At 36.6% G+C, this 144,179-nt stretch overlaps 8 protein-coding genes and 2 pseudogenes across 10 annotated transcripts; 5 read left to right on the top strand and 5 right to left on the bottom strand.

The window, feature by feature from the left end:
- The first annotated feature begins 41,848 nt into the window (after window positions 1-41,848).
- On the top strand, window positions 41,849-44,709 carry LOC125472435 (annotated as a pseudogene).
- A 6,674-nt stretch (window positions 44,710-51,383) lies between these two features.
- On the top strand, window positions 51,384-60,523 carry LOC125472319 (RNA-binding protein 39-like). 2 transcript variants are annotated; one of them, XM_048573588.1, is made up of 14 exons: window positions 51,384-51,615; window positions 52,105-52,749; window positions 56,302-56,383; window positions 56,489-56,545; window positions 56,817-56,872; window positions 57,409-57,643; window positions 57,831-57,914; window positions 58,207-58,281; window positions 58,899-58,982; window positions 59,250-59,314; window positions 59,386-59,569; window positions 59,730-59,818; window positions 59,891-60,005; window positions 60,089-60,523. In XM_048573588.1, exons 2-14 carry the CDS (start codon window positions 52,172-52,174, stop codon window positions 60,128-60,130), a joined length of 1,746 nt encoding a protein of 581 aa, XP_048429545.1. In that variant the 5' UTR covers window positions 51,384-51,615; window positions 52,105-52,171; the 3' UTR covers window positions 60,131-60,523. The 2 variants fall into 2 exon arrangements, with proteins under 2 accessions (XP_048429545.1, XP_048429544.1); XM_048573587.1 differs by having other exon boundaries at window positions 51,386-51,615; window positions 59,386-59,626.
- Window positions 60,524-62,150: 1,627 nt separating this feature from the next.
- On the top strand, window positions 62,151-65,757 carry LOC103946621 (probable 26S proteasome non-ATPase regulatory subunit 3). Its single transcript, XM_009357371.3, has 9 exons — window positions 62,151-62,315; window positions 62,413-62,501; window positions 62,662-62,852; window positions 62,955-63,092; window positions 63,202-63,338; window positions 63,442-63,496; window positions 63,570-63,680; window positions 64,538-64,777; window positions 64,975-65,757. The coding sequence occupies exons 2-9, from the start codon at window positions 62,423-62,425 to the stop codon at window positions 65,485-65,487; spliced, it is 1,464 nt and encodes a 487-aa protein (XP_009355646.2). The 5' UTR covers window positions 62,151-62,315; window positions 62,413-62,422; the 3' UTR covers window positions 65,488-65,757.
- Window positions 65,758-66,229: 472 nt separating this feature from the next.
- LOC125472490 (trafficking protein particle complex subunit 2-like protein) lies at window positions 66,230-68,306 on the bottom strand. The gene is made up of 4 exons (XM_048574039.1): window positions 68,087-68,306; window positions 67,745-67,823; window positions 67,577-67,658; window positions 66,230-66,677 (listed from the first exon to the last, which is right to left on the bottom strand). The coding sequence occupies exons 1-4, from the start codon at window positions 68,214-68,216 to the stop codon at window positions 66,537-66,539; spliced, it is 432 nt and encodes a 143-aa protein (XP_048429996.1). The 5' UTR covers window positions 68,217-68,306; the 3' UTR covers window positions 66,230-66,536.
- A 1,878-nt stretch (window positions 68,307-70,184) lies between these two features.
- LOC103965624 (probable ubiquitin-conjugating enzyme E2 23) lies at window positions 70,185-76,995 on the top strand. The gene is made up of 9 exons (XM_048573852.1): window positions 70,185-70,339; window positions 71,151-73,224; window positions 73,781-73,927; window positions 74,363-74,635; window positions 74,698-74,853; window positions 75,240-75,309; window positions 75,392-75,531; window positions 75,675-75,986; window positions 76,275-76,995. The coding sequence occupies exons 2-9, from the start codon at window positions 71,194-71,196 to the stop codon at window positions 76,524-76,526; spliced, it is 3,381 nt and encodes a 1,126-aa protein (XP_048429809.1). The 5' UTR covers window positions 70,185-70,339; window positions 71,151-71,193; the 3' UTR covers window positions 76,527-76,995.
- Window positions 76,996-77,563: 568 nt separating this feature from the next.
- Window positions 77,564-79,421, bottom strand: LOC103965589. 2 transcript variants are annotated; one of them, XM_009378663.3, is made up of 2 exons: window positions 78,802-79,419; window positions 77,564-77,922 (listed from the first exon to the last, which is right to left on the bottom strand). In XM_009378663.3, exon 1 carries the CDS (start codon window positions 79,268-79,270, stop codon window positions 78,815-78,817), a length of 456 nt encoding a protein of 151 aa, XP_009376938.2. In that variant the 5' UTR covers window positions 79,271-79,419; the 3' UTR covers window positions 77,564-77,922; window positions 78,802-78,814. The 2 variants fall into 2 exon arrangements, with proteins under 2 accessions (XP_009376938.2, XP_048430195.1); XM_048574238.1 differs by lacking the exon at window positions 77,564-77,922 and adding an exon at window positions 78,234-78,679 and having other exon boundaries at window positions 78,802-79,421.
- Window positions 79,422-80,389: 968 nt separating this feature from the next.
- LOC125472420 lies at window positions 80,390-83,525 on the bottom strand (annotated as a pseudogene).
- Window positions 83,526-92,288: 8,763 nt separating this feature from the next.
- On the bottom strand, window positions 92,289-93,096 carry LOC125472399 (transcription factor ABORTED MICROSPORES-like). The gene has a single exon (XM_048573765.1). The coding sequence runs from the start codon at window positions 92,868-92,870 to the stop codon at window positions 92,424-92,426; it is 447 nt and encodes a 148-aa protein (XP_048429722.1). The 5' UTR covers window positions 92,871-93,096; the 3' UTR covers window positions 92,289-92,423.
- Window positions 93,097-125,229: 32,133 nt separating this feature from the next.
- Window positions 125,230-129,213, top strand: LOC103965590. Its single transcript, XM_048573849.1, has 7 exons — window positions 125,230-125,525; window positions 126,084-126,235; window positions 126,628-126,768; window positions 127,288-127,428; window positions 127,562-127,696; window positions 127,843-128,069; window positions 128,185-129,213. The coding sequence occupies exons 1-7, from the start codon at window positions 125,515-125,517 to the stop codon at window positions 128,980-128,982; spliced, it is 1,605 nt and encodes a 534-aa protein (XP_048429806.1). The 5' UTR covers window positions 125,230-125,514; the 3' UTR covers window positions 128,983-129,213.
- A 9,883-nt stretch (window positions 129,214-139,096) lies between these two features.
- On the bottom strand, window positions 139,097-140,593 carry LOC103965591 (probable aquaporin PIP2-8). Its single transcript, XM_009378668.3, has 4 exons — window positions 140,203-140,593; window positions 139,796-140,091; window positions 139,552-139,692; window positions 139,097-139,461 (listed from the first exon to the last, which is right to left on the bottom strand). The coding sequence occupies exons 1-4, from the start codon at window positions 140,489-140,491 to the stop codon at window positions 139,342-139,344; spliced, it is 846 nt and encodes a 281-aa protein (XP_009376943.2). The 5' UTR covers window positions 140,492-140,593; the 3' UTR covers window positions 139,097-139,341.
- Window positions 140,594-144,179: the final 3,586 nt, after the last annotated feature.

The following is a 144,179-nucleotide window of genomic DNA, read 5'->3' as shown; positions in this document are numbered from 1 at the left end:
ACTTGTGTTGTTAAATAGTCTGACAAGAAAATGTTTCAACAGAGAGTAAGAGTATTATAATTAGCTAGTGACCAAAATACCTTTAATCCGAACTTAACAACCAGGTATCAATTGCCCACTTTTATGAAGTTTGAACTGCTTTCTTCTCCATTAATTAACAAGATCTTGTTTCTTTCTACTATATGAGATATGATTCTTTTCCAATATGCTTTCTCAACCAAAAAGTGCCTGCCTTTACGTTTTTATGAGGACCAAACCATTACTTGGCACACAAATTAAACACTAGTTTATGCAATTGCAGCAGCAGCCTCTATTTAGGCTGCTCAAAAACGAATTACGAGACCTAACTATCATTAAAACTGTTCATTCTACTATCATATACAGCAACTGTTTGAACTTTGATTGGCATATAAATAACCATATCCACAGGAGTTATGCACTAAAAAAGAGCACAGATGCGGCACATTCATGTAATAATCATAATGTACAATTGTCAATGCGGGGACTCCTAAATTGTTTGTTTCAAATTAATTTCATATGAATTTTCTTTGCCTTGCTATGGAGATAATATATCCTACAACTGGAGATATATAATCTCGTGACTTGATCGCGTGATGACTGTTGTACATACAAAAAGATAATTCATGGCGAATTGCTTGTACATCAAGTTTAGCTTCTATAGTTAAAATTTCACCACATTTTTGTCATAGTAACAAGTATTTATGAATATGGAGGCAGGGGTAAATGTAAAATCAATGGCTGGCTATAGTATAAAAAACGAAAGGTTAAAAACACAGAATCTACTGTCCTATATAGATCTGTTTGTGTTAAAGACAGAAGACACAAAAGACTCTTAAACAGCATATGCTGCCTTCTGCAGACAGAAACAGAAATGAAATGAAATGCAATGCCCCCTTCAATTTTACCCTCCTTGTAAATGATTTTGTGCAGTCCTCATTCTAGGGTAACCCACTATATCCCATGTTTTGGTTTGAAGGGGAGGCATGAACTTTTGTATATAATACATGCAAAGTCGTGTGTAACTAAGTTGGTTAAAACAATATGTTCAACCTTTTTAATCGTATTTTGAATTGTCTTCCTGTGATTCATAGTTTGAATTGTTTTCCTATAATTCATGTGAGATTATATTATTGCTAGAATAAAAAGAAATAATGGCTTGCATCGTTGAGTAGAATCAATCACTGCACTCTGATTTGTCTTTTTTCTTCGTCCCAATGCAATTATCAATTGATTTTCCTGGGTTAAAGCCTTCCCCTGAAAGGCTGAATGTACGTCTCGTACAATTATTCAATCAAATCCCTGCATTTTTTTTTCATTGAATTTACTATAATATTATATATTGGATGCATGCATCTGCATGGAATGAAACCCTAATTGAACAGATAAGTTGGATAAAAAGCGAAGAGAGATATGTCGTCTTACCTAACGCTTAATGCAATGAGTCAGAAATGGGCAAGGACAGGAGGCCAATCTCTATGACTAAGAATCACTGAAATAAGGATGAGAAGATTTCAGGAATTCTCACATTTTAACTGTTCATCGTGCAATCAGTTTTTGTTAGTTACTATTTGTGTTTAATTTTAGATAATAAAATTCAAATGATTTTTACCACAGAATGTACGATGAATGACTAAGATGTAAAGAACCTTAAAATTCTCACAATTTGAATCTAAATGGGATCCAAATCTTTGAAATAATTCTCTTCTCATTAATTTCTGGTTCAGTGAGATTCGATCCCAAAGATCCAGGGGCCTTGTATTTACCAGTTGAAATATGTAAGAAATTTTAAGAGGAAGTGATAGGATGATTGTACAGATGGACCGTACAACCTTGGGACAAATTAAAATTGACATTCTGCAAGCTTCAAGGGTGCCATGTGAATAAGAATAGGGCGTCCTACCCTCCTCTCTCTCTGTATTACAACCCTTCACAATAAACACCAAGAACTGATTGCAAATTATTTGGGACTCACTTCAAACATGGTCCTACCCTAGATATCCATAACTCTTTGAAAAGAGAGTATAATTATCAAACCCCACATGTTTTTTATTTGTCATAAATTTATATATTCCAACCTTTAAGTTGATGGTAATTCAAATCATAAAACATTGGTAAAGAAGACGCTTAGGAATCACTTTTTTTAATAAGCACTTATGCTGAAAGTGCATTTGCTAGAAGGGTTTTTTTATTTTTGAAAATTAGAAATGACTTGGGCAAGCACACTTGGAAGTGATAAAGTGCATCGAATGTGTTTTTTAGAAAGTATTAGAAAGTGATTTTATATTCTAGAAACATTAAAGGTGGTCTTATCCACACACTAATTTTTACCTTCCACACACAGCATGTTGTTGGGGGACTTTTAGGTCAACCAGGACTTGGGCTTTGGTAGGTACCTTTTGCTTCCTCTGGTTCGTATTCATAACAAGTCTCAGAATACCTCAAAAGACTTAGCATGTCGTAGGAAATATTCTGGTTCAACCAATGACTCAAAGATAGCATGATTAACCAAATGATGACTTGCTTAAGTGAGGCATGGTGTGGAAGGTAGAAGTTTACGAGTTTAGTGCGTGAGAGAGAAACTATGTATGGTTGCATAATGTTGAAGGATGGGTAATTTGGGCTTCCTAAGGGTCCTGAGGTGTGTATAATGGCTAAGGAAACCTAAAGGAATTCTTAGAACCCTAGAAGGATGATTTCCCCAAAGATCCAAGACTGTTTTCACTTTAGAGAAGGATTTCCCTGCTTGTTGTGATGCAATCCTTGATTCTCTATTTTCTCTCTCTACCTTGTGTTATCCCTCCTACATTGTGTCTCATATACCATTTTATAGGTGGAGGGTAGCTTTCTGGATTTCTCTAAGGAATCCTTTGATTTCTCCGTTTGCTCCTGTTTGGGCTAAGTCTTCCTATCTTTCTTCCCTAGCGCAACTACCATTTTCCCTTTTGGCTTAGCGTTGATGGATGTTATTGCTCATGTAAAGGCTACACGGCCTTTCTCATTTAGAGCACCTTCTTCCTTGTTCAGCCTTCCATAGACGCTGCTTCTGGCAACACGCCTTTTTTTTTCCTTCATTGTTTTCCTAGTAAGCTAAGAAAGAAAAGACCTCATCTGTCACTAAATTATAGTTAATTTCTAACTAGAGTAGTTGGTTTGCTAGGAAACATGGGAGGTTTTGGTTTGTTCTCTCTTATACTCACTTACATAAGATCTAAAGATTATGGGATTGGATCGTTGGTGCACCTAAGCAACCCAAAGTTGCAACAAGTGTCAAACGTACACACCTACGAACCATCTACATGCAGAAGAACTTAATACAGGGTCGTGGCCCTTCATGCAATTAGGCATCGACTTGGTTGGGCCTTTTAAAAATGCTCAAGGAAACAGAGAATACTTGAAAGTTGCAACAGATTACTTCTCGAAGTGGATAGAGGCAAAACCCTTTACAAGGATCACCAGCACCGCTATCAAGTCCTTCGTCTAGAAGAGCATCATCTGCAACATCGGAATCTTACACACCATACTTAGAGACAACAAATTGTAGTTCACCAGTTACGAAGTTAGAGACTGGTATAAAGAACTTGGAATATGTCATCTCACATCCATTTCGAGGTACCTGCAAGGCAATGGGCAAGCGGAAACCTCAAATAAGACCATCTTGCAATGTTTGAAGAAATGACTTGAAAAGAAAAGTAAGTAGCTAGAAGAGTTGCCTAGAGTCTTACATGCATATCGCACAATAGTTCCAAAAGCTACAGGAGAAACACCATTTTCCATGGCCTACGGGACAGAAGACGTAATCTTAGTCCAAGTCACGACTATGCAAATATGCATACTGAAGAGCATCTTGCTTTAGAAAACGCGGGAATCCTAAAGTCTGACCTCGATTTTGTTAAGGAACGTCAAGAATGCACCAAAGTCCGACTAGCTACCTACCAGCAACAGACCTGATCAGACTACAATAAAGGTGTCAAACCCAGAAGTCTATAAGTTAGGGATCTGATCTAAGAAAGGTCTTCGAAAACACCAAAATCCCATGAGGAGGCAAGCTTGGGGTAAACTTGGAAGGACCGTACAAGATCGTCGAAGTTGGAAGTAAAGAGACCTATTATCTAGAATGCATAGATGGGACCTCGATCACCAAGAAATGCCAACATCACTAAGCTTAAGCGATACTACCCTTGGGAGCACCATCTAAACTACACATGGTTTGATTTTCTTTCTGGGATATGTAGGCAGTCCATTCCGGATTGAATCACAACATCGCTGTCTGCGCGAAAACAAATCCATGCATAGCTCATCTCTCAACGCCCTATCATAGGCTTATTATCAGAAGTAATCCCTGATGTAATTCTTACATTATATCACTTTGCTTAGAACTAAACTTGTAATTTGAGTCTTCTCTCCCGGAGATATATAGGCAATCCTTCTCGGATTCAATCACCCATCCCGTGTCAAGCAATCATATTTCCTTCATCAATAAAGAAATCCTAAAGTTAATCCATCTTATGTTCCATGTTTATTTCTTTCCTTTCTTTTTTCGGTGATACATGTAATACCTTACTCATTTGAACAAAGCATAAAGTTTTCAAACTTTGCACGAATGCAAATCTAAAAATTCAAAGTAACATTGTCAGAGAAGTCTATTAGCTCATCCTACATTAGTTGGTTAGCCGTTTGGGAGACTCAAGCCGTAATAAACACAATTACAATTGGTGGGCTACTGGCACGGGCCTATGGCGTCCTGACCCGGAAGTCCAACGCACCATCTGACCTTTGAAAAGTTTACACACAACTAGTAAAGTTGTGGGTTACAACATTCAAACATGGGCTTTAAGTATGATTACTTCTATTCTGGACCAACATACTAAGTCAAGTATGTTCTGCAATATCATATGTTAGCAGGTTTGAAGGGACATCTATACTAGGCAATTCCTAAGAAGAATTTTATTCCAATAAAGCTCTACTACGTAAAAATGCTTTGACCAAGCCAGTCAAGGTAGTCTGATCAGAAACACTCAACTTTAAAGCATAGGGTCTAACATAAAAATTCAAAAAGTGTTTCTGAACCACATGCTGACGACCAAGTCCCCAAAGAGCTTTTGTTTAAGATTCACTAGAGACGAACACGCAATTCAGGCTAAGTGGGAAACCTTCTTTTGGCACCACATTGCAAATATTGGAATCCTTGGCCCAAGAGTTAGGGTAAGGTAAAAAAAAGATTGGTTTATTTCTTATAAGTTGTTTCAGGTACAATTCAAAATTCACTTATCCATAGTCTGATAAATGCATTTTGACAAGTACAGAGCAAGGTTCTTCATGGGTTTAATGTTTAATTCTTGGTACCAGAGTAAGCTGGTACTCCGAATATCGCGATTAAATCTTTATGAATACTAATTTTGGAAGGTAATGTTTTTCAGAGTCAACATCACCAAAAGGGTTTTTGAGCTCTGTCTCGGGCCCACAAGCTTATTCCTATTCTGCTTCGTCACTTATTTTCTCTAAAAAGTTTGTTTAGTTTGAAAAGAGTTATTGAATTAAGATTTTATTCCATGACCAAGGAAACAAGTAATGAGAAACAGAAAAGATTCATATAAACACATATTTATTATTAAGTCCTAAGAAAAGGGCATGAAAAATTAAAGTTGTCTGGGGGAGGCAATCCTTCACCCCTAGCATATAAATTCTCCAATGAAACCTACAAAACAAGTCTGGTCGAGGTCATCAACTCTGATGAAATCCCATAGTCACCAGCGTCCACTCCCAAATGAATGCAAAAATGGCTCATATGAAGAACCCATTGAAGAATCTTAATACTTTGTTGGGATTCAACCTGTATGCAAAGACGGCAAGGCGGATGTCACATGGAGATGATCATTATGGAACAAGTTGTAAGAAGAAAAGGAAGCTATTATGTGATTATGGGTTAACTTGTTTTTGCCTCATCCTGTTTGGCAAAAACTAGGATGAAAATATGGTTTTGTTTTTAGGAGTTTTAATGAAAAGCCCGCAGTATTGTTCACTTTAACGAAAAACCACATTTTAAAACTAAAAAATCAAACCTAGTACTATTCATATTACACTTTATTTTGTCTTTATCGTTAAAACTCAAAGTTTTCAAGCCTTTTTCATTAGTTTTCCTTTTTTTTTTTTTAGCTTTAGAATCCTAAATCAAAAGCTCAAATAGGGAACTGGGCTAAAAAAAAAAAGTATGGAGCATAAAAGGAGGTTTTATAGTTCAAACAGAGGGAAAGAAATTTGAAAAGTTCCAACCGAGAAGGGGCTATTTAAAGGAAAAACCCTGAAGATCTGGCAAAACACTACTTACCCCGAGATTTGTGCATACGAAGGTTGAAGTTGCACGAAGATATGAATGGCCACCTTTTGCGAAACGTGCATGCGCAACAATCGTCATCATTACAAGGTTTATAGCATGACACTCAAGATTGCACATGTGGATTTGAAATGTCTTCACTACACCGCAATGAATCAGATCACTATGGAATAAGAAGACTACATAGGTACATATTCTAGCTTACTCTGAAGGGTATGGTCTTTGGATAATTATTTATCATTAAGGGGAACAAATTGTCTATTAGATGCATGATTAGGAGCAATTGTGGGACCATAATTTTCTAAGCCTGGAGTAAGGCTAATTTGAATATCGTTACCTCAAAAGTCCGGTCATGGATTTAAAAACTCCGAGTAGATGTGGACCAGAAAAAACAGCGGTGTCACCATCACTCTATTCCAAGGCAAAAGGAAAAGTCTAAACGGTTCAGCTAGTACGACCATGCTTGTTTCGTAAGATGTGAGATCTGATCTGAATACGGACACAATTAGATTCCTCATAAGTTTTGGAGTTCCTATAATCTACGAATTGGCGTATGCCGCAAGTAATCACAACTTCTAAAAAGGTGCTATATTTATTTCTAGATATCTTTTAGGATTTTCCTGGCTTAGAACGAATATTCTATCATAAAAATGTCTATATCCCAAACGGTATAAATACACCCATGTAGAGTTCGTCTCTGGTAACGCAATCTCTGTACTTTGATTCTTTTGCCCACTACTTGAGTCTAAAGCTGCTTACTAATTTGACTATTGGAGAGCCTTTGATAGAGACACACACATCCCCTCATTGATCTTAGGCTTGCTCACGGTGGTTTGCTGTCTTACAAGTTTGAGTTTATGCCTCCACCATCTGCAGTGTGCACAAATTTGGTTTCAACACCCAACAAATTATGAGAGGTAATTTGTTTAAAAAAAAAATGTAAAAGCTTATTACAATTCCTCCTAAAGTCAAAATGTTTGCTTGGATGCTAATTCATGAAAGATTACAAACTAAGAAGAGGTTGGGTACATTTATTAAATAGGTGGATATCCCTTGTGTAATAAAAGTGAAGAAGATCAAGTTCATCTGTTTCTGGTTGCTAGTATACTAAATTGGTATGAAATTTAATTCATGTTACTCCTTCAAATATATATGCTTCTAATTTCTCTAGTATATTCGATTGGATGGAAACTTTAGGTAGTATAGATAAAGATGAATTAAGTGATCTAAGTAAGTTTATTCTTACTTATTGGCAAATCTGGAATGATAGAAATAATAAGAATGTCATAAGTATTGACCCGCTCCCAATGCATACTATCATATTGCTGCTAGTATTGGTAACAATTTCCTCAAAGCCAAGCATAGCAGTAGCATTGGTGAAAACTCTACGGTTATAAAATGGCATCTCTAACCATAATGTTAAGTTAAATTCCAATGGTTTTGTTGCTGGTGGAAAGTCTTTGGCGAGTTTTGTTGTAAGGAATGAGTATAGAAATGTTCTTATCGATGAAGTTCTTAATCTGGATGGTATTACATACTATTTCTGTGGTAGAGGCTAAAGCGTTGAAGGAAGGACTATTGTATGCTATTAGGAAGGGTTTTGCTAATATTATGGTGGCAGGTGTCACACTCCGGACACGGATTCGGCAGAAAAATTAACCTTGCGCCCGGTGTGCAAGTGAAAGTAAAAATAACATAAAACGAAAAAAGTGTAAACTTCTCTTATAAAAATAAATCTTGAAAATCCTTACAGGTGTACAAAATAAATTAAAAACTTAAATCTCTCGTCTCTACCACAACCTCAGCTCATCTAACACTTGTCTTGCCAAATAACTCATCTGTAAAATAAAATGTGAAGAGTGAGCAACAACCACCATCGCTCAATGAGAAGAATATATAATATGTCATTTTAGTCACTCTAGAAAATACAATAATAATATCAAATCATTATACACGTAGTGCCATATCACATCGTCCCTTCATGTGCTCATTATTCCTTCATTAAATGTAACACACCACGTGACCCCTAATGGTCATTCTGCCCTAATGTCCCCTTGTGCAGTTTACATTTATCTCTCGGACTAATGCAACACTGAAGTTCTCATGCTCCATGAACAATCTCAAGTAATTCCACATAGATTGGATATATCTCATTATAAAACATTTTCACAAAATTCAACATACTTGATTTGAAATAGATAGATATTTGTAAATAGATCAAAATCCACGATAGCTCAGTGCCTTTCATTTTTCAGAAAACAAGTATATTTTGAAACGTATTACATACACCATTCACCTCAATAATCAGAACCTTGGTAAGACAAACCCCGTCTATGTACCTAAACTTCGCACATACCAAACCTTCACTTTTGCTTATATATATAAGACATTTTGCATGCAAGGCATGCAAACTAACCAGTTCTTTACATGATTATTAAATAGGGGGTAATGTTAGGAAGACCAAATTTTAAACTAAATTGTGTAAACTAAATGATGTGTTATTGATTATTGGATTATTAATCAAGGGTCGATTAACAGTGCCGATTTCTTACTGGTGACACATCATTTGGTTTACAAATTTGGTTTGAAAATTTAGTCTTCCTAGCATTACTCTTAAACAGAAGCATTTGCTCCTATTTATAGGGTACAAAGCGGCACTACAAGGTCACTTATTGGTTGAAATTGGTGGCTAATCACAACTGGTAAGCTAGCTGTAGGCATTTGGTAGAAGGAAGATAACAATTAGTTTAGGTGAGTACACATGGTCTTAAGTTAAACTACAAGAAGAGTTGGCAATCTCATCCAAAATATGGTGTTGGCTTCTAAGTGGCTAGGTGGGTCAGTCAAAACAAACTAATTATATACACATACATATAAATACATACGTATATGTACATATGTATACCACTAAAGACGAGATCTTAAAGAGGGTGACTCTTGGCTTACTATCCAAGCAGTCCAAGGTTGTTGTTTTATTCCCTAGAACCTTCTTCACATCATTGATGATGTTAGGTGGCTGGTTACAAAGTTTTCTAGCATTAGGTGGAACCATATCTTTCGTAAGACGAATTTTGTTATCGATGCATCTGCCTATCATGGCCTTATTGTCTTTAGCAGTCACACTTGTGAGTTTTGTATTCTGATTTTTGCTTTGAATGCTTATGTACTTGCTTGTATTGGAAACACTTGAATGTGTGGTTTCTCGCTTTAATATAATTCTTTTTCTATCATAAAAAATGCTAGAATCCTACTTGGAGTTAACTAATTATGATAAAGGAAAATATTATGTTTAAAAGGATTTTTGGCCAAAATGGTCCCTAAGATTGACATAACTCATTACTTTGGTCCCTAACAATGAAAATCGATAGAAGTGGTCCATGAGTTTGTCCACCGTAAATCATTTTGGTCATTCCGTGAAAAATATATCAATAATCTCGTGAAATTGTCACGTGAGCGACCATATGATCACCTTTAAGGGTATTTTTGTCAAACCATCCACCTTTTTTTTTATAGGAAAGAAAATTCATTAAAGAGAGAAACCCCTCACGTAGTCGGAGCCATTACAATCAAATAGAAGGGCCAAGTTTGCTTCCACAGGAAGACAAGCATCCCAAATACAAAAGTTATCAGTCTTAAGCCCAACAGACGCCATAGTGTCCGTAACAAAATTTTCTTCCTTGAACACATGCCTTCACTTGATATCTTGGAAGGACAAAGCACACCACCTGATATCTTCAATAATAGATCTCAAATTCCATGACACTTCATAGGCACCACGGACAGCATCAATGATAAGCTTAGAATCACCTTTCATTAACACGTGAGTCATGCTCCTCCTCCTAGCCCAGATCAGAGCTTCATGTAATGCTAGAGCCTCAGTAATGTTAATGGTGGAAAACCCCATGTTCATAGCACCGGCGAGGATAGTTTTGCTATTCCAGTTCCTAATAACAAAGCCTCTGGCAGCCAAAGAGTTTGACACCGACCCGTCGAAATTTATTTTAATGTACGAAGACATTGGACATTTCCACTTGATCAAGTTATTTTCAATTGATACTTCTGTATTCTCTAGGTTAGCAACATTATCCTTGAAGTAATCATTAACCGTAGCCATAGCTTGAAGAAAAGATCTGATATACAAAGGCTTTTCATTCATGAAGATGCTACCATTTCTATCATTCCATATCTGCCAGCAAATAGCCAGAGCTTTACTTAAATTACTTACAACATTCTTATTTTGATGGGCGAGGTCTCCAAGCCAATCTCTTATCTTGAGGTTGAGGTTAATATCAATATTTGAAAATGACATATCAGTGGAGCAACTCTAAACCTGCTTAGGATACTGACAATGGAGAAATAGATGATCATGATCTTCCTCTTGGTTGTTGCACAAATGACACTGAGTATTCATATTATTTATGAACTTGCTTAGTTTCTTCTTAGTTTGTAACTTACTCTTGATGAGGCTTCAGGCAAACAACTTAACTTTGGGAGGCAAGACTTGTTTCCAAACTCTACTAATAAGTTCTTCAACTGGTGAAGGGCCAAGGTCCTCCATTTAGAGCCAAGTTGCAGATTTAACCGAGAAACTACCATTATTACTTGGACCCCAATCAACAGTGTCCTTGGAGGAATGAAGGGCAATATGAATGTTATAAATTTTATTAACAATATAATTGTCTATCACTTGACTTAAATTGTTTCTATCCCAATGACCATCAACAATAAACTCTGCAACCTTGGTGCCTAATTGGATTCAATGTCCTTGATTCTCTGATATGAGATGGAACAAAGGGTGAGGAAAAACCCAGTTACGAGTCTAGAACAAGATGTCCTTGCCATGACTAACCACCCACCTCATACCCTTACTGATAATGTCTCTGGACCCTAGAAGTCATTTCCAGGCAAGCGAGTGGTTTTGTTTAGCTATGGTCTCCAGAAAAGTATCATGTCTAAGATATTTCCTTCTGACTATATTAGCCCACCAGTTATCCTTATCGAAGAGCACTTTCCATCCTAGCTTAACAAGACACACCTTATTGAAATGGTCTAGATTCCTGATACCTAAACCACCTGCATTCTTTGGTCTACATATTTTCTTCCAACTCACAGGGTTACGTTATGATTATTACCCAAAAAAGAAAACTGTCTGCATTCTTTATTTAATTGAATGGTTAGTTTATAAGGGCATTTAAAGCAAGACATTATATGATTAGGCATACCTGTAAGGGTAGATTGGACAAGCGTAAGTCTCCCCGCCTTAGAAAGGGTATTTGCCTTCCAACCTGCAAGTTTTTGCTTAATCCTCCTGATTAGCTCATTTCCATTCATTGGGTCCTTCCAAAACACAATTTTGTGTATACCGAAATATTTACCAATGGTAGTTTTATGTTGGATTTAGAGAATATTAACAATTTCATTCTTTGCCTGGTTATTTGTGTTAGAAGAAAAATACAATGAAGATTTGTTGAAATTTATTTGTTGACCCGAAGTATTTGCAAACTTATTTAAAACCTCTAGAACTTTTCTGGCACCCTTTGAAGTTGCCTTGGCAAGGATAAGGCAGTCATCCGCAAAGACTAAATTAGAGACTTTGTAGCCAAAAGGGGCAGTGAGTGGACCAATATGGGTTTTTGGGGTATAAGCTAACTCATTCAAATTCCTAATTAAGGGTTTCATGCAAAGAATGAAAATGTAGGGGATAAGGGGTCACCTTGCCTAATACCTCTACTTGCACATAAGTAGCCATGAGACTTACCATTAATATTGATTGAGAAGGAAGTAAAAGAGATACATTCCATAATTAAATTGATCCACTTATGATAAAAACCAAACCTTGCCAAAACACACTTGATATAATCCCAATTTAGAAGATTATATGCTTTTTCCAACTCTAGTTTGATAGCTAGCTCCATAGTTCTGCCTTTCTTCCTGTTAAAACTTGAAAACAATTCATGAGCAATAAGAATGTTATCCTGTATAGATCTACCCAGAGAGAAAGCTCCCTGGTTGGGTGAGATGTACAAATGAAGGAGGGATTTCAATCTAGTAGTCATGACTTTGGTTAGAATTTTGTAACTAACATTACAAAGACTGATTGGTCGATAATTATTAACAATCTCCGGATTCTCCACTTTCGGAATTAGGGCAATATTTGTATAATTAATTAATTTGAGACTGGTATTATTTACAACAAAGTGTTTCACCATGTTGCACACTGAAGGTCCTACCAACTCCCAACATTCCTATTCAAAACTTGCATGGATTCTATCAGGCCTGGGGGTTTAAGAGCACCAATGCTTTTAAAAACATTCCAAATATCAGCATTTAAAGGAGTATCAGTTAACATGTTATTATGCTCATTTGAGATACAAGGTTTTATTACTTGAGTGATTAAGTTAATTTGATAAGCAATAGGATAAGAGCAATTGGTGAATCGCAATTTAAATTCCTACACAAAGACTTACTCCAAACCTTCACCTCTAAACCACTAGATGCAATTGCCATCTCTGATCTTGTTGATTTCATTGAGTTTCCTTCTGATCGTAGCACTTAATTGAAAGAATCTCGTATTTTATCTCCATGTTTTAACCAATTTACTTTGGCTTTTTGAGCCCACATAACTTCCTCCTCCTTAAGCACTTGAGTGAGTCTCTCATTAATTTGAACCTTTAAATGAATTTTATCATGGAAATTATTTGCAGTGTTTGAATTGTAATTGAGAGACATAATTTCCATCTGGACTTAGTCCAATTCATTTAAAATTTTATCTTTCTTTTCTTTGATAAACCCAAAAACTATACGATTCCAATTTTTGACAAGATAAGAGAAAGTACCTAAGCAAACCCTAAAATGATCAAGAGGAGAAAGTCCATCACTGCAAGTCCTTAACAAAATGTTTGAAGGCAGGATGAAGGTTCCACATGGCTTCAAATTTAAAAGCTTTCCTCCTGTTAACTAACTTGAGGACCTACAGTATCCAGGTATAAAGGACTATGGTCTGGACCTATAATAGGATAATCGTAGAGAGAGTAGTTTAGGTGTGGTTTAAGCCAAAAAGAATTAGCAACAACCCTAGTCTAATCTCTCAAAGATAAGAGTGTCATCCTTATGTTTGTTTGTCCAAGTAAAAGGGACACCAGAGGCTTGTAAAGAAATAAAACTAGCATTATTCAAGAAATTCACAAAATTAGTTATATAAGTACTAACACTTCAATTCCCACCCCATTTTTCCTGTAGGCAAGTAATGTTATTAAAATCACCAAGCAACATCCAGGGTTTATCAATAGGATTTAGGGTTAATAACTCCTCCCACATATTTTCTTGAAGAGATTTCTGAGGATAGACATAAACAAAAGTATCAAAATACTCAATATTCAAGCGCACATCCTTAACTAAGGCATGAATATATCTAGAAGATGCAGCAATCACATTTAAATTGATAAGACCAAAATTCCAACAAACGTAAATACCCCCATACCTCCATTTGGGGTTAAAACCAAAAAACTGATAATAAAAAAAACCTCCTAAAACAACGAATAGGGGCCTTGTCCACAACAGTCTTAGTTTCAATAAAACAAAAGAAATCTAGTTTAACCAAGCTACTAAGATAACTGAAATTACTAGTGAAATCTGGTCTTCCCATGCCCTTACAATTCCACACATATCATTTCATTAGTCTAGTTCATCAAGATAAGTGGATGGTACAGCCTCAGTAACATCTTCTTCTCGGACACGTTTCCTTGGACTCAACATTCCAACAATTGGCCTAGCACTCACAGATTCCACCTCAGTCGTAAGCATGGCAACAACAAAACTTCCCAAGTTCTCCCTAGCTTCAGTCTCACCACTCCCCACATTTGACATCACAACATCCTGATTTTTTTAGCAAAGTACATATAGCATCAAAGAAATTCACCTTGCCAAGTCTAAAATCATTGTTATAGTAAGACTTAAAAGGAATTAGTAACGCAGTTAAATCTTCCAAAAGACGAACAGACATATCCCAATCAATTATAAAATTAGCAATGCCCTAATATCCCATTGTGCTCTCACTTACCCGCTGATCATGCTCATTCAATTTTACAGCCTTTCTCTAGTTTTGCATGATATCCGTCTTTGCCACCCACTTTGGTTTAAGGCTAGAGACCACAATACAATTTGTCATCCCTGGAACTATCACCAGTCTTCCTCTTATCCATTTTTTTCCCTCTATCTTGGAACAATCGTAGTCCATCCCTTATTATCAGGGCCCACGTCTTCCATGTGTTGTCTAGATTCCTCAATCTCCGTGTAGTCTTCTTCAACATTTGTAGCATTTGGAAAGCAGAGCATCACATCCTCTTGCAAACTTGCCTTTATATCATCATCCACTGCCACGACCTCCAGTTAAACATACAGTCTATCCTAAAAAACCTTATCAATCATAAAGCATCCATAATCAGCTTCAACTTCAGTGCACACATGTCCTCAAGCCTCGTTCTTCCGTAGTAAAAACACAATTCAAAAAAAAAAAATTTCATAACTAATAAGGATTGGGTAGTCATCTTCATGGTTTACAATGAGCACACGTTTCAGAGGGAACCATCAGTAAACTTCTAGAAGAACTTTGACAAAAAGGTCGTTTATGCCCAATATCACTTCATTCACTTTGATCACTCGACCGATAGGCTGGGTAATATCCTTGATAATCTTCTCCTCTTTGTATTGCACAGGGACACGAGGCAGGCGGGCCCAGACAGCCAACTTGGTGATAACATTCATGTCCTTGAAATTTGTTGTCCACCGTTCAAGGTGAAAAATTTGGCCATGCACATACCACGGTTGATTCTTCAGGACGAATTTCAAATCATCCTCATCAATGAATTCGAGTGCAAACCACATCCTTCCAAAGCGATCCAAATAAAAGGTGTTCTTTACATTATTATTCCATAGAAGCCTCAACTTCCACTTAATTAAATGAGCATCAAGAGGTTGGCCAAACATATTCCCCATAAGAACCCTAGATAGCATGTGCTCAACATTAATAGAAAAGCATAAATGGGTATTCATCCTAGTCACTCCACGTTCCATAGTGAACGTGCTCATAACCTTTTCAACAATAACCGGGTCTTGACTAGGCTGTGGAATAAGGAAAGTATTCTCCCAGCTTATGATATAACCTTTGAATAGATTCTAGGCCTACGAGCATTGCTAGAGGAAGAAGTAGTAACCTGAGGGTTAGTTATTTTGAGAACTTTGGGAAACAAGGGAAAGGAAAACAAGAATTTTGATGGGTTGAGGAGACACCACCAAAACCGGAATATATAACGGCGTTTAGGGGGGAAACCAACCATCAAAGCACACTAACATAATAAAGAAAAGCAAGAAAATGAAACCCAAAAAACCTACACTATAGGTTATAAAACCAAAACTCCGCCAATTACTGGGAGTAAAGGCGGCATACTCTAACTTGAGGCCTAAAAACTCCAAAAACACCAGCCTATAGCAAAAAAGAATAAGCAAAATAGAGTTTAGGAAGAACAATCATCTCCAAGGACAACAACCCCGAAAGACAGTTAACCAAGTCCAACACCCCAAGTAACTTCAGTCATAATTAGAGCATTAAAAAATAAACCTAAATTCGTAGAAACAAGTTTCCACAAACACAGAAATTAAGACATCACCTAACGGCACAAGCCAACAAGCCAAAACCCATAAAAACAATAAGGCAGAGAGACCAATTACCAACCAGAACACAATATATAAAGAAAATAACAAAGTAAAGAACCTTAAATTCTCACACCGATTCGCCGGACACCACCAAAGAGCTATGACACTTGAGAAATGAGGATACAACAGTTCAAACAACTCTTCGGGGCTCAACACCCACTTATCTACCAACCAATTAGCACTCCACCCCCTACCTACTCGAAATCATGATTAACCTACTCCCAATTATTGAAAACCTAATTAGGGTAACGAAGCACTCACCTAGTACGTAATCAATATAGATCTCCTTACCCCTAAAGCAATTATCTCTAACCTAATTAAAAAACCTAGAGGACACCCACAAAAGACCAACATGAGGACGCCAACGATGCCTTGATCGCAGAAACCCTAGACCTCCCATCATACTCGATTTATGGATATTTTATTCATTGAAACCAACCACTTCACTTAACGAGGATATTGACATATTTTGCACATAAGGACCAAAATAATTTAAGGTGGACAAATTCAGGGACCAGTTCTATCGATTTTCATTGTCAGAGACCAAATTGAAAGTTATGCCAATCTTAGAAATCGTGTTGGCTAAAAGCCTGTTTAAAAATTAAAATTAGTTAGAGTCATTATACATGCAAAATAACAACCATAAGAATGAGGATATACAATTCACACGTGATATGATTTGTGCACTGCTCCATTACTTTTGAAATTAATACAACGGTTACTAGCCAACTCTCCATGATAGGTGGGAGTTAGTTATTTTTTGTATCTATTTAATAAAAGGTCATGCCACTTAGTACTACAGTATACTGGTATTCCTCTTCACTTGTAAGCGAGAAGTCTTAGGTTCAATTCTCACCACATACGAATTTGAACAACATTATCATAAGCTCATTGTGAGTCTTATTCCACTCACCCACCCCCTTAGTGTACATAATATTGTTTGTTCATAAGAAGAAAAAAAAAATCCTGCTCGCGAATGAACACGTTCTCTGATTTGTAGAACAATCACTAATTGAACATAAGGCCTTTGAAGTGGGTAAAAGACTATTTTCGCTTTCTATTGTGACGGCTTCTTCAGCTAATCTTCATGCACTTAACCAAATCGTGATTCAGAATTTTATTAGTATTTCAGTATCTTCTAACATTTCATTAGTCAAAGAAAGAAAACCCATGGAATGAGAGCAAAAATGTAGGGACCCATCATCTATGAAGTCTTCTGTGGCCTTATCCAGTATCCCAAGTGTTGTCATGTCTCAAATGGAAACAATGAACCTAAGAGAAGCTTAGAGCCTATTTGATACTCTGCTTGAATCCAACTTTTTAAACTCAAAAACAATTTGTTTGGTAGGATTATTTTCAAAAACTGAACTCAAGACTAACTCAAAAATATAGTATATTATCTAAAAACGTAAAAAGTGAGTTTTTAAACTTAAACTCACTCCTTTCTTTTCTTTCCCTCCTCCCCTTTCACTCCAAATCTATCTCTCTCTCTTTTCTTCTTCTCTCCTCTTTTTTTTTTTTTTTGTTTACCTTTTTTGTCTCCCTTCAATCCACTCTTTTCATTCCCTTGGTTCTTTCTCTCACTCCTCTTCCTCTCAATCTCGTAGGATCCTCTTTCTTCTTTCTCTTTCCTTCAATCATCTCTTACTTTTTTTTCCTCCTCTCTCCTCTTTCTCCCTCTCCTACGACCCCCTCTTTCTAGATCTCTTTGTCTAGTTTAAGTTGTAAGATTTAAAAATTTTAAATTGCAAACCAATCAAGTTTTTGAGTCTTTAAAAAATTGTTTTCAAGAAATGTTCTTAACAAATGCTTTGAGAAATGATAAAAAAATTCAAATAAAATACCAAATAGGCCCTTAAGTTCTCACATCAATGAAGTTCCCTGTCCATAATTTCCATTTGGTTAATAATAATTTATGTGTTTGCATCATTCTGGCTTTGCTCGTTCATTTAACAAGTATTTCATTATTCATTAAGGGAATTGTTATTAGCAATAAAGAAATCATATGTCATCAAAGTCATTGAGGTTAGTCCACTAGGTAACGTGATGTGCATGAGTATGCAAGAGAATTATGGTTCAAAATCCTCCTCTAAAAGCAAACTACAGCAAAAGTCTCACATTTTGAATTCGACTGGCACCAGATAGAATCCAAAAGCCTCCTCTAAAAGCAAACTACAGCAAAAGTCTCACATTTTGAATTCGACTGGCACCAGATAGAATCAGCGTATCAAAATTATAATTATAAAAATTAACGTGAAATTTATTTAAAACTCAAGGGACCATGTGAGCAAATTTTTCTACTTTTTTGACCTTAAGACCCAATCAAGTACCCATCTTTCACTCTGGACCAATTTGAATGGAAATATTACCCATCTTTCATTCTGGACCAATTTGAATGGGAGTTGATTGGTTAACTTGAATTCCCGTGTTACATCAGATTGACCACCGACTAGGAATGTACAAACCCGTCAATATTATTTGATACTCTATTGATATTTGATCAAAGTTCAGTACATATTATTAATCAAATATTAATAATATATCACGTAATACAAATAGACCTGGTAATTTCTTACACGACCCGTTAACACGACACGTAAACGAAACGAAAATAACAGGTTTCGGGTCAACACGACAACTAATCGGATCATTATTGGGTCATACGATAATAACTCGTCAATAATGGATCCTTAACAGGTTTACACGAGAATAACACATGGGTAACCTTGTTTCGACACGATAAGAAAAAAAATTATTTTGATGATTTTAATTTTTTAAACTACTAAAAAAAACTTACTATAAAATACAATAGATGACACACCCCGACCGAAATCAGGTGTGTTGGCTGTCACGTGAGAGTGACGTAACCATGTGTACAGTGTGGAAGCTAAGAATAATAATAAAAGTACGAACAAATAAAAACCAAACTACACACAAAGTAATTAACATACTTGTGCAAGCGTAAGTGTGGAAAATAATATTCAGAGCACATAAAACCTAGTGCAGTCCAAAGGAACAAACACCAACTAAACACACCCAGAGGTGGTCCTACACTGGTGATAATCTATCAGATGTGCCATAAATCCCTCGAGAGCCACCAAAAGAGCAATCCGAACTAGAACCTGGAGGGCGCAAAACAGAAAGTGTGAGTGGGCAAAAACAAAGCTTTTCAAAATCATTTCATTATCAAAAATTCTAACCCCTCGCCGTAAAATCTGTATAGTTTCTCAAAAAATAGAATATACTCATATATAGAAAACATGCTCCGAAAAATATACCATGTCGAATGCCTCCACATAAAAGGTAAGTAACTCAGGTAATGTCAATCAATGCAATGTAATCTGTCAGCCGGAGTCACCTAATGTGACCTGTATGGCTGAATCTAGAGCTCAAATCTCCAACTCACTAGCTATACTTGCACACGAGTCGGAACCACCTAAAGTGGTTTGTAGGACAGGACTGGTTGTAAATAGATACGCTTAAGTGCTACGATCACGTGAAGACTGGGCGAATAATCGCGGGTCACCTACGAGTCGAAACCACCTATAGTGGTCTGTACGACAGGACTGTGCACCTAACTTGGATCCAAGATGAGCGTGTGGTGCGAGAGGTGAACATCACGTGAAGGACTGTGCCCTACTTTGGGCGGGAGCCCTAACACCGGGGGTGCAGGTTATGAGCTCTCTAGGCATCATACATCATTACTAATCACAAACATAAACCATAACTTACCTGGCACTTACCTGTGCGTCTGCAGCACCAAACATACATATATGCAACCACTAATGCATAAATAAAAAGGCAAACGCAATGCATGGCATTTAAAACATATAAATATTTCATTTCATTTTCTGGGAAAAACCACAGTATATAGGTATATACGGAAAACCAAAAGCCCATTCACTAGTATATGGAAGGTCGTAACCCCTTTGCCTCGAGTGACTGCGCTCGTCCTCAGGATAGGTCTCACCTATATGCGAAACAACTATAAAAATGTTAATTTAAAGCACATAACCAAAACTAGGTAATAACTTCTCATACAATGCTCAAATGGGGTGTATGAATACACCAACGTGATCTACTCAACCTCACGAACATCCCCATATTTTTAAAATAATTTTTCGATGTCTCACGCGCCCCCACGCGCCGCCCACGAGCAGGCGCATGCCTGGCACACTGACGATGTCAGTTAACGCCGTCAGGAATATTCCGTTAAAACTAACAGATTTCGTTAAAGTTAACCTAACGCCGTTAGGAATATTCCATCCAAACTGACGAAATATTCCATCGTCTTCTCCAGCCAACCTCCGGCGTCGTCGCCGTCGCTAAAAAACTGGAAAATTTTCTAATCTTTGTTTCTCACTCGTTTTTCAACCAAATTTCATGAAATTGGTACCAAAATGAAGCTTACAACTAGTAGAACAAAACCTTACCACTTTCAAGCCCTGAAATTCACGAAATCTGGCTGGAGAAACTTCACAAAATTCGGTCAAACCTGCAACTCACGATCCCAACGTCCAAAACCTTCAAACGAACCACCCCGAGCTTCCTAAGGACCTTACCAAGCTTCCTATAACCTTGAAATTCCCAAAAACACACGATTTTACGTGTGCATGAACAGTACCCCGAATTGAACATCTCGGGTTCGACGTGAAAACAAAGGTTTCCTTACCTGAAATGGGTATGGTTGAACTCATATGAACCTCACGAACACAAAGTTATGCTTTTCTACTTCGATCTGTGACGTTTTCGAGTGTTTTGATTCTTGTCCGTACGTAAGTGTAGAAGAACAGGGAGAAGAGAGACACACAAGACAGGACAGAAGATGAAGATGAGTGTGTAGGTGCGTGTGTGGTCCAAAAGCAGCCAACCAAATCCCCAAAACAACCACACAATGAAACAAAACCACTAGGGGCAAAACCGTCATTTCACACCTACCGTACGAATAATCCGATACGGGCTGTCACAACCTACCCACCTTAAAAGAATTTCATCCCGAAATTCATAGCAAACACTTACACTAACCACTAGCGATCAAAGAACAACCGAGGATACAAATCTCTCAGTCCGATCTTTAGTCTCCCAAGTAGCCTCCTCCGTTAAGTGATTCATCCACAACACCTTCACTAAATTCACAGTCTTGTTCCTCAGAACCTTTCCTTCCAATCCAGAATCGTTACTGGTTCCTCAACATAAGTCAAATCCGGATTAATTTCCAATGGTTGAGGAAGTATCACATGTGACGGATCCGCAACGTAATGACGAAGCATGGACACATGAAAAACATTATGCACTTTAGCCAACTCAGAAGGCAACTAAAGCCTGTAAGCCACTTCACCAACTCATTCAGTGATCATATACAGTCCGATATACCTGGGACTCAGCTTACCTTTCTTTCCAAACCGTACAACACCTCTCCACGGTGAGAGCTTCAGAAACACCCAGTCGCCAACTTCATATACTCTGTCAGTAGCATGTATTTCCGCTAAGCTCTTTTGTCGATCCTGGGCCACTTTCAGGTTAGACTTAATTACCTAAACATTTTGAGTAGTCTCCTCAACAACCTCAGGCTCACCAAAACTCTTTCTCCGACCTCTGACCAACACAAGGGTGTACAACAAGATTTACCATATAGTGCCTCAAATGGTGACATGTCGATACTCGAATGATAGCTGTTGTTGTAGGCAAATTCCATTAAATCCAATCGCTTGTGCCAAGCATCGTCAAACTGCAACACCGAAGATCTCAACATATCCTCCAACATCTGAATGGTCCTCTCTGACTGTCCGTCTGTCTGAGGATGATATGCCGTACTGTAGAGTAATCTCGTACCCAAAGCTTCCTGAAAAGCCAACCAAAATTTAGAAGTAAATCTTGGGTCACGATTTGAGACAATACTCATAGGAACACCATGGTACTTCACAATCTTTGATATGAACAACTCAGCTAATCGGCCCAAAGAATACTTTTCCTCACTGGGATAAAATGTGCTGACTTAGTAAGCCAATCAACAATCACCCAAATGCTGTCAAAACCATTATGTGTACGCAGAAGCTTGCACACAAAATCCATAGTAATGTTTTCCCATTTCCACTCTGGAACGGAAGCGGCTGCAACAACCTAAACAGCTTCAACTTGTTGGCAAATGGCATACCTACTCACATACTGAGCTATCTCCCTCTTCATACCCGGCCAATAATAAAATGGTCAAATGGTATGATACATTTTAGTAGCTCCTGGATGCATCGCATAAGCTGAGATATGTGCTTCATCAAGAATTACTTTCTTTAAATCCAAATTATTCGGCACAGACATCCTACTCTCCTGCATAAGCATGCCATCCGATTCACGAACTCTAAGGTCCTTCCTTTTCCCCTGATTCCTTGCTTGAATTGTTTCCTGAGTTTCTTCATCAATCACCTGGGCTTCAAGTACACGATTAATTAAAATCGTCTTAACTTGAAAATTAGCAAGTAAGGCTACCTCCTGATTTTCTGCCTCTAACCTCACTCCAGTTGATCTTGAGTCTGCCAGAAGAGGAACACGACTAGCGTACAACGCATTGATACGGCCATGAGATTTCCTGCTAAGTGCATCAGCTACCACATTCGCACGACCAGGGTGATAATCAATCGTGCAATCATAATCACTAAGTAGTTCCAACCACCTTCGCTGACGAAGATTAAGATCCCTCTGCGTGAAAAGATATTGAAGGCTTTTATGATTCATAAAGATCTTGCATTTTTCCCCATAAAGATAATGTCTCCACATCTTCAATGCAAAGATAATGGCTGCTAACTCCGACTCATGCGTAGGGTAACTCAACTCATGAGGCTTTAATTGTCGTGAAGCATAAATAATCACCCTACCATGTTACATCAGCACACATCCCAAACCATTTAAGGAAGCATCACTATAGACTTCGAAATTACCACTATCGTCTGGAAGTGCCAAAATAGGTGCATGAGTGAGACAATACTTCAACTGTTGGAAACTCTGCTCACAATTATCATCCCACTCAAATTTAACATCTTTCCTCGTTAACCTCGTCAGTGGTAAAGCAATCACGGAAAAATCCTTTACAAACCGTCAGTAATATCCTGCTAAACTAAGGAAACTCCTAACCTCAGTGACGGTTCGTGGTTGCTCCCACTTCTCCACTACTGCTACCTTTTGAGGATCCACCCAAAATACCTTGAGCAGAAATGACGTGTCCCAAAAATGCAACGTGATCTAACCAGAATTGACACTTGCTAAACTTAGCATACAGTTGGTGTTCCCTCAACCTTTTTAACACCAAACTAACATGTCGAACATGCTCAGATTTGGACTTAGAGTATACCAGGATATCGTCAATGAAGACAATGACAAACCTATCCAAATACGGCTGGAATACTCGGTTCATCAAATCCATAAAAGCTGCAGGTGCATTCGTCAATCCGAATGGCATAACCAGAAACTCGTAATGACCATAACGAGTCCTGAAAGCTATCTTAGGGACATCCTCCCTACTGATCTTCAACTGATAATAACTAGACATCAAATCAATCTTGGAAAATACACAAGCACCTCGAAGCTGATCAAACAAATCATCAATACGTGGCAATAGATAACGGTTTTTAATTGTTATCTGATTCAATTGCCAGTAATTAATGCATAGCCTCAAAGTCTCGTATTTCTTCCTCAGAAACAATACTGGAGCTCCCCAAGGTGAAGTACTAGGCTAAATAAAACTTTTATCCACTAATTCCTGCAACTGGACTTTCAATTCCCTCAACTCAGCAAGAGCCATACGATAAAGAGTCAAAGATATAAGATTAGTTCCTGGAAGCAAATCAAAGGTGAACTCCACGTCTCGGTCTGGCAGCAAACCAGGTAAATCATCAGAAAAATGCCTGACTACCCTTACATCCTCCACATTATTAGGAGCAACATCGTTCAACACCACATGAGCTAAGTATCCCTAGCAACCTTTTGATAACAACATTTTTGCTTGCACAGCAGAAATAACGCCATGTCTCACCCTACTCTGCTCACCCACAAAAGTAACCACAGATAATCCAGGATGATGGAAGGTAATTATTTTCCCATAACAATCAATATTGGCACGATTGAAATGTAACTCATCCGTGCCCAAAATCACATCAAAATCGACAATATCTAACAGGATAAGATCAATTGACATAACAACATTCTCCACCATCACTGGACATCCTGGGTACACACGATCAACAATACATCTCTCCCTTTTAGGCATAGCAAACTCTTAATCATACCTTAGAGGTGTAGGGTGAGGTTGTGTCACTTGAGCAAATGTATGAGAAATCACAGAATGTGTAGCACCACTGTCAATCAATATTCTACCAAAATAACCAAGGATATTTAACGTACCCATGATCAAGTCTGGATTATTCTGAGCATTTTACAGAGAGATATTGTGGATACGTCATTGGGTCTGTTGTCGTCCACCACGACCTCTATTAGTCTGACCATCTCGACTCTGCACACTACGCCCCTAACTAGGCTGACCAGACTGTCTTGAATATCCCGCACTACTAGTAGCAATCTCCCCCTGCTGAGGCTGTCCTCCCTGGTACCACTGAGATCCACCTGCTGGAACTGGAGGATACGGTATATAGCCACCAGAATACTAGGATACCCACTATGAGAATACGAATCTTGGGGATATGGATATTGTCATGGCGCATAAGGAACGACATCACCCTGATAATAATAGGCACCACCACAACCCGTCTAACCATAACTACCAGGGCCAGGAACCTGCTGGATCGGTGCGGGTGGTGTCAAGAAATACTGCTGAGGCTTCTGCTGACTCTGGGGACAATTTGCAGCCCAATGTCCCAACTTCCCACAAGTGAAACAACCACCACTGCCTCTCCTGCACTCTTCAAAATGTCGATTATTACACCTACGGCAAATCGGAGCCCTTCCTCTACCAGCATCACCCTGCCTCTGACCTCTAGTACCCCCAGCAAATCTACCACCATGACCCTAACCAGTGGCACTAAAACCACCGCAGGAATAACTAGAACTAGTCCCACCACGCTTAAAACTCTGGGTCTTGCGAGGTCCGAGAGATGCCTGACATTTGCCCTTGTCGTCTTTCCTCTAATTGCTATCTTTTTCTTCCTCCTGACTCTCGCTGGGCATGTTTTCGGAATCCTCAATCTTCAACAGAATCTCATAGAACTCCTGGTAAGAGTCGCAAGGGGTAGTGGTCGTCATTGAACGCCACTTCTTCTTAGTACCTAAACGGAAACGACGAAGCATCTCCCCCGGATTGGCAGCAACCTTTGGATAATAACGGGATAAATCAGTAAATCTCCGATAATACTCGTTCGCCGTCAACTTCCCTTGCCTCAACTCGATGAATTCTTGCTTTTTGTGATCAATGTACTCAGGAGGCACAAATCTTTTCCGAAACAACTCCCTGAACACTTCCCAGTCAGTCATTTCCTCTGGGGTCAAACGATGAACCTTATGCTCCCACCAGGATGCCGATTCCTTACCCAAGAACCAAGATGTCGTCTCAACCCACTTCTTAACAAGGAGATTCCCCTGATTATGCAGCACTCGAAAAGTCTTTTCAATATGTTCCAGCCACTCTCAGCTCCCTCAAAACCATCATGGCCCTCGAACTTATCTAGCTTCAGATTGTACATAGTCTCTAGAGGAGTCCTCCGGGAGGGCGAAACGCCGACTGAATAGCGGTAGCGATAGCTTCCCCCAATTGAGCTACATTGGGGAAACTAGGCTCAGCAGAGCTACGAGGCGGCATAATTCTGACAGAAGACACCAAAACAATTAGAACATTCACAAAAATATACATGACTGCTAAACCTATGCTCTGATACCAAATTGACACACCCCGATCGAAATTAGGGCGTGCTGGCCATCACGTGAGAGTGACGTAACCATGTGCACAGTGCGGAAGCTAAGAATAATAATAAAAGAACGAACAAATAAAAACCAAACTGCACACATAGTCATTAACATACGTGTGCAAGCATAAGTGTGGAAAATAATATTCAGAGCACAGAAAACTTAGTGCAGTCCAAATGAACAAACACCAACTAAACACACCCAGAGGTGGTTCTACATTGGTGATAATCTATCAGATGTGCTGTAAATCCCTCGAGAACCACCAAAAGAGCAATCCAAACTAGAACCTAGAGGGGCACAAAACAAAAAGTGTGAGTGGGCAAAATCAAAGCTTTTCAAAATCATTTCATTATCAAAAATTCTAACCCCTCGCTGTAAAACCTCTATAGTTTCTCAGAAAATAGAATATACTCATATATAGAAAACATGCTCAGAAAAATATGCCATGTCGAATGCCTCCACATAAAAGGTAAGTAACTCAGGTAATGTCAATCAATGCAATGTAATCTGTCAGCCGGAGTCACCTAACGTGATGTCGTTAGGAATATTCTGTTAAAACTAACAGATTCCGTTAAAGTTAACCTGATGTCGTTAGGAATATTCCGTCTAAACTGACGGAATATTCCATCGTCTTCTCCGGCCAACCTCCGGCGCCGTCGCCGTTGCCGGAAAACTGGAAAATTTTCTAATCTTTGTTTCTCACTCGTTTATCAACCAAATTTCATGAAATTGGTACCAAAATGGAGCTTACAACTAGTAGAACAAAACCTTACCACTTTCAAGCCCTGAAATTCACGAAATCCAGCCAAACTTGCAACTCACATTCCCAACGTCCAAAACCTTCAAACGAACCACCCCGAGCTTCCTAAGGACCTCACCAAGCTTCCTATAACCTTGAAATTCCCAAAAACACACGATTTTACGTGTGCATGAACAGTACCCCAAATTGAACATCTCGGGTTCGACGTGAAAACAAAGGTTTCCTTACCTGAAATGGGTATGGTTGAACTCGTATGAATCTCACGAACACAAAGGTTTGGTTTTCTACTTCAATTCGTGACGTTTTCAAGTGTTTTGATCCTTGTCCGTACGTAAGTGTAGAAGAAGAAGGGGAGAGAGAGAGACACGGGACAGGGCAGAAGATGAAGATGAGTGTGTGGGTGCGTGTGTGGTCCAAAAGCAGCCAACCAAATCCCCAAAACAACCACACAATGAAACAAAACCACTAGGGGCAAAGCCGTCATTTCACATCTACGGTACGAATAATCCGGGACGGGCTGTCATAATAGATATAATGAATATGTATATATTATTTATTAATTATTATTCTATATAAATTTTAAAATTTAAGTTTTATTTATTTATTTTTATAGTGTATTATAGGCAAAGATTGAGATTAAAAATCATAAAACACATTAAAAATAAAAATATCAAGTAATTTAAAAATACCAAACACATTAAAAAATTATAATAATTAATTTGCATGTGCGAAAAATATGAAAAAATATGCAAACACTCGTAGTTGCATCCTCTACACTTTGAGGATGGGTATATGATCGTTTGAATTTTTAAAACCATACAAACTCTCATGAATAGTATTTTTAAGAGAGTTCAAAATAAACAAAATTCATAATCGTTAATGTATAAGTCTGAAAGATGTGAAAGCATAATAAACATTGATAATTGCATCCTTAACGCTGAGATGATGGTTACATGGTCATTTAGATTTTTAAAACCCTCTAAATCTCATGAACAGTGTTTTTTATTTGAGTGCAAAATTAATAATAATTATTGTTGAAGTGTGAAAAATGTAATCACTCGTAATGAAAAGCGTTACAACTTTCATGAAGGGGTCAACTCCGAAATTTAGTATGTATATACTAATTTAGTATTATGTTTTACATTTTTTTGGGTCAAATTTTGTTTTTCATTTTTATTTTTATTGATTTAAAATATATTTTTCTTAATGGGTAACAGGTTAGGTCATATTGCCTGATAATATTAACGGGTTGATTTCGGGTCGGGTCATATTACCCGTTTACTTTAACGGGTATTACACAACACGACCTGTTAAGCTATTGGGTATGAAACGAAAACGACACGAACACAAGAAACATGACACGAATGCCAGGTCTAAATATAAACTGTCAATCGATATCAACCAATCACTCTTTTCGCAAATAACGATTTGTGGACATATTTTAGTTAAGCACTTAAAAGTGCAAGGTGCAAAGTCATTTTCTATGTAGAAGAATACTAGTCAGTGGTCAAGACTTAAGCAAATATAAAGGCTTATTTTTAGTTACGTCCCTTGAAACTCGAATTTAATTTCACTTTACTCCTTATAATTTAAAAATCGCCATTTTATTCCCCGAAACTCAAAGTTCCCTTTACTTTGCCCCATGGAACTCGACCTTAATCCCCTTTTACCCCCTAAAACTGAAAAGTCGTCTCTACAAAACTCAAAATTCGCTCCATATTAATCTCTTATGTGGCTTTGATTTGGGTGAACTAGGCTAATCAATTTCTTTTCTATTTTTTTATCTTTTCAATTTATTTAAACTTAATATTCTCTAATTGTTAAATGTTAACACATAATGGAGATTTATAATCAAATTTGTTGCACATGTGGCTTATTTTTAGCTACGCTCCCAGAAATCCATCTATATACACAGTTTAAAAACAATATACATATATATATACACACACACATATGATCATGCATGTGTTGTAAGTAGTGTTCTAAAAATCGGCCTACGTGGCCACCTAGGCGCTAGGCGATGCAGGCCGCCACAATTTAGTGCAAATTGTTTCGAGAAATCGGTCCGGAGCTAGGCGGTGCAAGCTTTGAAAAATTAGTATGGAGCTCAGCGAGCTGGGTGGCTAGGCGGAGCTAGACGGTTTAGGTTTTTTATTTATTTTTTATTGATTATGTGCTTTTTTCTTCTTTAGTTTCATGGTTGTATACTTATGAAAATGGTGTACCTAATTTGCCAAGGATGACTATAAAGATTCCCTCATTGACTACAAGTTCATCCGATCGTGAGAGGAATTGGAGCACTGTTGAGGGGATACATGCAAAGAATAGGAATAGACTAGATACAACAAGGTTAAACAATTTGGTCTAGGTACAATTCAATGCAAGGATCATGAACAAGAAGAATTTAGTATATCATCCAAGAATACTCCTCATTCAGATTATATGCTTAATTTTTTAAGGGTAACTTACACAAAAACACTTTAACTATGAGTTGCATAACAATCTCATACCTCATGATTTAAACATTGCAATGTCATACCTCATCTTATGAATTTGTTGCAATGTCATACCTTCGTCAACTTTTCTATTAATTTTTCTGTTAAATGCTAATATGGCAAAAGCAGGGCCCACTCATTCACCCACTGAAATAAAAAAATTAATAAATTACTATTAAAAATTATTATTTCTAATTAAATTTAATTGTTAAGCAAATGTGGGGCCCACAAAATTTAATTGTTAAGCAAATAACAATAATTTATTATTAATTAATTACTTTTTTATTCCAGTTAGCGAATGAGTGGACTGTGCTCCTGCTATGTTAGTATTTAACAGAAAAGTTGACAGAGGTATGAAATTGCAAGAAATTCATAAGATGAGGTACGACATTGCAAGGTTCAAAACATGGGGTATAAGATTGTTATACGACTCATAGTTAAGGTGGTTTTGGGTAATTTACCCTTTTTTTTTAATATTGAACTTTGGATACATGTACTTTATGTCTTCTTCATCTTCTATTTTTGCATTTAATAATTCATTTATGGGCTAATCTCAGTTTACTACCTTAATGTTTCGTGGTTTTCAACATTTGGTACATGAAGTTTTTTTTATCCCAGAGTCATTCCTCAAGTCTTAATTTTGGGACAGTCTCAATCTTCAGTTAGTCTTTCTGTTAAGGACTCTGTTAAAACGTGATGTGGCACTTGATTGGGCAATGACAATGCAAAATGTGGCACTGTGGGCCCCACATAGACCTATAAAACAATTAAATAATTAAATAATATTTTTTGCCTAACCCTTTCTCCAGTAAGGAGACAGAACATACAAATATATATATATATATCTATTATAAACTCCATCTTCTCGAAGTCTTTATCACCTACACCTTCTCCTCCAACAACCCACTCCCAAGCTTCCCAAGTCACCATTTTTCACACACCTATAACCAAATCCTCCATTTTCCTGACCTTTTCCATCTCATCCTTCGACTCTCTCGCTACCATAATCATCTCCTTCACCAAACCCACAACCCTTCTCACTGCCATAGCCGTCGATTACAGCGATCTAGATCCGAAGACCTTCTAGAAGATTCCACGACATGTTGAATATGGCCACGATGGTGATCGACTGCTTAGATCTAGCTAGGGCGATGAGTGGGTTGTCTGCGATCGAGTACCCCGACCGAATTGGGACGAAACGACGACTTCAGATCTTGGCTTTGTATGTACAATTAGGAACCGATTCTTTGAACCATGAGGGGTCCATAACCTTGGTGATGTCTTTAGATCTCTGTATCGATGGTGGATATGAGCTATTGAAAATAACTCGTTGCCGCGAACCAACTTGCTTGCCATGACCTTTTTGGAGCTGGATGATGTTGGGTGCTTCACCATCCTCATCATAGAGGACAATGTTGGGGGTCTTTTTTAGGTTTTAGGTTTTGAAACTTTTTAATTTTTTTTATTTTTTTTAAATTAATATCCATGTAGGCCATATTGACACATGGCGCCTAGTCACTGTCCACATAAATGCCACATCACCAGTTAACGGTTTCCTTAACAAAAAGGCTAACAGAAGTATGAAACTATCCCAAAATTAAGACTTAAGGTATGACTCTGGGATATAAAAAAACTTCATGTACCAAATGCTGAAAATCACAAAACATTAGGGTAGTAAACTAAGATTATCCCTTCATTTATTATCCATACAAGTATAGAGTATTTATTTTAAGTGTAAATAGGCACTTATTTACAAGATATACAATAAATTTACATAAATCCACCTAGGCCCCCGCTTAGCCACCTAGGCGCTAGGCCCATGCCCGCCGCCCGACTAAGGTCTTGCGTCTTTTAGAACCTTGGTTGTAAGGATGGCGAGTGACTGAATTCTTAGATTTAATTTAGGTTAACTTTACATCAGATTGATTGCCCCCTCAGACTAATGAGGAGCTTCCTATTATCAGTTCAACATCTGAGGCAAAATCGGGTTAGTTACACTAATGCTTCCTAAAGTTTATCGAGTTTTCACAAAATTACCACACGTTTGAGACATTACACTTATACCTCACAAGGTTTTAATTTCTTTTCATATAACCCCTTGAGTGCTTACATAATTACTAATTTACGCTCATAATTAAAGAAAAACTCTATTTTTTGTTGAATAAGAAAATCTTGATAAATATATTTAAAAAAAACAAAAATAAAAATCAAAACGGCAGAGTCCTAGCTACCCTATATCTCTCTTTGCAAACTTTCATTTTTCTACCCTATGTCTCTCTCTGTAAACTTTCAGTTTTACACATTCTGTTCAAACATTGACAGAAATTAAACTACCATCAATTTCTTAATTACCATTGTAATTGCTTCTTCCTCTTTAAAGGAGTAGGGAGAGGGGTGCTTCATCGAAAAGGAGATGGTTGGTTGCTAGGGATTTTTTTAATTTTTATTATTGTTTTGATTTTGTCTATTCCTTCGTAAAAGTTCATTTATGTATTTTTCATTTTTCTTATGTAACTAATTAGAAGGGTAAATTTGTCTTTAAGAAATTTTATTTAGATGACTTTGGCTAAAAGGAGTTATGAGAAAGGGAATTAAAACATGTGGGGTATTAGCATAATGTGTCAAACGTAAAAGGGTTTTATGAAAACTTGATAAACTTTGGGGGCATTAGGGTAATTAACCCAAACAATATCTATTGAGAAATAATTGGGGTTTGTCCCTCCATATATATATTGCTCTTTTTTTATTTTTGTCAAGAGTTTGATAATCGGCATTATAGTCTATCTCCACAATCAATAGAGTTTTATTTTTGAACTATTCATGTTGTAGAACTAATGTTTGAGAGAGATTAGAGAAGGCGCGCCAAGAGAAGAAAGAAAGAGAGAAGGGCTTGAGGAAATTTCGTGTGTTATTTCTCATGCTTAGTGCTTTTATTTATATTAAGTATGATGGGTTTTACTTGTCCTCCAAGTAATGCAAGTCATACAAAGAAATGATTTCCAATTGTAGTGTAGGAGTTTTGAGACTTTTATTGTCCCACATCAAGAAACATTGAATTCTCAATGGCCTTTATATAGGTTTAGTCCTTTATATTAGTAGTTAAGATTTGGACCATTTGGAAAAGGATTGAAGGCTTGGGCCTTATAGTTGTGTGGATTAGGCTTGTATAATATAGCCTAATACAATTAATATTAATTAATCAAGACAAGGGCCTTGGGCCTTCCCACCCATGGTGGCGGCGGAAGTTAAAATTAATCAGAGTTCATTAATTTTAATTTTGGATTAAGTTTTTTAATTAACATATTAATTAAAAACCGTTTTGATTAAGAGACACAACTCTTAGAAAGAGTTGTGCATTTTCAAATACGCTTAACAGGTATTTGAAAGGGTGTAAAACAACCTATATATTTGCAATCATAGTTTCCAAATAGAATCATCTTTTTTTCTTCCTTCTCTTCCGTACAAAATTTCCAGATGGTAAACACACAAAACAATTCGCTAGAATTCAATAATCCAATGAAGGTTATAGAATTAGATAGTTGTATCCTAGTTGAGCAGACGTCGTAGAACCACAAGCACAAGAGTGGGACAGAAATACTGTTCGAAGGACACAGCTTAAGTGCTAGCCTCTATCTGTGATTCAGTTAAGTTAATATCATTTAATTCTTGTATTTATTTATGTTATTTCATTCTGTATTGCAAGTATATTTTGTTAATAAAGAATTTAGTATTTCGAGTTCTATTATTCTTTTATTTATTTATGAATTGTTCTCCAATATTAAGCTTACACAATCACACCAGCTATAAAACACACTATTTACACCACTCCCCATTGGGCGTACAAAACTTAAAAATAGTCACATCAAGTATTCATGATTAGGAGATGCCGATTTTTGTCATTAGTTCTCTTTTGACATAGGCATATCTGAGTCTCTTAAGTAAGGGTGCATATAAAAGATAAAGTCACACCAAAACTTGGCAACAGTAAACTTAGTGGACAAACTCTTAGTCTATGAAGAAAAAAAATGAGGTCATGCAATGTCGACACATGACATCTTCAAGATGCATCAAGTAGTAAAAAACGCAAACAAGGATATGACCAGCCTAATGTGGGTACCTTGTTAAAACCTCATCAGGTTAGCAAAAACCCAATGGAAAAAATGCTTATGATCTAAGGAAACAAAATAGTACAGTAAGGTCAAGTGAATATACTTTAGGATACTTCCCTGAGTTTAACAAAACTCCCTTTAAGAATTACAAGCATTGCAAATGAGATAGGTCACACAATCCAATACCTTTGTAAGCTTCTGGCAAGTAGACATTGGCAGCGACTTCATGAAGAAATCGGTGAGGTAGTCTGGGGATCGGATCTGCTGACTTTAATCTTCTGATGTTTTGCTAATGAATGACGAAGAACTTCGATGCAATATGCTTGGTGTTCACTGATATAAGCGGTATCGTCTTCGTGGATCGTTGTTGGAACTCAATAATAGAATAAAAATTTACAAGTGCTTTGAACGGCTCTTATGTACATGTATGACTTTGTGTAAGGCGATGAACAAGTCATGGTTCGAAGATGTTGCAACTCAAGTCAATTATGTGGACCTCCAAGATATTAGGTTACTCCCTAATGGTAAAGACATAACTATTAAGGAACATGCATTGCGCGGGCTTAATAAGTAACCAACATCAGCATAACAAACAAGGCATACATTGACACGTCCCAATCCCGATATCCCTAAATATCAGGATAGGCACGTATTAGCCGACAACCGAAGGTGACGAAGCCATTTTTAGACATGCATACGAATGAAAATATGTGATCAGAAAGAAATGCGCCATTGCAGAACTGTGTTCAGAGCATACAACTAATCAAGAATAATGTGGAAGAATTATTGTAGAGAGGTACGAACCAAGGAATGAGAACTCCACAGAGGAGGCTCAAAGATGCCTAAGCGGAAGTGCCCTGACGCCGGGATCGTGTGCCTTGAATCTAAATCCTGAAGGGGGCACAAAATCAAAAAAGTGAGTGGACCAAAGTTTATGAGAATAATACTAGTAATAAGAAAACCATTTTATTTCGGAACATACTAACCCCCTGTTTTGAAAACACACACACACACACACACACATATATATATATATATAACACTACGTAGTAGTTTTCCAAAAACTCAACATGCCATGAAAACGTTCATAAAACATGTATGTGTAAAACAATGCTCAATAATGGTGTTGTCACCGCCCAAAGGCAAATCCTTAAATATCTTCAATATTGTACTCTATCCAGGGTGTATCATAGTCGCTCGAAGGCAGTACCTGTCCATCACCCCAAGGTGAAGTTGTACGACACTGGGTTACACCAGTGAAGAAACATGATAGGCTCTATCACCCGAAGGTGAAGTTGTACGACTCCAGGTTAAGTTGGAGAAGAAATATATAACATCACACACCGACACTAGCCGTGGCTAGTGAAGATGGGGGTATGGCATAAATATCTCACTCCTCATTCGCCCAAAGGCATACCTGTTCATCACCCGAAGGTGAAGTTGTATGACATTAGGTTACGCCAGTGAAGAAACATGGTAGGCCCTATCACCCGAAGGTGAAGCTATACAACTCCGGGTTACGCCAGAGAAGAAATATATATATAGATATCCTCAATAGTGTCCTATAGCCATAGAAATCTACATACCCATGTTGTGTGAATGTGTTGTATGATAACCCACTAGATAAGCACTGAAAACATCCTCAAAAATCTCATATCAAATCCAGAAAACATATTATATATCATGCTCATGAAATATGCAATGCATGCTCCATTCATCAATCCATGATAGCATATATTCATAAATCTGTAAAAAAAATCGTATTCGTAATCCAAAAATTTTCATATATGAAAACCCAGTAATTCATAACCTTTTGTAGAACGTAAATTCGAGAAATTATACATATTTCATAAAAGCAATTTAAAATCAATCACAAGTATGAAACTCCGAAAAACTTATTATAAATGATGCTCCATTCATGAAATATGCAATGCATAGCCTAATATTTTATAAAAACATGCAAGTTTAGAAGGGGTCCACTCACAAGTATTCCACTACCAAATAGCTGCTTGAACTAATGAGGATGGTGCCACTTCCCATCAATGCACCTAAACACACATAAGAATCATTTAGTGAAACTCTACTCAAACGATCGAATTTGAGAAAATGGACAGCAGATTCGAGTTCGGCACATCAAAAAACCTAAAGAGGGATCTCGGGTTCCCCCACACGCCACCGCACGTGCTACCACAAAGCGACCATCCTGAAGACCACAATTTGAGTTAGGTTGTCGAAAAAGTCGTAGGCGCTGCTGTGGACAGCAATGGAGCATAGTACCTCCAGTGGAGGCACGTGTGACATGCACCTACGTGTCGGCCCATGTGCAAACCATGGAACTGGGATGGGGTCCGGGTCAGGTCGGATATAGGCTTGGGTTGTTAAGTTGGGTCGAGTTATTGAGTTGGGCCTGGGTTGGATCCAGGTTTCAGGTTTGATGGGTTGGACCAATTTTGGCTAATGGACCAAGGGTGTTGGGCCAGTTTGGTTGGATTGGGTTGTGGGTCGTGGACAATAGGTTTAGGCTCAGTTTTGGTTACATGGGTCAAGGGTTGGGCCAGGTCATTCAATTGGGCCCAAATATTAGGTTGGGCTGGTTTTGTACTGGGCTTGGTTAAATCCAATTGGACTATCGGTCGGGTCGACCTAGTTAACTAGCAGGTCGCTGCACCCAACGAAGGAAAAGGACAAATTTCGGTTGGGAAAATTCCTAAGCTCCGATCAAGGCCAACACTCCACCATTTTCGACATATAAATACTCAAATTAAAGTTAGGAAGACAAGGATTCGAAATATACCTATTGGAGGCCGTGACATGGCCAGAGTTAGCCGGAAAACCACACGAAAGTCGTCGGATTTCTCGCCGAAAACTAGGAAAATTTCCAGAGGTATTTTTTGCATCCATTTTCTTCCAAACCAAGTACTAAGGTTAAAGACAAGACTATATCATCTTTAAAAAGAGAATTTGGATGGTCCAGAAGCTTACCTAATCGAAAAATCCGAGAACTCATTAGAGTTCTCCATTTCCAGTTTTTCTCTGATTTGAGTGTGGGTCCGAGAATTGTTCGATAAGTTTGGGCTTAGGGAGGGAGATGGGATGAGTTGAGGGTGATAGTGGTGCGGTTGTTGTGTTGTTGAATGTGTGCATGAATGTGTGTGTGTGGTGCTCGAGAAGAAAGAGATATATCAGAGATGAGAGTAAGAAAGATAATGAAAGAACAAGGAGAAAGAGATTTCAAGAAAGAGAGAAATCACCAGAGAGAAAAAGGACACCCCAGAAATGGGGAGAGGATATGCCATATGTCAGCACGGGAGTGATCCAAAGTGGAAAATATCTTTACTATAAAAATACCAAAATGCCCTTATCATTCTAAATTTCGTAAAATCTTCGTTCTTGCTCCAAATTCAATTCTGTTTACGCCCACGCGTTCGTAATGGCGAGTACTACAAGAATACACCAATGAAATGGGTCTTACGTGACATGACAATGCAATCAACAAAAGTCAACGCGTTTGCCTTGAATGGCATTTTTGTAAATTCACACATTAAAATTATAAAAATTGTAATATTTGGGGACGGATTGTTACATACATCATTCTGATGAACAGGGGGTTGGACTCGCTTAAAATATTATAAAAATTGTAATATTTGGGGACGGGTTACGTAAAAACGTCTTTAATGCCAATTCAATTATAGCGTATAGGCACAGTGCTACATCTTTACCAATAGATCAACAAAGAATGAGATGTCTTTGCTTATCTAATGAGATAAGTACAATAAAGTGCAAGTTGAACTTAGATATGAAATTTCAAAACCTCTTCAAGGGTCTCATTTGCACCTAGCATGTGAACGTTCATGCGTGTACTCAAAAGCAACACATTTTGAGTGTGGTTTGATATATGGACTAGAATGCCATTAAAACAATGCTTGAACTTCAGGTCAAGACATGAACAAGTTTACCCAAGATACTCCATATCAAATTTTTATTTCAAGTGTGAAGCAGTTTTCTCATGCTCTTCTAGAGTCTTAGTGAGATTTATATGTCATTGACATAAATTGCACCTTTAGCAAATCCAGAATACTTCTTAATGAACACGCAAGTGGCATAGTTTATTCATATATCCTTGACTGGTTCAATCACTTATACAGATATACCAAATGCGCCCAAATTGTTTCAAGCCATAAGGTGAACGCATCAATCAAGTTAAGAGGGTGTTCTATAGTCTAGAACTATTTGATTCTTCGAGAATTTACATGTAAATCTGTGTATCGATATCCTTATGGACAAACCCTATAACTACATTTATATTGTCACACCCCGATCCCGAGATACATCTAGGTCCTCGACATGTGACGACAGGATGTAGAGGTGCAATAAGTACATACAACATACATAAAGGAACCTAGAACTGATATCCTAATAAAGTGTACTAATGGGGCCTCTCCTATATATAAATACATAATATTCGTACAACAAAATACACTCCTTCACTAGGGTACCATGCATGTAGGCTCCCAAAATAGATAATCTAAAAGAATACAAAAAAGTGTATAAGGGTAAGCTTATTGCTTCAAGCTTTCTGAATCAGCACTACATTACTACCCCAACTTGCTCCTCGTATCTACTCAGTCATGTATGCACGATCGCCCCTACACCATGGGAATGGTGCACCTAGCAAAACAAAACTCAGATAAGTTGCGAAGCTCATACGAGTGACAATAGTCCAATGTATGTGAAAATAAAACAAGTCCATCGATCTCAATTTAGAACATCAATTCATAAAATCCTTTCTTTGTGAAAACATATCAAAACTCGTTGGAAATCTTGAAGGAGTCGCATAAATATCCATCGCCTTTTCTAGATTAACCCATATAGGTTCTCAATCTTGGCTTTCTTAAATCTACAAAAGATTAAGGCTAGAGTGACACAGTTCGGCCGAAGCCTACGATATGTAACCAAGTAGGAAATAGTCCCTCATTGCAAATTAACCAAGCAGGAGAATTTTTAAAACATTACAAGGTAGTGGTCATCCATCACATATTAACCAAGCATGATCACTTCTAAAGTACGTATGAGCACCTAGCTACTGCTGTAGAAAAGAATGATTGCTCATCGTGGATTAACCAACAACCATTAGAATAGTATTATCCCTCATTGTTGATTAACCCAATAGGACCAACCATGTACCACACTATGACATTATGCAAACTCGATGCCATATAACTCAATGACAGTAGGGTAGCGCACTAGCCCGATCACATTTCACAATCATTCCAAATAGGCATAGCTAAACACATTTCATTAAATAGATTGATGGCTAAATTTAAAAGCAACATTTCAATAGAAAACACATATATAAATTCATGCCATATCCACAAAGTATATTAACATGAGAATTTTCATGGGTAATAACATTATCACATATATTAAAGTCACTCAATTAAAGTCTGCGCCATAGCAATCTAACACAAAGATCGAAGTGCTCAAATACGACCAATGCCTAAAACAAAGTACAAGTTTCATCTTAGAACTCTATAGATTAAGAATACGTAATTTTAGACCACTATTCTAAAAATACCCGCCTAGACCACTATTCTAAAAATCCTCGCCTAGGCATTAGACACCCATTCAGTGGCGGTCAATTACGGAACTATTTATAGTTAACTTATACTTGCCACAAGGCTAACTTCATCATGAAACAGCGTAAAATGGCGAGGGAACTTAGAAAACCCTAGAATGGTGCAATGACGATTTGCCGTCAACAGAGGTCCGATGACCTAAATCTTTGCTGGGTTTTGTTGGAAAGGTTGAGATGAGTTAAATTTTGATTGTATTTTCGGTTTCGCCATTGAAATTTTCATTCTGAATCAAAAAATTCCCGAATTTGAACATTTCCAAAAAGATTGGGTGGAAATTGAATCAAGATTCCAAAAATTTTGAATTTCCAATATGTTTCAAACTTAGTTCGAAATATTTTAATTTTTTCATAGTTACTTACAAAAATGATGTATTTTGTAGTTAACTTATGTATTCCTAATCCATATTTAAGTCATAGTTTTTCTATTTAATCATGCACTTCTATATAAAAAATGATAAGAATACTAGTTTATTAATTATATTTATATACAAGCATATACCAAATATTAAAAAAAGAACAATAAATTGTATATACAAAAAAGTTCAACAATATCCACATTCTCGTAAAATATATGAATTTTGAATAATGTTCTAAAAATTTCGAAATAACTCTAATTTGAAAAATTTTGATCAATCTAAAAATTCTGAATTGAAAATTTTACCATCTGTACAAAGGCATTTGGTCCCAAGAAAAAATTGAATTTTCTCTAGTGCACATTTAAATTACATATCTGAACAAGAATCTATAAATTACATTACGTTAAATATCTAACGGCTCATTTTCAAATATGTTATTTAAATGTGCATTTTTAATGTGCACTAGAGAAAAAATGAGAAGTTTTGAATCCACTAAGAAAGAAAAATAAATCAATAATTCAGTAAAAAATGGGCCTACACCTAAGCCCATTATTCACGATCTAGTCTAAGCCAACCGTCTAATAACCGGGCCCAGTTTTAAAAGACACCCGATCTGTTTTTCTTTCCTTGAGAAGAAGACTTACCTCGAATCACCCTGTCAAGTTCTCTCTCTCTCTCTCTGATCTCAAGTGCCACAATTTGATATTTGAAACCAGCATAAAAAAAAGATGGCGTTTTGGAGTTGAATCGGCCAGTCGAAGCTTTGACAGTTGTCATACTAGTCCAAGACTATCCCTTACGCCACTTTGATCAACCCCACTGCTTCACACTTGAAAGCATGCATGTCAGAAATCCCACGTTTGATCCCTCACAATAGATCTACTGATTTCGGTAGTAAAGTCAGGTTCTTTGCTGCTTCCATCTAAGTAATCGTTCCCGCATGGCATTTGATCATCTAGGTAATCTAAATCTTTATCCAGTTCTCTGGGGTTTGATTTATTTGATTGATTGTGTTTTGTGGGTCATTTGGATTTATGAAGATATTGAGGAATGAGTAATAATAAAGCATAAATGATTAGAATGAGGTGACTTTTCACTTTGATTTGTAGATAGACATTAGGAATATGTTTTTTTTTTTTTTCTTTTTTAAAGTGAGCAGTTTAGGTAGAATTTTACATTTGGTATCGAACTTTCCATCTAAGGGAGTCGAACCTAAGGATTACTATTAGACCGCAGTGCTAAGTGGCTATTTGGTTTTTTGTTTTTTGGAGGTGAGCATTATAGGTGGCATATTATTTGGGTTTATGTTTGGGGTAATTGGTGAGATATGTGGGTATTGATGATTTTGGTAATGTTGAATGATGTGTGGTCTTATTCATGTATTGTGCAATTTCAAACAAATACAAAGAAGGTAGAGCAGAGCACGAGCGATCCGCGTATGAATGAGAAGATTACTGCTGAGTTTGTTAGGCTTGTGTTGGATGAAGGTAATGTATTTTATAAGTGGTTAAAGATTTTTGATTTTATGCTTATGCACTTTGTTTCAGGTGTTTAATGGTTTGCAATTATTTTCATAAATTTTTTGGCGAAAACACTTGTATTAGGAGGAAGCAAATGGTATTCAGGCCAAAACTAACAATTTGCAAAGCAAAAACAGAGAAAAGGAAAGAAAGAGAGCGAATGGAAAGGAGTATCAAATAGTTTGGTGCCATTGATTATAGAGAACTAAGAAGAAAAAAACTAACAATTGTTATTGGAAATCATTTTCCAGTGAATCACCGCCAGTCTTGTGAACTGGCAGTTCTAAACTAAATATTGAAAGGGAGTGATAGAGTTTTGAGAGTTTTGAAACCGTCAAAAGGAGAGAGGAAAGGAAAAATTGTCCCTGTTATTAAAAGATGGTGGTTTCAATGAATTATGAGCTGTATTGGGGTGGCGTAGGATTATGGTGTATATTTATGCCTTTGCCTTTGATGTTAAAGTAAAAAAGTACATGATAAGATCTCTCTCCATCTCTCTTCCTCTCCTCCTCTAACTTCAGAATCAATTGAAATCTTTTATTTGGGTATAGATTTGGGATGATAGTATTTTTGAAAACATTGTGTAGTCCATTGCTTTCTTGCTTATATGCAATTTGTGTTTAAGTTATTGAGTTGGGAGAGGGAAAAACCATCCCATATTCTCAACAATGTAAAATTTGCACTAATGATCTTTTAATGGCCATGATGATACTAAAAACAGGTCACAGGTATGGTAACATTGGTATATTGATACCTCCATTCATTACGCTCTGTAGAGTTAAATAAGCATTATACCTCAAATCCACTAGATGCCAATATGGACTGTAGTTTTAAGTTAAATCTATTGAAAACCCATATAAGTAAACTGCATATCGTTCCAGCGCAGTCCACTTCTTTCTCGTCCCTCTATTTTTGTTTTTGACCTTTTCCTAGCCTTTCCTATGACGACGTGCTAGAATTTTTATTTTGGTGATGTGATGATAGTGTTTTAATTAGATTTGTAATCTATACAGTCTGACAAGACTTTGCAAACAGATTCTAAGGAAGTGAAGTTTTCTCCAAAAACTGTAAGTTATCTCTTCAAGTGCTCTGTGTTTTCTTTCACCATCAATGTATACATCTTCGAGCGAATGTCATTTTTTCAGATTAATGGAAAATATGTTGCTGATGTATGGGTTGCTTAGAGATAACAAGAAAATTGAACTCAAAATAAAGAATTTTTATTATAGCATCTTTTTTAGTCTTATAATTAGATTTAAACTAAGAGCTAAATATTTCTCTTTATAATACCTTATAAGTCTTGGCGTTCGTTGCTATACCTAGGATATATAATATAAAGTGGGTATGCATGCCATCTCGCTGGCTGGACCATTTTTGGTTTTTCTTCATTCTACGCTTTATTTTTTCATCTCTTGATAAATATGCTGATTATACTTTAGTATCAATGTAGCAATGTCATGATTTCAAACAGATTGGGAGTTCTGATGTTATTACTACTGATTTTAGGAAGCTAAGGACTTAAAGATGAAAGTTGATATGGTGAAGAGATTTATGGAGAAAGGTTACCGAGTGAAGGTACTTATCCCTTTTCCTCTCCTTGTAAAAATTGCAAATGCCTTCAATTACCTTTTGCATCAGAAAAATCCTATTTGACAATTCCAATAAAATCTCACAAAGATGGCCGATCATTTACACATTCTTCTGAAACTTTGCATCACTTAAAAGTTCAAATCCAAATAATTGTATGTCACAACTTTCTATAACTTTTAGAACTTGAAGTTGAATCTTCTTAAGATTTTGCCTGACTTGTGTGGACTTGTCGGTGACCACTTGTGATCTGTTAATGTTGCCTAAGATCAAGGTAAGATTTATGTAAAGGTAAAACTGAATTTGCATAATTTTCTCAATGCTCCGGTTCAAACGAAATTTCAAATATCAAGGTTATAAAGAAAAACAATGTCATGATGATTCTATATGCACCACTCTCTTTGATGGAGGAGTTAAAGTGAGACTTTGGCATTGGGGGAGATGAATATGCAATTTTTTTTCGAAATTTCATGCTTGCTATGGTAGATATTGTGTATTGGTTTATTTAAGTTTTCCTCAAAAATGCATTGCAGAAATAGAGAACTACATAGCTTGTTCACTTAAAATTGACTCCTAAAATAGTGAACTATGAATGCAAGAGGGGATTTGTTTTGTTTAAAATCTACACATTATTATCACACAACGAGCTTTTGAAAGAGTTTATAGGATCTTTGATAAAAATTTGACCCTTTTAAAAAGTGCCAAAAGTTACATGCAAGCGAACCCTAGAAGTTGACCCCAAAAAAAAGCTGACCTAGAACATAGTACTGTTACATGTTAATTTCTTGATAAGATCAATTTCTAGATATTTTGCTTATTCCATTGAAAAACATATGTATTTCTCTAATTTTATTTATTACTACACCTTGTTCATATGTATGCTTGTCTAACCGAACACCTTGTCGATTCATGGGATAAGTTGTGTTGTCTTACTAAATACATCTGTTGAACAAGGATTTATCACAGCATCCTTAAGCTAAAGTTACTAAAATTAACTAATATTTTCCTAATTGTGTTTTATGGATCTGAAACAGTGTATTGCCTCGGATGCTGAGAATAAGGACTTGGGAGAATTATTTTCTCGTCTCACTGTGTTGGTATTGCCAAATGCTCTTTTGTCATTGTTTTGTATTCATTACTGTTTGCTTTTCTATTCTCCCACTCTGAGTTAAACGACCATTTGCAGATAGAAGATGTAGCTCTCATCGAATGTGAGCCAACACTGGGAAAAAGAAAAGAGGCATTTATAATGGTTAAGCATGTGAAGTTTGGTCCATCAAAGAAGGGTGGTGCAAGAAAAACAAAGGAAGGTTGTTGAAAAAACTAGCCTTGATGCTCAAAAAAAGGGTAGTGATGATGCAAGTGGTGTTACTTCACAAGTTGATATTCCGACTGTGCCACGAAGAGCCTCCTCTCAGTCAGATATTAATGATCCAGACATATTGCATGTCACACCTACAAGAGCGCACACAACTCCAGTGCCCTCACAAGAGTCTTCTTGTAAGACTCAAAATAAATACGAAAATGATGAGTCAAGGAATCCTTACTTGCCAACAAGAGGAATGGATAATAGGGGCCCGGGAATGAGAGAGCCTCATGCTTCTCAAAGCACAAGGACACCAACAGATTTGCCCTTCTCACCAACAAGAGGCATGGATAATAGAGGCCTGGGAATGAAAGAGCCCCACACTTCATATCAAAGAATAGGAACCCCGACGCCACCCTTCTCACTTAGATGAATGCACCTATATTTAGAAACTCGAATCCTCCTCCTAATGATATCCCCAATCAAGAACCATCGAGTCCAAATGATCCCCGTACTCCAGGACTTGGTTTTGGGATATTTAGCAATCCGAAAGGTGATGCTCCCGTTAGACAAGGTGTATTAGAAACTTTCCCATCAAATTCAAACTTGCACGGTTCAAGATCTGATAGTAGCCAAAGACCAGGCACATGTATGGACAATGTTGGACAGCGAGGATTCGGTATCTTCAGTAGAGAAAGCTTAAGTGAGACCCCAAACAGGATACCCAAGCCAAACTAGGATGCATGCATAATATTTATATATGATGAAGTGATGATTATTTAAGAAATATATTATTATTTGTATGGTTGTAAAATAATTAGTCATTGTATTAACCCATTATTTTGAGATGACCAGAGAATTATCTTCCCCTAAAAAATTTAGATGTTGTGCCTAGTGGGTTTGCCAAACGAAATTTTGAGATGATAATCTATATAATTCATAAAGTAGGCAATTTCTGCAATGCTTTTGGTCTTACATGTTTGTTTATTTATTTAATTAATCTTTATTTTCATTTCTTTCTCTATCATGCTTGTGAAAAAGCTTGAATGAAAGGTTTCATATTCATTATTCTTTTGCATGTTCATAAACTGCAACTGGAATCTGAATTAGTAAAATCAATTCTTGTCGATAAAATGAAGGATGAGTGTTCGACGATTATTTTGAAGTTTTAAAGAGCATCTTCACCTGCTGGTGGAGGGTAATGACAATTGGAGGGTAAGAGCAATTGTTTTTGTGCAAGTTCACCAATTTGGAAGAATGAAGGGCAAGAGCGATTACTAGGCTTATTATAATAACACCGAACATATTGTTAAATAAACCCCACATACTTAGTACACCTTACAGTTGCTTTTTTAATTAAAAATTATCTTAATACACCTTACTTATTTTCCCATAATACCTCACAGCCTACGTTATCTACATACACCCCACTTTTTTCAAATATTATAACACTTAATTTTAATTTTCAGGGAGCGTGAGGCTTGAGGCATAATGTCTTGGCCACGAGGTCGAAGGTGGTGGTGATGGCACGAGAGGCGGCTGAAGTTGCTGCAACTTTTATTGCTCATTAAATTAGGAATGGAGTTTACTGCTTCACCATCTAAATCACGCACTAACATCTTAGAAGTTAAACATATTTATGGACACCTAATTTGAATTTCCTCAAGAAAGAATCAAAGCGAAGAGCTTTTTATATAAATTTTGTGGAGGAATCGAAGGAACTGTTTTCGGCGAATCAGATATAACGAAGAAAACAGAAGATTCTTGGGGAATTTTCGACGTAATGAAAGGTGATTTTAATACAACGAACTTGGAAAAGGCTTTGTGTTTGTGGTTTGGTCAACTTGGTTCGACCTGTACACAGATAGATACCTTTAAAACACTAGAAAGCATCTTGGTATAGTGGTAGAAATGCATAAACTTGATGATTTTTCTGAATTTATTGACTCATGATATTTATAATGAATTATGGGATTGGGTAGGACTTCGAGGGGCCATTGCTTTTGCTCTCGCTCTGGAATCAGTTTATGGTCTCCTAGAAGGACATGGCCAAACTTAGGGCTGGTTCGGTATGGTATATCGAATCGAAAACGTGATTCCGAATTCCGAACCCCAAACTGACCATTTTTGGGACAGGAATCCTAAGACCGATCCATAATCGAAATTTTGATATTCCTAAATTTTAGTATTTCGGGACGAACCAGGATTGAATTATGATTTTGGGTTTTTGGGTTGAAGAGTCAGATATTGAGCTTTTGAGCTGAAATTTAAGCTTTTGGCCTGAAATTTTGTTAGCCCAATTTCATATCAATAGAATTTTGAGCCGTTTACTTCATACCAATTTAAACTTTCATAGCCCTAATTGAAATACCAATTGTTCTTGAAATATAATTCATTCATATCAGTTCAAATTGATGTTCCAAAGTTCTAGACTACTTAACTTCATACTTATATTTCTATATATTCTACTATCAAACTACTTAAATTCAACATTCAACATCAATGCAACAAAAATAAAATAAGTTAAGTAACAAACCCAAAAGCAAAAACATAAGTTACAAACCAAAATTCCAAAATAAAATAAGTTAAGTTACAAACCAAAAGAAAAACAGACACTTAAATTAAGTTCATGAAGATTGTTTTCCCCTTATGCCCCTTGCTCTTGTTGATGGTTGTGGTTGTTCCCTTGTCATGCTTATCATTGTTGATTATTGACCCCTTCCCCTTCTTGTTGATTGAGCTTTTCCATTTGATGTTGATGGTTGAGCCTTTTCCATTTGATGTTGATAGTGATTAACTTTGGCATTGTTGAACTTCAACTAGAGGTGGTTGAGGAGATGGAGGTGACATTTTATTTCCTTATTTTGGATTCTCCTCCTCACCTCCCAAATTAGGCGTCCCTAAAACAATAATCCACAAAATATTTAGATTGAATTATAATAATAGACAATGAATACTAAGAAAATAAAAAGGGGAAATTAAATTCTTTACTTACTTTTTTTCTAAGTGGTCAAGTTTCTTGTAGAATGTGAATTCATTGAGTGTAGGCTCTTTGTGGAAACAAAATATATTCCCCGTAAGTCAATCACTAGTACATACGAAAGCCTCAACTGTTTTAGGTGTTAAGGAAGATCTAAAAAGATCGACAACTCTCCTACCAAGACTAAGGGCATTCTCACTAGTAACGGTGCTACTAAGAAGAGCAAAAACATCCTAAGCAACTTTACTAAGAGTGTGATTTGTACCATTATTTCCTTTCCATCAATCCAAAAGATTGAAATCCCCATATGTAGGCTTTGATGTGGATCATTGAAGCAAGCTCAATTTCATTGGCTATCTCATTTTGTTGTGTCGCCAATCTCTTTTGTTGGATCTTCCTTGTCATCCTTTTCGCAACATCAATCTCTACCACATCTTCCCCCTCATCAACTCCAACACTTGATCTTTGCTCCATATTTGAAATACCATTACTAAGGCTGCTCCCTCCTTATATGCATTATACAACTCAGTTATATTTCTTTTAACCCATAATTTCACCTCCCTTATTTTGTCTCATCCATAGTCGAGAGCTCTTCTAGATTTGTCTCCAACATTTCGAATTTGTACCTCGGGTTAAGTGCTTGGGCTAGAAAGAGAATAGGGTTCAACTTTTCAATGTCATTCCAATATTTGTCAAACTTGAGTTTCATTGAGGTAGCCACACTTTGCAAAGTGGCATTAGAGGTGTTTAAAATTTGTTATTCAATCTCCACTTGCAAAGCAATCACTGTGCTAAGTAATAAGTTTAATGTTGGAGCAAAGGTTTCACTCAAGGGTTGCAAAGCATCATAAAACTTTTTGAGAAAGTTAGCAAAACTCACCAACCTCTCCCAATCACCCACCCCCGAAGGACCCACCTGATTGGCTTTGTTGTTACTACCATAGTGGTTTTGTCACAATTAAGAATCTTATGTTGGACGTTGGACCATAATCCAACGGTTAATAAGTCTACACAGTTAATTTAAGGAATGCTTGGAATATAAATAAGATTAAGATTTAGTTGATAGTTATAGCTTGTACCCCAAGTAAAGTTAATATATTGTGGATTTCCTTGGGGAATAAGGGCTCCTAATTCTATCCTATTTGGAATGAGATTTGGTGTATCAAATTATCCTTGGAATGCAAGGAATCCTAATGACATTATTATGAGAAGATTCATTAGGGTTAAGTCCATATAAATACAAGGCTAAAGTCATTGCTCACAACACACAGAAACTTATAGGAACACCCCATTAGTTCGAGTATAAAGGAGTGTTAAGTGTGCAGAAGACTTTGATCAACTAACATATTATTCCACAGGATTCCTATATGATTTACACCGAAGGAGAAGTCCATGGTTGAGCCTATTCTGCACAGTTCTATCAAAGATGGTTCATGTTTCCTACATGCCATGTTGACTTCGAGTACTTTATCAATTGAGCATAATTTATGGATTCTTTTAGGTTTGTGTTTTTAGTTGTATATGAAATATATAAAGTCTAACATCTTCTTCCAAATGTATGGTAAATATTGAGGATATGTTCTCCCTAATAGATAAGTGTAGAGTAATACATTATCTTCCCCTTTGTTAAAATACTAGTCATGAATTGAATCCGAATTCAACACTTTCACAGATGCACATTGAGGGGCAGAGACCTATCTTTTGCCTTATTTTGTATGGTGTAATCATTGAGAATTGTATCATACTATAGACTTTGGAAAACTGTAAATTGAAGGAACAATAAAAGTATAGAAAACAACAAATAAAGTTTGGCCATTTGTAAGGTTTTAATAATATACTAAAAATAGTAACCTCGTTAGTTTTAAATGAGTTTGTGTAGTCAACGATGCTCCTTGTTGCAGCCTCAGTGTCCCCTGTAAAGGCATTCCCTCGTATGCGATTCTGTTTAAATACATTAAAATTTCGTATCAAATCCTTGTTTATTTACTAAGAATCGTACACCTGAATTATTTGCTAAGAATCCTACAACTCAAGATCAATATTATTCTTATGCTTTAATAAAGATAGGTGTTAGCCTTATACTTCAATCAATAAAGCTTTTAATTTTGACAAAAATAGCAACTAGGATTTAATCAATAAAGCGTATGTGGGGCATGCAACATTGTGTAGTTTCATTAGTCTTATGCATTAATCAATAAAGCTTTTAATTGTGATAAATTTTCTTTAATTATGCATGTTATTATGGATGTGTGTATCCAACCCTATTTCTTGTTTCCAATTCCGCCGTTAACTCAAGTACCTCCCTTCAAATGACAGCCAAATTTGCTATGGTATGAGAATCGCAGGTGGAAGAGGCAACTAGCAGTTTTACAGTAACATACACTATTGCTAACAAAAATGGCGACTGGGAGGAACCTAACAGAAAAAAGTAATCCCTAAAAAATGAATAAGAACGGAGAAGCTTAAATAACGCAGCAAAAGTATGCTTAAATAATTATCGATGTCGTTGAAATCACTAAAACAATGAAAAATATGAAGTCTTGCCTCATGTGAAGCTTCTGAAACATCTATTTCGTGTTCTATTCGTCAAAATAATTTTTCTCAATCAACGTACTTATAGTTTTATTAGTTAGGGTTTGTTCAACAATGGAGGGTGGGAGGGGTTTTAATAGTTGAAGAAGATAAATAATACGTTATAAGTGATTCGGGATGTATTTATAAATTTTTTATTTTTTTTAAACCTAATAAGGTCAACCAACGGAGAAGGGGTGATGTACCTTATATGTACAAGCCCACCTACATATAGCACGAGGCCTTTTGGGGACTCACTAGCTTTGGATTCCATCGAAACTCCAAAGTTAAGCGAGTTTGGGCGAGAGCATTCCCAGGATGGGGGACTCCTTGAGAAGTTCTCGTGTGAGTCCCCAAAAACAAAACCATGAGGGCGTGACCGGGGTCCAAAGCGGACAATATCGTGCTACGGCGGAGTCGAGACTGGGATGTGAGCAATGATGAGCTCTAAATGAATATATGCATGCTCATATAATTCAACCATTTCAATCGCATAATAACTCACATGAACTTACCTGCGCCTCTGTAGGATCATTTGGCACAAATCTCATCACAATGCAATATTTAAATATAACACATTTAAATCATGGCATGCTATACATAATCAATTTAAAACATTTCTGGAAAACCGTAAGGTATACACACACACACACACACACAATAAAAAGGAAAAGTACCCATTCACCCTTGTTTTTTGCCCATCTAGGTTCCAGTAGTAGAGTTTTCGTACCAACGAGGATTATTGACAAATCTTGGGGTAGACGATTACCATCGATGGTATAATTCTCATTCTATTTTACTGTACTGTACTTATGCTCTGTCGTCACGTGTGAAATGGGTTCATACCTGTTCACCGCGCACTCATGTACTTAGGCACTTTTAGGTTAAAATTTATTCACATCTTCCACATCAATACACTTTATGGTTTCGTCACATTCCAGGTGTCTGCCAAAACAGCTCGACTCGGAGTCCTAGTAAACATTCTGGGTCGGGGTGTGTCATTTAATATTAAAATTTAATGTGGGGTGCATTCAATATTATGTGGTGCTAATATAAAAAGCCCGATTACTAGTCACAAACATATTATTTTTTTAATTTTTAATGTTTCTTCGTCTTACCCCCAAAATCATTATCATTGTAAATTTTTGGGTAATTTTAAATGTTTAATTTGCAAGTTTGTTTAATTTTGTAAGTTTTTAAAAAAAATTTAATTAATTTAAATTTTTTGGGGTAAGTTTTATGATTTTTTTTTAATTTTTTAGAGTTTGATTAATCATAACCTTTGAATTGAATATTTTATTTATTTTTAAATCAAAGGCTCACAAAGAGCTATGGGGGTGAGCAACTGGGAGTGCTGGTGCCTTGGAATCATTGAAGGGGCATCTGTCCTTGCAACTGCCTTTAACCCAATTGCCTCCCATTTTGTAAACTGCTGGAGGAGTTTTTTTTGGGATGAAAGGCAACTTAACCCAATTGGCCTTGCAATTGGGTAATTGGTGGAGATGCTCAAATAACAATTCTCTATGACATGCAATTATATTCTGTCTCACATGACATGCGAGTTATCCATTCATTATTGTTTTTCTTGAGGAAGTTAGGAACTACGTACATAGGAGGGAGCAAGATTCAAATTCCTTTGTAACGGAGGGGAAGATGTCTATACAAGTTGATGAAGCTTTTCAGTGGAGAAAGTGGTAAAAGATTGTCTCAATCCATCTCAATGCAATAAGTTTTTTTTAGCTTCGACGTTTGTGCAGCGGTGGGTTTGACTAGTAAACACCAATCCAACCAAACCGTGTTCAACCTAACACTATTCGTGTAGTGGTTTGTTTGACCAATAAACCAATCAAACCGAGCCATGTCCAACGCAATTCAAACCAAATAAAAAGTTTCATCTCAATAATGAAGGATAATTCCTAGACATAGGTTAAAAAGGAAAGAGTGTGGAAATCACTTCTTAATCCCATATAAAATTGAAAGGTTCATTGGGCCCTATGCTAGTCCACGCTTTATTCAAGGCTCCGAACCCGGTTAAAACAAACCAACCTAATGAGACCCGGGTCCCCATTACACATCACGTGCCTCCCAAATTGTCAGCCCTTTACCAGTGCACGCACAGTTAGCCCTAGCGCGAGCGCGAGAGAGACCCTCTCAAATTCAAGCTCGGACCAAATCCTCTAACTTCTCAATTCAAAACCACACAGAGACACAGTCACACAGCTCTTCCTTCGTCCGCGTCCGCGTCTGCGTCTGCGGCTCTGCAACTGCAATTCTACTCTTACTTCTTCTCCTTCTTCTTGCTGTTTCTTCTACTCGTAGCTCCACTGGAGGTAAAGATTTCGAGCTCGCAGTAAAACCCTAACACCATGCTTGTTTATTGATTTATTTAGGGTTTGGGTTCGGGAGATGGTAAAAGGAAAAAGTGGACTGTTGGTGCAGGTTTTGCTGCAATTTTGCCACTGTTGGAATTCAAAAGGCTGATAATTTGACTGTAATTAGTTGCTTTAATTTTGTTTTATCTGCTTTTTGAGTGTTGTGATTGGTACTTTATTTGAAATCTGGTAAAGATAAAGGTTTTGGTTACTTCAGTTGTTAGGTGTTATAAATCTGGACATTTGATAAATTATACTTCCATGAGAACTCAGTTTATTGGAGATGTGTTTTAAAATTTGATTTTATATTGGGTTATTCGGTTTGTGCAAAGTACTGAAACTATAGAGTTTAAAATGTTTAAATTTGGTTACTTTTGGCTAACTGCAGGCTTAGTGCTTAGAAGCTCATTGTTCTGCTCAGTGATTTTTTATTGTCGATTGTTGCAGATATCGCCAGATCTGAGGTTTATCTGTGAGGTTTTTTGTGCTACATTCTTATTAGACGAGAGGTCTGATGGATTTTGATGAGTATGATTATTTAGAGAAAACGGTTGAAAATCCTGAACCCCCGAAATCAAAAGAAACTGTGAATGGTGGTGAGGAAGCTTCAAAATCTGGAGAGAAAGGTCGCAGCCGAAGTTCAAGGCATAAAGGTGATGAGAAGGGTCACGATGAGGAGCGTCACTCAAAGCGTTCAAAATCGGGAGATGAGTCCCATGAACGTGGTAATGATAGGCACAGAGAGAGGGGATCTTCTCGTCACCGCTCACAGTCCAGAGACAGAGAAAAGGATCGCCACAGGAGTAGCCGGGATCATAGAGGTAGGGAAGACAGAGAAAGAGAGGAAAGAAATGGTAAGGAGAGAAACAGGGAAAGAGACAAAGAGCGGGATCCCGATCGTGATAGAGACAGGAGAGAACGTGACCACGAGGGTGACAGGGACCAGGAGAAGGATAAAGAGCGACCACGTCAAAGCAGGAGCCATTCAGAAAGGCGTCGAAGTGATCGGGATGAAAGAGAAAGGAGCCGGGAGGTGGAGCATAAAGAAAAAGATAAGGAGAAGGATTTGAGGGAGCGGGAAAAAGAAAACAGGTATTCTTTCGATTCATATAGTTTAGCTTTGTGGCAGTTAAATTCTCTGTCAGACTATAGAATTTATTTTTGGATGACCACCATCCTTTGTAGCAGTGGAAATTATTGATGGTAACTGGCAAGTCATTGCATGAGCTTATTACTATTAGTGCTATTAATCGCATGGAGGAACGATATTGCTTCTCATAATAATGCGCCTTATTTTGGGAGAGGATGTGTGGGCCTATTTATAAAATGTTGGATGGTGCTCTCCTTCTGTTCCCAGTTGATTTAGACAATAGTTCCTATGAGAGACACAATGCAGCCTTTTTTTAGATATGCATTTTGAAGGGATTGCTCTTGGTAATGCATTAGTGCTTTTCTATTTTATGAATCAGGGATCTAAGGGATGGTAGCATTAGCAGTCCAAGAGTATATTATGCTTTTACTTGAGGATCAAAGAGTATAACATGCTTCAAAGAATAATGCACCTCTAAGACCAACTCCAATGGTTAGGGTTAATACTTAATTTTTTAAACCAGAAAATTTAATTTCTAAGCCGAAACAAATTTTTTCCTCCAATGGTTTTGGCCTAAAATTTTAGCACGAAATTATTAAAGAATGATTTTAGCCAAATTTTTTTTTGGTAACTTTTTTTTAAAATAAAATTTATGTAGATTATCCTAACTTACTTTTATGAACTTTTTCACATAAAAATATTTAAATTCCAATAATAAATGAAAAATCACTAAACCTACCTCATTCTTACACATATGCACCAAATGAAGGAACATGAAAAACCGCACAACCTACCCATTCGTAAACACAAATACATATGTGGATAGAAAGCAAAAAAACGGAAGACTTGTTTGACAAAAGTGAATTTTGTGTGGGTGTTTGAACAAATACATAGGTATTTATAGAGTTTTTGGGTGAATTTTGATTTAAATAATTTTTTTAATTGTTTTAGCCGTTGGATTTACTTTTGGTTGTTATATCTTTTTACTGTTACATTTGCTCATATTTGACCTCAACCATTGGATTTATTGTATTTAGAAATTTGATATAAATAAATAATAAATAAATAAATATAAAATAAAAAATTTGAATCTGGACCATTGGTTGGACATCGTCCGATAAAAAAAGTAGTTGTTGGTATTTCCGCAAGTGGCTGAGTTTAAAACTCAAATTTGAGTTTTAATCCAACCATTTGAATTGGTCTAAGTATGTTTGATGCTAATTTTGGACCTCTGAAATGTCTTGGAACAATGTGAGCTGTCTCTTTTCTCAATTTGTTGAAATTAGGATCATGGACCAAGCACTCTTCAACAAGTTATGGTGGAAAAAATTTGTGTAAATCTGTTATCAAGGCCGAAGAGGCATTTAGTGAGAATCCTTTGTCAGAATTTTGTTGGTGCAATTTTTGGTACTAGTGTCTACCAAACCTTTTTGTGGCGTCAATATCTTCTAGTTTGCTCTTTTTTTTTCTTTTGTATGTATGCATATTTGTATGCGACAAGTTCAAACGGGCTGTTGTCCACAAATGACACTTTTGTGGTTTCCATGGGTGTTGGGACCTGTGACAGGCATCTGTATTTTCCTCTCCTCCCTCTTCTCTCAATTGTACATGCCATTTATAATGGGAGCATTTTTGGTTGTTGGGGTAACCATCTAGTTGCTTGCTCTGTGCACTTAAGTATCAATGTGACAATTTCAGAAAAGGGCTGATGGTTAGGATGGTTGTGTTTGTGTATTATATGCTTTGTTTGCTCTTTGTGGTGTCTCTGTGTCATCACAAACCCAGGCATTAGTATTAGGGCTTCAGGCCAAACTGATCCAAATTACTAAATATGATTTTCTAGATTAAAGTTCATTCAAGTTTTTTGTTTTTGATGTTCTAAAACTGAAGCTGGTGAGCTGCTTTACATTTATAGTGTTGGTAAGAACCTTGGGGAGAAATTTATCTGCAAAAGAGAATCCTGTTCATTATAGGAACATTTTAAGTTAATGGAGACGTTGTCTGCTGAAAAAAGTTATGTCCGGGTGCATTTTGGTAACTAACTTTCTTTCTTTTTGCTAAGTGGTCAACTCACTTGATAGTGAACCAGTTGTGTACTTATTTGTAGTCTCTGATTGCTCTACAGTTTATTAAGTTGCTTGCCTTTTGTTTTTATTCAGCCTAGTCTCACATGGGTTCTGTGCTGGATGAGGAACTGTATCCATCTTGAACATATAATCACCTTTTATGTGCCCTAGATTGTTATTTCTTTCCTCCCAAGTATTTCCCAGCTTGGATAAGTCGGTTCATGCTATTGTTTAAATGAATATTCTCAGTTAGTCATACTTAGCTTCATAAGTTACTTATATTTAACAGCCTTAGAAATTCTGAATATTGAACACTAGATTCTGGGAACTCGCAGATATGCTAGAGCAATCATCAGATGGTCTTTCTGGCAATTGGGCCAGGCACAGCTCAGGTCATGGGCCTTAAGTGTTTCTTCTAAACTTTCTGGACTCTATTTAGAAGCTTGCAATGCAAGATTGAGGGTTCAATGTTGGAGAATTTGACCATGGTGGTGATGTCATGTAATGCTTTTCGTTATCGTCTCCTTCTGAACTCCGTTGCTTAATTATATTTATTCTGTTGCAGAAATGCTGGTAGGGGGAGAGATGGGCTTTGCTTAGAGAAGTATCTCATCTTCTGGTGCTTATGGGAAATTCAGTTTTCAGTGGTTACAAGATTGGCTGTCATTTTTTTAGTGTGTATATGTATACTTATTCACGTGTTTGAATGCTTGCCTTTAGGGTTTAGGCTGACCTTTGCGACCTTTGGAATTTTTTTTATCTTTTTGTGATCATTGGCTCTGGAGAGGACTTTTGTAGCTTTGCAAGCTTAGATACCTGCTATTATTTTACCCAATGTGCCTGTATATGTACAAAAAATTATACTCACATACAAGCTTTTATTCCCTATTTTGAGAAACTTATGCAGATTGCTCATCTTACAGGCCTCACCTTTGGGTATTTCTTGTGCTCTCTTTGAGAGTCACATTTATAAAAATTGCATCATTTTAAAGTAACGTTTTCGGTGACTGCAAATAGATTTAGTATGTGTTTTCAGTTTATTATAGGGTTTTTACTTTGTTCTGTGTGTTTGTGATTCTCTATCTGGAATAATAGCTTCTAACAGTTTCCAAATAATTGCAACTAGGTCCTTTGGTACCGCCATCCATACAACTTGATGGTGCTGTTTCATTTAACATTATATTGTGTATAGAAGGTACTAATCTGTTAATCCATTTTTTGAAGTTGGATTGCATGCATTACCTGCTTAGCAATTATCACCAAATATACGAATTTCACTCAATTGACATATTGTACCCCAGATTGGTTTTTATTATATATTAAATAACAGATTCCTTTCTAGGTATCATTGAGGTTGTTTTCTCTGCCAATCAAGGATACTTTATGTTTGATCTTTACATGTTCTTCTTTCTTGACGTGTTCTCCACTCATTAATGTCTTGTCAATAACAATACCATTGTTTGTCAATTTCTCATTTCTGTGCTGCAGAAGACATAAAGACAAAAAGGAAGAAGGGACAGAACCAGAGTCTGATCCTGAGAGAGATCAAAGGACAGTATTTGCTTATCAGGTATAGCAAATGCGTTGGTATATGCATTCTATTGTGTTATCTTGAACTTCTATCTCCCAGGTTCGTATATCATAACAACAACATTTTGGTGAACAAATTTGACAGATTTGTTTGAAGGCAGATGAAAGAGATGTATATGAGTTCTTCTCAAGGGCTGGAAAGGTTTGTTCATTTCACGTCTATCTAGATCATGTTCATATAACAAATCATAGATGGTAAAGCTTCTACACTATATAGCTAAAAGGGACTTGATTTAGAGCGTTAACTTGTATCAATTAAGAAGTTTCTGTTGATTTAGTCCTTGCTTCAACTTAACTGATAACCAGAAACCCATAATGATTTGATATTCTATTTATGTCATTCTGTGGCTGTGGCTGTAGTTGTAAGTGTATATCTATCACTGTTTATCTAATAGCTGTGATTTGTGTTTCAGGTCCGCGATGTACGTCTTATTATGGATCGCAATTCAAGACGTTCGAAGGGAGTTGGGTAGGTTTTCTTCTATCTTGGTAGTAAAAGCTTTGGTCGTTAAGAGAAGTTCACTTTAAGAATAGAATTACTCATTTAGGCACTGTAGGGTTTAAGACGGTGCGAGAGTTTAAAGTCATTTGGTTTGTTGACAAGATGCTATGATTACATTCTATGGTGCAAATAAAACTATCCTGTTTAAAATTGACTGGTCTCTGTTGGAATTTGGTTTTGGAATGGCTGCCAGTTCTTCCTTCTCAATGGGCGTACTTTCCTTATTTTCATTTTCTTGTTCAGTACACGGCTTCATTAGACCATTCACAATGTTAGAATTTTGTACCATCAACTTGGAAATTTATGGTGATACAGATCTCCTTTGTCTAAATGCAATGCATATGGTGTAGGTTATTCCGACTGGGCATATGATCATTAAAGGACATTTTTCTCTCCCCTTATTTGAACTATGTTTGGAACTTGCAGTAAAATCTAGCTTACATGTTTCTGTATGTGGCAGTTAGGTTTAAATCATTCAAGATCTAATGTTGTCTAGTTTGTAGGTATATTGAGTTTTATGATGCGATGTCAGTACCTATGGCGATTGCACTCTCTGGTCAGCCTCTTCTTGGTCAACCAGTGATGGTGAAGCCATCAGAGGCTGAGAAGAATCTAGTTCAGTCAACAACTTCTGTTGTCACTGGACCAGGTGGGATGATAGGCCCATATTCTGGTGGAGCTAGAAGGCTGTATGTTGGAAATCTCCATACCAATATAAAAGAAGATGATCTCCGCCAGGTGAGTAGTTATGTGACTTGGTTCTCATGTTGGCATCTCATTATGTTATATAATTGAGCTTGCTCTTGGTGATAATTCTTTTGAGCACTTTTGTTCACAGTTCTTTTTTTCTTTGGAAGTATTGCTGTTTTTTTTGTATTTTGGCTCGGTGGAGTATTTCAATCTTTAATATTTGTTATTTATACAGGTTTTTGGAGCATTTGGTCCTGTAGAACTGGTTCAGTTGCCTCATGATGAAACTAACAACTGCAAAGGTTTTGGATTTGTGCAGGTCTGTTTCACTAGAATTTGCATCTTAACCAAACGTGGATAAAAAATGAATGTATCTGTCTGTATGCCGGTTCGTTATAGCTTGAGTTGGAAATTAGAATTGGCTTTAACCAACCAGCCCCCTCTGGAAGAAAAAAAAAAAAAAAACGTCTTATTTGAGTTATTTTTTCCCCTTTTACTTATTGTAGCATAGCACACCAATTCCTTTCCAGCTGTCCGTATAAGATACTTTATATGTTTCTTGCAAGTTTATTGGATAAATCAAACTCATTGAATCAGTTACTTGCATGCAGTTCGCACGTCTTGAAGATGCTAGAAATGCTCTGAGTTTGAATGGACAATTGGAGATTGCAGGTCGTGTAATTAAGGTAATGACGCTTTATCATATTGTTATTGTATTTCTTTCTCCAAAAGATATGCTTGCGTTGTGAACTCTTTCCAAATTCGTCAATTAGGCTGTTTGCTAGTTCTTTGACATCCTGCCTCTGATGTTTCTAGTGGTATGAGTGGTGCTTGGAATGTTAGTTCATCTGATCAATTAGTGATGCTTATACAGTGTGATCGCTGTGAAATAGGAAAACTCAGCAGGCGCGATAGCACTGAGCTCGTGTTTTCTTAATGTGCACACTGAGTAGCATGTAAATAATGTTCACATTAATGTTGAACGCAATTTTTTAGATAAGTACAAGCACTTGTTGATGATACCATTAATATTGTGACTATTGTCTCAAACGAGTGCACAAATGTTTATCCTTTTGTGATTGAAAATATGTGTAGTGGTGATGTGTCAGTGACTGCCATCATTTTAATTTGAACTGGGTGGATCAGAGTGACACTTAGATGGTTGCTTTAGATTCAGTTTTCCAAAAGAAGGTCATTGCATTGGTATTTAACTACATTCACATACAAATTTTGTAAAAGGATGAGTTAACGTAAACAAATATTATTTGGAAGTACACTTACCGGAATCCTCATTTTTATTTAGGTGTCAGCTGTTACAGACCAAGCTGGAATGCAAGATCTTGGAGTAAATGCTGGTGATTTTGATGACGATGAAGGCGGTGGCTTGGTAAGTAATATTGCTCATTTCCGATGGCTGTGTGTGTTTGATAATTCAAAGTAACACACCATTCATGAGTTATGTTAATGTTTTACTGGTTTCGGCACTTTTTCCCTTGTTGCTTTAACTAGTAAGATGTACATTGCCTCTTAAGGGATTGTTGACATCAGCACTACAAAGCAAAGGGCAGTTTAGAATAGAACGAGATTACTAAAGAGTATCTGCACTGCATAATTTTTTGCTTGACCTAATTGAATTGTTTTGATAATTTTACAGTCATTGAATGCCCGCTCTCGAGCAATGCTTATGCAGAAATTGGACCGTAGCGGAACTGCATCAAGGTTTGTCTTTTTTTAGCACGCTGGTGTACTTTGATTTGTTTTCATTAGTCTTACATTGTCTTTGCTTGCAGTATTGGTCCCTTAGGCACAACCGCTGTCAATAGCGCTGGTGTTTCCTTACCAATGGCACCAATCCTGGGAGCTGCACCTGGAATTTCTTCTCTTGTTCCTCCCATTACCTCTGTTCCTGGTTTTGCTGGACTTGGTATTGCAGGGCTTCAAATTCCGACAGCTACTCTTCCATCTGTAGATACAGTAGGTGTTCCAAGCGAATGTTTACTGTTGAAAAATATGTTTGATCCCACAGCCGAGGTTGGTGGTTGATTCCTTTGATAAGTACAGATTTTTCTAATTCTTGTTTAAATTTACTTTGTACCATTCTTTGAATTCTTGTCTCGGTTTTGTTTTTGAGCAGTCGGAACCAGACTTTGACTTGGACATCAAAGATGATGTTCAGGAGGAGTGTTCAAAATACGGGAAATTGAAGCATATATATGTGGACAAGTAAGTTTTGTTTGCATTATTTATATGGCCCTTTCACTCTAATATATATCTCACATTCTTGTTAACAAGCAGGAATACTGCTGGACACGTGTACTTACGATTTGAAACTATAGAAGCTGCTTTAAATGCTCGACATGTTCTCCACGGAAGGTGGTTTGCTGGAAAGATGATCGAGGCAACGTTCATGGTAATTCATATTTTTGGCGGCCATATATGTTATTGCTTTTGCCTCGTATTCTCATTTATGAAAATGTCTGTTCATTCGTGCAGTTGCCCCAGACCTACGAGGCTAAATTTCCGGACAGCAGATAGGATAAAATATGCAGTGCTGAGAATGTAGAAAAAGTAGCCGGTACAGCCCTGTTGGTGGTAGCCTCTGAATTTTGGGTCCAATTTTCATGTGAGAGTACTTCAGTGAATCATCATCGGGGCTTTGTGTGAAAGAAGAAAGGATGTGATGGCTGAGAATTACATGTAGGTTACTTTGAAATTTTTACAGCCAGTGAGAAGTGAATTTACAGATGCCCGGGTTTGCAGACCAATGGCTGCTCTCGTTTGTTGAATTTTCGAGTGTTTTCGTTCCCTTACTAAATGGATGGGTGCTGTAACTGCTGTTACTAGATTTGTCTTGGCTAAATTGAATGTACAATGCAGTGTCTTGAAAGATTCGTCATGACCATCTCATGTAAAGTGAAAATTGCTCTAGTTTTTGGGTCAGAAAAATGGGGTACATCAAAACTTGAAGGAATTTAAGGTACCTCCAGCGTACGCGTTACCGTTCAATACTGCAGGATTCTTGGTTAAAAGCGCAATCTCACCTCCAAATACAATGTAGAAGTTTTGCATATGCATATGCATTGCTGATCCATTTCAAGTGTTCTTATGTGTCAAACCAATTTTCTCTTTATACTGGCGATAGTTTAACCTAAATTAATCTCAACTACGGAAATGAGTATTCGAACCTGAGTGTAAAAGAGGGAGCACACTACTAGAGCCAACTTAATTGGCTAAATCTAGGTCGGCTTATATGACAATCATATTAGTGAAAGACCATCGCTTGTCATTTGTACTTTTATCGTCATATACATATAGCAAATGTCAGATATGAAAGATATGTGTGTGTGTGTGTGCGTGTAAGAAACATTTAAGGGAAGGGATTCCTATTTTTTCAAAAAACGGGGATTAGTTGTAGGGTTCATACCATATCGAACCTTAACAATCCGAACCATTTATTTTTCAAGTTGCACCTCATAGATCATTCTTACAAAATATTAACCAAATTGGAAATATTTAAGACATCTAATTAAGTTCAAAGAAATTAACAAATAAAACAATGAAATTTTATCTTAAAAATTAAATAGGCAAATGGTTTCGGATTGAATTGAGTTTTTGTAAGAATGATCTATGAATTGAGACTTACAAAATAGGCGATTCGGATCATTAAAATTTAATGTGGAGTGATCCCCACATCTAATCCCTATTTTTTGAAAAAAAATAGAAATCTCTTTGTATAAAGGGCTTGATATATATATAGTTTAGCGATTGCTTTCATTTTCATCATCAACCGTATCCTCCCCACTGTTTGGGGAAACATTAGCAAAGGCAATGTTTGCGTTGCCGGGGACTCGCTCCACCCCATGGCACCGGACATTGGGCAAGGCGGCTGCGCTGCGTTAGAAGACAGTGTTGTGTTGGGAAGGTGTGGCGGCGAGGCCTTGTTGAAAAGCTTAAGGCAAGAAGTGGGGGTTGAAAAAGTATGCCAATGAGAGGAAATGGAGGGGGTTCGTTTTATTCAGGGGAGTGGAGGAAAAATTATGAAATTCTTCAACAAATATTGGGCATTAAAAGCATTCGACGTTGAGAATTATGGTCTTGTAATCATTATAAAACAATTTAATGTGCTCAATATTAGTTATGAGAATGACGGTCTTGTAATTATTTTAAAAACAATATAAATGAAATTTCATTTATTTATAGCAGAGACAATATCGACATATAAGTGGACAAATTTAGTAAATGCATTGCTCTCACATGTTTGACAAAATTACAAAACCTAATGGACGCATTGGATGGCAAGTGAATTGAAACTTGAACACAAAGTTCAATGTGGAGATAAATATTTTTAAATTACTTGAGTTACACGTTTGTTACTTTTTATTTTTCCTTCATGTTGGGCTATTTGATTGGGCCTTCGTAGTTTTTAATATTGCACCAATCCAATAACTATCAGTTGGGCTTTTTCCATATAAATGAAATTGTCTCAGATTTTTGTGTAGAAAAGTAGATAAAATCATAAAAGAAAAGAAAAATAAGGAGAGAGAGAGAGAGAGAAAAGCGACGCCGTATGAACATCAGCCTTCTGTTCCTCTCTCTCACTCTTCCTCGTTCTCTCTCTCTCTCTCTCGCATAAACTTGCAGAGGAGGAAACCGTAGCAAAACCCTAGTTCCTCCGTCGCCAAATCGATTGCGATCAGCGCGTGGCACCGCCAAATTCAAGGTAAATTCGCTTTATTCACTCTGCAAATTTCAACTTTTTCGCTTTAATCTTCGTTTCGTCGTTCGTTAAATCCACGTTCTGTGGAATCTGGAAACAGTCACTGCAAGATGACTCAAGACGTGGAGATGAAGGAGGTCCCGGTGCCTTCCAATTCAGTTTCTTCGGCTTCTCCGTCAATACTACACAGTAAGTCTACCATCTGCATCCATAATATTATATGTACATATATCTGTAAAACCCTAAATTTCGCGCATTTTTTGTATAGTTTAAGTAAGTTAGTGGTAGCTTGTCGAACTGGGTGTGTGGGATTTGACTTTAGACTATCAAATTTTACTGGGTTTGTTAGATTTGAAGGAGATTGCTTCACTCCTTGAGACTGCTGCTTATACCCGTGAGGTTAGGCGAATTGTGCGTGCCGTTAGGCTAACGATGGTGTTGAGGCGGAAGCTGAAGGTTTCTGTGATTTCAGCATTCCTCAATTTTGCCCTTACACCAGGATCTGAGGTTCATAGCCGCTTATTGTCATTTCTTCCCAAGGTGATTTTGGATATACCGTATTGAATTTTGGATTTGAGATGGTGTATTTGATGTTCTTGTTTAGTTTTGAGCACTGTGAAAGTGGAACATTTGGTTGTACAGGATGATGAACAAGATATGGACGTTGATACTGCAACATCTGCTACTCAAGTTCCCGCAAAGCATGCCTTGCCAGAGTTAGAGATGTACTCCTACTTGCTTGTGCTCATTTTTCTGATTGATCAGAAAAAGTACATTGAGGTGAAGCAGTATACTTGTAACATGTTATTAAATCTCGCTCTGGATAGTTTACTTATTAAAAGTTCAAGCTCTTATTTTTTGTGATAACATTGAACTTGCTGCCCTTTAGGCTAAGGCTTGTGCCTCGGCAAGCATTGCTCGTATTAAGAACTTGAATAGGCGAACCATTGATGTTCTGGCATCCAGGCTGTACTTCTATTACTCCCTTAGCTATGAACTCACTGGTGATCTTGCAGAAATTAGAGGGTGAGTTAAATGCTATCGTGATATTTAGGTACAAATGTCTTTGTTTTCTTTCCACATTTCTCTTGTTCCTTTACGACTAAATTTTTCACTCATTCCTTCACAGAAATCTCCTGAATCTTCACCGGATTGCAACTTTGCGCCATGATGAGCTGGGCCAGGTAATTTTTTGATATTGTAAGCTACTGTTCCTGTCCCACTGTTTTCTTACTCGTGGATAATAATGTGATGCAGGAAACACTTCTTAACCTTCTGCTTCGCAATTACCTCCACTATAACCTGTATGATCAGGCTGAGAAACTGAGGTCCAAGGCACCCAGATTTGAGGCTCACTCAAACCAGCAGGTCAGGCTCAATTATTTGAATCTGTAGCTTTAAACTATGTATCTAGGATCACAATGAATGTAAATGTATGGGTCAGTCTTGTTTTTTGTAATTTATAATCAACTTCTAATCTTATGCATGTGTGTAATAAAGGTGATGCGACATAGGTACTGTGAGAAGTTTTTGGTGACTTGTTTTTTCCTTGAGATGGGTGCTGTTTCTTGAATATTTTGCTTTCTTTAGTATTTATTTGGGTTCATTCGTATTTTCTGACTGCTTCATCTCTCTTTTAATTCTTATTATAGAAAAAGATGTATTGTGATAGCATGCTGGTCTATCTTGTGTTTTTGCATTCTTGAACTGTCATTCATGCTTGTTATCAATGGATCGCAAAGCTTCGATCTATTTCATGTCTTAATCATATTCTTGTAACGTGTTGGTTTAGCATGTGGTTTTGCCTTCTTCCATGGTCATTCATGCTTACTATCAAGAACATTTTACTGCTCTGTTAGCACATTGCAATTTGTGTATAAATTCCACTCTTCTTTTGTGTCTATATTTCAGAATGTTTTAAATTAAATGTTAATGATTTCTGTTCTCTTGGGAATAAGCTTAGTTATTTCTGAGAGGAAAGTATACAATTTCTTCACTTCTCTTGTTTTAATCTTTCCTTGGCAACTTTAAGGGAAACAAGGAGGGTCATTGGGAAGTATGTAGATTTTACCACCAGACTGTTCTCATAAAGTCAATTTATACTAGCTTAAAACTTTGTTGTAGAGGATGTATACATGAGAGCAAAAGCATCTATTTCCTCAGTTGTGGTTCCTCTCTTTCTAACTGCAAGATGCATATTCTGATTTGACAATATTCTCTTGCAGTTCTGTCGGTATCTCTTTTACCTAGGAAAGATCAGAACAATTCAGTTGGAGTACACTGATGCAAAGGAGTCCCTCCTGCAAGCTGCTAGGAAAGCCCCTATAGCAGCCCTGGGTTTTCGGATTCAATGCAACAAGTGGGCAATCATTGTGCGCTTATTGCTTGGAGAAATCCCTGAGAGAACTGTTTTTATGCAAAAAGGCATGGAGAAGGCTTTGAGGCCATACTTTGAACTAACAAATGTAAGTCTGGATTTCTCGAAAACCTTCAACTCTGAACTCTAAACTTTACTCTCTTATCAAGTTTGAGAATAATGATTTCTGTTGAATAGTAGTAATGCAGTGTGTGATGCTGGGATGGCCTCCTTGGAATCAACTCCTGATTAGGCCATGAGCTTTTTTCTACTGCTGGTTTTGATCAAGACAATTTGTTTTTTCAGGCTGTGAGAATCGGTGACTTGGAGCTATTCAAAAATATTGCAGAGAAGTTCTCGAATGTATTCAATGCAGACAGAACCCACAATTTGATTGTTAGGCTGCGACATAATGTCATAAGAACCGGGTTGCGTAACATCAGCATCTCTTATTCCCGCATTTCTCTGGTTGATGTTGCTAAAAAGTTGCGATTGGACTCTCCAAACCCGGTTGCTGATGCTGAAAGCATTGTCGCCAAGGCAATCCGAGATGGTGCAATTGATGCTACCCTGGATCATGCAAATGGATGGATGGTGTCAAAGGAAACTGGGGATATCTACTCTACTAATGAGCCCCAAGCTGCATTCGACACGAGAATTGCATTTTGCCTTAATTTGCACAATGATGCAGTGCGAGCGCTTCGATTCCCGCCAAATTCCCACAAGGAGAAAGAAAGTGCTGAGAAGAGGAGGGAGAGGCAACAACAGGAGCAAGAGCTTGCAAAGCACATAGCTGAGGAAGACGATGATGAGTTTTGAAGCAGTTACATCTACGCTCTGTGCAATGCTCTCAAAAAGCTATCCGCGTTTCCTTGAAAATGTCTATCAAGAACATTTTGGTTCCTTGTCTGATTGACCCGGGATAGTGCCTGTTTCCGTTTATGTTAAAGATTTGTTGTGTTGAGCCTGAGCGACCTCTTTCAATCATATTTTGAGGTTGCTTGTTTCATTCCGTTATATATGATACGAACATTGAATATTTGACATTTTTCACCAGACATTGAACATGTTTATCAGGTTGCCTTGGTAGTGCCTTCTTGCATGCTGTCATTCGTTCTTATGTGATTTTGGTTGACAAAATCTAAAATTATGTGATTTTGGTTTGACGCATGATGGAATACACAATCTATTTCTAGGGATGTGGTTCAGATCATAATGAAAAACTTTTCGTGCTAGTGGTTGAGGACAGATTACATGTCCGTATGTCACACGATACATCTTGAGTTCGATTTATGGCGTTGGTGAATCACACAATGGTAGAATGCCTATGTGAGTCTTCCCAGGCCCCCATAAGGGTGGACTGCTGTGGCGTGCTTGTCAAGTTTCCCGTCCCCTTTCTTCTTCATCCAGCTACTCGGTTTTAACATGTTTACAACCATTTTTCTCCTCTTCGTTTTGATACGTGCCTTTAGAGACGGAGATGTCTTAATTTGCAATTTTAAATGAATGTACAAGTTGAAGAAAGCCATAACTCAATTCGTTGCAATCCACAAACTCGGCATTTAAAAATAAATCTTGTGTTAAATTACACAGAATGATCTGATTTACACAACTCGTTTGAATATCATATCGTCAATCTTTGGTGCAAAGTGCCAAATGTTACAAACTTTACAACATGTTGGAAAGGAAGAATCACAAATGGTTTCATCTCTAGTAGAATTGAAGTGATGCAATTTCTAATTCTAACGTCTTTCGGGATACAAAACATATGAGCCTAATTCCACTTTGCAGGTGAGAAATGTGAATGAACTCCACCCATTCAATAAAGAGAGACTCAGAAAGTTCAGTTACGATTCTGTCTTGATCATTCACCCGGTTGAACTCAAGCCAAATGACTTGACGATTGTGCTTACCCTTTCTGCAAACGTTTTTGAGGTTATCTTTTTGCCTGGCTCATGAAACGGGTTTGAAATTGCATCCACATAAGCAGCATGGAATCTCCTGAAAAACTATACCACAAATCGACCAGTCAGAGGGATCACACAAGCTTTGTTGCACGTACAGACAACAGTCAGTAAAGATCGCATATATACAACATACTTAGCATTTACAAAAACTAGTAACCACCTACACTATGAAAATGGCAGGACAGGGTATTGTAACCGATTTAAACAAACAGAGCAATCCAAACAATTCTAGAATGCATACTCTCGAGAAACGTAACAGCTGCCTACTGTTATTTTAAGAAGTACATGATGGCAGGAAATAAACTTGTTAAAGTTTGGGAAAACTTGTTAAAGTTTGGGAAAACTTGTAATATATGCATTTCTTCTCAGGAACTACTGCCACAATATTTTATATCACTTATTCGCGCATCTCATTAAACTATGCATGAACTAAGGTGGATTAAGAGGGATTTCAATCTCTCAAAACTAGTTGAAGTCAGTCATTCGAATCAAATTTTAATCAATCTTCAGTGAACAATGTACATAAACATGGTTAGGACATTCTCTCACTGGAGGAAGCAAAGTGGAGATATCAATTTGCAGTCCTCTGGCTATGCGCCGACAGGAAAATATTTCAAACTAAAACCTATAATATCCATTCGCCGCTCCGATGACAAACGAAATCTTGCATTTGTCCTCCATGATAAAGTAAACAGTACATACAACTATCAGTCTAATTCCCGTTAAATCTACACAATCCTCCTAAGCTTACTATTTAAGTCATTTCCCAAAAAACGAAAAAAAAATCTTGTTTCAAATGGATGCATATAAACATAGCCACTAACATACGTTTAAAACATCGTAGGATTGATGAAAAATTGCTGAGCAAATTCTATATCATGTTCAAGTTTTCGCAAAAATTGTTTTTTCGGGAAGTTACAATATTCAGAGCAAATACTCACATTTTTAACATCTGCATCCTTGACATCAAGATCGGTAGTTACCAAGATAAACTTCACTTTCGTATTAGTCAAATAGCCATAACTGCAAACAAAATCACCATATAAGAACACCAAAGATCAATACATTTATGCTAAACATACCCAATAACAAACAACAAAAGTACTCACACTTTGTAATTCTCAGTTGGATAGAGCAAACCCAAGAATGTCTCATTCAATGTCGGTCCGGACTTTTTCGGATTGTTCACTACAAAATCACACAAAAATGCACAAACTTTACATAAATTCTAACTAAAATGCACAAACTTCACATAAATTCTAACTAAAATACACAAACCCAACAATCAAAGGCCTAATTTTCAGCTAAATAAAGCAGACCCAAAGATGATTTCAGTGTTTCGTGCATTTCCAATTCGATCAACAGAAAAACCAAAACTATGTAGCAGAACCAAGAAGTGAAGTTTTCAAAAAGTACCGGAGGCCCAGATCCGAATTTTGAAATTTGTTTACCTCGCTCGTCGACGACGTCGAGGGAGCAGTGGACGATGTGGCGGAGCTTGAGGGCGTCATCGGCGTCGGTGAAGCTTTGAATGTAAAGTGGGTTGTTCTGGTGGCCAACGACGGCGACGCAGACGATCATCTTCTCCAGCTCGGCTTTCAGTTTGTTTGCTTCAGTGGCGACAACGATATGATGCCGCGTTTCGACGTGTCGCGGTCCCGGGAGCTAGTTATGACGTCTTTTTAGTATATGTGTAGTGGATCTGGGCTGTCTACATCTACCCGGGTCTTTTAACTACATTTACAGCGCATTGTTTTGGGCCTCAGGCCCATTAAGAAAATTTAGGGAAAAAAATAAGATTAAATATTCTGAGTTCAAATTTTATGAACGACTCTATGCCTGTATATGGTTGCTTATTGCCTTGAGGTTATAACGTTAGCAATAATCCACGACAATTGTTTAAAGAGAAAAATAAAAGTCAATTGGTCTCCTCCATTTCCTGTCCATCGTTCATGCCTCAAACATTTACTTATGACAATAAAATGGTAATTTGCCTATCTAAGTTACCTGTTGACCTTGAAGCAATCCTCCCTTGCAAGAAAAGGCTACCTTGCCTAGTCAGTGAAACTCTCACACAAATCTCTCATTGTCCAAAGAAAGCACAATCAATTTCTTTTCTTATAGTTTTCAAACGATAATTAATATTGAGGTATTTTAATTCAAGAACCAAATTCAAATAAAAAAAGTAATTACGTACTCATCTCAACAAATTCATTAATAGAGACTAGCCAATGGCCAATTAAAAACGTTTAGGTGTCATTGGCTTATATTAATGTTCATGGTGGAAATTGGATAATTATAAAAAGTTCAAGAGATAATCGGTTAAAATTAAAATTCATGAGAAAAATTGGCACATAAATTTGAGGAGGAAATCGGCGAGTATCTCATTAATATTTGTAATTAAATTAATGGTATTCTCTCAAAAGACGTGGAGAGACTAATAACACCTTCCTTCCATCTCCCATGCTATCTAGATTAGTTTCTTCATCCCTCCTCCAACTGTCGACTCCATATCGCAGTGGCGTCGGTGGTGAACCGGCTTGGCAATTGACGACGCACTCGGCCTGAGTGCGGAGGACGAGTTTGGTGCAGCCTTGTACTTGAAACTTGCAGACGATGACTGATCGGGCAAGGCCACGGTGGTCGGTGGACATGTAAGGACAGAGAAGATGAGTGCTTGGATATTTGATGAAGAAGAAATTTGGGGCGTTCGATTAGGCAAATAGCGAGCGTTTGGCTAATTACGAAAAATTGTGTAAAGTGCCAGCTGTTTTAATATTATTGGTCCCCTTTCCCCACATCAAATGGTGGGAATAATTAGTCATCACATTCTTTGATATTAGATTTGGTGACTTGTCATTTTCTCATACTTGTACGTTTGTAAAGAAAATTATACAATAAAATACACAATATTCATAAATTGTAATTTGAATACAACATGACATTTTCACATCAATCTTGTTAATGACATTCTACTCAATTGATATGCGATTATTTGACAAAAAAAAAAGAAAATGTGATTAGACGGGGTGAAGGTATCTTTTAGAAACTCTAAAACACAATCCAAGTATATCACTTCTTAGCATGTAGAGCATCTAACATTCGAGGTTTTATATTCGATTTCCTTTTTCTTACCATCTCTTGTCCAATTATTTGGTTTTAAAGATCTAAAAATGGTGTTGCGTTATCTTTCTTGTCAAGTCCTTTTTATGTTGATCATTGTTAATATGGGCGAACAATATTGTTATTACTTTTTTGGTCTTAATTCATAAAAACAATAGATGCTTCTGTTTATTCTAGGTATAATATCTTGTTAGAGTGAGTTGTGAAGTTTTTTTAGTTACAAAATTTAAAAAAATATAGAAAATAACAGGTTCAAGTTCGAATTCACCTCCTCAAATAATTTGAAAAAGAAAAAAAAAATCTTGAATTGAAAGAGAATTTAAAATATTTGAAAAAAAAAAAAAAGAGAATTTAAAATGTCATTATTCTTTTTCTTAAATAGAAGCATCTCCCAAATCAACGACTTCCGAATTACGAAAATGCCCCTTACGTTTCTTCCAGCTCCGCCCCTGGCAATATATTCTCCGTGACACAGCTTTAGACCCTCTGTTCAAAAAATCAACAGGCTCTTCTCGTTCTCTCTCCGTCGTCTTCTTCCTCCATCAGAGTACCTCTCACCCCGAACTCCCAGATTTCGTCAGGTAAATTCTCATACAACCCCTTCCTGCAATCATCTTATTACAAATCGCTCCAAATTCCATTTCTTTGATTAATTTTCATCTTTTTTCTCATTTCCATCCGATTTCAAATGGGTTGGATTGAAATCCATGATAAAACACACAATCTAACAAATATGCTATTTTCCATCGATTTATGCTATTACGCTTTTTCCAGTTTCATTGTTTTTTAATTGAGTGTTGGGTTGGTCCGCTAAATGTGAGCTGCTGTAGGCTTTCTAAGCTGCAATTTTATTGATAAAATTATTTTTTTTATTTACCCAAATCATCCTATAAGTTTTTGAATCCGATTGGACTATTGGGTTCTACATTTTTATCAATTTGCGGATTTGTTCGTGCCTATAAACTTTTCTTATCTTAACGTGATTGGAGTCTGATGCTAGTATTAAGTTCTTATGTTGGATGAATATCATGTATTCGACATGTGTCTGTCTGTTGAGTTAGTTTTTCGGGTTTGAAACTCTTCAGTATCGACTTGTAGTTTGGTATTGATTTTCATCTGGGAGATAGTCAGTTCATTGGGATTATGTGTTAACTCTGTTGTAATTAGACTCTTTTTATAACTGGAGCTTTATAAAGCAACTCACTTTTTTGGTTAAAGTAGTGATCCGTAGAACTCTATAGTTGCCCAGAAGCTTTTTGAAGGTGGAAAACATGGGTTTCGCTTTATGATTAAGTTGATTATTTATCAATGATAAAAATGTGTTTCCTTTCTCTTAAGAAGATGATAAATCTCAAAATTTTGCTATCTGTTTGCGTTGTATTATGATTTCAGCTTGACACTAGGTACCACATTTATTGCCTGCTGTCAGTTTTGGATGGGAACCAAGGAGCATGACACTGTTTTTAAAGATGACGAGCCTCCTACTATTGGCCACGATAATATTTCGTTGAGCCAGGTTGATTCTTCAACAAGCGCAGTTCATTGCAATTCAAATGTAAATATTGAAAGTAATGAAGTTAAAAAGTTAAGTGAGGTTGTCAGCAACATTAACAATACCCCATATATTTATAGACAAGACGTTGTGAGGAGCAAGAGTGGTATGACTGGGATTGTAACTGAGGTTGCTGGTGATTCAGATTCTGATAGTAGCATCATTGATGAGGAGGATGATGATGAAGATGATTACTACGATGATGATGAGAATGAGGAAGAAGGTGGTAATAACAATAATACTACTCGTGGGAATAGTGACAAGAACAAAAATGGTAGTAATGATAAGACTGGTCCCCTTCCTGCTGACCAAGTTCGAGTACTTTGGATGGATGAGACAGAGTCAACCCAAAATATTAATGATGTAACGGTTGTTGATCGAGGGTTCTTACATGGGGATTTTGTTGCTGCTGCTTCTGACCCAACTGGGCAAGTTGGTGTCGTGGTGGATGTCAATATCTCTGTTGATCTATTAGCTCCTGATGGGTCAGTCATAAAAGACCTTTCATCCAACGAATTAAAACGTGTGAGGGAGTTCACTGTGGGTGATTATGTGGTCCTTGGTCCCTGGCTAGGTAGGATTGATGATGTTTATGATAATGTGACAGTTTTGTTTGATGATGGTTCTGTGTGTAAAGTTATGAAAGCAGATCCGATGGACCTGAAACCAGTTTCCAAGAATATGCTTGAAGATGTGCATTTCCCTTACTACCCAGGGCAGCGTGTGAGGGCAAGGTCATCAGTTTTCAAGAATGCTAGGTGGCTATCTGGCTTGTGGAAACCTAATCGCGTGGAAGGTACTGTTACTAAGGTTACAGTTGCTTCAGTATTAATTTATTGGATAGCTTCTGCTGGCTGTGGGCCAGATTCTTCTACTGCACCTGCTAAAGAGCAGGTTCCCAAGAACTTGAAATTACTGTCTTGTTTTACGCATGCAACTTGGCAATTGGGTGATTGGTGTCTTCTCCCCTCATCAGTGTCATCGTCTTCCCTTCCTTTAGACAAGGGATCATCAGAATTAGAACTTAATGATTCTGTAAGCAGTGAGTTAGAACCTAGTCAAATGGGTTGTAAGTGTGATTCAGAAGAGAGTGCGCTAGATGAATCAAATGGAAATCATGAATCCATGGAAATCGATCCAGTATCTGTATTAGATGGAAACAATGGAATTACTGGAAGGAATACATCTGTTGAATCTAGTTCCTTTAATAGTTCATTGTCAGTTTCAAAGGAGCCTGTTCATGAAACTTGGCCTCTTCATCGCAAAAAAATCCGCAAAGTTGTGGTTAGGAGAGACAAGAAGGCACATAAGGAAGAAAATTTTGAAAGATCCTTTTTGATTGTCAATACCAAGACAACAGTTGACGTGGCATGGCAGGATGGCACGACAGAACTTAAACTGGACTCAAAAGATTTAATTCCGCTTGATAGTCCGGGTGACCACGAATTTGTTGCTGAACAGTATGTGGTGGAGAAGGCGACTGATGATGGTGATGATGCTTATGAAGCTAGGCATGTTGGGCTTGTGAAAAGTGTCAATGCCAAGGAGAGAACAGCTTGTGTAAGGTGGTTAAAGCCAGTTTCCAGACCAGAAGATCCTAGAGAGTTTGACAAAGAGGAAATTGTGAGCGTCTATGAGCTTGAGGGGCATCCGGATTATGATTACTGTTATGGGGATGTTGTTGTCAGATTATTGCCAGTTTTTGTCCCTGCACAAACTGCTTCAGGTACAGAATTCGATGAGGAACCAAAACAACAAAACGGACCAAGCGAGCTTAGTTCTGCTTCTACAAAAAAAGATCTATCTAGTGATGAAGCTTGTTTGGACTTCTCAGATCTTTCTTGGGTTGGAAATATAACTGGTCTTAAGAATGGGGATATTGAAGTTACATGGGCTGACGGGATGGTTTCTACGGTATGTTCATTTACCTGATTTCAAGTTATCACTCTTGTTTTCTTGTCCACGCTTTGACTGTCAATCAACCTAAAACTTTGTATCAGTAACTTAGATTTGATTAGATTGACAACATCAGCACTATTACTTCTTGGTTCTAACCTCTCCTCTGCATAAAATGGTTCAGTTTAATGTTAAGGGTGGCTTATCTTTTATTGGAATTGTTAGTTATATTGATTAGGATGAAAGAATCTAGTCAAAGGGATGTAAACCATGTCATATAAACTTTTGATCCAAGAGAGTATGAGAGGAGTAGAAACTCATGGGAAGCTTCTGATGGTAAGCAGCTGCTCGAAGAATGGTGGGTGTAAAACAAAATTGGGATCTTTTTTGGATATTTTGGTTTGGGTTATTATTTGATCTCAATATATTTTCTTATTGGTGTCTTACCTTGCAGTGGCATAAGGATAACTAAATTTGTGCTTGCTTGTTTTGCAGAATTTAATCATATTTCAAAATTTGTGGAAGTTTTCCATGTATTTCTGATGCAGTTAATCGATCTTTGTTATGTTACTAGGTTGGACCTCAAGCAATTTATGTTGTTGGCCGAGCTGATGATGATGACTCTATCGATGCTGGAAGTGATGTTAGTGATGCTGCTAGTTGGGAAACGGTTAATGATGACGAGACGCCTGCACTATGTGCCCCTGCAATCACAGAAGAGGTTTGTTTCTGTTTGAAATAGCAGTATATTTCACCATATTTACAATCCAATACCTGCCCAAAGAATAATTACATTGTTCCATGTATTTCAAGATGATGTTTCTTCATCTGGGAGAGAGGAGCTTTGGGCCACTAGGCCTAATTGTAATCCTCCCTCTTTAAGAACATGAGTTTTTGAGTTTATTGTCTTTTAAAGTATTATTACAGTGACAGACTGGGTACTTGTATTGGGAAATTGATTCTGATTACTTGAATTCATCATATTGGGAAACTGATTTTTTTTTTCCTTTATGGGAGTCTGACCAATTATATGGTTTTTCTCCGAGATGAATTTATTCTTTTCGTAGAGTATAAATTGTTGTATACAGAAGACCTTAAATATACTTTATTTGGTTTGATTCTTATTGTTGACTAAGATGAGAAAGTTGATTTTCAGGAAGTCCGGCTACAAAATTCCTTTGGTATGAATTTTGAAGCAGAAGAAAGTGGAGAGAACAATTCTGGAAGGAACCCAGCATTGTCTGTTCCCTTGGCTGCATTCAGGTTCGTTACCAGACTGGCGCATGGTATATTCTCAAGGGGACAAAGGAATTTGGATTCAATTCTTTGGATAATGAAGGTGAGGGCGAAGGTGAAGTTGAGCCTCGGGAAGTGGAAATTTCTCAGGGAAGAGATCATGGTGAAGATTCCAGCTCTCAGAATTCTAATGTAGTGGATCCTTATGGTCTAGAAATAAATAAGGCAGAAGAAGAGAAAAATGTTACCCCACAGGCTGCAGAAATGTTGGATGCAGCAGAAGTTCTATGCAACTTAAAGACTGAAGACTCATATTCTATAGAATGCACTAAGGATGATGCTTGCAGTTTCAAACGCTTTGATATTGCCAAAGATCCTTTGGATCATCATTTCCTTTGTGCAGCTGGGCAGGTGTTTTTTCTATTTCATTTTCAACCCAAATATTGCTTTGTATTCTTGAAGGATTCCTCTTTCTGTAGCACGGAGCTACTATAGATTAGGTATAATAGGCTATAGACAAGGATACATTTTTTTTCCTAAGAAAATAAAATAAGGCGGTTAGGATATATTTGTCTATTTGATTTTCCTGTTTCTTTTCCTGCTATATATTTGATTTGACATACGAGAACTAATGAACTGGAAATTGTTATCCACGACTAAAGCCTGTCATTTTATTCTGACCTTGTTAATTGGTTTAGTCATTTTCTTACATAATGACCATATGTGGTTGTTGAGTTATAAAACAAGGACTGTCCTCAGTACTTCTAACCTGTTTTCACATTAAATGATACTTACAGAATACCAGTGGAAGAAAGTGGTTGAAGAAGGTTCAGCAAGATTGGAACATCCTTCAAAATAACCTTCCTGGTAAGGGTTCAGTTTCTTATTTTGACGATCACTATCTGTCCCATATTAGAAACACTTGATTTTAACAGTAAATTTTAAGCAGATGGGATTTGTGTACGAGTGTATGAAGACCGAATGGATCTCTTGAGGGCAGTTATAGTTGGGGCTTATGGGACACCTTACCAAGATGGCCTCTTCTTTTTTGATTTTCACCTCCCTCCAGAGTACCCTGATGTTCCTCCGGTTAGAACTACTTTTTATTATTTATTAATCTTTGGTTCCGCTGTCATTTCTTTTTTCTTTCTTTCTTTTTTTTTTTTACAACATTTTTTTATGCAAAGAAAGGCATTTATTCCTCGTTCTCTGAATGGATTTGTGTGTTACAGACAGCATACTATCATTCTGGTGGCTGGCGGATAAATCCAAATCTATATGAAGAAGGCAAAGTGTGTCTTAGTCTTTTGAATACTTGGACTGGCAGAGGGAATGAAGTATGGGATTCAAAGTCTTCTAGCATCCTTCAAGTTCTTGTTTCACTCCAGGGGTTGGTGCTAAATTCTAAGCCATATTTTAATGAAGCTGGCTATGATAAGCAGGTCGGGACGGCTGAAGGAGAGAAAAATTCATTGTCCTACAATGAGAATACTTTCTTACTGAACTGCAAGACAATGATGTATCTTATGCGGAGGCCACCAAAGGTGATGCTTCCCTTATCTTTGTTTCATTTAATTTTGCCTGGTGATAGGGGTCCTATATTAGTTGGATATACTCAATCTGTTGATGTATTTTTTTTCATTCGAGTTGGGTGCCTTACAAGGCATCATGAAAAATATTAATTTTACTCGATGTTTTGTTTATATTTGCTAAATACTTGGCGAACGCTCTTTATGTTTTATGTTGTGTGGTAATTTTACAAAGAAGGTCATATTTGTTGCTTTTATCTTTGACTCAATAATGTTTATTAATAGTACTGTTGGCATGTCTAGGACTTTGAAGAGCTCATCAATGACCATTTCCGGAGGCGTGGTTATTATATCTTGAAGGCCTGTGATGCATATATGAAAGGCTATTTGATTGGTTCTCTCACTAAAGATGCCTCTCTTAGTGATAAGAGCGATGTAAATTCAACTTCGGTTGGTTTCAAGTTGATGTTAGCTAAGATTGTGCCAAAGCTTTTCTCGGCCCTGAGTGCGGTTGGAGCTAATTGTCAAGAATTTAAGCATCTGCAACAATCGTAAGACAGGCATGGAGATTCTATTTGCCAAGTTCTCGGATCCATCAAGCCAAAAAGGTCAATCCGTTTTGATCAGTTGTTATTTTCTGAAGATTTCGGATACTTTGTCAATGTAAGGGGCTTTCACGTTCTATTTGAATTCATTTTTTTAAACTCAATAGAAACTGAAAGCCTGTCCCATTTTAGGTTAGAATTCAGCTATCCCCGGGCATATATACCTGGTCATAAGGCAGACTATCTCCTGTTTTAGGCATGGCGGCGTTTGTCGGGGCAAAGTTGCCGGCACTCCCTCTATTTTCATAAACGATGTTGCCATAACTGGTGGTAGCTTTTGGCAGGGGCTTTCTGCTGTTGCAAAAGCGACCAAAGATTTGCATTCACTTTCCGTTTGGTCCTTGTTCAGAATTTGTATGGATTGAATTGATATTATATCAGATTAACTATGTGAATTGGCTTCTCACCATTCATTTCAACCCTTTGCCTCATTTGTTCTGGACTTCAGCTTTATGTTCTTATTCAACATTCTAAATTAATCAAGATTTGATTCGAAATCGAAGATTTTCGAACAATTTTTTCACTTTTAAGAATGCTGATGCCTGATATCAGTTGGATTGAGCCATCTATATACCAAGAACAACTTGGGCAGAGTTGCAGCCACAGCATCCGGACGGCACCTTTCACAAAAGCAAGTGACCCTTTCTATTTGGTTGCTTAATGGGAATGTTGTTCTGGGTCAATGTGAGAGTTGCTCTAAGCAAGCATGAGATGCGGCAGTGCTTGAACGGCTAGATTGAGATTGTTAAAATCCAACCGTGGAACTTGGTCATCCAATGCACCAGTATATTCCATACACCAATGCATTGTAGACTTTTCAGTCTCATTGCCAGTGTAATTGTACTATAAATTTAAATTAGATTGTTATTTGGGTGAAAGACTAATGGATGTTATGTTGGTTTGATTTCTATAAAAACTCCTCTAAATCCTATCATTTTCGAACAAACATCCAACTCGTCATTCAACAATCTGTTAAAAACACCAGGATTATGTCCAAGCGAAATCATAAATTTCTGTAACATAAGTAATTGAGATCCGAATGAACCTAACAATCCTGTTCAAGCTAATCAGCATAACTTACATGATGAGATTTGCACAACACTTACATTATTAATAACAAAAAAGAACAGTATACGATCAAAGATCCAAATCTGAATAGACAAGACAAAAATAACAATAACAATAATAAAAATCTCCGCACTGATTTGCTACGGGTGCGATCACCACTCTTCTGCAATGCTTAAACTCAATCTACTTTCACTACTTTGTGCAAACTTTAGGATCCATGTGATGATTTTGTCGGTAATTACTATAACTTCCTTGGTTATTAAAGTTCCGTTGCTCCCCTGATATGCCACAAGAAAGATATGTGAGTTTCATGCAAAAGTTCCCCAGCAAGCAAGAAGATCCACATTGCTATTCTAGCTGAGGTTAGGCTTAGTATTTCACACTTTAAATCTATGGAAGGCTTATCCGAAGGCAAAAGCTTGCAGGAACGTTGAATCACTGAAACAAATGAGAATTCACTGCGGAAAATGCAGCTTCTTCACAATTTATACAGTACCATTGGAAGGTGGAATGTACCCTAGAACTAAGTGCCTGAATTATGGATTCTATACAAATTTGAGTTAGAAGTTCAGGAATTTAAAGATGAAGATGAAACAATTGCAACAGATTCGAATTACTTAACAATAAGATGCTACACCAATTCGTCCTCTAATGGTTTAACGGTTTAACCGCTCTTGAACACCACGCAGTTCAATGTTAACAATTACAAGTCACTCATCTCATTTCGATCTACAAGAAGCTAAATTTCAATTAATCAGAAAGTATCATCACTATCGTAATCATTCACAGCTACTTAAAATCTAATACGCCGTCTTAAACTTCAAAAAGCTCATCTAATATCCAATTTTTCTCAGCAACAAACTTGTACACCCAAATTATAGTTCAAGGCTTAAGCATTTTCAGAACCACACCACTATTCTATCAAGCTCTCGCCTTTTCAAAATACCGCCTTTTATCCATTCCAAATAAGGCACATCGAAATCAGTTGTTCAACTTCAATTCTCACCCAAATGCTCCCAGTCATACATACCATTGCTAAATCAAAAATTCAACATTCAATTGCCATTTTTATGTTCACTTTCATCTCAATAAACATCAAGAAGACCAAAATTAAATTAAAAAGGAAAGATATATAAAAAGCAAGGATAAACAAGTACCAGGCAAAGATGTTCATAGACCGCCGGTCTTGATGAGCCTTCTCCTGGCCAAAAACCTAGCCACGGGAGGAGTAAGCGCCAGAGTAATAGGAACCCGAATCGGGAACAGAGCCTTGTTGCAGAGCAAAGCTAATGCCAGAGCACCACCAGTCGAAGCCGCGAGCTCAGCCGTCCGACTCCTCTCCTTCTCCACAACCACAGCCGTCGATTGCCCATTTTCCGATATGGGTCCGTCCCGAAACTCCGACCCATCGGAGATTACAGGTGGGTTCTCTGGGTTTTCGTCTTTGGAGGACACGCTCCCCATGTGAAGCTTGTCCAGCAACGATTCGACGTCGACGTTGTTCTTGATGGCGACATAGAGGCCCGTGATCGAGGCAGCTGAGACTGAGAAATGGACGCCAAGTGCGACCTTGCCGTACTTCTTCAGGAGCTCTTTGAATCGACCGCCGGTGGCGACGGAGGCCATTGATGGACAAAATAAAGATGAGATTTTTTGGGGGGAAGTCGGTGAAGATTTTCTGTAGAAGGAGGCACTAGGGTTTCTGGTAATCTGGGTTACTGGGTTTTCTTAACTTAATTTTGTTGTTTGGGACAAGAAAGATGGGATTACTTGGTGATGGGTTAAAGTCTCTCTGTCAGTTTAATGGTTATTGGAGCTGCCAAGTGGTTGGTTATGGGCCTCACTCTGCCTTTGTTGGGCCAATTGGTAATGTCCACAATCAAAACTTCATGCTTGATCCCTTTTTTTCTTTTGGGCCTTAACTTATACTTAATAACCCATCTTTAGAAAATTTGGTTTTTATTCCTGGAGAGAGATATTCATCTAACCTAAATTACAAAAGGGAAATTTGAATTTGGGTGCAAAGATGAGAGTGCATTGTTCCAGTCAATATAGGTAAGCTTTTTTTTTTTTTTTTTTTCCTTTCAAATTATTTTTTTGGACTTACTTCATGTCATTTGAGTACACAGTCGCTTGTTACAGCTAAACGAACTTTTTAATGCTTAGAGCATGAGGTAGACAAAAGCTTAGTCTCAACATCGGTGTCATGGGGTCTCTAGAAACTGAAAGTTAAAAATTTAGAAACTCATGAAAGTAGTTTTCACTTTTGATTTAGTTTCTTTTTTAAAAAAAAATATGTGAAAATAAAAACTAAAAATTGAAAACAAAATAGTTATATCACTTGCTGGTTTCAGTTTTAAAAACTAAAAAACAAAAATGTTATCAAATAACTCTAAAAGAGACTTTAGATTTCACATCAATGGATAGAATGTGAAATTCAGTGTTTTGGTGCTGACTCCCATGCTTTTTGTGTGTGAAGCCCCGATGTCGGAAACACATATCATTGTAATTTAATTTTAGACATGGACTAAGCTTGATGAATAATAATATATCAAAGATTAAGCAATTGTTGATAGTCATATAGTGATATAGAGTTGATATAAAGAGAGCAATGCTTCTGTTAGTTTAAGATATGTAGAATTTGTCCTATGAGATTGTGCAAAAAACTTGTACCTAGTACCAATGTGAAATTAACCAAAAAACAAAGTACTGAAAAATGCTTTTCCCATACGAAACAATGGTGCTTTATGCTTCATTAGGAAGATAATGCAAGTGGAAGGGACTAAAATGGTGGTTGTGGAGGTGTTGCTGGTGCTGATGGTTGTCCAAGCCAATGCAATTCTCAGCCGCTTTAGCCGTCTCACTACGCCGTATTGATGAACATCATCATCAGATTAATGCTTCAACCATCTCACTATCCTTTTTCTGGCAACCAAAAGAATGAACGTCATCAGATTAATGCTTGATCAAATTATATGGTACATGTTACAAGCCTCTAATTTTTTTCCCAATATATTTTCTCAACTCTCTCACAGAGGTAAGGCGAAGGTGTACACGAGCATGCCTTATCTTACTCGAGAAAATTCTTGCACAACGGATGCATACAACATCACGCTCACAAAAATAACCCCTCACGTACTGATTATGTGACTAAGTAGTTGAGACGAGGGGTTGTGTACATTTGTTGTATACTGAAAAATTTGTGAGCAAGAGTTGGAAAAGAGTAGAGTTTCATGCTAGAAAAGCAACTAACCTTTACAATGAAAACATTGGACACGAGACATCTGAAGCTAGTCATATTTGCATTAGTAACTTCCAGGCTCAGAGAACTCAAAGCCTCTATCAATCTCAAAAATCCACCAGGCTTTTGCTCATATAATACTTTCACAAAGAACTGGTTTCCGTCCAATTGAGCCACTTCCACTTGGGGCTACAACATTTTCCATATCTTTGGTTAATACCTAAGAAATAAATTAATCCCGAATAGAAAAGGGTAGTCATTTCCTCACTCCCGTTCTCTCCTTTTGCTTTCCTCCCATTGTTTTTGTCCCTTGGTTCTACATTAATTTATTCAGACCAATGGCTAAAAAACGGGAGGAATGCAGGCGGAGAATAGTAAAGTGCGAAAATCACTTCCCATAAAGAAAAACTTCAAGAAGAAAAAAACCCAAAATATGTACCTCCATCTGTTCTGTCTTGTGATCATGGACAACATATGAATAATTTTGGCTTTGTTTCGAGATGATGCAGTCTCCTGGTGTTCCAAAATGAAATCCATTTGAAGCTTTATGATCATCTTGATGATCTTCAGTTTTAGGCCTAATGAGATCAACTCCACTTTGGCTCTGAATCTCTGATTTGATATTGTTGTTAACACCATCATCCTCTGCATGATCTTCAAGCTTATCCTGGAGATGTTTAGCTTGCTTCTGCAGCAGTATCACATATTCAATGACATCCCCAAGAATGGACACCCTGTCCAACTGTGAATTAAAAGGGAGTTGGCATTAGATAAAAGATAGCATTTTCAATGAGCCAATTACTTTTATAGTCGAGTTGTATTCTAATTTCATATAAACTGCGGGGAGGGAGATTCAAATTTGGTGTGGAAGAGAGAAGGATACATTGCCCTAGCCAACTTGACTATGACCAGGTCTGCCTATGAGTCTATTACTTGAGGTTACTGAAGAGTTCTTTATTTTCATATTGTTTGTAAAGCCTGAATCGATCCAACACATGAGAGAAGTGAGACATGATACAAATCAAATGGGGTTTCAAAAGAAAAGATGCAAGATGATGCAATGAAATAGGGTACCTTGGAAATAATGGGAACCAAAGACCTAAGAGCATAAAGTCTGTCACTAAGCTTCTTCCTTCTTTTTCTCTCAACAATAAGCTTTTTGGATTGAGGCCCTTTCCTTGTCCTCATTCTCTGGTATTTTACATCCTCCTCCTCGTCAATTTGATCACTACAATCTAACATCAAATCCTCATCTTGTCCTTTCGCCTCATGTGTATTCGAGTCTCGCTCCCATTGCTCTCCTATTGATCCATGTTTGGTACTAATGCCATGATCTATTGCTGCATATCTATATGTTGTTGTGTCTCACTCGTCATGGACCTCTGCATTGCTTCCATCTCTTGAAATCCATTTTCTGCTGAAAAAATATCAATATTATTCTTGGTTAGGTTTCCTAAGTTATAATTAGTAAATTGCTGCAAAAGGTTCATTGGAGAATTGCTTGTTCTCTCCATGGATGCGTTATATGGCTGCAGATTTAAATTCTCTAAAGTAGTTTTGAATGAGAGATGGTCTAAAAATCGCTTCGATTCAATTTCACTCATTGTGCGCGTACCAGTTATGTTAGTCAGGCCTGCCTCCTCTAGTGAGATCCTGTATTGGGCTGTGACAAAATCAACAACATGCTGATCTTCAAATACCTACAATCACACAAAATAGAACAACAAAAAAATTTGCAATGCTAAAGACCATTTTCTTCGGATAATGACAGAAATGGCTGTACTTTCTTGCTCATGAAATGTGCACAAAATGCAGTTAGATATACAAATGAGAATTAAAGATACCGGAAACATTACTTGTTTGGTAACAAGAAGCTCGATTCGTCCTCTCGGTATTGGAATCAAACCCTGGTCCCAATAGTTTCCCACAAGTGTAAGCGCGAAAGTATGACCTCGATATTAAAAGGGCTTTGTCTTCTGGATATAGGAGAAAGGTAGCAGAGTGATACTTGCCTCTTAAACTCTAAAGTTCTTAAAAATGTGTTGTTACAAAAGTTTAACCAACTAGGTTGGTTTGATATCAAGGTCTCTGAATAAATCCTGTTACAAATTTGGAGTACATTTAAACAAGTTTTATTTTTATTAAAAGTCCAAATTGACAGTCTGACACCATAACCGCTTTAGGGAGAAAACTTCCTATATACAGAGAAAAATAAGATGAACGAGAAAAAGGATGAGCAAATAAAAAAGTACGTACCTAGAGTCTAGGGGCATGGAAGAAGGCATTTTGGCAAGAAGATCACACGATATGATTTTTGGATGCTGTAACATGTTATCCCTACATGCAAGGACTTGAGGGAAAAGTTCTTGTCCAACATCACTTTGGGTGATTTCAGTCCCAACACAGCAACAATCACTCTACTCAATAAACCTAAAAATAAACCCCAGAAAGTCACATACACGCGCGCGCACACACATATACATATATATTGAGACAAGAAGAAGAAATTGAAAGATTGATAATGTAGTTATAGTTTCTTAACCTTTGGTCTTCACTTAGTTTCCAGAAAACACAACAGTCCCAGCCTTTCAAACCCACAAGGGATCTAAGCCTCTGGATGAGGTTTGGCATGATCATCATCACCGCCTGTAACGATGGAAAATACAAAAGCGAGCGGAAAACGCAGAGTAAACTGGTTTCAAATTCCAACTCAAATTCCAACTCAGAATCTTAGAGTTGAAGACAGCTGGGTTCCACCGTAAAACCAATTGGTAATATGGGGAGTAGCTCAACCTCTTATAAGCCCATGCAAGGTCCGTCCTCCCATTAATGTAAGACTCATTCTCAACACACCCCCTCACGGGTGGCGAATTTATGAGCGGATAACACAGCAGGGTGACGTGGAGCACATGTAGCCGTTTGGCTTCAGACGTGGGACAACGTTGCTCTGATACCATGAAGAAAGTTGGGGTTCCACCATAAAACCAATTGGCAATATGGGGAGTAGCTCAACCTCTTATAATTCCATGCAATACGGTTCATTCTCCTATCAATGTGGAACTCATTTTATCACGTTTTTTGGTCTGCAGCAATTAATTCCCCACAAAAAAGATTCTATTTTATGAAGAAGATACATACCTTTACTCAAGAGCTTCCCAGGTCACTCGAGCAGTTCTCTTGCTGGCCACAAAAGACAAGATCGACGCAATAAGAGAGCCATTGATCCAACTAAGGATCATTTGATCCTGCAACATCAAGGAGGTATAGGCAAGATTGACAGTTGCAACACCAAGTAGGTCATTAGGGGGACACACCAGAGTGCCATCAACATACGCCATTACATCTTGACTCTTGATAATATGAAGTATTTGGGCCAACCACAGTGGGTAGTTGGTCCTATCTAGCTTAATGTTAACCATGGTTGTCATGGAGGAAAAAGGATGGGTAGGATTGTTTGGGGGGATGGAGATGGAAGATTGAGGAGGAGCATCATTGTTTTCAGCCATTGGAAGCGAGGAAAAAAGCAAGGATCGTTGTCGTTAGACAGTAGGGCTCAATACCATGTAAAACTTGGAACACAAAGCTTTCACTTCAATTGCATACCCATTCAATCGTGGGATGCATGTATTTATAATCACTTTCATATTACAATCAGGGTTTGAAATAACCCTACTTACACGAAAGTTCAAAATTCAAAAAGTACAAACTGAAATCTACAAAGATTACACACAGCTTTAGTTACAAGAATAATTCAAAATGAAGTCCTACAAACAAGGAGATAAGACTTCTAAGAACAACACAACTCCTCCAGAAACGTTGGTGGTAACCAACTGTTGACTTCGTCTAACAAGAGTATCAGTTCAGTTGGCAGCAATATTTAACTGTACCATCATCATATCCAAAACTTCAGCAAACTCAGAAGAACAAAATAAGCATTCTAAACCTATTATATATTTTTGAAGATTTCAATAAAACCAAGAACAAAACACATTTTATATGGAGAGAACTTGGTACGTGAACTGCAGTCCATTCATGAGAGAGAGAGAGAGAGAGAGAGAGAGCTCAATTATTCACTAAATAATCAGTTACTAATTGTTTTTATTTTCTATATTTGGATAATTAGGGAGGATGGTTGGGTAATGATGGGAGGAGCATAATGCATGAGCTAATATAGCGGGCAAAGTGGTAACTAACATTGCAAAAGTTTTTCATTCGTTTTGGTTTGGTATATGTATTTGCTCATGTTTCAACTACTCCCAAATGCTTTAAACTAAAAACGGAAATCATATATATGTGAGCATTTCATTCAAATAGTTTCGCGAAAGAAATGCGAGCTAGCTCTGTTTGTCCACGAAGTTACGAAATTGAGGCTAATCAAGGATATGAAGCCCTTCATGCACTCCTAGTGGCCAAATAATTCACAAAAGCTAAGAGCTATAAACTCGCGGTTTATAGTCATTTTTGCAAAATTTCATAGAAACTTCTACAAAATCATCATAAAACTTATATCGTGTCATTTTTGCAGCAATATAAGTTTATACAAAAAATTCATCCAGGATATTCCAGAAAATTTCTAGCTCTTGAAGGGCCTTGCTAGTAGTTTTAGTTTATTTTTCTCTTTTTCCAGCCTAAAGTTTCAATAAAAATAATTATTGGACTCAACTAAATGGAAGACCCCTTCTAAATGGCTCATAAAAATATTTTCGAAGTTCTTTAAAACTACACCAAAACATAATTTTGTGATATTTTCAAAGATGACATGAAAAAGAAGGGCAAGGTCATCTCCAACCGAAGGCTGGCCAGATGGCTCGTTTTAGCCCTCTAAGCCTCCAAGAAATTAATATTTTAATGAACAGTGTAGGGTTATATTCCTTACCATCTTCAACCGAGGACCAAAGGGTCATAGGGCTCGTTTTAACCCTGTCACAAAAAACCGTCTCTAACTGAAGGCCAAATGGCTATAGTATGGAATGTGAAGAATTGAAATAAAATGAGATAAGATAGTATGGAGTAGTAAAAAATATGTGAGAAATGGTGTAGGAAAAAATTAGAAATTAAAAAATAATAATAAAAAAAAGTCCAAAAAAAAAAAAGAAAGGTTGCTGGGCATAAAAACAAAAAGTGGGCTACGACCATAAAAAAAAAAAAAAAAGGCACTAAACCCTAAAGTGGGTTGGGCAATAAAAAAGAACAAAAAAACAAAAAAAAAAAAAATTGAAATTGGGCTAGCCAGCGGGCTGGTTGGCTGGTTGAAAGTGGCCAGCCAGTTGACCTTTTGGTCCTCCTAGATTTCGTGGGTCCCGCGAATGCTCTGGCCTAGCCCTTTGTTGAAAACATTTTTTGGTCTTTTGACCTTCTGAACTCTTCGGTTGAAGATGATCTAAGTTGACATAGACAAAGAGATGTCAAATTTGAAGCTGTCTTCAAACTTGATTTTTGTTATTTCCAAAGGCATTACACTTGCCTTATCTTATCTTAAATACTAGCATATTTAAATATTATTTTATTATTTTTAAACCAACAACAACCCAACTTTTATTATTTTGTTTTTTTTAAAAAAAATAATATAAATGAAGCAATAAAATTTGGCATACCGGATATAAGAAAAATATTGATAATATATCAAATTACCAAATCAACCATCAAATTTAAATTTGATTCTTTGAATTTGACTTCTCATTTAGAGATGCTCTAAGTTTACTTCCAAATGGCTTATAAAAAATTTATTCTACGCACGCAAAAAAATCTTACAAAAACTCACCAATTGCATTGTTCATAAAACTTGTTAAATTTCGAGTTTGAATTGTTTTTTTTTTTTTTGTGTGTGTGTGAATAAATAGTAAATTTGTGAAGTTCTTTAGGTTTACGTTTTACACTTATGAGACTCAGTAAATCAAATAAAATCATTAAAAAAAACTCAACTAAACATGCATATGAGCTTTAATCAATGATGAAATTGTTTCAACGGCTTATAACATTTTACTTCGCATCAAAATATCATGTGAAAACTCAACATTTGCATTTCTTAAAAAACTTTTGAGCTATAACTCATGATTTTCAATCAGTTTTCGAAGTTCGACTAAAACTATTATATTCTTGTCGCACTAAGAATTCAGTAAAATAAGCTTATGAGACTAAATAAATAGTATGACGCTTCAAAGTTGATTCTGATACTATAATTTACTGCGCACATAAAGATCTTGCGAAAACTTAACAACTAATAAAAAGTCAAACAACAACAATATGAAGTATTAAAAATCACCATTATATATTTAAGATCATACTACGTCATTATTATTGTAGATCTATGGGAAAGAAACCCAATGGGCCTAGTCCAATGTTACACATTAGTTAGTAGATTTTGACTATGATCAACTAGTTATATGCGGAGATGGTGTTGTTGGTAACTTGGTAATGATTATGCCGATGGTCATGATAAAAGTTAACTGTGGTTCCACAACGCTTAAGCCTTCATCTCAGGTCACCCCTTTTAATGGATTTATTGACAGATTCCGAGTTATCTCCAGCATAGTCCCTGAGTGATTATAGCTTGAACTATTTCACTGTCATTTTTCTGCATAAACATTATATTTTTATTAATAAAAATATAATAAGATGCTTTATTAATTTAATTTATATAATGTTAATTACCTGTACTTTAAAGACATTTGAGACAAGGTTTTTCAAGCTAGTCACATTTGCATAAGTTACTTCCAATCCTAAATTAGCCAATGCCTCCATCAATCTCACAAACCCTCCTGGCTTGTGCTCACATACTAGTCACAGAAAATTTATTCCCATCTAACGGAGTTACTTCCAGTTGTGACCGCGTTGAATTTCACAGTTTTTTTTTTTATTACCTAAGAGAGTGTTGGAGAGTTGACCTTTGTAATTAGCTTAGTTACTTGGGTCCTTGTAATCAGGATAGATATTATTTGGTGTTTCTTTCCTTGTAAATCAATCTTGTACAATATATATTTCCCTCCTTGATGAGAAGAATAATATCAGAAAATTAAACCCCAAAATAAGCCCTAATTAGCATGGTATCAGAGCAGAGATCCTAGGATTTTTGCTCTGCCCGTTCCCTCAAGCAAACTCGTCCCTCCCATGGAGAACTTACCACCACTCCACAGTGGAAACAATTTCATCCTAACCGATCCTACCCCCATACTAAACACTACAACCCTAAACACTACTACCTTAACTGACCTTACCATGAATCCTCCTATTTCGAGTTCTTTCGACATGCCTCCGGAATCCTTAGGTAACTATGGTTATGCTTCTAATATGAATAATTGTGATACTCAGTCCGATTGGATTATTGACTCTGGTGTCACAAATCATATGACTTATGACCCCACTGATTTATCTTGTGATACTGTTCCATTTCGACGAAATATTACTAATGCTAATGGTGTCACCTCACCGGTAACTGGTGCTAGCACTGTACGCCTCACGCCTACCCTCTCTGTGCCACATACACTACTTGTACCTTCACTAAAGCATAAATTGATGTCTCCTGGCCAAGCTACTGAGCAATTGAATTGTTGTGTACTATTGTATCCGAAGTTTTGTCTTATTCAGGATATTCTCACGAAGGAGATAATTGGTCGTGGTACTAAGAGGGGAGATCTCTATTTTGTGGACGATGTTAGTACAGGAAGGGTCAAGCTCACCCAAAGAGCCGTTGATCACAAACAGCGTCAGATATGGTTATGGCATCACCGTTTAGGTTATTCGTCTTTCAGTTATTTACAGCATATGTTTCTGAATCTATTTGTTGGTTGTTCGGTTTCAGACTTTAAATGTGACACTTGCGTACTTGCCAAGAATTACCGTGTTTCTTATCCGTTCAATTCTAATAAAAGTGATATTCCTTTTGGTCTTATTCATTTGGATGTTTGGGGACCATTTTCGATTACTACTTCATCTAGTATTAGGTGGTTTGTAACGTTCATAGAAGATTGCACACGGATGACATGGTTGTGATGTGTTGCTGGCATTTAAGACATTCCACACCATGGTTCAGACACAGTTTTCTACTAAAATCCGGATTTTGCATTCTGATAATGGTGGTGAATATGTTAATAATGATTTTACACATTATTTAACTAATCACATAATCCTCCATGAGACTACTTGTCCTCAGACTCTTCAACAGAATGGGGTGGCTGAGCACAAAAATCGCCATCTATTAGAAACAGCTCGATCTCTATTGATTGGGGCAAATGTTCCAGCTCTTCTTGGGATATTGCTCTTCAAACTGCCACTTACCTTATCAACCGCATGCCATCCAAAGTATTGAATTTTCTTACACCTTTGCAAGTTCTTGCTACATTCGTGCCTTTACCATCCGTTTTGATGCTCCCACCGTGAGTGTTTGGATGTGTTGTCTTTGTTTATCTACATAAAAATCAACGGACAAAACTTGACCCATGTGCTCTCCGTTGTGTTTTCATGGGGTATGGATTACATCAGAAAGGGTACCATTGCTACCACCCTCCTTCATGTCAGATGTATACTACCATGGATGTTACTTTTTCTAAGTTTGAGATGTATTACTCTTCGGCTTCTTCCAACCCTCCTCTTCAGGGGAGACACTGCATGACAAACAGGTTTGGACTATGGCTGCTACCACTGATCTTCCGCTGCCACTATTAGCAAAGCTCGTAATGGCCGCACTGCCAACCCATCCAACAGAAGCAGCATCGTTGCCTATAGAACTAGCAGCAAGCACGGCAAGTGCCGTGCTCACCCACGGTAACAGTGCTGCCACTTGCCGATCTTGAGACTTTTATTGATACTATTCCCCCTCGTCTCAAAATATAGTACCACCAAATGACCATACTCCAGAAAATATTTCTAAGGTAAGATCTACTATCCCTATTGATGTATTTGATGTTTCGAATTATCAGTTACCTTTCAGGCACAATTGGGGAAAGCCACCTAATCGATATTCACCGGAAACAACGAAAGGCTCTAAATATCCCATTGCCAACTATGTGTTATCACATAAATTATCAGAACCCGGAAAAGCTTTTGTACAACAAATATCCAATGATAGCACACCAAGTTCATTGAAGGAAGCACTATTTGATGATCGATGGACCAAGGCAATGGAGGAAGAAATGGATGCACTTCAGAAAAATCAAACATGGGATTTAGTTCTGCTACCCCGAGGAAAGAAGAGAGTGGGATGTTGATGGGTGTACACCATCAAGTACAAAGCTAATAGATCGATTGAATGATACAAAGCACGATTGGTGGTCAAGGGATACACTTAGACGTATAGTGTTGATTATACATAAACATTTGCTCCAGTAGCAAAGATTAATACGGTAAAAGTGTTACTTTTGTTGGCGGCTAACTTGGATTAGCCATTACAGCAATTTGATGTGAAAAATGCTTTCTTACATAGTAATCTTAAAGAAGAAGTGTATATGGATATTCCACCTGGTTATGCATTGGTTTCACAACCCGGACTAGTGTGTAAGTTGAATAAGGCATTGTATGGATTAAAACAATTACCTCAGCATGGTAGGTTCCAGACGGCTATGAGGAAGTATGGGTTCAGGCAAAGCAATTCCGATCATACACTTTTCTTGAAATGTCGAATAGGTAAATTGACGACCCTTATTATTTATGTGGATGATATGATTGTTATAGGTGATGATAAAGAGGAAATCTCAAGGCTGAAAGATTACTTAGCAACTAAGTTTAAGATGAAAGATCTTGGTAGATTGAAATATTTCTTAGGTATAGAAGTAGCTCGATCTAAACAGGGTATATTTCTATATCAAAGAAAATATGTTCTTGACATGTTAGCTGAAACCAGAATGCTTGATTGTAAACCGGTTCTATAGTCCAAAATCACCATCTTGCCGTGCACCCTGATCAAGTTCCCACTAACCGAGATCGTTATCAAAGGTTAGTTGGGAGGTTAATTTATTTAACTCATACCATGCCTGATATTGCATATGCAGTAAGTGTTGTTAGTCAATTTATGCATTCCTCGAGTGATACGCATATGGGTGCGGTTGAACGCATTCTACAATACCTAAAATCCATCCCAGGGTAAAGGCATTATGTTTTCCAAGAATAGTCATTGTCGGATAGAAGGTTATACCGATGCAGATTGGGCAATGAATATTACCGATCGACGGTCCACATCGGGTTACTTTACATTTGTGGGGGGAAATTTAGTGACTTGGCTGAGTAAGAAACAGAAAGTGGTTGCTTTATCAAGTGCAGAGGTGGAATACAGGGGTATGGCAAAAGGAGTATGTGAATTATTATGGCTTCGGAGGTTACTCGCAGAACTCGGGTGTCCTTCAATGTCGGCTTCGAATTTATTTTGTGATAATAAAGCAGCAATTGATATCTCACACAACCCAATCCAGCATGATTGCACGAAACATGTGGAAGTTGATAGACACTTCATTAAGGAGAAGTTGGATGGGAATATTATTCAATTCTCATTCGTAAAGTCAAATGATCAATTAGCGGACATCTTAACTAAAGTTGTTGCCAGTCAAGCACTTTACAACTCTCTCGTCAAGTTGGGCATGAACGACATTTATGCACCAACTTAAGGGGGAGTGTTGGAGAGTTGACCTTTGTAATTAGCTTAGTTACCTGTTTGGGTCCTTGTAATCAGGATATAATTAGGATAGATATTATTTGGTGTTTCTTTCCTTGTAAATCAATCTTGTACAATATAAGAATAATATCAGAAAAGTAAACCCCAAAATAAGCCCTAATTAGCAGAGAGCACTCCCAATATACATCCAAATTTAAAAGAACATAAGATTTTAATTAAGTGTGTACCTCCATCCTTTCATTTACTGGTTTGTTTGCAATGAAAGTTTCAGCTTGACTCAAAACTTCCATAAATTCGATCGTGGTTTATAATTATAGCTTCCATACTTGTTTATTTGTGATGGTCATGATTATGACAATTGTAATGACAATAATGATATGGTTAATGGCGGTTATGATTGTGGCTGTGGTGGCAATGGTGGCAACAACGTACAGTGGCAAAGGTGGTGGTGATAAGGTTAGTGGTTGTAGTGGCAGGTGGTGGCAGCCACTTTATTCTCTAAAGAAAACATGTGTGTAGGAAGATAAATAATGTCATTTTTAAAATTTAATAAGAGTATTATAGGAATTAAAAATATCCATTTTCTACTAAATTGTGGGCTCTGTGTGCGTGTCTTGTGAAGTTCTAAATCACAAAATATTTTCGCGTTATTTTCGAGAAGTTCTAACTTATTTTTGCTATATGTTCGAACTCCGCCTCCACCAATAGAAGAAAAATCAACAACATGAAGCATTTAAAATCACCATTATAATTAAGTTCGTACTACATGAAGTGAAAGAAACCGAATACGCACGCCTAATTAATTGATACATGAATTGAGTGGATAATGATCAACTAATTATAAAGATGTTGTAAGTGGTCCCAAGAAGTATGGTAATTGTAGAGGTGGTGCATGTTATTGCCTTATTGATAATGATCTTGATAGAAGGCCATGATCATCACCTTAGAAATGTTGGGAACCAAAGAGCGATTTCGTTAAGTTTCTTCCTTCTCTTCCTCTCCGCCACAAGGTTTTTGGATTGAGGCCTTTTTCCTGTTCTCCTCCTATAATTTGTGCCACCGTCGTCATCAAATTGATCAGTACAATCTGAAGCTGAATGATTTGCAGTTCTTCCACCCTTGTGTTTAATTGAGTCTTGATCATCAACAACTTGCTGCTCCATGTTTTCTGTTCCCTCATTAACTCGAATATTACTATGCAATTTGTGTGCATCACTATCAGCTCGAAGCCTCACCTCACCCAAAGACTCATGTGAACCTTGATCAAAATTATAGACAATATCATTGTTACTATTTTGGAGGAAATTCATTGGGAAAGTGCTGCATAGGTGGATTCGGTCAACTGAGATATCGCTTGGCAAATTCGAAATGTGATCCAATGCCATTGCGGGAAAAACAGGTTGTTGCTGGAACCTATGAATATTGTTCAGATGATCATTTCCTTCATTTTCATCTACTAGAAATGCGTTTGTCTTATGTCACTGCTCATGTTGTTTATATCAACAGTGAAGCTTGTTTTTGTGCTTGCATTGAGCAGGATGTCTTGCTCATGTGAAATGTTGCATTGGACAGTGATAAAATCAATCACTTGTAGGTCCTCAGGGACCTGTGAAAGTGAAAAAAAAAAAAAAAAAAAAAGGCGTATTAATGAACACTTATAAATTGTAATGTGTGAATTTGTTAGTTGCTGGCAAAAACTATTGTGACACTTACATACCCCATCTCTCACAAAACTTATGTAGGACACAATGTTTCATGTGATTGGTTCATATCATGTACATGAGAAATTCTAGCATACAAACGTTTGCATACAACACCCTTGTATGTGGATCTAACTCAGGCTCACATTTTGTGTGAGAGGTGACACATATGGACACGCATATGCAAGAATTTCTCCACATAAAAGTCTAAAATAACAAATTAAAAGGAAGGTTTAGAAGTGAAGCATCATACATATCATACATCTTTAGAGGCAAACAGCTCAATCAACCCTCCACTACTTGGAACCAAAACCCTAGTCTCATCTCTTTCCTGCAAAATATAAGTGATGAGGATGATAGAGTTACATAGGCAACTATTATTGGCACTCCAAAAATTTAATTGTGAACTTCTCATTAGACTATTTTTCTTACTAACTATAGAAATTTTGGAGTGCACTATTAAATTTTTGGAATGTCAATAACAATTCTCCACATATATGCCAGATAAGGAGGAGATTTTTTTTTCTTATAAATATCTAAAAGAATTGGACGACGACTATATCATAGCCTCTTCTAGGCCCCGAAAGGGTGGATAACTATAACCTACCACTTGTTGTTCCTCTTTTTTAAAAAGAAAAAAAAATCTATATTAGTAGAGTTTAACCAAATGAGCTGTTTGAAATTAATGCCTGTGCACAAATCCTTGCAAACACAACTTAGTACTAATTATAATTGATTAAATGATTAGAAAATTACAAAATTAAGGCTAATTAATATTTATAGTTACCCAGAGTCTAAGAGCATCTCCAATAGAAATCCTTATTTAGGGACTCCTGCCATCACTTTTGAGTACTCATTTAAGGACTTAAAGGAAATCTTTGTGTCTCTAAAGGAATATTGCTTCAATGGGAGAGTCCTTATAGCAAAATCCTAAATTTGATGTTTTTACAATTTTATGTGATAATTTGATTAGGTGCACATTTTTTGTTTGTGTTAATATTACGTTCTCGTAAAAAATTTTGTGAACATTTTAACCAAAAAAAAATTCAAATTCTAACACTAATTTTTTCCTTCATAAAAACATAACTAGAATAAGTGAATTGAGTACGAGTGAACTGAGTATAGGAGATGAAGTTGTGGTAAGTTTTGGTTAGATAATTTGGTATTTATAGGAATGATGAGAGAACAAAATGAAGGAGTAATCCAAATTGAAAATATTATTTTTTATTTTCCTTTTTAAAAAGGGGGACAACTGGTGGCAAGCCACAGTTATCCATCCCTTTCAAGGGCCGGGAAGACTCACAGAGGCATTTCAGCCTCCCCCTAGCCACAAGTATGGCTTCCACACCGATAGTGGGTTTCAAACCCAAGACCTCCAGTTTTTAATTTGAAGGAAGCCTCGCACTCCATCATTTACTACTAGGTCATCAACTTGTGGTTAAAATATTAATATTTCAACGGATGCATTATGAAAAGAGAAAACAAAAGAATTTGAAAACCAACACGAGAGAGTAATCTAAATTAAAACGGTTAATTAATTAGAGGCATTGATTTTTCAATGGTAAAAAAAAAATTGAAAAGCAAGAATCAATATGGACTCTCCATTTTAAACGGTTGAAAAGAAAGAAAAAAAAAGACAAGGTCATGTGACTAAGACCCACACCTGCTTTTCCACTTAAATTGTCCTATTGGGTCTACTATTTCAGTCCCTATAGTGTTCTTATACTGTGGGTACATACACCAAGTATCTGGCGAGTTCCTATACTTTAGGGACTCACTTTTCCGATTCATTGGAAATTCATTATATCTCTATATTTGTTTTATACTCATTTTATACGGTAGCTGTCCTTATATAGGAATTCCACTAGAAATGCTCTAAGGGCAGGGAAGAAGGAAGCTGGGCAAGAAGATCACAAGAATTGGTTCTTAAGTGCTGCATTATATCCCTGCATGGAACAACATAAACTGGAAAAACAAGCTCTTGTCCTTCATTTGTCTGAGTGTTTCCATTAGTCCCAGAACAACAGCAATCCATCCACTCAATGAACCTAAATTAAAATATAAAAAAATCTGTAAATTTGTCACACAAAGAAGAGATAGAGAGATTAATATGAACTTAATTACAATTAGCAACAGATAATTAAAGGGGTTTTTAACATAAGTCCTCAAAAAAGATTGAAATTAAAAAAAAAAAAAAATTGGTGTTAGAATACATATTGATTTTGATTCTCTGAAGTGTACTTTAATTAAAATTAAAATTCTATTTTTTTTTTAATATCTACACATTAAAATTTTGATTTTATTAATATGCACATTTTAGTTCTTTTAATTATAAAGAAATCTAAATGAGAAAACATAAAAAGAAATCTAAATGAGAAAACATAAAAAGAAATTAATGACATAGAAATATGTAAATACATAAGTGTACAAAAATGACTGTATCGAAATATATTAAATTGACTTCTTTATACCGAAATGTTTGTACTTTAATATATTATAATGAGCATAAATGCCTGTACGGAAATGTATGTATCAAATGTTAGTACCGAAATGTATTACATTAAATTAATGTACCTAAATGTCAATACTAAAATGCATGTACCAAAACGTATTCTGATTACAAAATAACAAAAATTAAAAGTGACTGAGATGTGAGGGAAAAACTTTTGTTTAAAAGAAGCCCATTCATGAACAAGAAAATTACATCGCGATTGAGATTGTATCTCGATGAAACAATACATCAATGAAAAGTTAGTTACATAATTTTAGTAATATTTTTTTTACAGATAAACAAAACAGGCCAAAACCCATCTTTTTTGAAAAATGAAAGCGTTAAGATTAAACAAACCTATTAAGTTAGGTAATTAGGGTGGTCGTATCAATCATATAAAAAAATTTCATATAAAAATTGTAATGTACTCCAAAATATTTTCTAAATTTTTTAATTAATATATATATATATTATATATCTTGATCGATAAAAAAAATTAATGTACCTCGATGTTAGTATCGACAGATAATATACCGAAAGATATTGAACGAATTAATGTAACTATAAATGAAGAACACAAATTGTATCGGAATATATTTTATAAAAGAAAGGGAATTGTTATTAGCACTCCAAAAATCTCATTATACACTCTAAACTTTCTATATTACAAAAGAAAAATACACTTATGAGGAGTGTAGAGTATAGAATGAGATTTTTGGAGTGCCAATAACACTTCCCAAAAGAAATTAGTTTACATAAATGTCTGCAACAAAATTTATTTTAATGAATGAAATGAAAATTAAGAGTAAATGTAATTAATACATTACTAGTACGAAGAAAAAGGGAAATAAAACACCAAATATAATTAATAAATTAGGTGATTAAATGTAGTGGCCGAGCCAGTATGGGGTCATTGGTTGTCATTGACCCCAACAACTTAAAAAATTTCGAATCCAGATTTTCTTATGAGGATTATAGGGATTCGTGAATCGTATCTGTTCATTGTAAATCATGCGGTCTGAAATTATTTTAAATTTCTTTGTTTAAAATTGAACACAAACAGTATCTGACGAAAACTGACCGTACGATGTACGATGAATGGACATGATCCACGGATCTTGGAAAATTTTCATGTATATTTGTTTGTGTATTGTATTTGACCCCTATAAACAACATTACAACCTCATCCTTCTACTTCTTCTATTTTCTCCTATCATATTTGTCTTTATTTTTCTCTCTTCTTGTGTGTGACTCTATTGTGTGCATCATGTGTTCGATGAAATACTTTAGTTGAAAAGCCTTGGCTTTCAACATTACTTCACAATATCCTATATTCACTCTTGACAAGCCTCTACAAATAATAGTAGTTGTCGGCATATGTTGGCATAAACTTTCCACATATGTTGACTAGAATTACCAAGTGCCTACTAGATGCTCGACGAAATGGCCCAATGAAGCTTTTTTGTTCATACTATGACCTCATTATTTGAAAATCCTGGCTATGCTACTGATTAAATGTACCAAGGGATGAAAATTAGATTTTTTATTTTACGCAAAAAAAAAAGTCATATTTTCTAAAGAAAAAAATGAAGTTTTCTAGGTACTTTGAGTAATTCCTCTCTTAATTAGCCTTCGGTCTTCACTCAGTTTTCCATAGAACACAATAATCCCAGCCTTTCAAACCCACAAGGGGTCTAAGCCTATCAATCAGATTTTGCATAATGATTTTCATGCCACCAGCAAAATAATATGATTTTGTGAAAAGAAAATAATCGAAACATGGAATTAATTCCAAATTGTTCCAATAGAGAATTAATTTTGCAGAATCAACTAAAATTTGTCATAAATTGGGAATTCTTCAGAATGCCCCAAGTTTTTTTTTATTTTTTATTTTTTCCCTTACAACAAGTTTAGTCCACTAACAAGGACCCAACAAACAGAATAACAATGCAAACCCTACTTACCTTTCAGATGACGATTAGTATTTCTTGCTTCCAAGACCCTTGCGGCTCTGTTTTCAATGGGAAACAGAAAGAAACTAAACCCAGCAAGCTGACCAGAAACAAAGTTGTCAATATGAAGGAGAGAAATTTGTTTTTATTGCCTTGTTCGCAATCAAGAAAATAAGACATTTTAATTCAACATTGCATCGACCACATTTCTTAATCGCATAAACTAAACTATACTATGATACTTGTGGACTTATTTTAGTAACCATCGGTACTAAGACATATACGCATCAATTGCCTCATAGTATGGTAAATCATTAGTATCTTTGAAAATTCTAATGTGCCTAATATCATAGTCCCTTGAGAATATGCATAAATGAATTTATTGAAAATTCAAGCATCTTTTGGAAAAGGGTAAATTACATTTTACCCTCTTAGATTTGGGATTGATTGCAACTAGACCTGGCAATTTATTACACGACCCGTTAACACGACACATAAACGACACGAAAATAACGGGTTTCGGGTCAACACGATAACTAATCGGGTCATTATCGGGTCACACGATAATAACCCGTTAATAACGGGTCCTTAACAGGTTTACACGAGAGTGACACGCGGGTAACCTGTTTCGACACGATAAGAAAAATGTTATTTTGATGATTTTAATTTTTTAAACTACTAAAAAAAACTTACTATAAAATGCAATAGATATAATGAATATGTATATATTGTTTATTAATTATTATTCTATATAAATTTTAAAATTTAAGTTTTATTTATTTATTTATTTTTATAGTATATTATAGGCAAAGATTGAGATTCAAAATCATAAAACACATTAAAAATAAAAATATCAAGTAATTTAAAAATACCAAAAACATAAAAAAATTATAATAATTAATTTCCCGCCTAATATTTCAAGAGTTTCATCCATTTCCCACCTATTGTTTGGGAAATTTTGCAACCTATATCCATCCATTTCCCGCCTAATGTTTAACCCAAAGAAAAAAAATAACTAGCTTTTTTTTTTTTTTTTTTTTATCTCTTATAACATTTTAACTTGAATAAAAATAAAATACGTAATAAAAAACATAAATGTAATTTTATTATTAAATATCATCACATACTAATTGAAACATAGTCTAATTAACACTTAAAATATATAAATAATTAATATATTTATTCCAAGTCATCAAAACGATAAGATTCACTAAAGCTTAAAGTTTATTTATATTTTCATTAAGTATAACATCAATGCGTATCCCTTCAAAATGATGAAAGTATGAATAAACTCTTAAGTGTTAGTGAATTTATCGTTTTGACGGGATACGTATCCTACAAAACTAATTTCAACAATCCAACCGTCAAACTTGTTTATACATGCTTCGAGATCGCATGCTCCAAAAATTGCAAAAAACAAACATTCAGAGATGAAGTAATGAGACAAAACTTTTCAACGGTTATAAACGAAAAATCACGATTTAACGGTTATTTTAACTCCGATTTTGATGATTTTTTACAGCTACACTCCTTGACCTTATATGAATACAATGAATGAATTCGATCTTCAATTTAAAATATTTCCACTAGTGGATACCACAAATCTTATGTTATACTTAATGAAAGTATAAATAAACTCCTAAGTGTTAGTTAATGTATCGTTTTGATGGGATACGCATCCTATGAAACTAATTTCAATGATCCAACCGTCAAACTTGTTTATACATGTTTCGAGATCGCATACACCAAAAATTGCAAAAAACAAACATTCAGAGATCAAGTAACGAGACAAAACTTTTCAACGGTTATAAACGAAAAATCACGATTTAACGGTTATTTTAACTTTGATTTGATGATTTTTTACAGCTACACTCATTGACCTTATATAAATACAATGAATGAATTCGATCTTCAATTTAAAATATTTACACTAGGGGATACCACAAAATCTTATGTTATACTTGATGAAAGTATAAATAAACTCTTAAGTGTTAGTGAATCTATCGTTTTGATGGGATACGCATCTTAGAAACTAATTTCAACGATCCAACTGTCAAACTTGTTTATATATGCTTCAAGATCGCATACGCCAAAAATTGCAAAAAACAAACATTCAGAGATCAAGTAATAAGACAAAACTTTTCAACGGTTATAAACGAAGAATCACAATTTAACGGTTATTTTAACTCCGATTTTGATGATTTTTTACAGCTACACTCCTTGACCCTAAACAAATACAATGAATGAATTCGATCTTCAATTTAAAATATTTCCACTAGTGGATACCACAAATCTTATGTTATACTTAATGAAAGTATAAATAAACTCCTAAGTGTTAGTTAATGTATCGTTTTGATGGGATACGCATCCTACGAAACTAATTTCAACGATCCAACCGTCAAACATGTTTATATATGCTTCGAGATCGCGTACACCAAAAATTGCAAAAAACAAACATTCAGAGATCAAGTAATGAGACAAAAATCATGATTTAACGGTTATAAACGAAAAATCATGATTTAACGGTTATTATAACTTCGATTTTGATGATTTTTTACAGCTACACTCCTTGACCCTAAATGAATACAATGAATGAATTCGATCTTCAATTTAAAATATTTAACTAGTGGATACCATAAAATCTTATGTTATACTTGATGAAAGTATAAATAAACTCTTAAGTGTTAGTGAATCTATCGTTTTCATGTGATACGCATCTTAGAAACTAATTTCAACGATCCAACCGTCAAACTTGTTTATATATGCTTTGAGATCGCATACGCCAAAAATTGCAAAAAACAAACATTCAGAGATCAAGTAATAAGACAAAACTTTTCAACGGTTATAAACGAAAAAACATGATTTAACGGTTATTATAACTCCGATTTTGATGATTTTTTACAGCTACACTCCTTGACCCTAAATGAATACAATGAATGAATTCGATCTTCTATTTAAAATATTTACACTAGTGGATACCACAAAATCTTATGTTATATTTAATGAAAGTATAAATAAACTCTTAAGTGTTAGAGAATCTATTGTTTTGATGGGATACGCATCCTACGAAACTAATTTCAACGATCCAACCATCAAACTTGTTTATATATGCTTCAAGATCGCATACGCCAAAAATTGCAAAAAAAAAAACATTCAGAGATCAAGTAATAAGACAAAACTTTTCGACGGTTATACATGAAAAATCATGATTTAACGGTTATTTTAACTCCGATTTTGATGTTTTTTTACAGCTACAATCCTTGACCCTAAACAAATACAATGAATGAATTCGATCTTCAATTTAAAATATTTACACTAGTGGATACCACAAAATCTTATGTTATACTTCATGAAAGTATAAATAAACTCTTAAGTGTTAGTGAATCTATCGTTTTGATGTGATACACATCCTACGAAACTAATTTCAACAATCCAACCGTCAAACTTGTTTATATATGCTTCGAGATCGCGTACGACAAAAATTGCAAAAAACAAACATTCAGAGATCAAGTAATAAGACAAAACTTTTCGATGGTTATAAACAAAAAATCACGATTTAACGGTTATTGTAACTCCGATTTTGATGATTTTTTACAGCTACACTCATTGACCCTAAATGAATACAATGAATGAATTCGATCTTCAATTTAAAATATTTACACTAGTGGATACCACAAAATCTTATGTTATACTTGATGAAAGTATAAATAAACTCTTAAGTGTTAGTGAATCTATCGTTTTGATGGGATACGCATCCTACGAAACTAATTTCAACGATCCAACCGTCAAACTTGTTTATATATGCTTCGAGATCGCATACGCCAAAAATTGCAAAAAAACAAACATTCAGAGATCAAGTAATAAGACAAAACTTTTCGACGGTTATAAACGAAAAATTACGATTTAACGGTTATTTTAACTCCGATTTTGATGATTTTTTACAGCTGCACTCATTGACCCTATATGAATACAATGAATGAATTCGATCTTCAATTTAAAATATTTCCACTAGTGGATACCACAAATCTTATGTTATACTTAATGAAAGTATAAATAAACTCCTAAGTGTTAGTTAATGTATCGTTTTGATGGGATACGCATCCTATGAAACTAATTTCAATGATCCAACCGTCAAACTTTTTTATACATGTTTCGAGATCGCATACACCAAAAATTGCAAAAAACAAACATTCAGAGATCAAGTAACGAGACAAAACTTTTCAACGGTTATAAACGAAAAATCACGATTTAACGGTTATTTTAACTTTGATTTTGATGATTTTTTACAGCTACACTCATTGACCATATATAAATACAATGAATGAATTCGATCTTCAATTTAAAATATTTACACTAGGGGATACCACAAAATCTTATGTTATACTTGATGAAAGTATAAATAAACTCTCAAGTGTTAGTGAATCTATCGTTTTGATGGGATACGCATCTTAGAAACTAATTTCAACGATCCAACTGTCAAACTTGTTTATATATGCTTCAAGATCGCATACGCCAAAAATTGCAAAAAACAAACATTCAGAGATCAAGTAATAAGACAAAACTTTTCAACGGTTATAAACGAAGAATCACAATTTAACGGTTACTTTAACTCCGATTTTGATGATTTTTTACAGCTACACTCCTTGACCCTAAACAAATACAATGAATGAATTCGATCTTCTATTTAAAATATTTACACTAGTGGATACCACAAAATCTTATGTTATACTTGATGAAAGTATAAATAAACTCTTAAGTGTTAGTGAATCTATCGTTTTGATGTGATACGCATCCTATGAAACTAATTTCAACAATCCAACCGTCAAACTTGTTTATATATGCTTCGAGATCGCGTACGACAAAAATTGCAAAAAACAAACATTCAGAGATCAAGTAATAAGACAAAACTTTTCGATGGTTATAAACGAAAAATCACGATTTAACGGTTATTGTAACTCCGATTTTGATGATTTTTTACAGGTACACTCATTGACCCTAAATGAATACAATGAATGAATTCGATCTTCAATTTAAAATATTTACACTAGTGGATACCACAAAATCTTATGTTATACTTGATGAAAGTATAAATAAACTCTTAAGTGTTAGTGAATCTATCGTTTTGATGGGATACGCATCCTTCGAAACTAATTTCAACGATCCAACCGTCAAACTTGTTTATATATGCTTCGAGATCGCATACGCCAAAAATTGTAAAAAAACAAACATTCAGAGATCAAGTAATAAGACAAAACTTTTCGACGGTTATAAACGAAAAATTACGATTTAACGGTTATTTTAACTCCGATTTTGATGATTTTTTGCAGCTGCACTCATTGACCCTATATGAATACAATGAATGAATTCGATCTTCAATTTAAAATATTTCCACTAGTGGATACCACAAATCTTATGTTATACTTAATGAAAGTATAAATAAACTCCTAAGTGTTAGTTAATGTATCGTTTTGATGGGATACGCATCATATGAAACTAATTTCAATGATCCAACCGTCAAACTTTTTTATACATGTTTCGAGATCGCATACACCAAAAATTGCAAAAAACAAACATTTAGAGATCAAGTAACGAGACAAAACTTTTCAACGGTTATAAACGAAAAATCACGATTTAACGGTTATTTTAACTTTGATTTTGATGATTTTTTACAGCTACATTCATTGACCATATATAAATACAATGAATGAATTCGATCTTCAATTTAAAATATTTACACTAGGGGATACCACAAAATCTTATGTTATACTTGATGAAAGTATAAATAAACTCTTAAGTGTTAGTGAATCTATCGTTTTGATGGGATACGCATCTTAGAAACTAATTTCAACGATCCAACTGTCAAACTTGTTTATATATGCTTCAAGATCGCATACGCCAAAAATTGCAAAAAACAAACATTCAGAGATCAAGTAATAAGACAAAACTTTTCAACGGTTATAAACGAAGAATCACAATTTAACGGTTACTTTAACTCCGATTTTGATGATTTTTTACAGCTACACTCCTTGACCCTAAACAAATACAATGAATGAATTCGATCTTCTATTTAAAATATTTACACTAGTGGATACCACAAAATCTTAGGTTATACTTGATGAAAGTATAAATAAACTCTTAAGTGTTAGTGAATCTATTGTTTTGATGTGATACGCATCCTACGAAACTAATTTCAACGATCCAACCGTCAAACTTGTTTATATATGCTTTGAGATCGCATACGCCAAAAATTGCAAAAAACAAACATTCAGAGATCAAGTAATAAGACAAAACTTTTCAACGGTTATAAACGAAAAAACATGATTTAACGGTTATTATAACTCCGATTTTGATGATTTTTTACAGCTACACTCCTTGACCCTAAATGAATACAATGAATGAATTCGATCTTCTATTTAAAATATTTACACTAGTGGATACCACAAAATCTTATGTTATATTTAATGAAAGTATAAATAAACTCTTAAGTGTTAGTGAATCTATTGTTTTGATGGGATACGCATCCTACGAAACTAATTTCAACGATCCAACCATCAAACTTGTTTATATATGCTTCAAGATCGCATACGCCAAAAATTGCAAAAAAAAAAAACATTCAGAGATCAAGTAATAAAACAAAACTTTTCTACGGTTATACATGAAAAATCATGATTTAACGGTTATTTTAACTCCGATTTTGATTTTTTTTACAGCTACACTCCTTGACCCTAAACAAATACAATGAATGAATTCGATCTTCAATTTAAAATATTTACACTAGTGGATACCACAAAATCTTATGTTATACTTGATGAAAGTATAAATAAACTCTTAAGTGTTAGTGAATCTATCGTTTTGATGTGATACGCATCCTACGAAACTAATTTCAACAATCCAACCGTCAAACTTGTTTATATATGCTTCGAGATCGCGTACGACAAAAATTGCAAAAAACAAACATTCAGAGATCAAGTAATAAGACAAAACTTTTCGATGGTTATAAACGAAAAATCACGATTTAACGGTTATTGTAACTCCGATTTTGATGATTTTTTTCAGCTACACTCATTGACCCTAAATGAATACAATGAATGAATTCGATCTTCAATTTAAAATATTTACACTAGTGGATACCACAAAATCTTATGTTATACTTGATGAAAGTATAAATAAACTCTTAAGTGTTAGTGAATCTATCGTTTTGATGGGATACGCATCCTACGAAACTAATTTCAACGATCCAACCGTCAAACTTGTTTATATATGCTTCGAGATCGTATACGCCAAAAATTGCAAAAGAACAAACATTCAGAGATCAAGTAAGAAGACAAAACTTTTCGACGGTTATAAACGAAAAATTACGATTTAACGGTTATTTTAACTCCGATTTTGATGATTTTTTACAGCTGCACTCATTGACCCTATATGAATACAATGAATGAATTCGATTTTCAATTTAAAATATTTACACTAGTGGATATTATAAAATCTTATGTTATACTTGATGAAAGTATAAATAAGTGTAGATTTTTAAAACCCTCCAAATTTCATGAACAATGTTATTTATTTGAGTGAAAAATTAATAATAATAAGTGTGAAAAATATAATCACTCGTAATAAAAAGCTTTACAACTTTCATTAAGGGGTCAACTCCGAAATTTAGTATGTATATACTAATTTAGTATTATGTTTTACATTTTTTTGGGTCAAATTATGTTTTTCTTTTCATTTTTATTGATTTAAAATATAATTTTCTTAACAGGTAACGGGTCGGGTCATATTACCTGATAATATTAACGGGTTGATTTCGGGTCGGGTCATATTACCGGTTTACTTTAACAAGTATTACACGACACGACCCGTTAAGCTATCGGGTATGACACGAAAACGACATGAACACGAAAAACACGACACGAATGCCAGGTCTAATTGCAACCTCATACAACATCTTTAAAACATATCAATTTCATACATTTACTTATCATTTTATTTCAATTTCATACATCCGTTAGAAAATCTGTTAAGTAAACTGTTAAGTGATGACGTGGCAAATATGAGATCCACATTTATGCTGATATGGCTACCAAATTTATGCCTCGTGGTAAAAATAATAATTTTCTATGCATTAAAAAAATAATAATTTAATCAGAATATTAAATAATAAAATAATTAATTAAAGAAAAGTTTTTTGAAAATACCCTAAAACCCATGTCTTTCCCAGCCCTAGCCGCATTCACCCAAATTCCACTTCGCCGCCATCCCCAATAACCTTATCACCTTCTATACTCCATCCCCATCTCCTCGTATACTCCATCCCCATTTGCTATGTGCTTGTATGCAACAAGAAACTTCCGTCGCCACCTCCATCCCCATTTGGTAGTCCGTCTCCAACAAGTCCATCAACAGAAACCTCACCGGCTCTGCCGTCCTCGATGCCACACTTGTCTCTGCCGACTACGCATTATTTCCCATCTCTTCTCCCACCTAATCGGCGTCTTCCGTGGCAGACGATGCCGCCGTGGCAGCTTCGGCAACCTCTTTTGCCACTATAGCTTTCTGCCGTCAATCACCGTCTTTGGTGAGTCTGTTGCGAACCGCACAAAGCTTCAGCGCGAGAACTTCGAGGCACGGGGGTTGTCCATATCCACCTCATTGGACGAAATCGAGGTGTTGAGGCTGAAATGGGTGGTGCCCCGTCGCCGAATTAGCCTCTCAATCTGCTGAGTCATGTCAAGATCAAACTCAGAGTGATGTAATTGATCAAGTTGCAACACGAGTTGTGAGATCTCAGGTTGTGGTGGTGGTAATTGGAAGTGTAGTAAACAGACGTATAGGAGGTCTAGGAGTGTGAATTAAGCAATACTGGGTTACTGGGGACGAAGAAAGCATCCTTCACCCCAGATCCTCTTTTTCACTTTTAAAGTTTTTAATTATTAAAAATTTTGAGTTTTTTTATTAACTAATTCTTTTATTATTATTATTTTTATTTACTTGGTACAAGGTTAGCAGCCACATCAGCACAAGTGTAGATCTTATATTTGTCAAGTCATCACTTAACGGTTAATTTAACAAATTTTCTAACGGATGTTTGAAATTGAAAAAAAAAATAGAAGCAAATGTATGACACACCCCGACCTAAGTCGAGGCATGCTGGCCATCACATGAGGGTGACGAAGCCATGTGCACAGTGTGGAAGTGATAGTGATAGAAAAATATGGATAAATAAAAACCAACTAGCTAATTTACACTAGACTAGCATATCAGTGCGAGTGAAAGTGCTTAGAGTGTAAATACACACACATAACCAGAGCGTAGGTATCAAAATGCAGTCCAAAAGTCTAATTACTAATTATACAAATCATAAAAGAACCCCTACATTGGTGGATGCCTGTCAGAACCGCCGTGGAGTTCTCGTGAGCCACCAACATGAACTTCTATCTAGAACCTAGAGGGGCGCAAAACAGAAAGTGTGAGTGGGTAAAAACAAAAATTTTTAAAACCATTTCTCTTTTCAAAAATATAATAACCCCTCACCGTAAAACTCGTATAATTCCCATAAATAGTACCATATACGTATATAATAACCTTGCTCGAAGGTAACAAGAATCAGATATATGCCATTTCAATCATCTCAACCATAAATAAATAAGCCACGTGGAATGAATCAATATAAAATAAATATATCAAACGGAGTCACTTAACGTGACCTGTACAGCTGAGTTCATAACTCATCAGTCAAGTACTGCATATAAGTCGGAACCACCAAATGTGGTTTGTACGACAAGGTAGGTGTAAATGAATACGCTCAAGTGCTACGATCACGTGAAGGCTATGTGAAGTATCGCAAGTCACCTACGAATCAGAACTACCTAATGTAGTTTGTACGACAGGCTGGCACCTGCCTTGGATCCAAGGTGAATGTGGTGTAGGAGGTGAACGATCACGTGAAGGCTAGGCCCTAGCCTCAGGCGAAGCACTAACACCGGGATGCAGGATATTAATCACCAAATGCAACTCATCATAATCATACACATTACCATCGCTACCATCAATATACTCACTTGAAGCTTACTTGAGCGTCCATAGCGTCATGCAACATTATGCAAAGCTATACTAAATTCATATGCTAAAATATAAAGCAATTATGGCATGGTATTTTAAGCGTAAAGACCATTTAAAACTATTTCTGGGAAAATGTAAAGCATATATACGTATATATATAGAAAACCAAAAGCCCACTCACTGGTATGTAGTCAGATCGTAACCCCTAAGTCTCGCCTGGCTGCGCTCACCTATATGTGAAACCACTATTTTAACGTCAATTTTAAGTACATAACCAAAACCATGTAATAATTTCTCATACGTTGCTCAATTGAGGTATTTGAATATACCATTATGGCCTACTCAACCCCACGAGCATCCCTATATTTTTAGAAAAATTTTCCGACATCCCACGCACGCAATCACACGAGCCGGCCATGCGTAAGCAACTGTCTGGCACGCTGACGGTAACCCTAACGCCATTGAGGAATATTCCATTAAATAATAGGATATTCCGTTAAATATACCTGACGTCATTAAGAATATTCTGTTAAAGTTGACGGAACATACTTTGTCTTCTTCGGTGATTTGTTGGAATCTTTCGCCGGTGGTCGCTGCACTCGCTGGTTTCTGGAAAAACTTTGAATCTCAATATCTCCATCATTTCAATTTATATCAAATGGAAGCCTTGAACTAGAAGAACACGATCTTACCTTTCAAAGGTTCTAAAATCAACGGAATATGGTCGGAAAAATCTTTCGACCGTCCGTCTAAACCTGCATCTCAAAAAACCCGAGTATTTCCACGTCAAAACTACTTTAAAATTGTTCCCACGTACTAGAGAAGTTAGAAAAATACCTTCTTAGGTCTCAAAACTAACTAAAACCTTCGCGATTGCGTCGGAGAATTTCACACTCCTCACCAAAGCTCGAGTATCTCGAGTTCGTAAATCCTCTCCTTCAACCAAGGGTACGACTCGACTTGTGAAGTCTAGGGAAGCACGATAGTGTTATCCTTACACTCGATCTGTGAGTGTGTGACGATGTTTAAAGGTTAGAGGGTTTGGTCGTACGGACGTGAAGAGAGTTCGAGAAAATAAGAGAGAAACGGGAAGAAGGGCTATCTGTGTGTGTGTATGGCTCATGGAATTGGGCAATTTTAAATTGCCTCAAATCCTATTGGGCTGCAAGTTTAGGCTAACCATTTGGTCCAAAAACAACCCTACAATTTTAATTGGACCCAAGAAAGTAGAAGGTGAAGTAATTAGTCCATTTTCTTAGCCCGCTTATACATCCACCACACATCGTTTCAAGGGCAAAATTATCATTTCCACGTTTTCAAAGATAAAATATGTTTTAATTGAGGACGAGTCATCATAACCTACCCCTTTAAGAAAAATTTCGTCCCCGAAATTTTTTGTACAATACATAATAAACCACTAATATCCATAAAATAAGCGCGGATACATATCTCGCATATAATCATCTGTTTCCCAAGTAGCCTCATCCACTGAATGGTTTCTCCATAAAACTTTCACCAAGCGAACAGTTTTGTTCCTTAGAACTTTATCCTTCCAATCCAAAATCGTCACTAGCTCCTCATCATAAGTCAAATTTGGATTAATTTCTAATGGTTGAGGCGGTAATACGTGTGACGGATCAGAAACATAATGGCAAAGCATAGAAACATGAAAAACATCGTGTACTTTCGCCAGTTCTGGAGGCAACTCAAGTCTATAAACAACTTCGTCGACTCGCTCGGTGATCTGGTAAGGTCCAATGTAGCGAGGACTCAACTTACCCTTTTTACCAAACCGCAGTACGCCTTTCCATGGAGATAATTTTAAAAATACCCAATCTCCCACATTATACACCCTATTAGTAGCCTGTCTGTCATCTAGACTCTTTTGTCGATCCTGGGCCTTTTTCATGTTAACTTTAATTATCTGAATATTCTGGGTAGTCTCATCCACAATCTTTGGGCCTACTAAGGCCCGCTCACTAACTTCTGACCAACAAAGAGGAGCACGACAAGATTTACCGTATAATGCCTCGAAAGGTGACAACCCAATGCTAGAATGATAACTATTATTATAGGCAAACTCCATCAAATCTAAACGCTTAAGCCAAGCGTCGTCGAACTATAGCACTGATGATCTTAACATATCTTATAATGTCTGGATGGTTCTCTCGGATTGCCTGTTTGTGTGCAGATGATACGTTGTACTATAAAGTAATCTCGAACCAAGAGCTTCCTGAATGCCACCCAAAACTTAGAAGTGAACCTAGGATCCCAATCAGAAATGATACTAATCGGAACCCCGTGGTATTTAACAATCCCTGCTATAAATAACTTAGCTAATCGGCTTAAGGAATAGTTTTCTCGAACAGATGTAAAATGTGCTACTTAGTGAGCCGATCCACTATCACCCAAATGCCATCATATCCATTTTGCGTATAGGAAGCTTGTACATGAAATCCATAGTGATATTTTCCCATTTCCATTGGGGAACAGGAAGTGGCTGTATCAATCCAAAAGGTTTTTTTTTCTTTCAGCTTTAAGTTGTTGGCAAATTGCACACCTACTCACATATTCAACGATCTTTCTTTTCATGCCCGGCTAATAGTAGAAAAATCTAATGGTGTGATACATCTTGGTACTCCTAGCATTCATCGCATAAGCCGATATATATGCTTCATCGAGAATATCTTTCTTTAATTCTGTAATATTCGACACGTACATTCGACTTCCCTGTATAAGCATGCCATCAGATTCCTAAATTCTGAGATCTTTCTTCCTCCCTCATGACACTACCTCTGTTAATTCTTGGGATTCCTCATCCTCTGCTTGAGCCTCTAACACATGATCAATTAAAATTGGTCTGACTTGGAAACTGGCAAGTAAGGCTTTTTCCCGATCCATCACCCCAAAATCAACTCTAGTAGATCTCAATTCTATAAGGAGAGGGATATGGCAAGCATATAAAGCATTAAGTCGACCGTGTGATTTCCTACTAAGTGCATCTGCCACCACATTTGCACAACTAAGATGATACTCAATCGTGCAATCATAATCACTGAGTAATTCTATCCATCTCCACTATCGAAGGTTAAGATCTTTCTGGGTGAATAGGTACTGGAGGCTTTTATAATCTGTGAAAATCTTGCACTTTTCTCCATATAAGTAATGTCTCCAAATCTTCAGGGCGAAAATGATGGCTGTTAGCTCAAGATCATGGGTAGGGTAATTCATCTCGTGTGGCTTCAACTGTCGCGAGGCATATGCAATCACCCTACCACACTGCATTAATATGCAGCCTAAGCCATTTAAAGAAGCATCACTATAAATCTCAAAATTACCACTGTCGTCTGGAAGCGCCAAAACAGGTGCGTAAGTGAGACAATATTTTAGCTGCTGGAAACTCTGCTCACAATTATCATCCCACTCGAATTTAACATCTTTTCTAGTCAACCTCATCAGTGGTAACGCTATAGCTGAAAAATCTTTAATAAACCGTCTATAATAACCTACTAGGCCGAGGAAACCTTGTACCTCGATGACGGTTCGGGGTTGCTCCTAATTTTCAACGGCAGCTACCTTCTGGGGGTCTATCTTAATACCCTGGGCTGATATTACATGCCCCAAGAATGCCACTTGATTTAACCAAAACTGGCATTTGCTAAACTTAGCACATAATTGGTGTTTCCTCAATTTCTTCAAAACCAAAGTGAAAAGTCAAGTATGCTCTGCTTTAGACTTAGAATACACCAAAATATCATCAATGAAAATGATAACAAACATGTCGAGATATGGCTTAAATACTCGATTTATTAGGTCCATAAAAGCTGCAGGTGCATTAGTTAACCCAAATGACATCACAAGAAACTCCCGAGCCCTAAATGTCGTCTTAGGAACATCTTCACTTTTGATCTTTATTTGATAGTACCCGGATCTCAAATCAATCTTGGAGAACACGCTGGCCCCTCGAAACTGATCAAATAAATCATCTATACGCGGCAACAGATAACAGTTTTTAATCATTACCCGATTCAGTTGTCGATAATCTATACATAACCTCAAAGTTCCATATTTCTTCCGTACAAATAAAACTGGAGCTCCCTAAGGTGAAGTACTAGGCTGAATTAAACCCTTATCAACCAATTCCTGCAACTGGTTTTTCAATTCCCTCAACTTTGCAGGAGCCATTTGATAGGGAGTTAAAGAAATAGGATCTGTACCTGGAAGTAAATCAATGGTGAAATCCACTTCTCTATCTAGTGGTAATCCAGGTAAATCGTCAGGAAATACGTCAGGGAAATGCCTAACTACTCGAACATCTTCCACACGAATAGGAGTATCATCATTCAATACCACATGTGCCAAATACCCCTGACAACCTTTCCTCAATAACCTTTTTGCTCTCGCGGCAGAGATAATGCCGTACCTCAGTCTAATATGCTCGCCCACAAATGTAACCACAGGAAAGGCCGGTCGATGAAAAGTGACTAACTTCTCATAACAATCAAGCTTGGCACGATTGTAGTGTAACCAATCCATGCCCAGAATAACATCAAAATCAACTATATCTAATGGAACCAGATTAGCTGGCATAACGATGTCCTCCACCAAAACAGGACATCCCTGATATACCCAACTAACATAACACGTCTCACCTCTAGGCATCGAAAACTCTAACTCATACCCAAGAGGCGTAGGGTAAGGTTGCGTCGTCTGAACGAACATATGAGAAATAACAGAGTGTGTAGCCCCAGAATCAATTAATATTCTAGCAAAATGGCTAAGGATATTTAACATACCCATAATTAGATCGGGGTTGTTCTGAGCTTCCTGTAAGGTGATATGGTGAACACGGCCTTGTTGCTGTTGCCATCCTCCACAATCTCTGCTAGCTTGATTTCCATGTCCCTGTGCACCTCATCCCTGACCAGGCTAGTTAGGCTGCCTCGATAATCCTGCACTGCTAGAAGCAACTTCAATATTCTGAGACTGTCATCCGGGATACCATTGTGGTCCACCAGCTGAATACAAAGGATATAGAGTATAACCTCCTGGGTACTAGGGATAACCTCCCTGATGATACGAGTCATGTAGATACTGATACTGTTCTCCAGAATATGGAGCTATATCACCCTGATAGTGATATGCTCCACCATAACCTGTTTGGGTATAACCACTAGACCCTGGAATCTGTTGGATAGGAACTAGTGGTGGCAAGGCAGATGGTTAGGATTTTTGCTAGTTTTGTGGGCACTGGATAGCTCGATGTCCCATCTGGCCACAAGTAAAACATCTTCTGTTACCTTGCCTACACTCCCCAAAATGTCAATTGTTACATCTACGGTAAAATGGACCACTAAAACCACTAGAACCTCTACGTCCTTGAAAGCGAGAACCGCCTGTATGATCGCCCTTTTGCGGCGCGGTGGAACTTAAACCTCCACTATAAGAACTTGAACTAGTACCACTTCTCTTAAAACGTTGTGTCTTGCGAGGTCCTTGTGATGACTGCCCTTTATCTTTATTATCATTTTTCTTCTGGCTGATATCTTTTTCTTCTTCTCCTTCACTATCACTAAGCATGTTTTCAGAATCCTCAATTCGCAATAGAATCTCATAAAACTCCTGATAGGTGGTGCAGGGAGTCGTGGCCGCCATAGAACGCCATTTCTTCCTAGTACCCAATTTAAATCGTCGTTGCATCTCAGCAGGATTCTCAGCAATCTCTGGATAATACCAAGACGAATCAGTGAACTTTCTATAGTACTCATTAGCTGACATTTTCCCTTGCTTTAGATGTGTAAATTCTTGCTTCTTACGATCTATATACTCTGGAGGTACAAATCTTTTCTGGGATAATTGCTTAAAAATCTCCCAGTTTGTAGCTTCCTCTGGTGTCAACTGAAAAGATTCTTGCCTCCACCAGGATGCAGGCTCCTCACCTAAAAACCAAGTGGTCGTCTCTACCCATATATCCTCAAGAAAGTTCCCCTACATCTGCATCACTTGATAAGATTTATCAACATGATTAAGCCAACGCTCAGCTCCCTCAGCCCCTTCAGTACCAACAAAATTATTCAACTTTAAATTATATACTGTCTCCAAAGGAGTCTGCTGGGTATGACGAAAGGAGGACTGAATGGCATTAGCAATAGCTTCCTTAAGTTGAGTAATATCGGGGAAGTTAGACTCAGATAAAGTGCAGGGCTCTCTACGAGGCGGTATAGTTCTGACATAAGACATCAAAATAATTAGAATACTCACAAAATATGCAGGACTGCCAAACCTTAGCTCTGATACCAAACTGACACACCCCGACCCAAATCGAGGCATGCTGGTCGTCACGTGAGGGTAACAAAGCCATGTGCGCAGTGTCGAAGTGATAGTGATAGAAAAATATGGATAAATAAAAGCTAACTCGCTAATTTACACTAGACTAGCATATCAGTGCGAGTGAAAGTGCTTAAAGTGTAAATACACAGACATAACCAGAACGTAGGTATCAGAATGCAGTCCAAAAGTCTAATTACTAATTATATAGATCATAAAAGAAACCCTACACTGGTGGATGTCTGTTAGAACCGCCGTGGAGTCCTCATGAGCCACCAACACAAACTTCTATCTAACCTAGAGGGGCTTAAAACAGAAAGTGTTTGTGGGCAAAAACAAAACTTTTAAAAACCATTTCTCTTTAATAACCCCTCACCGTAAACCTCGTATAATTCCTAGAAATAGTACCATATACGTATATAATAACCCTGCTTGAAAGTAACAAGAATCAGATATATGTCATGTCAATCATCTCAACCATAAATGAGTAAGCTAGGTGGAATGAATCAATATAAAATAAATATATCAGGCGGAGTCACCTAACGTGACCTGTATGGCTGAGTCCATAACTCATCAGTCAAGTCCTGCACACGAGTTGGAACCAGCAAATGTGGTCTGTACGACAGGCTAGGTGTAAATGAATACACTCAAGTGCTACGATCACGTGAAGGTTGTGCGAAGTATTGCAAGTCACATACGAATTGGAACCACCTAATGTGGTATGTACGACAGGTTAGCACCTGCTTTGGATCCAAGGTGAGTATGTGGTGCGGAAGGTGAATGATCACGTGAAGACTAGGCCCTGGCCTCGGGCGAAGCATTAACACCGGGGTGCAGGATATTAATCACCAAATGCAACTCATCATAATCATAGACATTACCATCGCTACCATTAATATACTCACCTGAAGCTTACCTGAGCGTCCATAGTGTCTTGCAACATTATGCAAAGCTATACTAAATTCGTATGCTAAAATATAAAGCAATTATGACATGGCATTTTAAGTGTAAAGACCATTTAAAATTATTTCTAGGAAAATGTAAAGCATATATACGTATATATAGAAAACCAAAAGCTCACTCACTGGTATATAACCGAGTCGTAACCCCCAAGTCTTGTCTGGCTACGCTCGTCCACCAGAAGCGTCTCACCTATATATGAAACCACTATTTTAACGTCAATTTCACACTCTCACCGGAGCTCGGGTATCTCGATTTCTGCAAATCCTCTCCTCCAACCAAGGGTACGGGTCGACTTCTGAAATGGAGGGAAGCACGATATTGTTATCCTTACACTTGATATGTGAGTGTGTAACTATGTTTGAAGGTTAGAGGGTTTGGTCGTACGGACGTGAAGAGAGTTCGAGAAAGGAAGAGAGAAATGGGAAGAAGGGCACGTGTGTGTGTGTGTGGCTCATGGAATTGGGCAATTTTAAATTGCCTCAAATCCTATTGGGCTGCAAGTTTAGGCTAACCATTTGGTCCAAAAACAACCCTACAATTTCAAATGGACCCAAGAAAGTAGGAGGTGAAGTAATTGATCCATTTCCTTAGCCTGCTTATACATCCACCACACATCGTTTCAAGGGCAAAATCGTCATTTCCACGCTTTCGAAGATAAAACATATTTTAATTCGGGACGGATCGTCACACATAACACTTTAAAACTTTTATTGTAAACTTTTTTTTTATTCTTTTTTATAAGCATTTTAATTTTTTTTAAAAGAAATGTTTTTTAACAAACGATATTATTTACATTAAAAACAAAACGGGTTGTGAGTTGGTATGATCACATAATTTAAAAAAATATATATATGTTAAACGAGCCATTTTAAAATAGAATGACGTAGTGAGTCTTTACTCCTTTCAATAATTTTTTAGAGAGGAAAAGAAAAAAAATGTTTAAAAATGTTATATGTGAGTTGGAAATGATGGGAAAGGTAAATTGCATGATCTGATTTGGCGTTTAGAACATGAACTACCTAACCTAGTTTTATATTCGTTTGGTTTGGCATATTGTTTCATGTTTAAACTACTACTACTTGGAAGTTGCAACTGAAAACAGAAACAAGCAAATATCAAAATAGGGTAGTGCCATCTGACGTACAGGTTAGGGCTCATGACTTGTCACCCGTTTAGATGAAATGGCTGGCTAACAGCCCACCATATAGATTATTAAAAATGAAAATGGTACACTACATTAACTTGATAACTATATAATTATGCATGTTACATGCCCTTAATTTCATTGCGGAAAATGTATGTGGAATCCCGCTACGATGTCACTAGTTTTGTTAGTACTAGCAAGTAGCAAGCTCTTGATACTTCATCTACGTAATTTTAAATGGATTTTCTGTTCCAAAGTGAATAGAATTTCAATTCCGTATCTTTTGTTTATTTAGTTGTGTTAATGTCACTCACGCATATACTAAACAAAATAGGATTCGTTTGTCGGATGAACTAAAACCCCAACTACTCAATATCCAACTCAAAGGAGCACAACTGCTACTAGAAATATCAGTGCCTCTTCAGTGTCTCGATGATCACATCAGCAACAAGGCTCTATGCGAATCAGTGCTCTCTCGTTTTCAAAGGTCTACTCCGATCCTTGCTTCACTAGCTCGATAAGGCACTATCACATATCACGTCGCTTGGCTTAGAAGTCAAAAGGTGCAACATACACTTACACTTGCACATACCTTGTTTGTCGGCAGCATATCCAACAATGTCACACCACAAATATTGTTTCTCTAAACTCTCTTCAGGCAAACAGTTCGTTAAGATTGTTTAATTGAATGCAATTAAAACGCTAACAAGTTGATACTCGTCGCTAAGCGACGTATTGATTTTAATAACACAGTTTACGCGTGTTAAGAGACTCTTTTTAACACATGTGCATTCAAAGGCAAATGAGCTACGTGAATTCATGTGATAAACATAATATGGTACATTTTGGACTATACATCAAGAGAATATAAAACATGCATATACACTTTTTTTTTATAAATAAAAAATAAAATTGTAAACTAAACATGCCGCCATTGAATCCGAAGTCATGTTTTCCATGCTATAAACAAGCGGAAATATGATCCCCTCATTTGTACAAACTTAATAAAGGAATTATTTTATCTCATTTAAGAATTGAATTTTCAGTCGAAATATATAAATAGAAGAAAAATGACACATATCCTCTTAAAGTTTTTAACTAGAGAATCACCTGTGTTTTGACTAGCTTCATGTCTCAAACTCAAGACCAAAGAGCATATACCTGATTTGAAATTCTTCCGCATTTCCACTTGACCACTTGTCGTTGTGGTTCCGAGACACAATGGATTGGAAAAAACTTTGTTTACCATGACAATTCACAATTAAATAAGAATAAAACTCACCTATATTAGTGCGAGAAAGTCTAATATGAACTGGAAAGTTAATAATTTAAGCAAAATGTGTAATTGTGTATAGCAGTGTCGGTAGCCTAACATTTTTTTAAATGCAACAAGTACAGGAAATTCGGGTCTAGATACTCATAGAATTTTTTTGACGATGTACAATGTGGACTTTCGTCGTGGGAGTTTTTTATTTTTCAATTAAGGTCTACACGTTTGCGACAAGAAAATGCTTCATTGAGATGTAACTCAAAGTGGCAACTGGGAACTGAAAGGTTTCTAAATTATTCAAGTAAATCAAAATAAATAAAATAACAGAAACCAATGAGAATGACGTGTAACATGCATGCACTGATTTCAGATTCGTAAAGCAAGTTCTTTTAAATTATTGAAATCATTTTTAGATAAAATATTTTTTAGTTTTAAAAATACTTAAAGTGCTTTAAACAAAAAATATATAACAAGTGCTTTTTACTGGAGGCACTTCAAATATTTTTTTCAGAATTAACTTTCATTTTTGTTAGGATTTGGTCTAAAAACATTTATCCAAAGTTAATTGAGAAAATTTGAAATAGGTCCAATTTTATAGACCATCTTTTGAAATAGGTCCAATTTTTAGTGACTTTTGACTTTTGAAATAAGTCTAATTTTTAGTTACTTTGAACCCATATAAAAAAAATCCTAAGTTAATTTCATTCGTTTAACAGTACCTTATAAAGCGAATTCATTTTCTATTTTCTGGTTGATAAGGGATGAGATATATCAGTGTTGGAGAAGTCAATTGGGACCTTATTATTTATTTCTCACCAAGTATAGCGGTCCACTCTACTTGTCATAAAGATTAGACATTAAGACGCAAGTACAAAAATTAAAAGTTTTATAACCACATAACCCCACCATTTCAAAAAGGTGGCGAAATGATGATTTTACTGCAAAATAATTGGAGGAGAGACATATATGTGAAAAAAAAAATATGAAAAACTTGAGCTTTTAGGATCATCTCTAACCCTTGATCTAAAACTTAAAATTCTTAATTCAAAAAATTTAGGTTTTAACCTAAAAATAGCTTTTATGATCTAACCCTTCTGGCCTAAAATTTTAACCCAAGATTATTAAAGAATAAATTTAGGTTAATTTTTTTAATTAACTTAAAAAAAAATAAAATTATGTAGACTATCCTAATTTAATTTTATGAATATTTTATTCTAAAAATATTTAGATTCCGATAAATATTGAAAACTCACTAAACTGACATCATGAAACTCATAAAACACTATAGAAGAATATGAAATACATGATAGAGATGTATATTTGATCTTATTTTAGCCATTGAATTTGAATTTGGACCGTTAGATCTTTTTTTTTTTTTTAATCATTGAATTTAATCGTATTAGATCTCAGTCGTTGGATTCAATGAATTTATAAATATAAAACTAAAAAAAAAAAAAGAAATTTGAGTGGGGCTGCAAAAAGAGACATTGTGTCACATCCTGGCCAGGGCCCCCACCACATCCCGGGCTCGACTCCACTGTAGCACGATATTGTCCGCTTTGGGCCCCGACCACGCCCTCACGGTTTTGTTTCTAGGAACTCACACGAGAACTTCCCGGTGGGTCACCCATCATGGGATTACTCTCGCGCGAACTCGCTTAACTTCGGAGTTCCGATGAAGCTAGTAAGCTCCCAAAAGGCCTCATGCTAGGTGGAGATAGGAATATACATATAAGGCTTACAAGATCCACTCCCCTGGGCGATGTAGGATGTTACAATCCACCCCCTTTAGGAGCCCGACGTCCTCGTCTGCACACTTCCGGGCAGGGATTGGCTCTGATACCAAATTATCACATCCCGACCCGGGCCCTTACCACATCCCGGGCTCGACTCTATCGTAACACGATATTGTCCGCTTTGGGCCCCAACCATGCCCTAACTGCTTTGTTTCTGGGAATTCACACAAGAACTTCCCAGTGGGTCACCCATCCTGGGATTGCTCTCGCGCTAACTCGCTTAACTTCGGAGTTCCGATGGAACCCGAAGCCAGTGAGTTCCCAAAAGGCCTTGTGCTAGGTAAGGATGAGAATATACATATAAGGCTTACAAGATCCACTCCCCTGGGTGATGCAGGATGTTACACATTGGATCTAATTAATCCATGCCATAGATGAAGAAAGAGTCGTTCAGCTCAACGACAAGGCTGACAACACCCACGTGGATGGGACATCTAGGTTTTAAAGCTTCAGCGCATTTGAGACGTGAGGCACGTTAAGCGCTGAGCGCTTTCCTTTTTGCCGGTGCGTCCATGCGCAGACGTGGGCCAGCCAACTAACCCAAACTCAAATCCTGGCTGGAATCTAGCCTTTTTTTATGTTTTAGGTTCTAACTCCAAATTTCTGGAAAAGGATCCTCGCTGGATCCTTTTCTTGGGGATCCTGTGATCGTGACCATTCATCGTACATTGTGCGGTCAGTTTTCGTTAGGTACTATTTCTATTTAATTTAAAATTTAAAATTTAAAATGATTTTTGACCGCATGATGTACAATGAACAGTCATGATCACATGATTCTCAAAAGAAGGATCTGATTAGGATCATTTTCCATAATTTATATCGCAGTTAAACTAATTGAGTTCTAATGACCACAAGATGATCAACACAATTTAACCTAACATCAATCTTATTGTCCTTTCACATTCAATGCAAAAGTAGTTGAAAAACAGAGTATGTGACGAACGAACAAAATATAATCACGAATAATACTTTATTCTTTGAAATGAAAAAGGGAACTACAAATTTGCCGAAATAGCTACATAACCCGTATGACTATATTATGCCCAACTTCTATAAAATAAATGAAATGCAAGCACTCTTAACTCTTATTTCCTCCAAAATTATTTTGGACATTTCAAGCTTATTTTAGAGATTTTAACTCCTTTTTTTTTTTTAATGTACATGATTGACCGTGTTGAATCTCAAAACTTGTAATAAGTTAAACTCTATGTTACTGAGCCTTATGTACCTTTTTAGTAGTTCACCACAAGTTTAGAAAACGAATGTGACATGTTTTTTCGTACCAAAAGATAAGTAGAGAACTTGTAAAAATGAATTCAAAAGTTGAAAACCAATTTATCATCCAATCTATTGTACATATATATTTGTATAAAATTAACCAATAAAAAGTGTTGTTATTCTCATTCCAATGTCTTATCCTCTCACCAATTTTTAATGAAATTATTAATTACAAGTTTACCCATTTTTAAAATGACTAATAAAAACCTTAAAAGATATTTTAAAGTAATAAGTTGTTTTTTTATGCAGTGTTCTTTAATTTGTATTATGTCTCTTGAAAAAAGCATGTGATGTAAAATTACGGTATCTTTTCCTTTACCGAACCTATGGAAATTACTGAAAAGATTGACGGGACAAAACTAGGGTTGGGTTCGGTTCATTTTTTTTTTTTTTTGGTTTTTTCCGGTTCGGTTTTGGGTTTTTTTTTTTTTTTTTCAAAAATGAAAAAATATTGAAATCTTAAATTTTAACATCTCCAACACAATCATAACATAAATATTCCAACTAGAATCAAAGATAATGAAAATAAACATTCAAGTTCAACAAGAATTATAACATAAAGGTTTTTTTTTAATATTTTGGGTTTAAAGTTTAACTATAAATAAATTTCTTTTTAGAAAAGTAAAATTTTCTACCATTTTCTTCACACCTCAACTCTTAACTATGAATAATATAAAGAGCTGGTATAGGTTGGTGGACATGAGCTGAATTATTTTATCACGGTAGTACGTACAATGAGAGCATTATCATACTATAACCCACTTTGAACCAACGAGGGTCATATATATTGATTATGCTCTCTTTGTATGTATTATCGATCATTTAGTAATGTAATTTACTATTTAGTCAGAAGAAGTAATATCAAAAGGGAAAACACTTGATCAAAACCAATCCTGATCACTGCATATAACAAAAAGCAATGAAAGTACTAAATAAGCATACAAATACTTGAAGCAAGAAGCCAGATTAAATAAGAATAAGGAACTAACAGTACCGTGTCAGGAGTTAGCACCATTGTGGTATCACTATTTTAGGTCCTGCTTTTTTATACGACTTCTTCCTTGTAGTTATAGGAAAAGTAGCAGATGCATTTGGAATTTCTGATTTAGGGCAACACATTGGGATTACAAATTGGGTTTAAAAAATAATACCCAAAACAAAAAATAAAATAAAAAATATTAATTTAATTAATTCGGTTCGGTTTGGTTTCTAGACCACTAAAACCGAACTGAACTAAAAGAATTCGATTCGGTTCGGTTTTTTTGGTTTCGATTCGGTTCGATTTTCGATTTTTTGAACCCACATCTAAATGAAACCATTAAAATCGATATTTTTGGAAGGAAAGGCACTGAGCTGTTATGTTTCCCATCGATGAAACAATCAATTGTTTTTTTTTTCTTATATTAGATGAAGCAGATGAAATTCTATCACAACCATGTCCTTAATTTTAGTTTTATATATAATTTGTTTATATTCTTTTTTCTAATAAATAAGTTTATAAAATTCAGATATATATATATATAAGAGGTTATTTTAGAAATAATAGTATGTAACATTTCAGTGTTTTAACTTTTTGCAATGGGTGAGATTATATTGTGGATGGATAACTAAGACAATAGGATGGTCTAGTAGCTCTTTAAATAAATAAATAAATGAATAAACTTGTATAAAATGAGGGCAAAAGTAAAAAATAAATTTTTTTTATGAAAATTTTAACAGAATTAGAGTGAGATGACAAAATAATTATTTCATAAAATTCATATAGTAAATTATTTAAAATTTTAGTTCATATAAAAAATTAAAAAAATATATGTATAAGTTCGTACGACATTTCTAAAAATTTCTTAAAAAAAAAAAAAAAAACTAGAGCAAACCCTAATAGACGAAAAGCCAAAAATACCTCAGTTAAAATAAACCCCAAATAACTAATAAATTCCTACAATTTTTTTTTTTAAATTCTCTTCAAGAATTACTTCGAAGTTAATAAATGAAAGCGGCTTATCACTTATGTTTGATGCCTCATGACTAATTTATCACAAGAAATAAAATAATACTTAGGTACTCGCTAAGGAGTATTTTATGTACTCACTTTTTGTTTTTGGCCTAAAGATATTTTAACACATGTTTTATTTTATTTTTTAAATATAGACATGTGTCACTTAGTACTATAGTCTAGTGATATTCATCTTCACTTGTAAGTGAGAGGTCTTAGGTTTAATTCTTGCCAAAGACAAATTTGAACCACATTATTGCTAACCCATTGTGAGGCTTAGTCCATTCCTCTACCGCTTTAGTTTATATAATATCGTTTGCTCAAAAAATAAAAATAATAATAAGCATGTTAATTAAATTTTCTTGGGTTTTAAATAGATTAGTGAGTACTCAAATTATACCAAAAAAATAGGCAAATGCTAATGTGAGTTGATCTCAACCACCACGAGATGACCTAGCAATTGGAGACGAATTTCAGGCCTATATTCCAAACAACATGTTCTAGGTTCGATTTCTGGCATTCGTGAATTACACGACGGTGGCCAAGGGAAGGTTGAAATGTCTTTATGAGTCTCTTGGCCCCTAAAGGATGTAATGCGATGACGAAGCCACCATTTAATCTCTTTTTTAGAAAAAAAATTGAGTTGATCTTGATGATCCAATCAAATTAGATTGTTATAAATGAGAAACTTAAGATTTTAACTTGAAATCATTTTCAACATTAAAAGTCAAAAAATTATTGAACTATTGTTAAGGAAGAATTTAATAAGCCAAAACGTACACATACGTTTCGAACGGTTGGTCAATCAAAAGTTGAAGAACCAAAATGCAAAAACTTACATCATACAAAGTTGAATATGTGATGTGGCTGTATCCTGGACAAAATTGTGAAACGTTACGAGCATGCCAAAATATATAATACAAGAAAAAAGGCCACCACTTAAAAAATTTAGCTGTCTTTGAATTTTCCTTTTGGGGTGTCATTTTTTATCTTTGATTTTACATCACCAAAATCTAATAGGATTTTCGCACAATACATGACCTGAATTATTAGGGATGCAAACAAACACCTTACTCAAATTAAAAATTGTCAATTTATGAACCCAATTTGACTTTTAGTTTGGATGTGCCACCTTCATTACCTTCCATTAAAAAATTCACCCAAATTCATTATATATTGCACACAGAACAGCTTTTGTCATCGTTCTAAGACCTACGGTACGGGCAACTTGAGATAAGTTTCGTAAATTTGACCTTAAAATATTTGGCTATCATCATCCCGATAGTTAAATAGCAATTTTGATTAAATACATATATTAACATAAACCATCAAATAATGATTGCACTAAGTAAATATTTTAATCAATTCCCCATTCAACACTAAAAGAATATGTATATCAAATCAAAGAAAATGGATCCTCTCCAGATCTCTTCCATTAAATCTACTAATTCAGACCCTTAAAATTTGATCCACCGGTTAAAATTATTATGACTTTTAAAAAGGACCCATATTTTTAGTTATTGAATCAAATTTCAAGAACTCGAATTGATAGATTTGATGGAAAGAATCCGAAGATGATCTCTTTCTCAAATCAAAGCCGAATATATACATTTTTAAAACTTGGCCGGTAGGAAAGGTCGAGAACAAAATGCAAAATATTATAATACACAAGCTCGACATATGATGTGGATGTATAATATGCAAAATTATTGACAAGTATTTTAAAAGAAATATGGAAAATTAGTTTTTTAACTGATTCTACACATCTAATGCCATCTCAATCCTTAAGTTAAAAATTTTAGGTTTTAACTCATAAATAGTTTTTCTCGTTCAACCCTTAGTTAAATTTTTAGTTTGAGATTATTAAAGAATGAATTTAGGTTAATTTTTTTCTTCTTAAAGTAACTGTAGAAAAACTTATGTAGATTATCCTAATTTAATTTTATGAACATTTTAACCTAAAAACATTTAGCTTCCGATAAATATTGAAAAATCACTAAAGCGACACCATGAAACTCGTGGAACGCTATGACAGAATATAAAACACATAAATAACCTTTTTTAATTACTTTAGCCATTTGATTTGAATACAGACAATTAGATCTTTCTTTTTTTACCGTTCGACTTGATCATATTAGATCTTAATCAGATTCAATGAATTTTACAAAAATATAAATTTAAAAAATACACATATATGGCTGGTCAGCCTTATTAACCCAGGGATAATCATAGCCTAAATTTGTCATAGAAATGAGTTCTGAGTTAAAAATTATATTTTCCTAAGAGTTAGAATAAGTTTAAAACTTAAAATTTGAATTTTACTCTAAAATTTGAAGCAGGTCTAAATGCTGAATAACCAAGATAAATTAATACATACAAAAAACGATGAGTCCATGAAAGTGTCCCCCAGTTTGGCAATCAAAATTTTTCATCAATCTTGAGAAAAAAATTAACAAGAAAAAAACATTGCGTCCCAAAACTAGAAAAAATTAGTTCTCCTTGTTGGGATCTCAAAGTCAATTACGTGGTTGATTTTACATAAACTTAAAAATCTAAACACAGCAATTTTCCTCCACAAAGATTGTAGGCCAATGTCAGTAGGGTGGGATCCACAAGAGCGCCAGCCAGATCGTCAGCAAAAGTAGCTTGGCAGTGGGGCAGTGGGTCACCTCACATATACATTTTGTCCCGTAATAATCAGCGTGGAAATAAAAAGACATTACATTTAGAGATGGGATCCTTTTCACATCGGAAAGGCTGTGAAACTTCCTAGTACCTACCACTGTTTTTTTTTTTTTTATTTATTTGCGCCGCGGAAAGAATTCATTAGCTATCGCCATGGTCAAAACAAGAGTGCTGCTCCACCAGCCTGTCCTTTCTGCTGCTCTTCACACATAAGTCGCCTCCTTTTGTCCTGTTGAATCGCCTGCGGCATCAAAAACAGAAAACCCAATTGAATTCAAGGTCCTTTCTCTCTCTCCGGCCCTTCAGTTTTTTCTTTGGGTTCTTGTTTTTGGTGGTTTTGGTGGGATTTGGATGATTTTGTTCATGGGAGTATGTTGAGAAGGTTGAATTTTTTATGCTTATGAATGATCGTATGGGTGGCGATAAAAAAGTTTGGGAAATGATATGTGCATGTATTTGTTTTTGAAGATTCCTTTTCATTAATCATACTCTGGTTGGTTGCTGAGAAAAGGTGGAAAAATCCTATGGGATTGAGTTTCTGCTGTGGTTCAGTTTTTGGGTTTTCTTATCATATGAATAATTAACATAGCAATTAGCATGTTAGCTATCTGCATGTTGATTCTTGTTTGCTTGATTGTTTATTTTCCTGATTGTGAAAGGTTCAATTTCAAGTATTCTTTTTTCTATATTTTGTCATCAACCGAATGAAGATTTATTGAAGTTGTAAGAATTTCTGAGAGTTAATTTTCTTGGTTTTATTAGAAAAAATCTTTTTTTTTTTTTTTAATTGGTTTGAATGATTGGATTTCAGTTTTATGCTCAGCTGACTATTCCCAAGTTCTTGAGGAAAATTTGTTAATTTAAAAAATTAAATTTGAGAACCTTCTATTCTCTGGATTGATAAAAATGCAAAATTGTTTAATGGAATTATGGTTTTCAGGGTTGTTGGTGATCTCAGTGGAGAGATGTCTCTGATTGGAAGGGTACACCCCGAATGTGTAAACGTAGCCAATCCCTACCATGAATGCACTGAAAATTGCTTGAGAAAGATTGCTGAAGGGAAAGGCCGGAAGTTGACGAAAAAGAAATCAGGTTAGTGTTAATTGTTCTCTTCTTAAACTACATGTTTTCTCTTAGTCCCTGCCTACAAAACACCACCAAACTGATTTTTAATCTGGTTCAGGAATTATTAAAGCACTTTAGCCATACTTTTATTCAACTGCAAATAAAAAAAATGCTTCAGTACTTGAAGATCAAAGCATTCGTTTTCAATATGAATTCTGACTAGTTTTTCACGAGATGTGAATGCCCGTGTTTTCGCACGGTGTAGTGAATTATTGGTTCAGAGATTGTTTTCTTCCCTTGAATTATTGGTTCTGAGAATGTTTCTTCTTCAAGGGGCCTTATCTCGTAATCGTTTTCTGAGTATAGGTTGGAATTTTAGATTTTTCTTTTTTTTCTTTTTCTTCTTTCTTTTCCCAAAGATTTTGGCAGCAGTTTTAAAGATGTTGAGTACAAAAAAAAGGGGGCTGAAGACAAAAGAGCATCTAATCCTTACCATGACCCTGAATTCTACCGCCAAAGAGCCGCTGCTGCCGAACCTCGTGGGGACAAAAAAGAATCAGGTTTTTCCCCATTTCCATGTGGTGACTTCTCAATAGGCTGTGTTAAGTTAAATGTACATTTTTCCTTTCCTGAACTGCAGCAAAGAAAAGCTACGTAGAGTAGCAAGCTGCAAATGATTCCATCTGTCAAACAATGTTTTTCGTCTGACAACAATTAGATGCTCTTCCCAATTAACATATTTCTTTTTTCACCATCGCTTTATTTTACCTTTCATGGCATTGCCATCCTTAATGGTGTGGAAAACCGACAGAACTTCATTCCCCTGTCCTAGGACTGCCATCAATTCATAGCCAGCCTGCAATGCTATAAACATAATTTACTTTCACCCCTGCCTTACGAATGCCTGAGTTTCTGCACCAGAATCCAATTGTTTCATTTGAGTTTGTATGAGCTCCTGGGCAAGCTTCAGGGAAAAACCAGAATGTGAATTTATTCGTTCCTCTTGCACTGGCCATGCACGTGATGCTCATGGACTGTAATCCCTGTTCACTTTTTTTAATGGTCTGTTTGAATGGCAGGTTCACTACTTGATATTCCCATATTGGGCAGAAAAAAGGAGAGATCCCGACCAAACACCCCTCAGGAGCTTGACCGAAGTGTGATTTATCATTTAGATGCTCCGTCTTCTCCGTCCAAGGAAAAGGTGAAATTAGAGAACGGTAAGCATAAATCCTTCTTCACCTGACCGATAGTGAATGTGCTTATACATATCCTCTTTCCCCTGCTATACTCTCAAGGGTGCAGATGTAATCACACTTCTTTTTCCTAATTTATGGTGAGTTTTAACTGCAGGCTCTGTCCTTGATGATCCTATATTCGGCAGAAGAAAGCAGGGATCTCAGCCAAAGCCCTCTGAAGTGCTTGACAATGTAACTGGTCGAGGTGTAATTATCCCTCTGATGCTCCATCTAAAGAAATTGTGCAAGTAGAGAATGGTGAGCGTGAATCTTCTTCTACCTGACGGATCATGGATTTATTTATTCAGTCCTCTTGCACCTGCCATACACATATACACATGGATGGCGATGTATTCATGTTTTTTTTTCCTAACTTATGCTCTGCTTTCATTGCAGGCTCCGCACTTGATGATCCTATATTTGGCGGACGAAGGCCTGGTTCCAGACCAAAGCGCCCTGAAGAGCTTGACAATGTACCTGATGAAATTAAGGAAAAGGTTAAAATAGGAAATGGTGAGCATAAATCTTATTCTCCACCGGCTGCTGAAGTAAAAGATGCTACCTTCAAAAAAGAGCAAGTTCCGTCCTCTCTGTTAGTGCCACCATCGGGAATTCTCACAATGGTGTGCTCTCTCTCTATCCCTTCTCTTATACAATTGATTTACTAATTCTGTGTTTTTTTTTTTTTTTTTTTTTATCACTTTGACTCTTTTCTCATGCTATCTATCCCTCTGACAGCCTGAAAATCCCAAAAACCCTCGAGAGAATGATGCTACTTATGTCGCTAGTGAACGACCAGGTCATGGGGAAGACAATGAAAAGATTCATTCCCCAGGAGTTGATTCAAATCGTACTGTCAACAATGTAGAAGGCGCTACTGGATCAGCTTACAGCTCAGGCTTTAGTTTCTCGGGTACTCTCCATGCTTTTGAAGATAGTGATGATGAAGATACACGATCGGTTAATTCTGAGTCCAGTGTCTCTGTGGGAAAATACCGTGTGAAAGGAAGTTTCTCTTCCATTCTCCAGTCAATCATGGAAAAATATGGTGACATAGCCGCAAGCTGTCAATTGGAATCAGTTGTCATGCGCTCTTACTATCTCGAGTGCGTATGTTATATAGTCCAAGAGTTGAAGCGAACTTCGGTTAAGCAGCTGACAAAGACTAAAGTCAAAGAAATGTTATCTATGCTTAAGGATGTAGAATCTTCAGGAATGGATGTTGGTTGGCTCCGGTTTCTGATCAACGAGTGTGCAGAAGCCATTGAACTCGTCACTCAGCATCGAGCATTCGAAGCAGCAAAGGCAAACTGCGACCGTGATATAGAATCAGCAAGGAAAGAACTTGAATCGCAAATGGAGGTTCTGGCACTGAAAGAAAAGGAGGTTGCCGATGCCAAGAAGCAAGTCGCTGAAACGAGAGCCCACCTGAGGGAGCTCGAGCTTAAATCTTCCGTCTTCACTGAGAATATCAGTAACATAAAGTCCAAGGTCGAAAATCTTCCAAGCAAACCTTTGTTGGACAAAGTCTTGTGAAGCAAGCAACTGCAAAAGCTGTAAAACCTGTAGTATGTGGGTAACGTATAAAATGTTCTGAAGGGTGAAACTGTAATCTGGTACATCCTTTTCATACTTGTAGCTGTGAAGTAAATGTAGGTTATATCGTGTCGGTTTCGCTATTTGGTAATTGTGCTAAAAATTACTTGAGGTTTCTGGGATTGTAGAACCCTACCGACTTGGTGATTTGAGAATCATGTCACTTTAATATTTTGAGTTTTTTTTTCCTGCTTCCGTATATGTGAAGTTATTATGAACACAAGGGAGCTAGAAAAAAGTAGTTGAAAAATAAATGATTTAAAGTTTGGTAGTTCTTGTCTTTGTGTACGATGTTTTGTTTATAACGTTTTAAGCTTCGGCAGTCGTTTTTGGTCGTCTTTATGCAAGCGATATTGGAGGAGGAGGAATCGAATACAAGACTTTCGATGAGGGGTAAATAGCCTCGGCCAACCACTTAAGCCGCTTTAGATTGCTGTACAAATAGGAAGGAGCTTTGTTCGTATATTATCCTAGGGCTGGCTTTAGTTTCATTCGGTTCGATTTTGTCAAAACTGAAAACCAATTTGAAATTACTTTTTGGTTTGGTTCGTTTCAATTTTCACAATTTGTTTTTGTTTGGTTTGGTTTGATTCGATTTTTTCAATTTTTTTTTTGTTCAGTTTAGTATTTTTTTTTCCTTTTTCTTTTAACCTAGAGATTAGAGAGAGAATGAAGAAAAAAAAAAATATAGGGAATAAGGCTCTCAACATATTTGGGTCTAAAGTTGGGTTTACCTAGCCTTGGGTTGAAATCAGGCTAATAGTTGATTTAGAATTGAGCTTGGAGAATGAATACCCAACATAAATAAATAAAATCTTAATTTATATCTCAATCAGTTCGATTTTTGAACCACCAAAACCAAATTTGAACCAATAGTTTTTTGTTTGGTTCGATTTTCAATCGGTTTGGTTTTTTTGTTTTAGTTTATGTATTTAGTTCCATTTTTTTTCGATTTCGGTTTTCAGAGCCCGTCCCTATAATACCTTGTAAACTGCCAAGGTTCTTGTCTGTGCCATATTAGCCAACTCAAGGCCATACTAGTAGCACCATCCTTCCGCATGGATTTTGGCCGTTGGATGGGGATTTGTTGATTTGGGAAGAAATATGCATATGCCAAAAGAGCAATGCGAGCAATCTTTGCACTAACTTTTGCAAGTGGACATTTTCACTTTTTCAAATGACACGTGTCATTTTTTTAGAGGTATTTGTTGATTCCTTTCCCCACTCGAACTTGAAAGGAGCTGCCAATTTCTCCTCTAAATTTTAATTTTAGCCAACTACCCATGAACTTTATAATTGGTCAATTTCACCATGAACTTTAATTTTAGCTGATTATCCCATGTAACTGGCCAATTTCCCCCTGGTGTGAGATTTTGGAATTTTTGTCCAATTTTTCATTCATATTCTCCATGTCTTACTTTTTCAACAACATGTTGGGGGTTTATGTGACGACCCGTCCCTAATTTTATGTTTTTACAAATTTTAAAAGCATGATTTTACGAAAAGGCCCTTGAGGCGAGGGTATTGACTTTTGTTGACCAACGTATAGTGAGACGTACAAGATATTCCTTTTGAGTATTCCTGTAGTACTCAACGGTACGGACGCGTAGGCATAAGCAAAAGCGAATTTGGAGTTATGGTTACGGAACTGTAAACCCAAGAAGTACTTTTGTTTTAGTTACTATTTATATTTTTATAATCTTATATTAATATCTTTTAGTTATTTAGGAAGGAAGAAGAAGAGAAAAGAAAAAGGGGGAAGGCTGCCTAATGGCAATTAAGGAGAGGGAGAGAAATAGGATGGTCACTGCCCAATCAGGAAAAAGGAGAGAGAGTGACGAATGGGAGAGAAGAATTACGAAGGAAATGAGGGAGAAGAAGAAGCAGGGGATCGGCCGGTTCCCTTGATGAACTGTGACCCAACTCAATTTTATCTCCCAACTCCAGCCAACATGGACGGCGATCTTGGTGTCAAAATGATCATTACCTCAAGGCCAATCGATCCCTCTTCCATTTTTACACTAAAAATGACGATGGGGAGTTCAATTTTGAGGAGAATACCCATGGTGGGTACGTTGGCCTTAGGTGGAGATCCACTAAATCTGAAACGTTCTTGCTCAATTACCACCACTTTTAGTACCCCCCCCCTTGAGGTATAGAACAAAGCCCAAACAATGGTAGGGACGTCGGAGCATCCTTAGAGTTGAATCAAACACACCCAAAACTAGGGTTTTCGGCGGGTTCGAGGCAAATGGGAGCCTTCCCAGGACAAATTGGACTTGGCCGCAGGTATAAAGTTTGCTCTACTCTTTGAGATCTTCATTTCTGGAATTTTTGGAAATAGTTGGATTTTCCAGCGAGTCGAGGCGGCTGACCGCCACCCACGGCGGCGCGTGGCCAGGGAGCCAGGGGGTTGTCGATGTCATTCTTAGGCTAAATTAGATGCATTGAGTTCAGTTTTGAGAATTGTATGACATAGGTTGATGGTTGGAACCTAAATTCTCTACGATACGTTATTTGGTAAAAGTGTGAATCGACGATCCGACCGTTGGATCTTAACCAAACTTTAATACATTAGAGTACATAATATTTGAGGACCAATAAACTTACAGATCAGGAATCCGATGTACAGATCTTCCTGAATTGGATTTGTAAGGTCACAAAATAAAATGTTGACCGCCACTTGGTTTTGGCAATTGGCAGAGATCCGACCGTTGGATCGTAATGGAACATTAGGATAATGTTCTAGGAACATAATGTGGATCTTTGCAAGTAATGGATTGGAAATCCGTGATGCAGATCTTCCGGACTAAATTTCGTAGGGATGTGTTTTATGTAAATTATGTATTCTATTGGTAAGAACTTTGAGACGTGATTTGATCATTGTTCTAGGCGACGTTGGTTTGTGATGTCTCGATATTAGCACTAGGGAGTCGTAGCGTGGACCTCAAGTGAGTGGGTCTTTTCCTTTCTATCGTATATATACACATGATTGATAATTCCATAAACATTTTAAGTTGACTTATGCATATTACCTACATATAATTACTATGAATGCTTTGAAGTACTAGTGCGAACTACGAATGGCTTGATCTCTGTTAGGGTACATAGGCAGTCTAACGAGACGTTAGATGCAGCCATACAATAAATGAGACTAAATAATTGAGACAATAGCCTTGTTTGGGGAATTGTGCAATGTGAGGGACATTGGTGGAAAATGTGAGATTTAACCTTATGTTTTGGTAGTTAAATGTTGGTCATAAATTAATATGTGAAGAATCAAGAAATTGAAGTAGGAAACGTAAGTAATGATAGTTAATTAAACTAGTATCTAGTTGGGCTTGTCACCGATAATTATTCCCGAAAATAATAGTTCGGGAGTAGGGCGTTATAGCTTATGCATTTTATGCCATGGTATGTATGTGTATATTTGAAATGCTATGACAGGTTGAGTATTAGATTGCATCATGGTATATCTATATGCATATTACCTGCACATAATTATTGTGAACACTTTGAAGTGCAAAGATGAACACGGGACACCCAGGTAAGTTCAAGTGAGTTTATGGTATTAGTTGAAATGATGGAGTTATGGCATGACTAGGTTTATGTTTTAGGCAACTCCGACACTGTCGTACAGGTTGCCTATGAGTCATACATGTTATATTAGATAGATTAATAACTGATAAACCTGCACCCCGGTGTTAGTGCTCCTGCCCGTGGCTAGGGCATAATCTTTCACGTGATGTTCACCTCCCGCACCTTATGTTCACCTTGGATTCAAGATAGGTGCACGGTCCTGTCATACAGACCACTATAGGTGGTTCCGACTCATAGGTGACCCGCGATTATTCGCACAGTCTTCACGTGATCGTAACACTTGAGCGTACCTATTTACACCTAGTCTTGTCGTACAGACCACTATAGGTGGTTCTGACTCGTGTGCAGTGTGATATTTGATGAGCTATAGGTTCAGCCGTATAGGCCACAAGAGGTGGATCCGGCTGACACATTACTTGATATATGAATGAGTTGTATAGGTCACTATAGGTGACTCCGACTTATGTGCTAGCATTGATTGATGAGATATGGATGAGTCGTACATGTCACTATAGGTGACTTCGACTTATGTGCTAGCATTGATTGATGAACATGGTGGAAAGTAGGAGCTAGGTAATTAGGTTTAGTCGCAGTAATGGCTCGAGGAACCAGCAATTTCAACTCAGCAAGTTTAGTATCAACCTGAACTGCAATGGTTATCGCCTTATGTACATTGGTAGATTTATGGAGTTTCACATCATATTTCAATTCACGCTTGAGACCTCCCAAGAAGCAACTCTTAAGTAAAATATGACTTAAATCAGATGTGCAATTAGCCAAACGCCTGAATTCAGAGATATACTCACGAAGGGTACCGGTATGGCGTAGTTTGAACAGAGATTCTGAACTATCGTCAAACTCTGATGGCCCAAATTCGCTGCAAAAAGCTCTGGTGAAATCCTCCTAACGAGAGAGGGATCGAGTACAATCCATCCATTTAAACCATTCCAAAGATTCACCATCAAGGTGGAAGGATGCAGTGAGTACTTTCTATGCGTCAGGAGTGTTGTAAAACACAAAAAACTGGTCGGCCTTATAGATCCAGGCGAGGGGGTCGTCGCCTTCAGAGAAGTGAGGAAAATCAACCCGAGGCGTCTATGGCAATCGATAGGGTTGACCACTGCTAGGGTCAAGGAGAGGATGTGGGGGCGGAATCTGGTCCAGATCAGAATTTGGTGAACGATCGGGACAACCCAAAATCGAAGATCGGGTTTGGTCATTGCAGACAGCGAGCTCCTGGCGAAAGTGCTCGAAATACACCGGAATGCGAGTTTCGAGGGCTGATAGAAGTTGAGCGGTGAAAGCCTCAGCAACCGCAGAGTGAATGGACGAGTTGACCGCCTCCGCAAGCATGGCCGGAAGGTTAGCAATGGTAGTTTCCAGAGCGGAAACACAATCATCCATGGGAATGGTGCGGTGAAGGGGCATAAACGAGGAAGGGAGTCCAGGATCAGTGGGTGATACCAATGTTAATACCCCAACAATCTGGGTCAACCTTGACCTGCGTTAATGGAAGAATGGCGAGAAGGGAAGAAGAGGAAGAAGGAACCAAACAGGGAAGTAATTTCTGATTAATTTTCCATCTGCCTTTTGCCACCACAAACGTGGGGAATTTAACAACCTCTATGTTAGCTCAGCACTAAAGGACAAAGTCTATTCAATTGACTCCTTATACTTACTACTATTGTAATAAAACCCCAAAAATTCCTTACAATTAACCCTTTCCTTACAATTTCATCCTGACACTTGTGAACACAGCAATCACAATTACAAGGAACATAACATGGTGCCACTCAATTGTAATACATGTTGGAATCTAAAGGTAAAATGGTTTGTGAAATTCAGATTTTGTTATAGTTGAAGTGGCATAACAAGTGTTCGTGTGGACATTGTTGTGATTTCCAACCCAAAATTAGGATATTCAGAAATTTGGTTTGTATTACCCATTTCATTTTGGAATCCTATTTAGGCTACTTGTGTCCTATTTGGGTTGAGTTTTTTGTTTCCTTGTTGGATTCTTTATCCTTATAAGATAGGGATTTGATTTTCTTGCCAATTAGGTTTTGGATTTTACTTCCTATTAGGATTCTTGTGTAAACCTAAGTCCTATGCTCTATAAATAAGACCTTAGGGTTTGTTTTATTTTGTGTGGCTCATTCGTGTGGCAATTTGGTGAGTCAATTTGTGAGTTTGTGAGTTAGTGAACAATTTGGGCGAATCTTTTTTGTTTGTTTTTTGTTCTGTATTCATTTGGTTTAGGGTTTGTAATTTTTAGGATTTGGGTTGTGAAAGTTATACACTATTTTGTAATCTCCGTTTGTTTAGTGAAATTTTTGTCCGTGGATGTAGGTTGTACTCTCAATCACGTTAAATCTCTTGGGTACTTATTTTGAGATTGTTTGTTTATTTACTTTTACTTACGACATTGATATTTAATATTTTGTTAGAATTTGTTTCCGCTTGCATATCCTTTATATTCTCCCTCCATTTGCAGAGGTCGGCTGCCGATGTCTCCGCGGGGTAAGAGTACAATGGAAACAGAAATTTTCTTCTCCACTAATCTGCATCGTAGTTGACTGTCTATTTGAATCCGCCCGATTATCTAGGGAATTTATTAGAGAATGACATGGAAATGCCTAGAATTATGTGGAATTGCTAATATCATCTTTATCTTAATTGCTTAAATTAAACAAGTCCTATCCTATCAGATTGGAGACCTGATGTGATGGTTGACTAAAACTTTCTATATTCGAGTCCTGTTTAAACAAGCTTTAAAATTTCATGAATAATGGCATTTTCCAAAAGGGAAATATAATGGACCTGCAAAACTCTCAAATGTTGTAGCTCTTTTGCACTGCTTTTCAATGTTTGATTGGCCCCATCCCCACCCATCCAGATTATTCCCCTTTTCTTTCTTTATTTCACCATGAAAGTGAAAAGAGTAGCTAAATTCAAAAGAAAATTATCTTCACTATATTCTCTTCTCTGGAACATGTTCTTCACAGTGATTGATTACAAGGATAAGACTTCATTTTTTTTTCCCTCTTTTGCTTCTTTTGAAGGAAAAATAATGAACAGAAACAATAGAGGGTTGTTGAAGTTAACGGTCGTATAGGGTAGCCTCCAAAGAGGGTGAAAAAAAAAAAGTTATGATATTCACACACTCCATTTTACTTCTCACATATCTTTTTAAGTTTTGACCGTCGGATCGGATGAATTGAAAAAGATCAATGGACATAAATTATTAAGGGGTGTGTGAGAAGTAAAATGGGGTGTGTGGGGATAGCACACCCCAAAAAAAAAAGGGTATTGAATTGCATGTACAACTTGTTTAGGGTAGCCACTCTCTGGAATTGTATGTGAGGTAGTAGGGTATTCGCACTCTTGTTTTCTTAAGCATATTTTGTTTTTTCTAATTTTTGAGCTGGATAATTATTTTTCTTTTACCATTTCAATTTCAACGTTGAATAAACATTTTGTCACGTGATAGAGTAATTGATGTTATAATTTATACTTTGATGGTCAAGTTAGATTCTAAGATTATAAGTACATTCCATAATGGACCATGGCAGAATACCGTCATATAAGAAGGTTTGTAGCTCAATTACATTATCATTCACCGTGCATATGAGTTTAGAGTTTGATTTTCTCTCCCATTTTTCAAATATCTCTAGTATAAAAAGTAAAACACGATAGAGTTTACCTCAATCGTCATACACAAATCATGATTAGTTTGAAATACCGTTATGGCATCCCAAGAAGTGCAAGTCTGTCTCTTCCTCTAGAGAGCGTTTTGATTATGCTTATGAAAAGAAATACTGGAAAATAAGGAGCAGCTTGATGAAATAATTTGAACCGCAACTCAAACCTCAGCCTCACTGGCATCCTCGTGACGAAGATTTTGAGGGAAGAACCCAGTAGCGGTAGTAGGCAGGTGAGGACCACACATAGAGACCCCCCAAACATTCCAGTTTTGACACCGTGATGACCACTTTCTCCCTCTCCCTGTCTCTCCTCGTGAAAAACACGAGACCAATAAATAAATAAATAAAAGTAAATAATACAAAAAGGTAATTTTCTACTTTCCTCTGCTTTTTTTTTTTTTTTTTTTTTTTTTTTTTTTTTATTTGTAATTAATTTTCTATGAGGGTAATCTATGAGCTTCACCCCACCCACGTGCTTCCCATGACATGCACTCCATTGTGTGGCAAATGCAGGCTACACGGCATGCCATTCATCCCTGACAATAATATTACTTGGGGCTAGTTTAGCATTACTGTGCTTTCTTAAAAATTATTTTTGTTATGTTTCAAGAATAATCAATTGTAAAATAAAGTAGTCAAACATTTGAGAACCGAATTTTTAAAAGTATTGTGACTATGAAAAGCAGTAAAAAAAAAGTTTAATGTAGAATTGATATATGTATATAATGAAAAATTTGGAGATGTGGTGAGGGCAATGGTGGCGGTGCTGGCAGCAAATATAATAGGGGTATGGTGGTGGTGCCAATAGTAAGGTGTGGTGATTGGGGTATAGAGGTAACAATAGTGGTAGGAGAGGCAGTGGTTGCGGTTGTGTTGTGGTGGCAATAATGATGGGGGCAACGGTAACAGTAACGATGGTGGTGGCCATGATGATTGTGGCAGTGGTGGCAGTTATGTTGATGGTAGTGGTGTTCATTTTGTTCTCCAATAAATAATGTCATTTTATAAAAACTAATGAGAGTATTAAAGAAATTAAAAATATTCATTAAATTATCAATTCTGTTTTTTTTTTATTTTTTTAAACAACTTTTGAAAATAACCTACATAGTCTCTAAAAATCTATTGTATAAAGACCGTAACTTTTAAAATAAATAGAAAATTTTATTTTTACCAAATAATTTTTTATTGCTTAACTTTAAAATGCAATAGCCTTTAAAAAAAGAAAAACAAAGTCAAACGAAGACTTAAGAACACAAAATTGTGTTTCAAACTCTTGCCATTTTAATAGATGGGTTGTATTGTATCATTGTATTTATTTTAAAGCGATAGCAATGCAGTCATTTTTTATGTTGTCAAAATAGGGCATATACACCACCGAAGCATATCAGATACTTCTGATGAATCCATGTATATCAAATTTTTGGCTTGATTTCGTATTATTGATTTGAGACACTACTAACTTCGATAGTTTTGATGTTTACTGTCATGCAAGTCCTCTATGGCGAATGAGGATACTCTCCTGATCATCTTTGTGAGGATTCCGAGAATTTTTTAGTCATGTTCATTTGGAAGTAAAAGAAATTATTTTATCTACTAATAGTGGACAAATTGATGTATTACCAAATTTCATCGTACATCATACAATTAAAAATTATTGTAAATATTTTATTTAAAATAAACACATAATAATTGATGAAAACTGATGAAATTCGTACTACTTACTACGAACATACATGATTAAACAATTTTCTAGATTCTCACATTCCTAATGGCATCACTCAATGGACAATAGTCCCGTCCCGTCCAGTCTACTCCAGTCGGGAGTCATCCTCGAAATTAATCCCATGCTGCTCCAAAAGTTAGAGGGATTTTTCGGTGTACCCGGCACACCAAAAAAATTTGGTGTACCCTCACTCATAATGGTGAGGGTGCACCAAAAAAATTTGGTGCACCCTCACTTTTTGTACACCAAAAAAATCCTAATGAGTGAGGGTACACCAAAAAAATTTGGTGTACCCGGTACACCTAAAAATTTTCGCAAAAGTTGGACCAACACCTGTCGTGTCATACTTTTCAGAGAGGTACAAAGCAACTATAAGTTGTTTCAGTCAGATTTTTTTTTAAAACACGTGATATATTTCAATCACAATTAAAAATTTATGTGTCGCTCGTCAAAACCTGCAGGCTTTTAGGTATAGGAATCTATGCAATGCATTGCTCCTCAAAGGGACACGTGTCACGAACCCACTGGAATCCAAGGCTATCGAGACAAGAATCCCACGCGCATAGCAAGGGCCGCGATTCAATTTATGCAACTTTGTGAGATTAGAAATTAGTTAGTTGTGACAGGTAAGCAGTTTTAAGTAAAAATTTGGCCTGTGCAATGCATGGAGAGAGAGAGAGAGAGAGAGAGAGAGAGATTAGAGAGCCACTAAGCTAGGTTTTCAATTTTTGAGCTTTGCCTAATGAGAGCAACTCGGACTAAACTTTTGTTTCTGTCACTTAACAAAAAGGGTTTTTTAATTTAAAATTTAAAATTATAAATTAATCGTCAATTTTGTTGTTATTCACATTTAATTTCTTTAATATTACGCTCACGATAATACGTGACAAACACTTGATCAAACTAGAGAAAGAAAGCTGGGGTACGGTTTATTTTTCCTCTTCGAAATGGCGTTTCAGGTGGTGTTTATACGTGTTTTTTTACTATGAAATGGAGTTTTGAATGACTTAATTTGGAAGAAGTCTAATTAGAGAGGAAGGAGAGACGACATATTGTAGTCTTTGCAATTAAAAAACACTACTCATGAACAAAAATTAATAAACATCATCCAAATCTAGCTAATTAAAATTAAGAAATTAAATAATAAATCGAGAAACCAGAAAGATGAGATCATCATCCATCCTCTCAATACACACTAACAAATAGAGAACAAAATATCATCAGATCATTGTAACCCTTTTCTTTTCTTCCCTTCTTTCTTCAAACTTCGTTTTAGTTGGTGGGGTTGCTGCGGAATGATCCCAACGCCTTGATCGCCGCAGCCCTCAGGATGTACTGGTGGTACGCCGCCGCTCCCAGTGCTCCCACAAATGGTCCGACCCAGAAGATCCACTACACACAAAAAATCAAATACCTCATCAGTTAAAAACTCAAAAGATCATCAGAAACACCTCAAAAATGGCATGTAGTTTTGATTCTTACGTGGTCATCCCAGACTTTCCCGTTGTTGTATATCACAGCAGCGCCGAAGCTCCTTGCTGGGTTGATTCCAGTTCCGGTGATGGGGATTGTTGCCAGGTGCACAACAAACACAGCAAACCCAATGGGCAGTGGAGCCAAAACCTGCAAACCCAGCACAAACCCATATCAACAAAAACTCAAAACCCAGCAAAATACAGAAATATTTACATCAAGAGAGCTAAAGGACCGAAGCGTTGAAACTTACAGGCACGTGGGAGTCACGTGCGCTCCTCTTGGGGTCAGTGGCTGAGAAGACGGTGTAAACGAGGACGAAGGTGCCGATGATCTCAGCACCCAGAGCAGTGCCCTTGTTGTAGCCAGGAGCCACGGAGTTGGCGCCGCCGCCGAGGGAGTTGTAGTTGTGCTTCTGGAAGGCCTTCACCAGCCCAACGCCTGCGATGGCTCCCAAGCATTGGGCAACGATGTAAGCCACGGCTCTGATCAGCGAGACCTTGCGGGCCAAGAAAAGGCCAAACGTAACGGCTGGGTTAATGTGGCCACCTGAAATACACCACAACGGCAAAACCCATCAGAAATCAAGCACCAAAAGGGTGAAAAATCGACATGGGTTTCCAAGATTAAGCTGAAAACGAAGCGGGTTTGGTATTTTACCAGAGATTCCGGCGGTGCAGTAGACGAGGACGAAAATCATGCCGCCGAAGGCCCAGGCGATGCCCAGAAGGCCAACGCCGCCGCAGTCGCCGGGTGAGGACTTGTGGCCGATGACGGTGGCTACGGTGACGTAGAGGAAGAGGAGAGTGGCGATGAACTCGGCGATGAGGGCCCTATAGAAGGACCAGCGCTTGAGCTCGTCCGTGTCAAAGAGAGGAGCTGGCGGTGGGTCAACGTAGTCCTTCCCGTGGTGGCGGGCCTGTCCCTCCTCGATTACTTCCTTAGACATTTTCACAAACAGGTGGAGAACTCTCAGAAAAGGCTTGGCTTTTCGGCGGAAGGAAGAAGGCTCTGGAGGTTTTGGGAGAGTGAGGTTCTAGGTGTGCGTGTTTTAAAGAGAGAGGGGGAGAGAGAGGGGGGGGGGGAATGGTACATTAATAGATAAGGTAGGGGTATTTTTGGGATTGTCAAAAGTTAGATAGAGAAGAAATTTTTTAGTGTTTTGAAAAACATAATCGGTCTAGAGAGAGAAAGTGGGAAGGGAATGTGGGACCCAAGGAGTATAGCGAGAAGAAATATTTTAGTGTTTCAAAATCATAATTGGTATATTATATGTAATAATTACTTATGTTATAACACTTATGTATCAAGTTGTCTTTTCAACATATTAAAAAAGTGTAACAATTACTTGTATTATAACACTTATGTATTAAGTGGTATTTTCGAGACATAAAAAAATCTACTATGTAATCATCTCAGAGAGAGAGAGAGAGAGAGAGAGAGAGAGAGAGAGTGAGTGAAGGGTTTTAGGGAGGTTAGCTTGCTGATGGGTCTTTGGGTAGGGCCAAAGAAGTCAGCCTGGCATCCAACTAAGGCCACGCCCTGCAACGGTTATATTTGTCCGTTCTCTCACTCTCTAGAATCCTCTCTCTCTCTCTCTCTCTCTCAAATTGTGGGGTTCCTTTCGTATTCATTTCTCTGATGCTGGAAGGGAGCATTTGGGTTGGGGACCATCTGGGTATATTTGTATGTTTGGTGGGTTTGCTTTGAGAGTTGGGAGTAGCCAGCTTTCTTCCTTGAACCATTAATTCAGCTCAAAACATGTGATTTTTATGTTTTACTTTATTGGTTCAAATGGTTCAAATTCAATGTTTGAAACTTTTGAATTCGGTAACTAAATATTGAACCATGTTTATGCATGGGTCCAATACATACTTTATTTTCGTCACCTAAGATAAGAATCCATGCAATAATAATGATAAGAAAGTAAATTAATAGTGATAAACCACGGTTATCCATCATTCCAGGTCCGAATAGGTTATGACGAATTTCACCTTACACATGACCACAATCAAGCAGAATTATCAGCTCAAAACATCGAATCCGAAACCTGTTGTATTTTTTTATTTATTGAAGAATTGCAGTACGCGTGCCACTTGATGTGGTTAAACATAATTAATTAAGTTCTCTTGAAGTTATGTAGAAGAATAATTTAAAACTGTGTTTAATGGATTATCACAAAGAATATTCAGAACTGGGATTAAGATGACCACCTTCAATACTGTTGTATAGAAAACATGCGTCTCCCACGTACAGGAAAAGAAAAAAACGAAAATTACGTGACAGTCGCATGTATCGTGTTTAATCAACCGAAGATTTGAATTGTTTGATTTTGTAAGAATTCTTTGTCCAAGGACCGAGATGTCTTTTAGCCTGCCCTTTATTGATTGGTTTGTCCCCACTCTTCCAACGGTACTATTTTAGTTGCATACAGCGATCCCAGTGCAGTCACAAGCATCGTGAATGATGTCCCTTCCACGATAAATTTTTTTAGGTACCAAGTACACAAGACAGCTGGTGTTCCTTACGGATAAGGACATGGCATCTGAGTTTCTTTTCTTCATATTGCACATGTTGGCACTTGAGTTTTCAATCTTTCTACTTAGTCTTTAAGACCATTTCCAAAAATGAAGGCAAATTTTGAACATAAATTTAAATTTTAACAGCTTATATGGCACTTTGACATCTTTTAAAGTTTTGTTCTCCAATCGATATATCAAATTAAATTATTATTTTATTATTTTATAATTTTATAAAATAAATTATTAAACTAATTAAACCAAGCTGTGAGGCGCGAGCAGGCCAGTGTGGAACTTCAATAGAGGTAGAGCGGGACCGCCGCCACCCCCATTCTTGGTACCCCAAGCGTAGTGGCGATATTGGGTATGCGTCGGAAGGGAGTTTCTCGACAAGAGGCGATCAAACCGCTTGTGGGGATTGTTGCTGCTATTCTAGCGCTTCAATTTCTGATCCTTGCAGGTATTCAATTGAAAAATGAAAAATGGAAATTGAATGCTCATAGATGTGAAATGGGTTTTTGAAATTTTTTTGAACATTGGGGATTTCGGTACCTGTTTGATCCATTTGATCGCATTTTCGTCGAGGCCTTAGGTGTAATCTGTTCACCTTCCTACTAATTAAAAATTAATAAAATACATTTAATAATTAATAAAAAAACATTTGAAGCTGACAGCAACCTCTTTTGCTGCCAATCCATGTCATCACCACATAGGATTTGGCACTTCGGTTGGAGAATATTAGTGTAGTCTTTTTTTACTGTTATAGTTGATGTGTACATTTTGGCATCTCCTTTGGAGACGATCTAATACTCAACTTTTTAGAAAATAATTTAAAAAAATAAAAAAAAAGTTAAATAAAACACAGAATCCAAATTCTCATTCTGGATCTCTGACCTCCACCCCACTCGATCCATCTCCCCCCCACCTATCTCTCTTTTTCCTTTCGTCTTCTTATTTTTAATTCTATTCCTCCCTTACGCTGGAGAAGGATCCCAGAAATTGCCAACGACCACTTGTGTGCTTCGATCGGAGATCAGTGATTGCAAATGGGAAGGTCAGAGTTGTCATCCATCATTCTTGGGTACCATGTAGAGCTAAGAATGGAAGAGGAGAAAGGAAAAAGTAGGAAGTGAGAGAATTTGATGGGGTTTCTCCGGTGAAAATATCAGCTTTGATGGAGGTGCGTGATGGTTGGATGAGTTCTTGATGGCACGAGGTGGGTTGTGCCGAGAGGGAGGGAGATTATTTTCAATTTTTGTTTGACATAAGGGTAAATTAGGAATTTTCATTGACAAAAAAAATACTAGTTGACATTTTCTTAATTAAAAAACTAGATAATTAGGTGTTAGACTTTTATTGGTTAGGAACACCAGCTCAACTGGTATACCTGATACTCAGAAAAATTTCTCCCTTTCCACCTCTGATAATTTGATTGGAAGGTACTTAATCAGTTTTATATCGAAAGTACCCTTGTGCCCGATCAATTTTGACAGTAGTTTAAAACAATTCATATTTACTATGAGAGAAATCCAAATTTTTGTATATTTCGAATTTCTCTCATTCTAAGTATGAATTTTTGTGTAAAATAAAACATTTCCATGAAACAGAGAAATGAAATGTGCTAAGCCAGTTAAATAAAATAAAACATTTTAAAACAATTCATTGAAATGTCTTCATTATACTAAAATTTGAATTTACATTTCTCTCATTGTAAATATGAATTGTTTTTTAGTGACATTCCTGTTTATTTGTAAATAAGAAGTCTTAGGTTCAAGGAAAATTTGAACCACATTATTGTTAGCCTATTAGAAGACTATTAAGCCCACTCCCCTTCAAAGAATTTTTTTTTTTTTTTTAAATGATCGAGCACAAGGGTACTTTCATTATAAAATTGATCAAGTATCTCCCAAATCAAATCAAATCAAATCAAATCAAAGTAAATAAATCAAAGGTGGTTTGTTGTACAACATTTATTTACTCTGTGGAGTGCATTATTTTTGGTTGGTTTGGCCAAGTTTGGAACGCAGCTCACGAGATGTCCTTAGTCACTTGTTCATGTCTTATGTATTTTGATTACATCCGTTGAGAAATATCACATGATAATTAACAAATATTTGC

This window comes from the organism of the source record quoted next, unplaced genomic scaffold (genome assembly GCF_019419815.1).
Source record: "Pyrus x bretschneideri cultivar Hongxiangsu unplaced genomic scaffold, Pyrus_bretschneideri_v1 Contig7, whole genome shotgun sequence".
NCBI lineage: Eukaryota > Viridiplantae > Streptophyta > Magnoliopsida > Rosales > Rosaceae > Pyrus > Pyrus x bretschneideri.
This window is presented reverse-complemented; position numbering and strand designations above follow the sequence as displayed.

Coding starts and splice junctions, on each gene's coding strand:
- LOC103965589 (XM_048574238.1), bottom strand. CDS start 79,270: ATGGCCTCCGTCGCCACCGGCGGTCGATTCAAAGAGCTCCTGAAGAAG.
- LOC103965590 (XM_048573849.1), top strand. Junction 126,236..126,627: donor GTTGACGAAAAAGAAATCAG/GTTAGTGTTAAT, acceptor CTTTTCCCAAAG/ATTTTGGCAGCAGTTTTAAA. Junction 127,429..127,561: donor AAAGGTGAAATTAGAGAACG/GTAAGCATAAAT, acceptor TTTTAACTGCAG/GCTCTGTCCTTGATGATCCT.
- LOC103946621 (XM_009357371.3), top strand. CDS start 62,423: ATGACTCAAGACGTGGAGATGAAGGAGGTCCCGGTGCCTTCCAATTCA. Junction 62,502..62,661: donor TTCTCCGTCAATACTACACA/GTAAGTCTACCA, acceptor TGGGTTTGTTAG/ATTTGAAGGAGATTGCTTCA. Junction 62,853..62,954: donor TATTGTCATTTCTTCCCAAG/GTGATTTTGGAT, acceptor TTGGTTGTACAG/GATGATGAACAAGATATGGA.
- LOC103965624 (XM_048573852.1), top strand. CDS start 71,194: ATGGGAACCAAGGAGCATGACACTGTTTTTAAAGATGACGAGCCTCCT. Junction 74,854..75,239: donor TCCTTTGTGCAGCTGGGCAG/GTGTTTTTTCTA, acceptor TGATACTTACAG/AATACCAGTGGAAGAAAGTG. Junction 75,532..75,674: donor AGTACCCTGATGTTCCTCCG/GTTAGAACTACT, acceptor TGTGTGTTACAG/ACAGCATACTATCATTCTGG.
- LOC125472319 (XM_048573587.1), top strand. CDS start 52,172: ATGGATTTTGATGAGTATGATTATTTAGAGAAAACGGTTGAAAATCCT. Junction 57,915..58,206: donor AAGGTTTTGGATTTGTGCAG/GTCTGTTTCACT, acceptor ACTTGCATGCAG/TTCGCACGTCTTGAAGATGC. Junction 58,983..59,249: donor ACGATGAAGGCGGTGGCTTG/GTAAGTAATATT, acceptor ATAATTTTACAG/TCATTGAATGCCCGCTCTCG.
- LOC125472399 (XM_048573765.1), bottom strand. CDS start 92,870: ATGGCATTGGATCACATTTCGAATTTGCCAAGCGATATCTCAGTTGAC.
- LOC103965591 (XM_009378668.3), bottom strand. CDS start 140,491: ATGTCTAAGGAAGTAATCGAGGAGGGACAGGCCCGCCACCACGGGAAG. Junction 139,693..139,795: donor CACGTGACTCCCACGTGCCT/GTAAGTTTCAAC, acceptor CTGGGTTTGCAG/GTTTTGGCTCCACTGCCCAT. Junction 139,462..139,551: donor GGAAAGTCTGGGATGACCAC/GTAAGAATCAAA, acceptor TTTTGTGTGTAG/TGGATCTTCTGGGTCGGACC.
- LOC125472490 (XM_048574039.1), bottom strand. CDS start 68,216: ATGATCGTCTGCGTCGCCGTCGTTGGCCACCAGAACAACCCACTTTAC. Junction 67,824..68,086: donor CGACGTCGTCGACGAGCGAG/GTAAACAAATTT, acceptor GTGATTTTGTAG/TGAACAATCCGAAAAAGTCC. Junction 66,678..67,576: donor AGGATGCAGATGTTAAAAAT/GTGAGTATTTGC, acceptor TTTGTGGTATAG/TTTTTCAGGAGATTCCATGC.